Raw genomic sequence first — 144,179 nt, forward strand, 5'->3', positions numbered from 1 at the left:
TCAAAATATATCTTTTGTTGCTCTCCCTCTCCATCTCTTTCACAACTCAGACAATGTGATCCCTCATGTTACCATCCCCATTCCCTCCCCACTTCACCTCCCACCCCCAATTTACCCAGGAAATCTCATATATTTCCCTTTCCCAGGGCGGTCCATGGGTGTCCCTCTTAAGGTCCTCCTTGTTACCTAATTTCTCTAGGGCTGTGGGTTCTAGCCTGGCTGTGTTTTGCTTTACATCTACTATCCACTTATGAGTGAATACATACTGTGTTTGTGTTTCTGGGTCAGGGTTACCTCCCTCAGGATGATTTTTTTTCTAGCTCCATCCAATTGCCTGCAAATTTCATGATGTCATTTTTTTAACTGCTGAGTAATACTCCATTGTGTAAATGTACCTCATTTCCTTTAGCCATTCTTTAGTTGAGGGGCATCTAGGTTGTTTCCAGGTTCCAGACCTTAAGAATAATGCTACTATGAACATAGTTAAGCAAGTGTCCTTGTGATATGATTAAGCATCCTTTGGGTATTTGCCCAAGAGTGGTATCACTGGGTAGATTGATTCCCAATTTTCTGATTTCCATACTTATTTCCAAAGTGGCTATACAAGGTTGCACTCCCATCAGCAGTAGAGGAGTATTGTAGGGGAAGTTTTTTGAAACATAAATATGTGTGTGTGTGTGTGTGTGTGTGTGTGTGTGTGTGTGTGTGTGTGTGTTGTGTCTATCATGTGTTGTAATTTCTTTATTTATGTGTGATGGCATCTAGACAGGTTCCTTATATTGACCATTATTAACAGTGTAATAATATGGGCGGGAGAGATGACTTAGCAAGTAAGAGCACAAAGGACTCAGGTTCAATTCCCAGCACCCATATGGAAGTTCACAACCATCTGTAACTCCAATTTGAGGGAATCCAACACAATCCTCTGGCCTCTGTTGGCACCATGTATGCACATGTATACATACATACCGGCAAAACACTCATATATATATATATATTCTACTTTTAAAAACCAATGCAATAATAGTCATGGATGTGAAGTGGTCTGGAATGAGGACCTCATTCCATTCAGGTACACCCAGGAGTGGGTTACCTAGATCTCATGGGAGTTCTAATAAGTGGATAAGGGGGCACAGGGGACATCTGTGCTGTTTTCCATGCACATGACTGTACTGCTTTATATTTTCCCCAACAAGGTACAAGGGCTCCCACTTCTTCACACCCTCAATAGCTTGTTTTCATTTTGGGGGGTGTTTATTTTGGTGATTGTCATTATAATTAGAGTGAAATGGAATGTCATCATACTTTTGCTTTGCAATTCCAAGGTGGCTAAGAGTTGTTGAACATATTTTCCCTTACTTTTGGCCATTCATATTTGTTCTTTTGAGAAGGTGTCTATTCAGGTCATTTCTCCATTATTGATTGGATGACTCTGGCTGGTTTGTTGTTGCTGCTCTCCGTTCCTTTGCACACTCAGGATGCTCGTCCTCTCTGGAATGGACAACTGGCAAAGATTTTCTCCCACCTGTAGGCGGTCTCCACCCTGATGCCTGTCTCCCTTCTGTGCAGCTCTTCAGTCTCATGTTCTCCCATTGGTCACCTGTTTCTGTGTCTCCTGCTTCTGGGCTGCAGGAACTCTGCCTTGAAGTGTTCTCTTCGATGATTCCCTCCAGCAGATTCTAACTTTCAGGTCCTTCATTCAAATCTTTGGTGCAGTTTGTTTGATTTCTTTCCAGGGTGGGAGAAGTCACTTCAATGTTCTGCATGTGGATATCCAGCTTTCCTCCCTGCATTCATTCATTGAAGAGACTGTCCTTAATGCAAAGTACACTTTCAAACTTTATTAAATTAAGTTTGTTGAAAGATGTTGGCATTATGTCTGACACTTCCTTTGGTCCATGGGCCCATTTTTATCATTCTGGTTTTGTTTCTGTGGTTCTGTATTGTCCTGAAGTTAGCATTATAATGCCTCTAAATTTACTGGTTTTGCTCAAAATATATTTGCTTATTGGAGGTCTTTGTGCTTTCACATGAGTTTTAGGGCTTGGTTATTCTTTCTAGTTCTGTGAAGAATGTCATTAGTATATATATATATATCAATGGTATTTCAATATGGATCATGATCTGTAATACTGTTAGGTAGTATGGAATTTTCAATATGTTTAATTTAGTCTCTGACCATATTATATGTGTATATAATGTTTTAACCACATCAAAGCCTCTCCCATTGTTGTGGGATAATTGTTTTGTACACTGTGAAGATCTGTCTTTGCATGGGCACCTACTGATTGGTTTAATAAAGAGCTGAATGGCCAATAGCTAGGCAGGAGAAGATAGGAGGAATTTCTGAGGAGAGGTAGGAAGAGGAGGGGGAATCTAGGTGTGTGAATTTTGCCAGCAGACTCAGGTAAAGTCAGATATGTTGTACTGTGGAGAGGTAACTGAGCCATGTGGCAGAACGTAGATTAAAAATATGGGCTAATTAAGTTATAAGAGCTACTTGGAAACTAAAGTAAGCTAAAGGCCAAGTTTTCATAATGAATAATAAGTCTCCATGTCATTACTGGGACCTGGTGGTCCCACAAATGAAAGCTTGACCACATTTGAGAAAGATTGCCAAGCCCTGTAACCCTCTCTTATCCTCTCCCATTCATTCCTAGACCCTTCCCCTTCCCAAAAAATATCCTCCTACTTCCACGTCTCCCCTTTATTTTTAATGATCCATTTAATGTAACTAAGGTTGACTCTAAGAGCATGGGTGTGGGGCTATCTACTGGAGCATAGTGACTCTCCAGTGGCTCCCCAAGAAAAATTAGTCTCCCTCCCATAGCACCTATTTAAAACTCTTATCGCTCCCAATCCATGAACATGGGAAGCCTTTCCTCCCTCAGTGTCTTCTTCAGTTTCCTTCTTCAGTGTCATATAGTTCTCATTGCAGGGGACTTTATGTTCTTGGCAGTGTTTATTCCTAGGAATTAATTGTAGCTATTATGAATGTGACTGACTTTCTGTTTCTTTCTCAGTGAGCTAGGAGTATATTGAAAAGCTACTTATTTAATAGATTGATTATGTGTCCATCTGGATTGATCTATCAGTTCTAATAGACTCAGTAGAGTTCTTTTTTTTTTCTTTTTTCTTTTTTGGTTTTTTGAGACAGGGTTTCTCTGTATAGCTTTGCCTCTTTTCCTGAACTTGCTTTGGAGACCAGGCTGGCCTCGAACTCAGAGAGATCCACCTCACCTACCTCTACCTCCTGAGTGCTGGGATTAAAGGTGTGTGCCACAACTGCCCAGAACACTCAGTAGAGTTGTATGTCTTTTATATGTGTAGAAAGGCTTGCATCTACAAACAAGGATCATTTAACTTCTTCAATTCTTTTTTTATTGTCTAATTGTTCTGCATTAAATTTCTAGTACTGTGTTGAATAAGAACAGCAATAGAAAATGTCATGGTTGCAGTGATCATGTGGTGGCATGGGTCTTCCCGGCTGTTTTATCAGATCAGTAGTAGTGTGGCCAGCTCTGCATGCCCATTCCAGCTCCAGGTGGCCAGAGCAAGCAGAACCACCTGACTCCAGCAGAGCACAGCAGTGCTGGGGTGCACACAAGGCCCCATATCCCTTCAATTCTCCTTAGCCTGGTATGTGGAGACACAGTCCCACCTCTACCACAGAATGCTGCTGGCCAGGGTTCCTGGTGTGTGATGACCTCAGACATCAGTCAACACTGCTGCTCCAGAGCTGCAAGCAGCTGTGCAGATTCCATCTGCTGTGGCCTGGTCATCTGTGACCAGGAAGTGACTATTCTGAACTCCAGAGTTTCCTTCTCAGTGCAGGCCATACAGAACCTAAAAGAAGACCCCAAGGAACTCTCACCAGCTAGAGAAAAATTGACAAGAGGCTTTCAGGAAACTGCTTGAAAACACTGATGGCAGGAGTCTGAAAGCAATTACTAAAAAATATTAACTGAAAGAAGCTGAAAGCAAAACAGAGGACATTGCACAAGAAATGATGGGAAATCTACAAGTTATAGGAACTCATGAACATTAGCGAATTAGAACATTAGCTGTGGAACCTGCATGGGACTGTACTAGACCCTGTGCATATGGGAGAGAGTTGTGTAGCTGAGTCTGTTGGAAGGGCTCCTGGCAGTATGATCAGGATCTATCCCCAGTGCATGAGCTGGCTTTCTGGATCCCATTACCTGTGGATGGATACTTAACTCACCCTTGACGCACTGGGGAGGGGGGTGGTTCTGCCTCAACTAAATGTACCAGGCTTAGCTGTGCCCCATGGGAGAACTTACCCTTTTGGAGGAGGGGAGAAGGGCTAGGTTGGAAGGGTAGGCAGGTGGGAGCAGAAGGAGGGATGAGAGGGGAGATCAGCAGTTGGTATGTAAAATGAATAAATGGATTTAAAAGAGAAAATAGAATATAAAGCTAGGAAATGAGTAATTCAAAAAAAAGAAATCACTGTACTGTCAGTGTAGTGGTCTATACGTGTGGATTCTATCTAATGGATACAAATTTGTAGTGAATAATGAAAGATCTGATGTAAGATCTATAGAAACTGCTTTCTAGATCATATTGCTTCCACATTAAGAGAAATACCTAAAGGACATGACTACCTTAACAAAAGAAAGTCCATAGAGGTGTTAAAGTGGTCAATGTTCTATTTCATCAACACAGAAGTGAAGCCGGATAATTTGGGAATGGCTGGTCAGCTGACAGATACCCAGATAGAAAGGAAAACATTCTTGGACACATCCTTCTGGAATGGTACCCTGAGGTCATTAAGGCCAGAAGGCAGACATCTGGTCCCTGGACACAGCTGCTACAGAACTAGCAAAGGGAGTGGGGTGCCTCATTCTGACCTGCATGCCATGAAGATTTTATTTTCATTACTGAAAGAATCCTCAAAGACTTATAAAAGGATGCCAAAGAAATCTCAAGAATGGAGATTTCAACCACTATATTTGAAAAGAAAAGAAAGAAATCCCAACAAGGCCTTCCTCTCCTGGTTTATTGGCAATAATTTCTCCCCTGTTTGCAGAGCTAAAGGAGACAAGGCAGAAATGTGGAGTCCACGGAAGAGCTGGGAGGGGCCATACCATGGAGGGACCATGAGGGGCCACCACCACACACCAAAGCCACCAGTACCTGTGCAGGGACACACATAGTCCTAATTCTGACACAGTCAGATGAAGTCTATCAGATGTGGTGGAAATGGTGTAATTGTGCATGCCTGTAGTATAATCAGGCAGAAGGGAGGCAGTATAATCATGAGTTCCACACTATCTTATATAAAGCCCATGTTTTTACATGAGTATTTGAGAGTAATTGTAGGAAGGCATTCCTGGAAATTAAGAAGATACAAGTTGACATTGATTTTATCTCTTGACTTTCTCTAGCTTCCATGCTGGCTGTGGCTTGTTTGAGAGGATCCCAAGGTGGTGTTCATCTGCCTCAAGTTTCTGGAGGTTTGTTACATGCTCTTCCTCCTGGATACCTGTAGGAGAGCCTTAGGAAATAGAAAGCTTAGGTGGTGTTCTATTGAGGAGCCAGGGATTCCGGTTATCATGTAGTGAACAGGGCTTCAAGCTCTAGATTTGACATCTGGTCATACATGTGAAGATAAGGGAAGTAATGGCTCCTCCTGAAATACAGAAACTCTCTGCACACGTTTCCAAGAAACGTTGGTTTTAGACTTTTGTTTATCCACTAGCAATCCATGTGTTTACCAGGTCAGAGTCCAGACTGCCCTGAACACAAACTGTCATTTTAGGACTTCAGGCAGCACATTGGACCTAACAGTAAGATGGTGCTAGGTACCAAGACTGATGACCCAGATTCAATATCCAGGACCCCCAAGAAAGAAGAGAACTGACTCCTTCAAGTTGTCCTCTGACCTCCATATATATGTCATGGTGTGATTCCAAAAATCAGTGTAAAAACCAAAACCAAAGGGGAAGAAAACCACATTTGGTCAAAGCTGCATGTTCCACATCAGATAGTGCTTGACAACCCCCCATGGCTCCACTGAACTGTCTAGAATTTCCTTCCTAGTACATTCCTCACTAGGACATGCTTCAGGGATTGCTCCCTCATGGGAAGCAGAGGGAAGTAGTGCCCTTCAGAGGCTGCACACATCTCATGAGCTACATCATTAAACAAAAGTCTAGGTGGTACTGTGAAGGGAATTTGCAAAGTAAATTTACTGATCATCTCCCTAGATTGGCCCCAAAAGAGACGGTGTGGGTGGGCCTGACTCCATCAGTTAGAAAGTCTATGAATTAAACTTCGGATTTCCCTGATTCAACAACAATGAAGGCTGATGCTGCTCTTTCCTTCTGCATGCTCCTTGAACTTTTGTCTGTGGCCATGTCAGTTCATGCCTGTCGGTCACAGTCCCTCCCTGAACTTAATTGCTGCTTCAATTAAACCCCTGGGTGTGGAGATTAATACCTGTGAAAAGTGTGTTTACACAACACATTCCTTCCCATTTTCTCTCCTGTGTGTGCACAAATGCATATGCAGCACACATCGCTTCATCGTATTGAGCAGGCATGCATGCATTCATCCTGTTTCCTGATTGTGGATGTCATATGACTAGCTTCAGGCTCCTGCTGCCTTGACTTCCCCATCATGATGGACTACACCCTTGAACTGTGAACCTGAAGAAGCCACTTTGCCCTTAAGTTGCTCTTGTCTGGATTTTTAAAATATCATCAATAGAACTTGCATCATGTGACTGAAAGAAGGTCCATGACAAGTTCCAGGGTCCTTTATCTTCTCAAAGGAACAAATATGATGCTTATTGCATATTGGGGACTCTTAAAGCCTAGAAACATAAACAGTTATGGGCCTTAAAACTCCAAGAAGAACCTGTCTCTAGTCAATCAAATATCAAACACAGGGAATCTTGATGCTATGGACCCATTTCCCTGAAATGTAGCATGGCCCTGCCAGAGCAGTTTTGCCATTACAGAGCAAAAGAAAGTCACAGATCAATGCATTCAATATTGGCTGCTTTTAAGATCTGGATTCACCATGGGAAAGTTTTTAACTTGGCTTAACTGAGGTGGAAAGACTGTTGTTGATGTGCTGTGGCGTCAACCCAGGGCTGCAATCCAGGACTAATAATACAGAGAGAGCCAGCTGAACACAGCACTCCTTGCTCTCTCCCTGCTCTGGCTACAGAGACAATGGGATAAGCCCCGCCCCCTCCTGCCACTAGGCCTCCCCTCCATGATAAACTGAAAGTTCTCAGATACAGACTCAAGGAGGTCACTAAAGTGGATTGTGGGGGCCGGTAGGAGTTTAGTGAAAGAGTTAATGACACCATGGACAGACAGACAGACAGTGAATGACACTGCAGAAGCTCTGAGGAGAGTGAAAGCCCAACAGTAGAAACAGACAGCATGGTGAGAGTTCTGAAGACAGGAATCAGGGCCTGCATGGCAGAGCCTGGCTCCCTTATTTGATTCCAAGACAGGATTCAGGGAAGGGGTGTGGAGAAGGCAGTGTGGACAGCACACCTTCTTTGACATAAACATCACACACCCAGGTTCTTGGGTGTCTGTTGGCTAGAGATTCTTAGACAGCCTGGTAATACCTATGAGAGGAGAGATGGTCAATGGCAGCAGTTGGATATGGATTCTCATTTTACAGACTGTGTCCTCAGTGTGAGCCAAAAGGAACCCTACTCATGCTGCTGTTCTCAGGTTTTTGTCACATTAATGAGAAGAGTGATTGGAATATACTTCCCAGAATATAAAGAAGACCATCTATGGGCAGCTACAGCAAGGTGGGGGACTTCACATTTATAGGTGTTAGATGCATCTGTAGCTTCAGGTGGGCAGAGGATGCCATCCTCTGACTCTGAGATGTGTTCTTTGAGTGTTGTTTCATCATTAGGAGATGTTAGCTCAGACACCAAGGTTGAAAGTCAAAGGCTTAGTCGTTGTTCTATTGCTATGAAGACACCATGACCAAGGCAACTCTGATCAATGAAAGCATTTAAGTAGGATCCTGCTTACAGTGTCGGAGGCTTAGTCCCCTACCATCGTGGAGAGAAGCAGGGTAGCACACAGGCAAGTGCTGGAGCAGCTGTTGATTGCTCCATCATGATACATAGGCAGAGAGGGAGACAGATGCAGAGAGAGAGAGGGAGAGAGACAGAGAGAGAGAGAGAGAGAGAGAGAGAGAGAGAGAGAGAGAGGAGAGGCATCTGGGCCTGTCATGGGGCTTTGAAACCTCAAAGCCCACACCAGTGACACATTTCCTCCAACTAGGCCACACCTCCTAATTCATTTAATCCTTTCAAATAGTGCCTGGTGATTAATCACTGAAATACATGGGACTACAGGGACCATTCTTATTAATTCACCTCATTCCACTCCTTGGCCTCCTTAGACTTACAGTCATATCATAACGCAACAATGCATTCGGTGCAGCTTCAAAATTTCCCAAAACCTATCACAATCCCAACACTGTTTAAAAGTCCAAAGTCTCCTCTGAGATTCAAGGAAATCTCTTGACTGTTATCCTCACAAAATCAGAATCAAAAAGCCAACCACATACTTCCAACATACAGTGGCACAGAATACACATTGTGATTCCAAAAGGGAGGGAGGGGGCACAGTGAGGAAATACTCAACCAAAGCACAACCAAAAACCAGGAGGACCGTCTCCAAATTCTGAATCTCCATGTGTGATGTCAAAGTGTTCTTCAGGTCTCCAACCCATTTCAGCTTTATTGACAACAACACACTTCTCTCTCTTGGGCTGGTTTCACACCAGGTGTGCACTTCTCCTTGTGGGTACCCATGGCTCTGACATCACCAACATCCTTTTTTGTCATGGCTAAGAAAACTCCTTTTAAACTAGGAGCACATTGTAAATTCCTAAAAGAGGAAAATTCCATTTTGTGCTAGCAACCCATTCTAAATTTCTGAAAGATGAGCTTCCAGCAACTCTGACTCATTACCCCGACCCCAACCTTGTAAAACTGCTCTGGGATAATTAATCAATTACCTGGTTTTTAAAATCCACTTTTGGATATGTACCATCAAGTGATAGGGTTCCTTTATCAGCATACACAGGGGGCTAGAGAGAGGTATCAAAGTTGAGGGGAGTAAAAGCAGTTTCTCACTCAGCTTCACACTTCACACACTTGAGATAGTTGTGGTATACACTTTTGAAAACCCTTCCTCCACCTGGGACCTGGCTGTTGATCTCTGCATCTGCTTCCATCAGTCACTGGATGAGGGTTCCATGATGACAGCTAGGGTATTCAGCCCTCTGATCACCAGAGTAGGTCAGCTCTGGCACTCTCTCAACTATTGCAAGTAGTCTATGGTGGGGTCATCCCTGTGGATTCTTGGGGACCTCCCTAGCACTCTGCTTCTCTCTATTCCCATGATGTCTTCATTTATCATGGTATCCCTTTCCTTGCTCTCCCACTATGTTCCCGTTCCAGCTTGAACCTCCTGTTCCCCTAAGCTCTCATCCCCCATCCCTTGCCCTTCATTACCCCCTCACCCCCAGTTTGCTCATGTAGATCTCATCAATTTCTCCATTCCTGGGTGATCCATGGATCCTTCCTAGGGTCCTCCCTACTAGCTAGCCTCCCTGGAGCTGTGGGTTGCAGTCTGGTTATCCTTTGCTTTATATCTAGTATCCACTTATGAGTGAGTACATACCATGTTTGTCCTTCTGAGTCTGGGTTACTTCACTCAGGATGATTATTTTCTAGTTCCATCCATTTGCCTGCAAACCTCATGATGTCATTGTTTTTCTCTGCTGAGTAGTACTCCATTGTGTATATGTACCACACTTTCTTTATCCATTCTTTAGTTGAGGGGCATCTAGGTTGTTTTCAGGTTCTAGCTATTACAAATAATGCTGTTATGAACAGAGTTGAGCATGTGTCCTTGTGGTATGATTGAGAATTCCTTGGGTGTATGCCCAAGAGTAGTATAGCTGGGTCTTGAGGAAGATTGAATCCCAATTTTCTGAGAAACCGCCATACTGATTTCCAAAGTGGCTGTACAAGTTTGCATTCCCACCAACCATGGAGGAGAGTTCCCCTTCTCTGCATTCTCTCCAACATAAGCTGTCATCAGTGTTTTTGATCTTAGCCATTCTGACAGGTGTAAGATGGTCTCTCAGAGTCGTTTTGATTTGCATTTCCCTGAAGACTAAGGATGTTGAGCAATTCCTTAAATGTCTTTTGGACATTTGAGATTTTTCTGTTGAGAATTCTCTGTTTAGCTCTTTTTGGAGCGTAATGCCTATAGTGAGACACTTTGCACAGCCTTGGTGCAGGGAAGAGGGGCTTGGACCTGCCTCAACTGAATGTACCAGGTTTTGCTGACTCCCCATGGAAGACCTTTCCTTGGAGGAGATGGGAGTGAGGGGTGGGTTTGAGGGAAAGGCTGGAGGGCAGAAGGAGGGAGGACAGGGGAATCTGTGGTTGGTATGTAAAATGAATAGAATATCTCAATAAAAAAAGAAAGGAAGGAAGGATGGATAGATGGATGAACAGACAGACTAGTTGGATCTTTCTTGAACAAGTATTTATGATTCTACTTTCAGGAATATCACTATTGTAAATAAAAATAATTTCCAAAAAAAAAAAAAATTCTTCCTCTAGCCAGATGTGTATAATATGCCTTCAATTTGAGTTAAAGGCTATTGACCAGCTGGCAGTAATTAATAAATTCATTTACTGATAATTTGAATCAAGTCTTTGGTCTTTTCCAAGTGTATTTGAACTCTGTAACAGGTGTCTCCAAGACAATCCAGGCTTCACCTTCACAGCTCCACACAATGGCCTCTCATGCAGGGATAACCTTCACACATGCCTGGACTTAGAGGCTCTCCTTAGCCATGGAGGAAGATTCTACAACCTCTTTCTTTTATTCTTGACTCTAGAGAACAAATCATGGGACTATTGCTACCAGATTCTGCTGCTTGATGGGGCTGGCACTCGGGTCCCTTCTTTCACTTCTGTTTGCATCTGTTTTCTGTTGTTGATGCTTCTTTCACTGCTTAAGGTTTTCTTTAATTCCTTTTCACTGGTTGGAAGTTTAACTTGACAGGGTACTGCCCTGAAGTCACTAGTGCCCTTATACCATTTAGCATCAGGTTTCCTTTAATTTTTTTATCTCCTTGACAACTAGACTTTGTTCCATTACATTTCTTGATGCACCTTTTCTCCTCAACGTGAACATTTTGTATTTATCTTTGTCCAGATTTCTCCTTTTCATGACAGGTCTGCATAAGAGTGATTAGTGTTCACCACATGACAGAGTAAATTCTGGGCTGTCTTAAAATATCCTCTGCCAACATCATTAATTCAAAACTCTTTAATTTAGCCTCAGGCAGATGTTTGAGATAGAAACAAAAAGCAGCCTTATTGTTTTCCAAAACGTCACAAGAATGGTCTCCAGGCCACTTACTAATATTCTTCCCTGATGAAACTTTTTGAACCAGGCTGCTATAATTTACATTGCCCTCAGTACCACTGTCAATGTTCCTTGTAGGATAGCCCAGTAAGCACCACTTAAACTGTTCAACCTCTTCTCTTTTCCAAAGTCCCAAAGTTCACATTATGTCAACTCAGCATGGCCAGGCCAATCACAGGTATATACCAATACCTAGTACCAATTTCTTGCTTAAGAGGTTTCAGAGGTTTAGTCCATTATCATCGTTGCAGGGAACATGGCCACTTGCATGAGGCATGGTGTTGGAGAAGTAGCTGAGAGCTACATCCTGATGTGGAGAGAGAGAGAGACAGACAGAGAGAGAGAGAGAGAGAGAGACAGAGAGAGACAGAGACAGAGAGACAGAGAGAGACAGAAAGAGAGAGAGACAGAGAGACAGAGACAGAGAGAGACAGAGAGACAGAGACAGAGAGACAGAGAGAGACAGAGAGAGAGGAGATTCTGGTGGCATAGGTTTTTGAAACCTCAAACCCACCCCCAGTAGCACATTGCATCTAACGTGGTCACACCTTCTACTCCTTTCAAACCGTTCACTCTCTGGTGACTAAGCTCCCCAACATATGAGCCTATGGGGGCCATTCTTATTCATCCATCACAGATGTCAGTCATCTTGGAGGTTTGCCACCTTTATTTCCTAGCTATAATCCATATCCCAATCTGTCTGTCTACCAGGGAGTCTGTCTAACTCCTAGTCTCTCAGTTTGAAACACCATCGCAGCACGTCTAGATAACTATTCCAGTCCTCCAGTGGAGTCTCTAGGTTTCCAGTCATCCTCAAGACACCATATAAGTTATCATGCTCAACAGAAAAGCTTTTATATCCTTTCATTATTTAAATCATTTTTGGCTATACCCCAAATTTCTTCCCATTTGGCCTTCTTTACTTAAACTAGCTTTATTGCAACATCATTATTCTGATGAAATACTTCCATTTCAACATGTCAATGCTTTCCTGGTCTCCGGGCCTCTTCACTCAAATCTTCAAGTAAATCATTGTAGCCTATCTGTCTCTAACAAGAAGTCATCTGTGAGTTCTGAGCCTGGATTATGCATGATCTCAGACAAGCCCTGCCATCTGATATTATCCTGCATTGTTAGGACCCATTTATGTTTCTGTATCTGCTGCGTCTAGCATCATCTGAGGAATGTAAAGCCATTCATTGTCATGCTCCAAAACAAAGACCAGGAAGTGAAGGTGAAAAACTACTTATATTTTCAGTGGAATTTGGGGGAAAATGATGGGTACAGGTGTTGCTAAGGCTTCCAATTGATGATTAATTGGGGTTCAGAAGTCAATCAATTAAATATAGAGGTTTTATTTCTCTTTCAACCTTTGCATGCTTACTCTACATCATGTTTTAGCATGTCCTGTAATTGGAAGTTTCTTGTCTGAACCACCTATTTCAAAATAACCACTCTGGAGCTTATATTGATTGTAAATGCTTGAAAAATAGCTCAGGCTTATTACTAACCAGGTCTTACATTTTAAGTTAAACCATATTTCTTATTTTTGCTCTGCCAAGTGGCCATACCATTTATAGCATGGCACGTTTATCTTCTGCTTCCTCTACCTCTACTGGAAACTTCTAATTCTGCCCTTCTCTTCCCCATCATCCTTAGTCTGGTCACCCCACCTATACTTCCTGCCTGGCTACTGACCAATCTGCATTTTATTAGAACAATAAAAGTGACAAATCTTTACAGTGTACAAGAGGATTATTCCCCAACAATGTTTTTACTTTTTACTTAATGCCTCAAGATTATAGTTGTTCTAGCTTATAATGTACCTTCCTCTCAAGTCAATGCCAGAAGATCTTGGCAAAAATAAACAGTCCCATGATCTAGAATAGAAACACTAATGTACTTCCCAACCCAAATGTTAATATTCTTCTAAAGGAACTGACTTGTATCCCAAATATTGATGTATTTAAATCATTTAAAGTAATCACCTTTTGTTACACAGATTATATTTGGCTTCCCGGTAGACCACAGAGATGAGACTTCTCAACTCTACCTATAGATGAGGTTGGTGAACTCTCTTCTACCAAAGCATGGTGACTTGTAATAGGTGAGTTTTTGAGCTTGCACAGTATCCACAGTCCCCCTTTTACACACAGAAGGTGGATACTTGAATGACTAGAGAACTGAAAATCTCCAACCTGGATTACTCTAGTGACTCTCACATGAGGAAAGAGAAAAACTGAACAGTCACCTCCCAGGGAGTGCTGCTAATAGGAACAAGTGCTGAGGGCAATGTAAATCTGCTAGATTCCAGTGACTAGAAGCAGTGAGGTAGCAAACGTCACACAATCACAGCACAGCCACCACTGCAAAGATTTTACAGGAGGGTAGTAGGAAGACTGAGAAAGTCTGCTCTAACTCAAACTAAGTAGATTCTGTGCCCTTGATCCTTGATCAACACCACCCAAGATACTCTGGCACCGTTCCTGAGACTGTTGCAACTTATTTGAGTTGTGCTGAGTTGTACTACAGTGACAGTAACAGAAAACTCTTGCAAAATTCCACTTGTCTGTTTGGACACCTAGGGCGAAGCTTCCTGTTTACACAGTGCACTCATAAATAAAGCTCTGTGGATTGGGGGCATCTCTGGAAACCCTGCCAGGAAAGAGGACATTATAGTCCCTTTCCTCTTGTCCTTCCTTTCTACACCATGTGGAAGGACAGACAGGCTCTGCAATGTCTGATTTCAGTTCTTCTTGCCTTCCTGACCTCTGCTTCCTTATCACCTGGACAACCGTGAGTACCACCAAGATCCTCTGTGGATTGTTCCTCCTACACTCAAAACCATACATTTCCTTTCACAGTCCCTCCTGCCAAAAACGTCTCTATAGCCTTTGTGTTTTTAAATTAACTAATGATAATTACATGTATGCTTTCCAACTTTAGTATCACATGATTCTGTGTTATCATTTTTCCGATTCTAAAGCAATCATTGTTACTAAATTGAGGTGTGATGTGATTTGGAATAGCATTCCTCTTATGACTGTACCACTAATATCTAGAATCTCAGTGGTCAGAGACATTTTTATGTGTTGAAGCCATTAAATCTCTTTGAAGATAAGTATTTTCATTGTTGGCACTTTGGGTTGGAAATGTATAACCTTTAGTTTAACCTTGGGATGTGTAAGGATTCAGGCACACTGCAACTCTGTGGATGTTTGTGTCTGAAAACAACACTCTTGTCTGGATCAAAGAACTTGAATTAAAATACAAGTAGAACTTGTTATTTGGTGCCCAAATAACCACATTATCAGGATTATACTGTAGAGTGACTTTTCTTGTCATTTTTTAATTAGGAAAATATATTTAAAGTAGTAGAAATAAAAGCAAACTTTTGATTTTTTTTTTTTTTCATTATGTGAGGTAATGGTGACAGGCCAGATTTTGGGCTAGTTTGGGTATTTAAAAAAACTCTAATGCCAGAAAAAGGTAGAGAACAATTCCTACAGATAGTCAAGAGTAACATGTGTGAATCATGCTACTCTAAATTGCACAGTCACATTATAAGTCTTAGGTTTAAGGGTACCTAAAATAAAAACAGCGTACTGTTATTTTTCAAGAATTAAAAATGGTAATCAAGAAGAATCTTGATAAATTTTGTTAATAATTTATCCTCCCAGATTTTTATCTAAAAATATTTAAAACATTCTAGCACTTGAATGCCAGCAGCTTAAGTGAGAGTAGTCATGCCATTTGAAGCTGCCTTGATGGACAGCACTCCTGAAGCTGAGTTATTACCATTACAAACACTGATAATTGACCACTCTGCAGTATCATGCTATCTGTCACCTGCCACCTCAGGCTGGAGAATCTTGGATGGTGGTGATATTGTGAAGAACCGACAGCCATGGACAAGGATATCTGTCACCAGCTGGTCTCAACTTTCCCTTTCCAGGAAGTATATGGTGCTGGTCCCTTCCCTGCTCTACACTGAGTCCCCTGAGAAAATCTGCTTCCATCTGTATGATCTGAATGAGACAGTGACTGTCAGGGCCTCCTTGCAGTCTAGCTGGGGAACCAGAAGTCTGTCCAATGAGTTTGTGGTTGACAAGGACTATTTCCACTGTGACTCCTTCACTGTGAGTACTAGATGCCTGTCCCCATCTGTTTTCTATATTTATGTGCACATGTGTGTATATGCATATGTAATATACTTACATATTTCTAAAAGAGATTAATCTAGAAACACAGCTACTGCTTCAAAACAATAGACACTTAGAACATTCACCCAATAAACAAATAGCATAGATTATCCCACCCCAAAACAGGAAGAGCCAATACTTGTGCATGTGCTACTTTCCCATTGAAGTTCCTCAAAGAACCTAGTACCCAGAGAAAGAAGGATTTTGCCACTTTGTAGTATTTGCTACTAGTAAGTTATAAACTTCTAATTAGCACTCCAGCTAATCTGAACATCTCCTATGTGTAATTGATATCTTGACTAAGTACAGGGGTTCTTCTTCTGTACCTATTTTCAAGATGCAGTTCCTACCACCATTAATTTTATGTTATTTTTCACTGTACCTTAGTTCCAGAGATCTACCTTATTTTCAAGATTATATTTACTCCATAAAAATGACTGTGTCTTGTTGCTTCCATTGACTCATGTGAAATGTTGTGTTTTTCTTTTCATACTTTGTTTCTGACATACCCTCCTCCACATAATACCTAGACAGAAACTGATGAACCCCAATCTCCTTCCTATAGTGTGGAAGTACAGGAGGTAAAAAGGAAATCTAAGTCCTCCCAAGGGTCATGGTGAAGGGTCTTGTGTTCCTCTCATCCTCAGCTCCCCAGAGTCTCAGCTTCAGATGAGAAGGTGTCCCTCTCTGTCCACATCAAAGGACCGACACATGAATTCAACAAAAAGAGTACAGTGCTGGTGAAGAACCAAGGAAGTGTAGTCTTTGTCCAGACAGACAAACCCGTGTACAAACCAGGACAGTCAGGTATGAAGCTCCATCACGGGCAATGGAATGAAGAAGCCATTCTGAACATGGCACAGAGAAGGCCTGGGTGTCTGGACCTCACTAGAAAATTCTCTCTCTTTTTCTCTAGTCAAGTTTCGCATTGTCTCTATGGATAAAAACCTACGCCCCCTGAATGAGTTGGTGAGTCTTTTACATGTGGGTATTGGTGGGTCTATGAAGACATAACGTGACTGGAATATTCTCATTTCTAGCCCCTTGCTAAGGTATGAGTTGGTCTTCTTCTCTACTCTGTTCATTTGACTATTTATAGCCCTTGCTCAGTTACCATTGGCCATGCTATGTCTTCCTTAAATCTTGCACTCCATTACTGGTTAAGTGTCTCTGGGTTTCTTTATTCTTCATGGAGACTTTCACTGTACAGAACCTTTGGGCTTAATCACACTTTTCAGTCACTTCTTTTGTAGTTTCTGTTACTTCAAGCCATCCTTAAGAAATCCATTTCCAGTCTAACAGGGGTATTTCTCTCATATAACTTTGTACTCAACATTTAGATGACGTTCCCTAAATGGACGTTCTTAAGAATAAAATAGCATTTCAGAGTCTCTTGTCCTCTGCACGTCAGCAAGTGGTGGGTATCCATTCTAATCCCCCTCTACTACAAGTAGAAGCTTCTCTGACAAGGGCTGGGAGACACTTCAATCTGTAAGTATGAAGATGCATCAATAGCAGTGGTTAACACTATGTCCGTTAGCAGCAGACGTATGATGGGTTCTCCTCTGGGCCTATGGCATGTCTAACCACTGGTTCTTGGCCCTATAATGATGCCAAATGTGGGTTTCATCTTGCATGGTAGGACTTAAATCCAGTCAGAGAGTGGTTGATTACTTCCATGACATTTGTGCTACTATTGCACCAGTGGGCATTTCTTGCCAGGCCAGCTTATAGGGTTCACAGCTGAGTGAGATTGATGAGTCACTGCCCTTCTGGTAGTGTACTGTCGGTCTGACCAACAGGTAGGGCAGAGGCTGGACTTGTCCAGCTGGTCTCTCCCTTGGGGCTGAGCGGTATGGTGATTATCAATGGCCTAGACCCTCCCCCTTCCACCAGAGAGAAGCACACTGGGCCAGGAGTCTTGTCAAAGCAGGAGCTCGCTTTATTACATCAGGAGTGGACTTATATAGGTTGGGGTGATGGGGAATGGGGTGAGGACAATGGGCCAATGGGATGATGCCATCTCAGCAGTTACAAGGCAGAGGCGATTCTAGGTCGGGTAGTGCTGAGTCACTCGTATGCGGAAGTCATGTCCAAAGACAGGTTGCTGAACTTGAGCTAGGCTCAGGAAGTTACACTGGGCCTCCTGCCTGGGCCTTATGAGGCCCAATACCTCCCCCTTTTGGTTTTTGTAAGACATGGCCCCTGTGTTAAGTCGTCCCCCACTTGGAGATCTTACCCATGTATCATGAATGGGGGGGGGGGGTGTCATTCCATGACCTGGCTTAGGTCGTCTCAGCCTGCCTGAGAGCTTTCCCATCATTGATCAAGTGGAGAGCAGAAGAAGGGCGCTTATAGGATACCTAGCCATGGGAGGGACCAGGCTCCTGAGTGGCTAATCTTTGGTAGTGTACCTCAACCTGATTTATCTTAATTGCTTCCAATATCTGGTGGAAAAATTGTGTGACCTTATTGAACACACAGGCCCAATGGTGAGAAGGGGAGTAAGGAGAAGGTAGGACCCAAGGAGGGGAAGTAGGTAGGGTAAGGATCCATGAAGGCCCGTCCACAGAGGACTGTCCTGAAACTCCCGCCGTCTCCTCTCCAGGTCTTCCTGGAGCCTCTTTATCTTATCCTGGACAATCCCCAACTTGATAGCATAGAAGAAGCATTTTTTTCTGTAAAAACAAACAAAGACACCCCTTTCTGCAGTTATCAGACCTAACTCCCTCCTATTCTGGAGGACTACCTCAGCCAGAGAGTCTAACTGACTCTGCAAGTCAAGAATGGTGCTGGAGATGGCCTTTACATCATCAATTAACTGAATGGATAATTTTTTTAAAAAAATATGTATGGACAGGCCTATCCCTGCAGCTCCTGTGACCATGCCTGCAGTTATTCCCAGGCCAGCAAGAAGAGGTATCACTTGAATGGCTCTTAGTCCTTCCTCCTGTGTAGTTAAAAGAGGTGCTGGAAGAGCCTCATCACCGGGGATCATATCCACATCTGGTATGAATATGGCAGGAGTGCAAAGACCTGTCCATGTCCCAGGGAGAAAGCTAAAAACCATTCCTCCACACACAAAAACCATTCCCATGGGGGGAGGGGACAAATCAGCTTAAAGGGGGAACTAGTGTGGTTGCCAGCAAAAAGAAAGAGACCTGGCCCACATCAACTATGTCTATACCATTTCTTGGTGGAGCCCAGAGACAGGAATTATTGGGCAAAACATGGAGGGGCAATTTCAAAAAACATAAAGTTGGAATAGGAAACATTAACAGGCAATGCCAATGGTTGCAGTGGCCCTGGGCAGACGAAGAGTCAACAATTTTCTGCAAGGGAGGGATTGGTCTGATTAAGTATGGAGAGAGATGTCTCCAGGATGGCCTTGTTTTCAGCATCAAGGTTAAGATTCATTTTCTGATCAGGGAGGGCTAAGGGACAGTAGAAGAGCTCTGGGAACTCAGCTGTAAGCAATTGTTCCACTCTCTTTTGGATCTGTAATTCCCACAACTGGTCCTGCACTCCCCCACTGTTGGAGTAACCAATGGGGGCCTCCAATTCCCAGCAAACATGGTTACTCGGGTGGCTGAAAGAGGTTTCAGTTCCCCACTGAGTGCCTTCCAAGGCAGAACCAAAAGTATTCAAATGGCCAATGCCATTTTTGGTGACAATCCAATAGGTCTTATTATCAGTCTTTCTAATGCATTTATGCACCTTGGTATAGCAAGTGGCATGCATGGATCAGTAAAAGGAGGTGCAGAAGCAGGGACCAGGTTTGCCATCCACCTTGAGTATAAGGCTTTAGCGCACATACCCACTTGTTGGACCCAGAAACCAGGGACCCAAAGGTAACAATGAAATTATAGGCAATTTTATGACCACAATCTGATAGGAGACCTGCTTATGTATAAAATCTTAAATGTTCCCCCATCATAGCCACAGGCCTTCCCCATCATCTGTTCAGGATGGCTCTGGCATCATGTGGGTTACCAAATCCTCCATGATTGGGCTGGACAGTTAACATCAGCATCAGGATGGGCTGTTTAACAGCATCTGAATCTTTGGTTGTTTCTGAGGCAGAAGCAAAAAGAATATCCTCAGGGGTGGACCTCTACCTGGATCCATCATTATCATTGTCTCCTTGTTGGGGTAAATATTTGAGGTCTCTGGCTGGTACCCAGATGGGTCTCTTTTCATTTTGAGGAAAGACACATCTGAACCCTCTTCCTTCCACTTGACCCAAATGGTACTGTAAGTAACCAAGGAGGACCAATGTTATTGAAAAGGAAACAAAAATTTATCTTCCTTAGAAAAATTTAAAATATTTAAGGTTAATAATGCTTTTCTTAGTTGATCATATGGGTGTTGCTAAAGTTTTCCTGGTTCTATTCGGCTCCCATGGCCCTGTGGCCAGCCTCTTAGACCCAAATAAACACACAGATGCTTATATTATTTAAACTGTTTGACCTAATGGCTCAGGCTTCTTGCTATCCAGTTCTTATATCTTAAATTAACCCATTTCTATTAATCTACAAGTTGCCATGTGGCTTGTGGCTTACCAGTACTTTACATCCTACATAGGCTGAAGTCAGATTCTATATTCTAATGGTGGCAGCCGACAGCATCTCCTGACTCAGCCTTCCCCTTCTCAGAATTCTCTTCTCTGCTTATCCTACCTATCCTATACTTTGTAGATGAACAGTCTTATTAAATAAGAAACACAGAGCCAATTGCAGAGTTAAAAGCCCAAGAGGTCAGAGCAGTAGCTGAGAGCTGAGACTTAAAACCGCCTTCTTACCCTTAGTTGTCACTGTCGTCCTTCCCCTCAGAAAGAGACCTACTTCCTGTGTGTCTGTTCTTTTTATTGACTTTCTATTCTGCCTTCTCATTGGTTGTAAACCCAACCACATGACCTCCTCATCATTGCCTGTCTGTACAGACCTCCAGGTCTTCTTTGGTTGGTGTTGAGATTAAAGGCGTGTGTCTCCATGCTGGCTGTATCTTTGAACACACAGAGATCCTCCTGGCTCTGCCTCTCAAGTGCTGGGATTAAAGGCGTGTGCCACCACTGCCCAGCTTCTGCTATGGCTTGCTATTAGGTCTGACCCCCAGGCAACTTTATTTATTAACATACAAATAAAATCACATTTCAGTACAAATAAAATATCACCATAATACTTCCTGCCTGGCTACTGGCCAATCAGCATTTTATTTATCTATCAATCAGAGCAACACATTCACAGCATCCCTAGCACTTGCGCTTTTTTTCAAAAGGGAAGTTTTTAACTTTAACATAGTAAAATTACATGTAACAAAACAATTATCAAGCAAGAATTACAGTTACAATATCTAGTCTATTTATAATATCTAATCTTTTTGGATTTGGCAAAATTAAAGAAGATATCCTATCTATCCTATATTTGTGAGTCTAAGGTTTTATATCAAACTTACCTTTTATTATAATTAAGTAAATTATAACTATCTAGTCTTTAACTACACCAAAGACCTCAGAAGGATGTAATATTACCTGAGAAACAGGAGACGGATGCAAGCAACTTTCGGGAGTCTTGCAAGAGTAGACAGAGACAGCTGGCAGCCTGGACAGTCATCCAAAGTTCTTTTGTAAAGTTGGGGCATCTGTCTTCAGCCCACAGGTCTAGAGTCTCTCAGTCACTTCTCTCAGTGTCCTGTAGAATGTCTGGCAGTTTCCTCTGCGAAGCAGGAACCTGAAGGACCATTTTGCCAAGCAAAGTTCAGTGGTCACCTTTCTATGTGTCCTGTATGTCCAGTCGATCAAGCAGTCCAGACAAGATCAGTTTCTTGTCCAAATGGCTATTTTTGCCAAGAAGAAGATAAATTTATATAGAGTGTCCTCTATGCCCATCATCTTCCTTGACATATTTAGTGCTGCCAGGAGCAGATGCATCTCATTGTTCAGAAAAGTCTAAGTTTTTAAAACATTTAAATGCCGTATTCTGTAGGTCTTTGAAGTGTTTGAAGATTATCTACCTAAATGAATTATATCCATGTATCCTAGAAAACTTAACATGACTATAAGTTTGATGATTATAGAAGAATAATTATTAATCTGTATTTTAATTATCCATTACAATTTAAATGAGTTACATAAACATAATACTTCCAACGAAAGTAGAGATATATACAGAGTATAACAAAATTAAGTTTAAACTTGTATCAATAAACTAAAATTCATAGCAATGTAAAACATTTTTAAACAAGTTGTTGCTCTTTAAAAGTAAGTTCATTAATCTACCCTTTCATCCTATCATTATCTATACTATCCCCTTTTCTTCTTTAGAAAGAGATTGCATTTATAATCAACCTGTTTTAAATAAAAATATTGGTTTTTCTCTGTCTCACACCAGAGGACTCTTCTGATTTGGGACCAAAGAATCTCTCAACCGTTTTTGTTGTTGTTGTTGTTGTTGGTGGTGGTGGTGGTGGTGGTGGTGGTGGTGGTGGTTTTGTTTTGTTTTGTTTTTTTAGCAGTATGTTTGGGTTTAGAGAAGGAGTGAGCCAATTCTATCTCCAAAGCCAGCTTCATATATTTGGGAATTTGGGCGTAGCTTCTCATACTACTTCCTGCTGGATGAGGGCACTGTACTCTTATGGGGACATAAAGAAAATTTTAGTATTGTGGGGTAGTCTGTGAGGCTGTATTGTCTGAGACAGATGCTTTGAAACTGTTCTAGATGTTGAATTATGCGGACCATGGTGTCATTTGGCTGGTCAAACCTGATGTATCTTAATCTGGAACAAATCCATAGCCTCTTGCTTTCTGTGGAAACAAAAGCAGAGCCTCCTTTCCAAAGCAACATAACATTACATCCAAATTTTGAAGTCAAGGTACCTTTAAAATATACATATTGGTTTAACTGAGCAGTCTTTACAATCAAATGTCTTTCTGCAGTTAAAAATATCAAAGACAACACAATCCAGATTCTCTGTGTAATATCCATCTTTACGTGGCTTATTTTTTATATTACCTTTACTTTCTCTTTAAAGACTTTATTTTTTTAACTTTCTATTTCTTTAATATAACTGTCTATATTACATTTTTATATACATTGTGAACTATCTCATCTGAATCTGTCTTATTGTGAAGCTATTGCTTTAAATTGCAGCATTACTAAGACTAAAATGGCAGCTGTGGCTGCTGGCTCCATTCACCTCAGCTTCCCAACATGGAGGTGGTACATTTATCAACAGCTCTGGGTCTGGGAGCCATATGTACCATCAACTCTCAGAAGCAGTGGGGTCTATGCTTCTATCAAAGCAGCATGTAGCTCAGAAACCTTTTTTTTTTTTTTTTAACTAGTAAAAGCTAAATCTATTACACAGTGCTCTGTGTGGCTCATTCCCACCTCATTCCCACCACGCTGCAGGTCAAGCCTGCACGCCAGGAACCCACCATAGAGTAGCTCAAGCCAGCAGGCTGTGGCTAACTTGAGAGAGACAACTAGGAAGCTGTTTTTAGCTGCGTTTTAGTTTGTTGTTGTTGTTGTTGTTTTTAGGTTTTAGGTGGAAAATCTTGCCCCACATTGGATGCCATTTGTTTCTAAAGTTTTCCTGGTTCTGTTCAACTCCCGCAGCCCTGCAGCCAGTCACTTGGACCCAAGTAAACACACAGATGCTTATATTATTTAAACTATGTGGCGCAATGGCTCAGGCTTCTTGCTATCCAGTTCTTATATCTTAAATTAACCCATTTCTATTAATCTACAAGTTGCCACATGGCTTGTGGCTTACCAGTACTTTACATCTTACTTCTCATGGCCGCTGCTGGCAGTGTCTCCTGATTCAGCCTTCCCCTTCCCAGAATTCTCTTCTCTGCTTATCTAACCTATCCTATACTTCTTGCCTGGCTACTGGCCAATCAGAGTTTTATTTATCAATCAATCAGAGCAACACATTCACAGCGTCCCCAGCATGTGGGGGTAGAGACTCCCCCTTTTGTTTTTGTAATTGGGACTTAAGTGTTTGGTTGAATCTTTTCAAGATGGCCTGACCCCTAGAATTATAGGGGATGCCAGTAGAATGAGAAATTTTCCAGGTGTGTAGGAAATTTATAAAGGCTTTGCCAGTAAAGCACGGGCCATTATCTGTTTTGATTTGACTAGGTAAACCAAGGGTGGCAAAGCATTGAAACATATGGCTAATAGTATGTTTGGATTTTTCCCCCAGCATGGGCTGATGCCCAACAGGCATGGGAGAAAGTATCCACAGGAAGAAAAACATATTCAAGCTTTCCAAATGGAGAATAGTGTGTGACATCAATCTGCCAGAGATGATTGGGGCAAAGTCCTCAGGGATTGCTCCCCATGTTTTGGAGGGGAGGGATCTGAAGGAAGGGCTGACAAGTCTTACAGGTCCGGACAATTTTTTTAGATCTTTAACCAGTACCTGAGGAAACTTATGTTTTAGGCCTCTCCAGTTAACATGGGTAAGTGGGTGGAAATCTGTGGACTCAGTAAAAGTATTACATTGAGGCAAAGAAGCCAGATGGTCAGCCAGGTGATTTCCTTTGGAAAGAAATCCCAGCAAATTTTGGTGGCCTCTAATATGTTGTAAATAAATGGGACTGAGTCTCTGTTTAAGTAAGGAGTGAGCCTGAACCATAGGAGGAGAAATGGGGTTGGAATATAATTTAATATGGGCTTCAACCAGGTTGAGCAAAAGATTTACAACATAAAGGCTATCAGAGAATGGATTAAATGACTCTGATATGAAATTTAGTGCCATAACAACAGCAAACAGTTCCTTAAACTCTGCAGACACCTCCACCTCATGGGAGATTGTTTTTATAGGTATAGGTTCTATCCTCAACCAAGGGGTAGGAACAAAACTAGGGAGGCCCCCAAATGTCCCCTGTCAGTAAACACTGTAAGAAAATCAGGATTTGGGTGAGGCAGAAAAATTCAAGGGGGCCTCCACTCCAGACGAGAAAAGGAACTCATGCATTTATAAGGGCCATAATAGCAATCAACCTTCCCCAGAAACCCCTCAAGAGCTGTGGCAATTCTGATATTATTTCTTTGAAGCCAGGTAAAGTGTGTCATTTTAAATGGAACAATAATGGAACAAGGTTCTGTGCCAAATATTCTGACAGAAATATCCCTGCCTTTAATAATGCAATCGGCTACCTGGTTGGTCAGAGAGTGAACCCCGGGGGGTCCACCCATCAAGAGGTAAACCCAATGAATGGGCTCCCCCTCTTGTATGAACAGCACAGTGCATAAGGTTTCCCCAGGAAAAATACACAGGGAGACAGGCAGGTCAGGGTCGAATCTCCTTAGGGCCGCTGTGTCAATGGCTTGTTGAACCTGTTGCAGGATTTGTAAATGGTGGGAGGATAAGGTAATATGGTATGAAAGACCAAGGCCCTTAAGGAGTTAATTTAAAGGAGTTGACTGCTCTGTGGGCACAGAGATCCATGGCCTCAACCAATTTATCTCTCCCAGCATCTTTTGAAGATGAGTTAAAGTATAGGTTTCTTGAACAAGTAACCTATTAAGGTTTAGCTGGGGAAACTGTATTAAGGGACAGGAGAGTGCCCAGAATTTTAAAGGGGGGAATGGACTGTACTATTATCTGGAGCCACCCTAAAATTATGATCTTTCAAAATGGTAAGGCAATTGGTGGTGAGATCCTGAAGGCCCGTCAAAGTGGGGCTTCCTAGAATAATATCATCCATGTAAATATAAAATAAAATGCTGGGGCATCCCATTAGGGAGGAAAAAAATATGTGACATAAAGTACTGACACATAGGGGGCTTTTAGCTGTCCCCTGGGGCAAAATGTCCACTTGAACCTTAAGTCTGGGTCCCAGAAATTGGTAGAGGGCAAGGAGAATGCAAACCTCTCCATATCATCTGGATGTAATAGAATGGAGAAAAAACAATCCTTAGTATCAATAATAGTCAGATAATAGATATTAGGCATGGCAGGTATCCAGGGAAGTCCCCTTTGGAGGGGTCCCAAATGGGATCATTCTTTCATTGATTTTTCTTAAGTCATGCAGGAATCTCCAGGAACCATTAGACTTCTTTATAACAAAAACAGGAGAATTCTAGGGGCTGGTGGGCAGCGGGGAACATGCCCCAAGGACAACTGTTGTTTAACCAGAGCATCAAGCTGTTGTCATTTACAGGACAGTAGAAGCCATTGCTCAACCCATACAGGTTCCCCAGGTGTCCACTGAATCTTTGGCACCAGGGGGCTAGCAGTGACCTTTAGGATTGGGGGTGAACCTGGGAAAAGTCTCGTCTGAGCTTCTCAAAATAGGGGCCATCCCTATAATTGGGTTGTGTTTCCCACCCCTCCTCCAACCGCTGTTGGTACTCTTTAGTGTCAAGCATGCCCTGATAAGGGGCCTCATGGTCTGTGGTAATAAAGGCCTCAGCTTCCCCAAGGATGTCCTGGCCAAGAAGGTTGTCAGTTACATCAGGAACCACAAGAGGAAGCACCTCCCCATGATTACCATCAGGATTGGTCCAGGACAACCAACTAGCTGTCTCCTGTGACATAGAATTCCCACCCCATGCCAAGCATGTGGGGTCCCAGAACCAACCAACAGGAGGAGGGGACTTCATCCTTTCAGATGACCATTCGGTCAGCCCGAGTGTCTATGATAAAATTAAAGGTTTTTCCTTCAATGGTTAGGGTCATCTTGGGCCTGAATCCGGCCACCATGGGTATGGTCCAGTGAGCTTTGACCCCTCTTCCCCTTTTTTAATGGGGCTGGCACCCCTTGGAGGTTAAATTTAGATCTACAGTCTTTTGCCCAGTGGAACCCCTTCTTACATTGAGGGCAGGGCAGGCCTAAGCCAGATGAGGCCTTCTGAGCGCCACAGGGCTGGTTAGGGCATTCCCTCTTAAAGTGGCCTTCATCCTCAGCCAAAACGTGCACTTTCCCCTGCCCTTTTGCAGTATTCGCAGGGACTCCAAGGCAGGATTTAGCTTAGAAGAAGTCTGCCCCATATCTTATGGGAAACACCCATCCACAGACAGATTGGCCCATCAGCATTCTAGCGTTCTTCCGAGGCAATTCTAGGTCAGGTAGTGCTGAATCACTCGTATGCGGAAGTCATGTCCATAGATAGGTTGAGCTAGGCTCAGGAAGTTACACTGGGCCTCATGCCCGGGTCTTATAGGACACAACAGTGTACATAGCACCTTCCTGCTCTATGAAACTTATCCAGTAGGGATAATGGCTCCAATCAGCACCAGCTCAACTGTGGAATGTGAAAGCCCAAATTAGACTTCTAAATAACATCTTCTCCAACCAAGGAACATAGATTATTGTGTCAGAGAGGAAGGAATGACTGTAAGAACCAGAGATAGTGAATGAAGACAAGGAGACAGTCCTCTAGACTCAGCATGGCAGCCACATATATGAACTTATAATTGTGTTAGCATGCACAAGCCCATGCAAGACCAAGCCAGACCAAACCTTAGCATTGAGAGGGGAGATGTACATGAAACCCACCCTTAACTAAGGCGCTATTGCTAACTGATAGCTACTGGGCAAAAGTCAGTTTTCTTTAAGAGCATAGACACAGGTAAGTCAACTACACTCCAGTGAAAGCCCACATATCCAAGAAAATATGGGCAGCATATATTGGAGTTAATAGATTAAAGGAAAAAAAAGACAGAGAACACTAAGTCAGGCAGATAAGGAAGGGAGGTAGATCTGGGATGAGTTAGGAGAAGGGGTGAATATTATCAGAAAACACTATACAAAACTCTTAAAGAACTAGCTAAAAATTAAAACAAACAATAAAATAATGATTCCATTTTTCTTAATGTGCTCTTTAGAAATAACAAATTATAATAGACATCATTTGGTGGAGAGTAAAGATTCTATTGTATCATCATAATCTGTTGTATACTTCTATCAAGGATATTTTTTCTTTTTATTTATTATTCTGTCACACAATACATCATGACCATAGCCTCCCATCCCTCCACTCCTCCCAGTCTCCCTCCCTCATCTAGATTCATGTCCCTTCAGAAAAGAGCAGGCCTCCCAGGGATATCAACCTTATATGGCATAACAAGATGCAATAAGACCAGGCACAAACCTTCCTGTCAAGGCTGGTGAGGCATCCCAATAGAAAGGAAAGGGTCCCAAGAGCAGGCAAGTTAGTCGAGACATGCCCACTCCCACTGTTAGGAGTTCCACAAAAACCCCAAGCTAAACAACCACAGCATGCATGCAGTGGACCTAGCTCAGACCACAGAAATCACAGGTTCTGTGGTTTCTCCTTCAGTCTCTGTGAGCCCCTATGAGACCTGCTTAGGTGATTCTATTGGCCATGTTCTCCTGATGTCCTTGACCCCTCTGCCTCCTACCATCCTTCCTCCCCTCTTTTGCGGGGTTCCCTGAGCTCTGCCTAATGTTTGGGTGCAGATATCTGCATCTGCTCACATCAGCTGCCAGAGGAAGCCTCTCTGATAACAATTGTGCTAGGCAACTATTTTGTGAGTATAGCATAATATCTTTAGGAATAATTTCATTCATTCATTCATTCATTCATTCATTCATTCATTCATTCATTTGTTGGAGAGGTTGGCCATGTTTGGTTCTACCCTGGGTCTCTATCCAGCTTCCAGTTACTGGCCATTCAGACAGTGTGTGGCCATGGACTACCTCTAGTAGCTTTGCCCTCAACTCAGACCAGTCATTTGTCGGCCATTCTCATGAGCTCTGAGCCACCATTGCCTCAGCCCGTCTTGCAGGCAGGACAAGTTGTGAATTGAAGGTTTTGTGTCTGGGTAGGTGTCCCTGTCCCACAACTGGAAGCCTTGCCTCCTTATAGAAGATGGCCAGTTCCAGCTCCATATATGTCATTACTAGGAGTCCTCAGTAGGATCACCCCCATAGGTTCCAGGAAGTTTCCACTGCACTAGGATTCCACATTGCTCTCTAATGCCCCCCATTCCAGTTATCTCTTTCTGTACTCTCTCACTCCATCCCTTGCTCCCCACAAGATACCTCCTGTTCCCATCCCCTCTAGCCCCCAGTCCACCTGCAAAATCTTCCAAGGGAGCTCCATGCATCCCTCCTAGAGCCATCCTTGTTACTTAGCCTCTCTGAGTCTGTGGATTGTGGTGTGCTTATCTTTAACTTAGCAGCTAACATTCGTTTATAAGTGAGCACATGTTTTATTTCTCTGGATCTCTGTTGATTACTCAGGATGATTTTTTTTCTAGTTCCCTCCTTCATTGTATACACACACAGGTGTATGGTTCTGCTGGGCAATCTCTTCATCCCTTTACCTATCTCTGTTGGTTTATGACACTAAAATTTCCAGTGCAGACTGTTGATTCACTTCCTAATACTTTGTTTGTCTCTGTGTAATACATGTTCATTCTGTGTGAGTGTGTGTGTGTTTACACATGTGTAACATGAATCTTAAATGGTCTTATGAACAAAAACAAAACATGGGGCTAGGTTTTGGGGTGAATGCTGGAAGATCAGAGAAACAGAACAAGCCACAGCTAACCTCACTTTGCCAATTCCTCAGCTGATCCTGTTTCCTCAGACTGGAAGCCTCTCAGTCCTCATCCAGAATGAATCTCAGCTGAACTGTGCTGCTCAAAAGTCTAAAAGCTTAACCAGGCAAAAGTTTCTAGTTTCTGGTCTTCATACCTTATATACCTTTCTGCTTTCTGACATCACTTCCTAGGATTAAAGGCGTGAGTCACCATGCCTGGCTATTTCCAGTATGGCTTTGAACTCACAGAGATCCATGCCTCCAAAAGGCTAGCATTAAAGGTGTGCCACCATTTTCTAGCCTCTGTATCTATTGGCTGTTCTTTTCTCTGACCCCAGATAAGTTTATTAGGGTGCACAATATTTTGGGGAACACAAGATCACCACACACATGCATGTGCTAGCCAGAAGACAATCTTAGATTTCTTTTCTTGGGTGCCGAACATCATGGGTTTTGAGTCAGAGTCTCTGGCTAGCCTGGGGCTTGATGATCAGGCCAGGAGCCTGGCCAGTGACCCAGTGACAGCTGTGTGTCTCTGCCTCCCAGCCGGGACTACAGTGGACACATGTACCTTCTTTTTGTGTGGATTCTGCAAATGGAACCTGGGTCTTTCTACTTGGGCAGCTAGCATTTTGCCAACTGCCTCTCCCTCCTGTATTTTAGCTCCTGGTTTCATAAGAATTACAACACTTTCATTTTTATTTAGGTTAAATTCACTTCCTAGAATTAATTCTTGCTTCAGAATTTCATCAACTATTCCTGGATGTTTTATTTAAATTTTACTATCAGGTTGCAATTATACAATCAGACTTGGAAATGTGATTGAAATATTAATAACACATATATTGATTTGGAAAGAGTATAAATAATTTAATGACAAATGTTTCCATCAATTGCACATGTATCTATCCATTATTTTAGATTTTTTTATGAACTTCATAATGGTTTGCAATGTTCTTCATAGGCCTACTGAGTTTATTGTTTGACTTCTTCCTGAAATCATCGATTTCATTAATGACTGGTGTTTATAGAATTTATAATTTGTTGCCTTCATTTTCATTGCAATTAAGATTTTTTTCTGTGTACCCCATTACTTTTTATCATGTTGATCTTGCTGAATTCCTTAGTCAAAATGACTTATCTTAGATTTCAATGGTTTTATGTGCCAGTTATTAATTGATCTTGCTACTACTATATAGGGTTCATTTCCTCTGACAGTTAAAGAATTAAAAGGCAGGAAACATCTTGAACACAGCAGGCTGAGTCAGCCAGTGAAGAAAAGCTTTTATTAGAGTTGAGGAAACACACACAGCAGGCACATGGGTGGGAAGACCCTCTGCAGAGGGGGATTGGGGAGCCCTGCCTCTCCCTGAGGGCTGGGGTCTTTGAGGATATTTGAGGGGTCTTTCTTCCCTAAATTAGGGTTGATCTGGTTGAACAAAGACAGAGAAGCAGATACAAATGCAGGGTGAACTCATCTTGGTCTTGTCCTTAATGTATCAGACTGGTCCATTGCAGAAGGTACCCTAGTATTAGAGGGAGAGCCCTCCTGTGGCCTTTAGGCCTGCGTCACAGGTCAGGAGTGTGAGGAGGAAACCAGGATTTCACTGTTTCTATTATCTGTCTGTGGCTTCTCTTCCTGTCTGTTTACCTCCCAGGGCTGGTCTAAGTATTAGTCCCTCAGCTAATAGAAACAATTCTCCTTCTTCACTCACAGATTTTATAGGTTAGTTTTCCCTTCTGACTATGTAGACTAGGTCATCCAGGATGATATTAAAGAAATCATATGTAGGACTTTTGTGAAAATTTCCTTTTTTCACAACTTTGCTTACTTTGCAATGTCAATTTACTAAAAAAAAAAAAAAAAAAAAAAAAAATTCTCCATATAATTCTGTGTGGCCTGAAATTGTCTATATAGACCAGGCTGGTCTTGAATTCACAGAGATCCACCTGCCTCTGAGTGCTGGGAATAAAGGGTATGCCACAATGTCTGCCTGGGTCAACTGATGTTTGTAAAGTCTGTTAAGTCAGCAGGCAGCTTTCCTTTTCTTGGTTCATCCTGATCTTGTAAACTCAAACGACAGTAGTTGTTTCCAAAAGAGCAGTGTCTGCACCAATATCTTCAATATTTAGAGGTGAAAGTCACTGACACATGAAGACAAGGCATTTGAAAAGAACAGGAAGGAGAAGCTTCTGTTTCTCCTCCTGAGTACCACTTAGTTCAAAAGGTGAAGAAATAAGGCACAAAAAAGAAATCAGAATAAAACGGAGAGAGCCTAGTCTCATCAACACAGATTACAATGCCAAGAGAAGCTTCCCTCATTCAAGCTGCGTGTAGTATTTGTCCGTGACTATTAGCATAAATTAGAAAGGCAGCTTGGTACCATGACAATTTAGCTAAACAAGGGAGTCATCTATCCACTTGAACTAAGACTTCCACAGTCACGGGTTGTTGACGGGGTTTTCAGCACCCAGTATGAATTCCGTCTTACAGAACTGGATTCAAATCAACCAGAGACCAGTTTTCTACCCCATAAAAGTTGTGCCACTCTTGCACCAATGGGCACATCCTGCGTGGCAGGTTGGTGTTAGACATCCTAGGGTTCTCAGCTGGATGAGACCATTGGCATCTCCTCTCCTGCAGCAATCTGCACAGCACCTTGTGGCATTGTGAAAGCTGGTCAGCAGTGGGTGTTAGAAGAGCACCAGCTTGATTTCTCTACACCCTTCCACCACGGTGTGTGGTGTCTTCCACAATAGAATATTATCAACTAGTTATTGTGTGCAGTTAAGAAGAGCATCAAGATTCTGTATTGCTTTGGGGGGTGTAGGGCCTCCCTGGCCAGCAACTCATAAGGCGCTATCTCATGCCTGGAACTGGGACATTTGTTTAGTGACCCTTGGCCTTCAGGAGCAGCATTATCTAGACGTGCAGTACATCTTCCTCTGACTCTCCTCATAACTTATGATTCTTAATAGGCTTAGAAAGCAGTAAGCTTCCACGTGGCTTTTTCATGGGTCCTCAGTGTGGGTTAATCCTCCCATTCTCCTCTCTCATTTCTCCCATCCCACATCCCCATCCCTGCTTAAATGTTCTGTCTGCAAAAGTGCACTTGTGCTTTGACAACCCCTTTGTCATGCTGTGTGCCCTGCCTTGAGGAATCCCCACCCAGTGGTCCTCTTCTACTTACCTGGAGTCCACAAGTACTCCAGGTTGCACAGATAACTCTTAACATTTGGAGTGAGGAGCACATATGAGAAAAAAACATACAGCAGTTATCTTTTTTTATTTTTTATTATTATATTTGTGTTTTAATTTTACACATCAGCCATGGGTTCCCCTGTCCTCCCCCTCCCACCACACCCCCACCTCCCCCCCAGCCCCTCCCCCCCATTCCCATCTCCTCCAGGGCCAAGACTCCCCTGGGGATTCATTTAAGCCTGGTAGATTCAGTACAGGCAGGTCCAGTCCCCTCCTTCCAGGCTGAGCGAAGTGTCCCTGTGTAAGCCCAAGGTTTCAAACAGCCAGCTCATGCACTAAGGACAGGTCCCAGTCCCACAGCCTGGGTGCCTCCCAAACAGTTCAAGCTATTCAATTGCCTCACTTATCCAGAGGGCCTGCTCCAGGTGGGGACTCCACAGCCTTTGGTTCATAATTCATGTGCTTCCATTTGTTTGGCTATTTGTCCCTGTGCTTTTTCCAATCTTGGTCTCAACAATTCATGCTCTTACAGTCCCTCCTCTTTCTCGGCAATTGGACACCTGGAGCTCCACCTGGGGTCTGGCTGAGGATCTCTGCATACCACCTTACACCTGTCAGAGTGGCTAAGATCAAAAACACAGAAGACAGCTTATGCTGGAGAGATGTGGAGCAAGGGGAACTCTTCTCCACTGCTGGTGGGAATGCAAGCTTGTACAGCCACTTTGGAAATCAATATGGCACTTCCTTAGAAAATTGGGAATCTATCTCCCCCAAGACCCAGATGTAGCACTCTTGGGTATATACCCAAAGAATACTCAATCATACCACAAGGGCATTTGCTCAGCTATGTTCATATCAGCATTGTTTGTAATAGCCAGAACCTGGAAATAACCTAGATGCCCTTTAATTGAAGAATGGATAAAGAAAATATGGTACATATACACAATGGAGTACTACTCAGGAGAGAAAAACAATGACATCATGAGGTTTGCAGGCAAATGGATGGATCTAGAAAAAATCATCCTGAGTGAGGTAACCCAGAGTCAGAAGGACAAACATGGTATGTACACACTCATAGGAGGATACTAGATGTAAAACAAAGATGACTAGACTGCTACACAACTCCAGAAAGGCTACCTAGAAAACAGGACCCTAGGAAAGACCCAGAGATCACCCAATGACAGAGAAATGGATGAGATCTACATGAACAACCTGGACAACAGGGGAATAATGAAGGGCAAGGTTTGAGGGAAAGAAAGCTTAGGGGATCAGGAGATCCCAGCTGGATCAAGAACAGAAAGGGAGAACAAGGAATAACAGACCATGATAAATGAAGACCACATGAGAACAGGAATAGGCAGAGTGCTGGAGAGGTCCCCAGAAATGCACAATGATACACTGTAGACTGCTGGCAGTGGTCGAGGGAAAGCCTGATCTGACCTAGTCTGGTGATCTTTTTAATTAAGAAAAATTTTATTCATTTTACACACCAATCAAAGATCACCCTCTTTCCTCCTCCTGCCCTCCCAGCCTTCCCCTCCCAACCCACCCCACACTTCCCCCCACAAGAAGGCAAGGCCTGCTATGGGAGGCACATCCAGTCGAGGCAAGTCCAGGCCCTTCCCCCTACATCAAGGCTGTACGGGGTGTCCCATTATAGGTAGTGGGCTCCAAAAAGCCCACTCATGCACCAGAGATGGATTCTGATCCTACCACCAGGGGTCCCCCAAAGCAGATCCAACTACACAGTTGTCTCACCATGCAGAGGGCCTACTCCAGTCCCATGCAGGTTCCACAGTCATTGATCCAACTTTCATGAGTTCCCAGCAGTTTGGTTTGGTTGTCTCTGCAGGTTTCCCCATCATGATCCTGATACACTTGCTCATAGAATCCCTCTTCTCTCTCTTTGACTGGACTCCTGGAGCTCTGCCTGGTGTTTGGCTGTGGGTGTGGAAAAAAGCTCTATGATGACAGTTAGGGTCTTCACCAATCTGATCACTGGATAAGCCAGCAGTTCAGGCACCCTCTCCACTATTTCCAGTAGTCCACTAGGGTCATCCTTGGAGATTCCTGGCAAATTCCCTAGCACCCAGTTTCTCTCTATCCCCATGATGTCGCCCTCTGTCATGGTATCTCTTTTAGTGCTTTCCCACTCCATCCCTGTTCCAGCTCAACCATCCCATTCCCTTATATTCTCATCTCCCATCCCTTACCCTCCATTGCCCACCCCTCAAATTGGAAAGAAAGAAGTCCCACTTTCACTATTTGCAGATGATATGATAGTAGACATAAGTGAAAACAAATATTCGACCATAGAACTCCTACAGCTGATAAACTCCTTCAGTAATGTGGCAGGTACAAGATTAACTAAAAAAAAAAAAAAAAAGTTCTGTAGCCCTCCTATATACAAATGATAATTGGGCTGAGAAAGACATCAGAGAAACATCACCATTTCCAATAGCCACAAATATAAAATATGTTGGGGTAACTCTAACTAAGCAAGTGAAAGACCTGTATGATAAGAACTTTAAATCTCTGGAGAAAGAAATTGAAGATATCAGAAAATGGAAGGATCTCCCATGCTCATGGATAGGTAGTAGGATCAACATAGTAAAAATGGCAATCTTACCAAAAGCAATCTACAGATTCAATGCAATCCCCATCAAAATCCCAACACAATTCTTCACAGACCTGGAAAGAACAATACTCAACTTCATTTGGCCAAACAGAAAAACCAGGATAGCTAAAAGAATCCTGTACAACAAGGCCACCTCTGGAGGCATAACCATCCCTGACATCAAGCTCTACTATAGAACTATAGTAATAAAAACAGCTTGGTATTGGCATAAAAATGGTTATTATTCTGAGCCTGGTTTACTATTATAATTTTTCCAAGTTTTATCCATTTATCTACTGTTGACAAATTTCTAAATGGTCTTAATAAATAAAAAACACAGCCGGGCAGTGGTGGCACACACGCCTTTAATCCCAGCACTTGGGAGGCAGAGGCAAGTGGATCTCTGTGAGTTCAAGGCCAGCCTGGTCTCCAAAGGAAGTTCCAGGAAAGGCACAAAGCTATACAGAGAAACCCTGTCTCAAAAAACCAAATAAAATAAAATAAACACAGAGCCAAATATAGGGTAAAAGCCTTAGAAAGATCAGGGAAATAGGGAAAGCCACCAGCCAACCTTACCTCACCAACTCTGCAGCTTCCAAAGAGAGCCACTTCCTGTCTACCCAGGCTGATATGCTTTGCTGTTCTGCCATCTGATTTGCTCTCTGTCTCGTGACATCATTTTGTCTCCCTGGCCAGTTCTATCACTTACTGTCTGTACAGGTCTTCAGAAATCTATGGTTGGTACTGGGATTAAAGGCCTGTATCATCACGCTTGGCTTTGTATCCTTGAACACACAGAGATCCTGCCTGCTAAGTGATAGGATTAAGAGCATGTACTACCGCTAACTGACTTCTTTGTTTACTTAAAATGGCTTGCTATTTCCTCTGATCTCCAGGCAAGCTTTATTTATTAAAGCACAAATAAAATATCACCACAGCCTACAAATTTTGTTATTTCATTTTTTACAGATGAAGAAACTTTTACTGTGTGCACATGTACCACAGCTTCACCATTCATTATCATTATTTATTTTTCTAGACTTTCAGAAACAAGTTCTGGATCACTAAAATTCCTTTACAACTGCCACAGCTTGCTCTCTCTTCCACTGCTGGAAATGGTTATGTTTTCCTCAAGCTGAAGTTCACCTGAAGGAAATTCGCCTCTTCAGACAGCTCAGATATTGCAGAACCTTAAATGACCTTGACACTGTCTGTCTTTACTGTATTCCTCATCTGCTGGATCAGAAACACTTTGCCTGTAAAACCTCTGAACATGCAGCCCTCGCCTTAGCCGCGGCAGCTCTTAGAGCAAAGCAGCTGTTGATTCCTTTCTTTCTTTGCATTTCTGGGCACTGGTTGGACAGTGGCTTGCTCTGTTGAACTACAATCAGGAGGTGTAGATTGAGTTCATGTGCTAATGCCTTTGTATCTCATTAGAGGAGGAATGGGAAGCAGTGCCTTGGGTAGACTGGGGATATATATATAGCTTCCCAGGACTACCCCAAGTTATTTTGGCTGGATATATTTAAAACTAGTAACCCCATTTCATACTAAAAATATTCCTGATTTGAACAATAAATTCTGTAATCTCCATACTATAAAGGCTCAGGATGGGTCTCCATAAAATTATTTTCATTGTTACTTCATAACTACAATTTTGTCATTGTTATGAATCATCATGTAAATACTGTTGGAGATAGAGGTTTGCCAAAGTGACCATGACCCCTGGTTGAGAACCACTGTTCTACACTAACACTGTTTTCTCTTTCATTCCAGTTTCCTCTGGCTTACATTGAGGTAAGAAACTTAACTGTTTCATGTTCAGAGAGAAATCAATCTGCTGAAAGCAACTTGATGTTGGAATGTTGTAGCAGGACTGTGGGTCAGCAGCCTTCCACCACTGTGGATAGTTGCTTCATTATATCACATTCCCTACCCTAATGCTTCCATCATGAACACGTGGTCTTAGATGTGTTGATGTAATTAAAACTCTATTTACTTACAAAATTTACAACCTGTCTCACAGGATCCAAAGACAAATCGAATTATGCAGTGGCGGGATATTAACACAGAGCATGGGCTAAAGCAGCTGTCCTTCAGCCTGTCATCAGAGCCTATTCAGGGCTCCTACAAGATAGTGATAGTGAAAAAATCAGGAGTGAAGACAGAGCACTCCTTCACCGTGGAGGAATTCGGTATGGCTTGGGAAGACTGAAAAGGGAAAGCAGATCTTATAAGTTTCTGGTTATCATAGGATAAATTGATGAACATGTTGAGTTCAATGGGTAAGGCTGGGATTCATCTGATTCTACCTAGGGCTATCCACCTAGCAACCTGGAACTTCCAGAAAGTTCTGGGATTTTCAGAGACAAATTACTTGGGTTTTCTTTTTTAAGTAGATACCCCTGTGATTTGAAAATCCTGATAGATCTATCACCACTCAACATTCTAACTTTACTGGAGGCAGGGAATCTTAATAATGGGAAGTCACCATTTCTTGGCAGAGGCTGATCATTAAGCCAACTAGGAAAGTTATTTCCCACCTGAATTTCTCTTCTCTCTCCCAATAGTGCTTCCTAGGTTTGAAGTTCAAGTAAAGGTCCCAAAGGTCATCACTGTGCAAGATGAAAAAGTAAACGTGACTGTGTGTGGAGTGTGAGTTACCTGTGTTTAATCTTCTGTCCTTCAGAATATTCTTGGACACAAAAACTACCTGGGATAATGTGTCATTGTGGAATATATAATGCTAAGGTTGTCCTTCCTCCTAGAATGTTGCCCTATGGCGTTCATTTCCTCCTCACGTCCCCACTGCTCTGCATCCATAACTGCTTGATTGTATATGTTGATGATGTTCATCCTGATGACACCAGTGATAAATCAGTTGTATGAGGCAGTAGAGCGTTCCTGCCTTTGGAGACAGGAAGGCTCCTACAAAGATCCCCTGACCCATGAAAAGAGAACACAGGCACTAAACACAGCATTCTGCTGACCTGTTATGGGTTGACAGAAAGAACAGAGAAACGAGGGCTCCCAGTCTGGCTGTTGTTCCAGCCACTGCTGTCCAACTTCAACTTTTAAACATCTCACTTCTCTGTTTGCATTTCTGTACTGGATAAATGTGGATCCTGTGTCACAGCAACTGAAGTTGCTATTTAAATCTGGAACCCCAGTAAGTCAAACCCTGCTAGGAGGAATTTGCAAATGTGCCTGAATCAAACAGAAGAGACACACCTGGCTCACATCTGCTTGTCATTAAAATAAATATGCTTTAAAAAAATTGATAGGAAGAGAGCAAAAAATTGAGGAGGTCTATTAGAATAGTTCTGAGTCATTTAGCCATGGTCTCCATTCATCAAGCCCCATCCATTACTAGCTGAGTATCCTGATTGGGTCACTTAATCTTTTCAGAACTATAAAAGGGAGAAAATCATGTCTCCCAGAGGTTCTTAACAGGGTTAAATTGTTAATGTATTCGGTTAGAACATGTCAAATGGTAATAATGGGCCCTATTTGCTGTCACTGTGAAAATACACAGAGCTAATCTACTGTTACAGATTAACAGTATAATTATGGCTGGGAAGACTGTAGGTCTGTGCTTTAGGATGACCCTTGGTTTCTCTGAATCTGTCTTGTAACAGATATACCTATGGAAAGCCTGTACCAGGGCAGGTAAAGATAAGTATATGCCTTGAATATCAGCATCCTAGCAGGAAGGGAAAGGGTGCATGCAAAGAAGTCAGTTACCAGGTGAGTAAAAACTGCTCAAAGTCCCATTTTTAATATTGACGGTTAACTAACATGGAAATACAAGTGGAAAAGCTGAGAGGAAATGCACACCCAGATACTGAAAAAGGACCTTGGGACTGCATGGTGTAGCTCTGTGGTGGTATACTAGCTAGGCATGTGCAATCCCCAGCAACACCCCCCTCTGACAAAGGTGATATTTCTGAGACCCACTGTTATTAAAGGTATATTTCAACAACTTTACAGCTAAACTTGGCCACCAAGTTTATTTTTATTATATATGCTTTGTACAAAGTATTAGGTTTATGCCATTTTCATACATGAGTATCATGTATTTTAACCATATTCCCTAGTCCCATTGCCACCTCAGCTCTCGAGTCCTCACTCTTGTGTCCTTTTCTTCCTGTATATCCCTCACTACTTTCGTGACTTATAGACTAGTCTTTGAAACATAATTGTCACATAGAGAATGGGAGTAAATTGCACAAAACAACAGGCGTCTTTACAGTGTACTCACACACACGTATCATGTCTTGATTCTCTCCTCCACTACCTGCCCTATTCTCTCCATCCATTCTCCTGCCAGGCCCTTCCTCTTCCCAAATGGAACAACATCTACTTGGCAGTGTTTCTGTTTTACCCTTACACATGACAGAAACCGTGCTCTGCTGTGTGTCTGAGTCTGGTATTCTTGTGAAAGGTGACACTTTCCATGCCCATAACATTCTCTGACTCAATTTTGATTATCAGTTCATCAGCTGATGGGCTCATTAGATTGTGAGTCACATAAATGTCAGCATAGCTGTGAACACATGTCTTGGTGTACTGACAGAGATTCCTTTTATGTATTCCTGACAGATGGTCATATGGTACTTTGACCTTGTAATCTATGAGGAGCTTCTATACCGACATGGCAGTGGCTGTACTATGTTGTAGGTTCACCCACACTGTATGAGGTGTAGAGAACACAAGGTCCTTGTGCTCGTAGATAAGCATTAGGGAAAACAGGAATGTTAGAACATGCAGGGTTGTCTCCTCAATGGAGGAGGTGTATACCTGTTTTCCACCCAGAAAGCTAGGAATGGATGTAGTTAACATTCTGGTGATCGGTGTTATCTGTAGGGCCAGGACACACCTGAATCTGCTAGACTACTACATTCATCCCAGACTCTTCCTTTCTAAATCTTCATCTTGAGCCTTATTTCTCAGTCTATAGAACCCTCCCTTATGGGTGATGTCACAGTACTTTAGAATACCCAGGTGACCTCTGTGCTATCTGTAGGGCTAGGCCACTCCTGACTCCCACAGACTCTTATGTTTATATCACTCATTTTCCATAGACCCTTAGCTGAGCATTGTTTTTCAGTCAATAGAACCCATCTTTAGGGAAGAGGTCCCATGTTATTTGTAAAAAGTTTCAATGTGAACATGTTTTAAGCTTTGCCATATGCACATGGGTTTGAGTTAATTTCATCAGGAAACTTTTTCCCCAAAATTGTACTGCATTTAAATATACCTAAAATAAACTGCTGAGTTTCAGACTCCAGTAGTTTGAGCCAACACAGGCTACTGAGTCATATTAAACTGGATTTCATTCTTGCCTCACACAGATTGTTACTCTGCTGGTTCTGGTATTTACAGAGACACCTACAATGAAGGTCTTCTCTTTACAACCTCACCAGCACTGAATTTTGCTTTCTTTATAATAACCACTCTGTCTATGGTGAAAAGGATCTCTGTAGTTTGAGGACTGCATTTTCCTGTGTCTTAAGATGTTAAATTCATTTCTTCATATATTTTTAGAGGTTTGTATTGGCTTTGCAAACTGTTTTTCAAATCACATCATTTGCCATGGAGTGAATTGTTTTTATTGGCTTTACATATTTTAAGTTTTTTTATACATTTTTCTTAATTTTTAAATATTTTTGAACATTTCATGGTGAATGTGGTTGTCGTTTATGCCTCTCTTTTTTCCTCTCCAATGCCTCCCATGTCTCCCTCAACTCTCTCTGAAATTCATGACCCCTTATTCTGGAACTATTATTGTTACACATATAAATAAATTGTGTGTGTGTGTGTGTGTGTGTGTGTGTGTGTGTGTGTACATAATCAACCTGCCAAGTCCATTTAGTATTGCTGCTATGAACATGTACATAAGGATGTCCATGCAGGATTATATAACCTTCCCGTGGACACCTTGGAGAAGAATGGTTTTCTCTCTCAGCACCCATTGATCATCTGTAGCTCTTGTTCTTGGGGCTTTATGAAATTACCCTATCTGCCAAATTGGCATTTTAACTGGTGTTACCATTATGTAAGTCTTGTTTAGACAGTCACATTGTTGAAGTTTTTGTGAATGTGTTTTCCCTGTTGTGTCTGGACGACACTATTTTGCAAGAGGCTTTCAGGTGTTTTACAATCTTTCTTATCCTTGCTCCATGATTTTCCCAGATCTTTGATTCAGTGGTTATATTGGAGACACAACAAGTGGGGTTGTGCACATTATAGGTACTTATTCTCTGCATTTGGGTGAGTTATGAATCTGTATAATGGTCTCTATATATTGAAAAATATGATTATTTAATGAGGGATGAGTTCTACACTTATATATAAGGATAAGTTTTTGGATTATAATAAGGAACTATATTGGTTTAGGAAAATGGCGGTGGTGGCTTTGCCCCCATAGTCATTTCTTGTGGTGGCTTTGCCCCCATAGTCATTTCTTATTGGTTTAACATTTGTGTTTTGGATGAATGTAGAAATTTGTCCATGTATTTTAGGTTTTCTAAATGATTGATTCAGTACAGGTTTTTAAAGTATTCCTTTATAATATTCCAATTTTTTAAATTGTCTGTGTAATGTTTTCCTATAAATTTCTTATTGTTAATTTGACTAATTTCTTTCTTTCTTTTGGTGAATTATACCAAAGCTCTATCAATCTTATCTTCTTAAATAATCATCTCTTGGACTCATTGATTCTTTGAATTCTTTATTTCTGTTCCACTCATTTCTGTCTCAGTCTTTATTATTTCTTCCCATTAACTAGTATTGAATTTGTCCTGACTTTTCTTTTTCCAAATACTTGACTTGTATTATTGAGTCATTTATTTGTGCTATTTCTTTTCTTTTTTAGATCAATACCTAGACCTGTAACTATCCCTCTTGGGACTGTTTTAAATGTGTTCCAAAGGTTTTGTTGTACTGTATTTTCACTTAATCTCAGGATTTTTAAAATTTTTCTTTCTTGATTTCTTCTTTGATTCATTAATTATTCAGTATTTGGCTGTTTAATTTCCATGAGTTTGTGTAATTTCTAGAAAATCTTTTGTTGTTTATTCTAAGCATTATTGTATTGTGGTCAGATAGGATGCACTCAACTATTCCAATTTTCAACAATTATATTTGTTCAGATATGGTCTATGTCCCAGTATTTTATCTATTTTTGAGAAACTTCCATTTGTTACTTCAAAGAATAAATATTCTTTGTTGTTTAAGTGGAATATTCTATAGATATATTAGCTTCACTTAATGTATGATACCATTTAGTTCTGGTGATTCTGTGTTTATTTTTTTTTGTTCAGATGCCCTGGACAAAATTGGAGAAATTAGTGTTCAGAAATCAACTATAATTACTGAATTGGTTTCATCTGAGTCTTGAAGTCTAGTGGTATGCTTTTTATGAAGGCATGTGTGCTAGAGTTTGGTTTATATATGTTTATAATTGTAGTGTCTTCTCAGTTGTTTCTTTGATAAAAATAAACTGTTCCTCTTTATCTCTTCTGATTAATTTTAGTTTGAAATTGAGTATATCAGATATTAGATTATAAATGCCTGCTAGCTTTCTGGTCATTTGCTTTGAATACTGTTTTTTCATCCTTTCACTGTAAGGTTGTGCCTATCCTTGAAGATAAAATGAGGTTCTTGTAAACCACAAAAGGACTGATTTTGTAACCCATTCAACTATCCTGTGTCTTTTGATTGGAGAGTTGAGACCATTAATATTTAAAGTTATCTTTGAAAGGTGTGTGTTGATTGCTGTCAATTTATTATTTTGTTGCTATTTGTGTTTAATCCTATTTCATGTCTCAATAATTAAAGTTTCATTTTTTTTCTTTCTGTAGCCTCTTACCTATGCTTAATCTCATCCTCAGTCTAAAGTGTTGTCTCTGGTATTCTCTGTATGGCTGGTTTAGTGAACATGAATTCTTTTAGCCTATTTATCATCATACAGTCTTATCGGTTTTAGGAACTTCTTGAGACTTGTGAGTTGTTTACTTCCTTAGCCTTGTAAGTCTTGTATATATCCTGCATCTTTGTAAACCTTCTTCCAGATGTAATGTTTAAATTCAGATGAAATTCTTATACAACACTCTGGAAATTATTATTTTTGTCCAGATTGCCAATTGATGAGTGTGTAGTACTAAAGTCACCCATCATTATTGCATTTGGACCTATGTATTCTTTCCTTAGTATTATTTCTTTCATGATGTTGGATGTATTGACATGTTCATTCAGTACTCTTTTTGGTTTATTCATTTTACTAGTAGGTAGTGATGTTTTTATTTCTTGTAACTAATTTTGGACTGGTCTATTTTATCAAATATGAGTATTGATACTCCAGCTTCTTATTAGCTTTGGATTTTCTTGATCTATCTTTTTCTATTTGTCTTAGTTAGGGGTTCTATTGCTGTGAAGAGACACCATGACCACAGCAACTCTTATATAGGAAAACATTTAATTGTGTGGCTTACAGTTCAGAGATTCAGCCCATTATCATCATGGTGGGACCTGGCAGCATACAGGCAGACATGGTGCTGGAGAGATAGCTGAGAGTTCTACATCTAGTGCAGGCAACAGGAAGTGGTCAACAATACTGAGTGTGGCTTGACCATGTATGAGACCTCAAAGTCTGCCTCCACAGTGACACACCTCCTCCAATAATACCACATACTCCAACAAAGCCATACCTCCAAATAGTGCCATTCACTATGAGTTTATGGGGATTATGAGTTTTCCAATTATATTCTAGCTACCACATTCCACTCTATAAGCTTGTAACAATTCCATGATACAAAATGTATTTAGTCCAACTTCAAAAGTCCCCATAGTCTATCATAGTCTCAAACTTATTTAAAAGTCCAAAGTTCAAAGTTTCTTCTGAGATTCATGCAAATTTTTAACTTTAATCCCCTATAAAATCAAAATAAATACAGATCACATATTTCCAATATATAATGGCACAGAATATCATTACTATTCCAAAACATAGGGAAGGGGGCATAATGAGGAAATACTAGACCAAAGCAAGACCAAAAACTAGCTGGGAAAATTCCAAATTCTACATCTCCATGTCTGATGTCAAAATGCTCTTCAGATCAATAACTCCTTTGAGCTTTGTTGACTGCAACATACTTATTTCTCTTGGGCTGGTTCTAATCCCTACTAACAGCTTTCCTCAGCAGATATTCCATGGCTCTGGCATTTCCAATATCTTGGGGTCTCCAAGGCAATCCAGTCATGGTCTCCATTCAGGGACAACCCTGACACATGCCTGGCCTCACCAGCTCTCTTTGGTCAAGGAGGCAAATTCCATATTCCCTTTCTTCTTTCATTAATTCCATAGCCATGTGACTGAAGCTGCCAAGTTCTGATGCTTACTAGGGCTGGAACATGGCTCCTTTGTTCAATTACCTCTTCACCAAATTTCTTTTTTTTTTTTTTATGGTTTCCGTCACTGCATAAGTTTCACTGTCCTGAAACTGGATCTGTAGACCAGGCTGGCCTCAAACTCAGAGATCTGCCTCTGCTTTCCGTGTGCTGGGATTAAAAGCATGTACTACCACACCCTGCTTTAAGCTTCTCTTTAATTCCTTTCCATAAGTTGGAAACTAATCTCAGTAGTATTTTGCCCTTTATTCCATTTCTTAATCTCTTTGATTAAGAAATCTCTAATCTTAATTAAGAAATATTTAATTAGCTTTCTCTGCTCTGTTCTCCCCACATCACACCAACTTTCCCTCTGCTCCCCACACATGCTCCTTCCCAGGCCTGGTTCTCTTTACCCCACCCCCTCTTCCTTCTAATAAAGCTCTCTGTAACTAGGTTAAAAAGAAAAAAAGAAACATTTAATTAAGGAAATTAATCTTTACCTCCTTGAACAGAAGACTTAGCTCTTTCCTCTCCTTGATGCTCTTTTTCTCCTCAAATTGTACGTTTTCCACTTTTCCTTCTCAGCTTGTTCCTTTTCATTATAAATCTCTATAAGAGTGACCAGCAATAACCACACAACGGAGTTGATAGCAGGCTGTCTCAAGGTTTCCTCTGCCAATGGAATTAATCCATATCTTTTTGCTTTAGCCTCAGGCAGACTCTTCGACAAGGACAAACAGCAACCACATTCTTCACCAAAATATTTTCACCAGAACAATCTCTATTAATTAATATTCATCTTCTCTGAAACATTTTGAGCAAGGCCTCCACAATTAAAATCTCACGCAGCACTGCTGACTTCCAGGTTCCTATTAGGATGTCCCATTAATCAGCACTTAAAACATTCAACTCCTTTTCTAATCCACAGTCCCAAGGTCCCTGGTACCAACTTCTGTCTTAGTTAGGGTATCTATTGCTGTGAAAAAATACCATGACCACAGCAACTCTTACAAAGGAAAACATTTAATTAAATGGCTTACAGTTCAGAGGTTCAGATCATTATCATCATAGTGGTACCAGGTGGCATGCATACAGATACAGTGCTGGTTAAGTAGGTTTAGAGTTCTACATCTTATTCAGGCAACAGGAAGTGCTCTGCAATACTGGGCATGGCTTAAGCATATAAAACCACAAAGTCTGCCTCCACAGGGGTACTCTTCCTCCAATAATACCACACTTACTTTGATAAAGTCACACTTCCCAATAGTGTCATTCCCTATGAGCTTATGGGGGCCAAGTACATTCAAACTACCATACTATCCTTTCATTTTTGAGTCTAATTAGTCATCCTGTGTCTCTTATTAAGAGACATAGAATCATTTACATTTATGTGTTGATAATTATCTATTTATTTATTTATTTCCAATGATTTGTTGGATGTTCTGGTTAATTCACATGCTATTTATCTTTTTTTAACCATGTCATCTTTTACTGACTTTCTCATTCTTGTCCTGAGTTGATAACATTAATATCATCATCTGCTTGTCTGAATCCTCTTTGAGGCCACTAGCCATTTCTAAAACTAGACAATTAGATGATTTGTCCAACATCACCACAGTTTCAGAATCCTGGGATTTAGAGTGAGGAGTCATAGCCTCTTGTAGTTCTCACACTGTCTTGTGTCATGTTTCCTGTGTTTCTACATTGTGATCTACAGATCTCTTACAATAGATCTCTCCTCTGGTTTATTTGGGGGTCTTCTTAGGAGGCAGTTTTCACTTAACAGCTCATTCCTCACTACCATTCAGAGACAAAAACACAAACTCCAAAACAGCAGAAAACCAAAGACGATAGAGCAACACAGTTTAAATAAAATAATGCACACTACGATGTCAGCCATCAGGGTACAAAGGAGAATGGCAAACAGTGTAAAGTAATCTGTGAAGTTACAATTGAATTAAGAACAAAGTAATGTGATTCTGGTGACTCTTCTCTTTCACATTTCAGAATAATGTCAGTTCTTTCTAATGAAGACTTTTCTCATTCACAGAACCACACAGAGGTAGCTCCTAAGCCCCCATTACACTCTGGAAATAGATTTCACTTTATCCATTTACTGGAACATGGAACAACAGTTTCATGCCTGCTAGTAAAATGTACCAATGGGCTACATTCAAGCCTGTGGTTGCTATTTTAAATAATGTAAAGTGATTATTAAGTCCTAGTGGCACACAAGTAAGTGTTCTGATTACATTATAATTGTGAATTTATTTAATACTCCTAATGTATCTATAAAGATAATCATTATCTTTATAGATGACTAAGCCAAGGCAACTTTGTTACTGGCTCATGATCATGGCACACAGCAGCTCATTGTGTGAGCCAAGTCCCATGATTACGACCAGATTTTCATGCTGTGCTGCACTAAGCACTCATTTTTCTCAAAGAAGTCCTCATGTGTGGGTTTGAGTTAACCATTAATCTGAACAGTGTGTCATGTTTCCTTATTTTTATCCTGCATAACAGCTGGACAACAATGGCTGCACCACACAAGAAGAAAACATCCGTGTGTTTCCTTTAAAGAAAAGACATGAAGCCCAACATCTCTTTGTGAATGCAAAGGTTATAGAAGAAGGGACAGGTATGTGAGTAACCTGAGAATATAGAAAAAGAAGCTGTGAAAATTCACACCTGTTCATGCCAATGGTGGTTTGAACAGAAACAGAAAAAGGATGTAGAAAAAAAGCATTTCTTCACTAACTGTCTTGAACTTTCAATGTTGTTGCTAATTTCTCTTTCAGGATTTGAGTTCATGGGATCTGGAATATCTAAAATTGAAAGAACTGCAACCAAACTCATATTTGTAAAAGCAGATTCACACTTTAAACGTGGAATTCCGTTCATAGTGAAAGTAAAGTACTTTTTGATTCATAAGTGGTTGGGCTGTATTGTGATATCTCAACCTAGGCCATTCTGCTCAGTGTTAAACTTGTCTGATATCAGTGGTTGCAGTACAAGAATTTAGCATAGTAGCATACTATGTTATCAAGTTATAATGTTATAAGTTATCAAGAAGCCCCAAACCTAAAGCATATGGAGCAAAATTTTTATTTATAACTACTGTCCTTGAACTATTGTCTTAAACCCCAAAGTGGTCACTGTGTTTCTACAATGAAGCAAGATATGCTGCATGTTCATGACCAACCCCCACACTCCGTTAGCCTCAGGGACCTAACTAGGTTTTATTTTGACTATGTCAGTGCATCTACCTCCCTTAGTTCACACAAGGAATTCATCGATGGTTTCTTCTGAATAGCAGCTAAGTATGAAGCAACTATTATGGAGTCATATGACACCTTCAGCCTCTGGCTTTCATAGCACAGCCAGTCCTACTGGTGCAGATTGATCTTAAAGTGTTAGGTGTTTGTAAAATGCTTAATTAGTTGGTGCATCTTTTATGATATTTATATAACATTGAAACAGGTTTTCTCTTCTATTCTGTATGGTATCATCATACCTACACTATACTTTTCTTCCTTGTTTAATTTAGGTCCGCCTAGTGGATATCAAAGGAGCTCCCGTGCCAAATGAGCAAGTCTTTATGAAAGCACATGAACTTGACTACACCAATGTTACTACCACTGATCAGCATGGCCTGGCGGAGTTCTCCATCAACACCACCAACATCGAGGGGTCTTCCCTCACTATCAAAGTAAGTCAGAAATGAGGGCATAAGACACATGGTGAAGCTTTCTAACAGCTTGAACTCAATAATGTGTACCTTCATGAAAAAATATTCCCATGCCAAATTTTCTTATTTTAGGGAAAAACACTTAAGGTTTCTGATCAGTGATAAAGGTATGAGCAAAGGGCTAGAGAAATAAGTGCACACATTATGAATACATTCCTTTAAATACAATATTTTTCATAGTCTGTCTTATTTTTTGTCTTCTATGTATCTCAAGTCAGGGCCTTCAAACAAAAATGTTTAAAGGTATATTTTCATCTTCAGTCAAGAAGAGGTACTGTGTATTCTCAAATTCATTATCCAAATATGTTGTACCCATTTTCTCAAACAAGACACAGTTAATGTGTAACTGAATATGATTGATGCTACACTAGTTCCTGCTTTGGCAGGCATACACACACACACACACACACACACACACACACACACACACACACACACACACTGTGCCTCTGATGTAAGGAGAAACTCAGCCAGTCAGAAGATAGGTTTAGCTGGTTAGATCACACATAGCTCACTCTGTCATTACTTAACAGCCCCCCACATAAGCACATACATAGATTCTGTGCCCTGAAGTCAGTCCTGCAGTGCTTCAGACATTGCCTTAGCTCAGTAAATGATTCAGGCTGGGACTCACTCTTCTAATGGCTTTCTACCTTACTTTTCCTGATGGCCTGTCTACCTTGCTCTTCTCATGGATGTCTACCTTGATGTCATGGCCTGTCTACCTTGCTCTTCTGATGGATGTCTACCTTGATAAGCTTGACTGGGTCTCAGTTGGGACAAGTCACATCACTGCGCTCTCTTCTCCTCAGATGTCTGGTGGATCCTTGAAATAAGGCCTTAGGAAAGATTTGTCTCTTCCTAAGTCAGGAGAATTAGTTTTATTTATTCTTTCATGGTTTTTCTTCAGACTTTTCTTTCTTCTCACCTTCCTGCCCACCCCACTCCTTTCTTCCTCCTCCTCTGAGTTTGTTGTTTTTGTTTGATTTTAATTAGCATAGAAAGTAACAGGTTTCACTATGTCATTCTTATACATATTTTCTTGACACTCCTCCCCAATTATCTCTCCATCTCCCTGAACTTCTCCCACTCTTACACTTCTGCCCTCAATAGTCTCCTTTCCATTCACACCACACACTTCAGATTTCTAGTCTGTTGTTCCTTGACTTTCTTTCTCAGACTTGGGCCTCCCTTCCTTTCTCTTTGATCTTGCTTCTTTTTCCCTTCCCCACTCTCCTTTTTTGCTACTTTAGCAATAAACTTTGTCTCTATTTCTTTTTGCATTTAAAAAACTTTTATTGATTCTTTGTGGATGTCACACCATGTGTCCCAATCCCACTCATCTCCCCATCCCCTCACTTCTGCCTTCAGTCTTGCCACCACCTCCCGCCCCCAGAAAACAAACCAAAAAAACCCCAAAAACTTTAAAGTAAAACAAACAAAAAAACAAAACAGAAAAAAAAAAAAGATTTAAAAATCAGTGTGGAAGCTGTAATGTGGCCCAGTGAGTCACACAGTATAACCTTTAATCCATACACCTTTACTTGTAAGTGTTCACTTCAATGCATCATGATCTGGTTCTAGGCTTCTGGCTTCTGCTACACACTCAATACCAGGCCCTCACTGGGACTCCTCTTGGAGATCCTCTTGTTGCCTTGTGTCATGGAGATCCCGCAGCTTTGGCTATGCCGGTCTCACCCCTTCATATGATCCAGCAGTTCATAGATGAGGTAGATGTTGGGGTGGGCTACCTCATAGTCCTGGATCTGGGCCTGGGTGGCAGTTTGGTTGGTCAGCCCACCAGCTTTCCTTCACTATCCCTACCTAGGTGAACTCTCCAGTACTTTTTCAGCTAGCTCACTCAGTGAGGCAGACAGCAAGGATGAGCACCAATTCTCCAGATCTTGTGCCCTTGAGTTTGGGTCACCTACACTCACACCACCAGGGCCAGCTCTACTACTTTGCTCATGCAAGGTGCAGGGCCTGCTCTCCAGATTGCTGCACTGGGTGAGGAACAGGGCTAATCTTCCATTCTCATGCCCCTGAGGCTCACACTCCTGCCTGCCATAGGTGGCAAGGAGGGGGCAGGGCATATTTCCCTCATCCTTGCCATCCACAACATATGAGAGAGGGTATCACTAACTGGAAAGCCAGCCTCTAGCATCCTAGATTATGCAAAAACAAACAAAAAACCACAAATACAGTGAGAGCTAGACTTTTCTGAGGGTGAGACTTTTCTATCTGAGGGGTATTAGGAAGATGTCACATGTTCTGATGGCTACTTTCTCTTTTACCTCATCTTAAAAAATCCTCTCTGTGAAAAATCTATCTAAATACAGCTACATTCTTTACACACACCTGTATATCTCTTAACATACATACATCTCTCTCCTGCACAGCCATATATTTCTATACACTGTTACATCTTTTTCTCAATAGCTCCACATCTCTCTTCTGTATATATTTCTTCTCTCTACTCCACTATATTCCTTCCTACACTACTATATCATTCATTTACTCTCTCACTCACCCCCTCACTCTCCTCTACACACACATTTCTGCCCTACATACACATCTCTGTCACTTCTTACATTTCTCACACTTCTCTGCTTACACACTCAGCTTCATCTCCCCCCACTTCTACCCCTGCACATTAAGCTACATTTCTATTTCAACACACACACACACACACACACACACACACACACACACACACACCCCTAAACAGCCAAACTCTGAACAATTATGTTACATTTTCTTGGTCCAACACATTCTCATAACACATGATAAATCATACAGTTTCTCTCAGGCTAGAGATGTCATATTGACATAGTGTGAGTGGTCAGGAATCCCAGACAGGAAATGACATTGAAATTCAGGACTTAATAACATTTATTTGGCTGAACCCTGAGTTCCGCAACATAAAGTGAAGTTGGGAGTACATGCAGAAAGTCAATTGCTGCAGGAAAGTTATGTTTTAATATTACCAGCCTGACTTTGGTTTAACAGACACTTGGGGACTTGTACTTGTGTATTCTCTGCAGGGCCAGCTAGTCTGATTTGAATTTGTTCTGAAGGCTAAAATTAGATGTCTTTGTGACTGAGAATACTGTTATTTTCCTATGTCAGTTATGAAAATATCCTATTATTATTTCTATTCATCAGGATTATACAGCTTAAGCAGAAATCATCTTCCTGACCATCCACGGCCATAAGCGTGCACAAAGATGGAATATATACATGATATAAACACACAAGCGGTGGGAAAGCATCCATAGCAGTTTTTAGGGAAGAAATGTAATGTCACATGAGAGAATTTACAGACAGAAGCAACTGGTTGTATACAGTCAGTGATGGCTTTGCCAGGTGGGGCTCCCCATCAGAGAGTTATTCATCTAGTGGGTCGACCTGTTGAATACTAGTTGTCACCTGCTGTCTACTCCCATGGCCTCTGGTCAAACCATTACTACCAGCAGCTCTCAGCAGGAGGGGCCAGGAGCAGCCCTCCTGCTCTTGAGTCTATAGACCTGGCTCAGCCCTGCACCCCTGCCAACAGAGTCAGATCTAGCGTGATGTACAAGGCCCACTCTGCCAAATGCTATGGCTAGTGATGGGCAGGATGAACTCTCCCACTCTCATGACCCTTGGACCAGCTTTTCTTGCCTTCAGTAGGTGGTAAGGGGTAAGTGATGATGGGCAGATGGGAATCATTCCCTTCCCCATGCCACCATTTGACAGATCGTGGGGCTAGCTTTCCCACTCTTACACCTTCAGGGCTGGATCACCCACACCCCCACCATCAAGGAGAGCTCTACTGTTATGCCCTGTGGAGGTGCAAAGCCCACTCTCATAAGTGCTGCAGTCAGTGAGGGCCAGGGCCAGTTCTTCCTAATTCTTTAGCCAGGGAGTGGCAGGGCCAATAATGTGTAACTATATCCTCACTTCTTTCAGTGTTAACAGGAGCCATGGACATCAGCTCAAACTGTGGCTGCAGCAGGGCCACAGACCCAGACATGGCCCTTGGCAGCAGCCCAGGTCCATACAACACTATGGCCCTGGGTGGCAGCAAGGGTTACTCAGATCTGTATGGCCCTAGCAGAGGCTCAGTTCTTGGTCCTAGGTGATGGCCCAGACATCCTGATGTCTACAAGGCCCTTGGTGGCAATATAAGCCACATATACACTTGGACTATGGACCCAGGCATGGTCCTTGGCAGCAGTCTGGGCCCAGATATCACCATGACCCCAATTTGCAAAACAGATCACTCAGGTCACCTTGGATTCAGAGACCATGTGGCCCTCGAAAACCACATGGCCCCAGGTGTGGGCCCAGATCCTGGGCATCTGCATAGCTTTGGTGACAATAGGAGCCTCAGGCATCAGCTCAGACCCTGGCTGTGACAGGGCCACAGACCAAGTCATGGCCCTGGCCACAGCTCAAGTCTGTACAATGCCCCAGCCCTGGATGCCAGCATATGTCACTCAGGTCTGTATGGGCATGGCGTCAACAAAGCCCTTGGACACCAATATGACCATAGGTAGAGGCCAAGATCTGGGTGTCAGTTGTGGTCTTTCTTGACAACATGGGCCATGGACACCAGCACAGACTCAGGCTGCTGTGGTAGAACCATGGACACAGATGAGGTCTTTGGCAACAGCCTGGACCCAGATATCATCTAGGCCCTAGTTGGCATTACAGATAACCCAGATCAGCACAGACACAGTGGCAGCATGGCCCTCAAATACCAATATGTCCCCAGGTGGCAGCCTACCCCCCTGGTGATAGGAGCCATGGACATCAACACAGACCCTGGCTGTGTTAGGGTCTCGGACCCAGATATGGTCCATGGCCAGTTTGGGTCCAGATTATACCATGGTCTCAGGTGGCAGTACAAGCCACACAGGTCTGTATGGCCCTAGCAACAGCTTGACCTTCAAAGACCAACATGACCTCAAGTGTTGACCCAGAGTGTAGGACTCTGCGTGGCCCTTTGGGGCAACAGGAGCCACAGACATCAACTCAGAGTCAGACCACAGCAGGGACATGGGCCCAGACATGGCCCCCAGCAGCGGTCTGGCTCAAATATCGTCATAGTCCTGAGTGGTAGCACAGGCTTCTTAGATTGGCATGGCCCCTCTGGGGCCACATCCCTTGGATGTGGACATGGTTGCAGGTAGTGGGACAGGCTTGGGTCACCCACAGGACCTTTAGTGATCACAGGACATCAATACAGACCACCAAGGCTCAAGGTCATGGACCAATATCATGGCCCTTGACAGCATATCCAGCTAGGACAACACCATGGCCCTGTGTGGCAAGCAGGCCATCTACATCAGCCTGTTCCTCACTGCCCTCTTCAGATCCACCTCTCTCCCTAGCACATGACTCATTCTGCCTCTCTCTCTCTCCTATTTCCCCACCTTGTATTCACTCACCATAATGGTGGTGCCCAGCAGGCTCATGGTTGATTTCTTCCTGCCCCAAGTCTAGAGGCCTGGGGTGGATCTGTGGCTGTCCTCAGTGAGACTACCAGGCCTAGAAGTGCCAAGAGGCTCTTCCCCCTGTTTTTTAACCTAAGTGTTTAACTTCAGTATATTTTTCTCATTCTGTGTGTTGGAAATGGGGATATAATGAACCGGTATTTTTAATTGTTTTGAATTATATTCATATATCCACTTTGCTTTGGTATTGATGACTAATGACAAAATTTGTGTTTCTCCAGGTCTACCACAAGGAGGAAAATTCATGTATCCATCACCCTTGCACAGGAGAAGAACATGCAGAGATACATCATGTGGCTTACAGTGTGTACTCCTTCAGCAGGAGCTACGTCCACCTGGAGACAGAGGCCGGGGTCTTGCGCTGCAGTCAGAATCACACGGTTCGGGCACATTTTATTCTGCAGGGTCCGATCTTGAGAGTGATGGGAGAGCTTATCTTTTATTACCTGGTGAGTTCTACCTCCACGTTGACAACGACAAAGAGTCATTCATCTCCTGACCATGTCTCTCTTTCTGACATGTTGGGTTCTAGGCTGGGTATTTCTGTCTGGGTCTCAAACAATAGATTTGTCAATTACAAGAAAGCCTTGTAAAATATAGATGTAATCTTGGAAAATACTTTCTACTTTAGGTCATGGCCAAGGGCAGAATTATCCAGACTGGAAGCCACACTCACCACATGGAGCCAGGAGAATGTGAGTGTTTTCTGCCCACACAGTAGCACATCTCCAACTGAATTCCCCACATACTCACCAGTGAGATCTCACCACTGAGCAACTAAGGATGGCCATGGTGCTTGTGTGTCACCATAGACACTCTCCACAGCAGGAAGTCAAGGTTCTGTCACCTAATGTAGGTTATCACTCACACCATGACCTTCAGGATGAAAAAGTCTCAGACTTCCAAACTGGGTATCATTCAACATGGGGAACTCTCTGTTCTGAAGATGTAATGCCTGAAAACACAAAAGACTCCAAGTGATGAATCTATGCATTCACACACAGATTATCACCAACAAGGCAAAATGTGTTATCTTAGTGTTCATCAAAAAAAAAAAAAAAAAAGTATGGAAGGTTTAAGCTTTGGACTTTAAACTATTCTAGGTACACCAATTTTATTCATTTGCTTCACCTTTATTTTTTAAATGTGTGTGTGTGTGTGTGTGTGTGTGTGTGTGTGTGTGTGTGTGTGTGTGTGCATATCAGTGCAGGTGCCCTCAAAGTTACAGGCATCAGGTCCCCTGAAGTTAAGGAGAGTTCTGAGCAGCCTGATGTGGGTGCTAGGAATCAAACTTGGTCCTCTACAAGAGCATCAAGTGATCTTAACTTCTGAGCTATCTCTCCAGTCCTTTGGTTTCATTTTTATTTATTCTTTGAAAATTACATATATGTATACATGTTTAATATATTTATTTATTTTACAACCTGACTGAAGTTTCTCTCCCCTCCTCTCCCCCATCCACTCCTCTGTATCTGCTCATCAGGCCTCTCATGGGTATCTAAAAAAAAAACATTGCAAGCCGGGCAGTGGTGGCGCACACCTTTAATCCCAGTACTCAGGAGGCAGAGGCAGGTGGATCTTTGTGAGTTCGAGGCCAGCCTGGTCTACAAAGTAAGTTCCAGGAAAGGCACAAAGCTACACAGAGAAACCCCATCTGGAAAAACCAAAAAAATAAAAAATAAAATAAAATGAAAAACATTGCACATCAAATTGTGGTAAGACTAAGCACCTTCCCTTATATTAAAGCAAAGAAATCCAGCATGAGGAGTAGACTCCCAAAAGCTAGCCAAATTATTAGGGACAGCCCCTGCTCCCATTGTTAGGAGTCCCACAAGTAGACCAATCTACATAACTCTCACATATATCCAGAGGGCCTAGGTCGGTTCCACGCAGACTCCCTGGTTATTGATCCAGACTCTGTGAGTTCCTATGAGCCAGGTTAGTTGATTCTGTGGATTGTGTTCTTGTGATGCCCTTGAGTCCTCTGGCTCCTACAGTTCTTCCTCCCTCTCTTCAATGAGATTCCCCAAGCTCAGCCTAATGTTCTGTTGTGGGTCTCTCTCTACATTGGTTTCCATCAGTTACTGGATAAAGACTCTCCGATGACAACTGGGGTAGTGGCCAATCTGATTACAGGAGATAGCCAGTTCAGGCTACCTATCCACCATTGCTAAGAGTCTTAGCTGAGGTCATCCTTGTAGTTTCCCTTGTGCCAGGTTTCTACCTGACCCCAAAATGTGCCTGCCCCCTTTGCAGTCATCTCTTCAGTACTCTCTCCCTCCATCCACCCCTCAACAAGATCCCCCAAGTTCTCATCCCCATCCATAAGATCTTTTCTATTCCCAGGGAAAGCCATGCATCTCATCTCCCTTTGGACCCTCCTTGTTACCTAACCTCTGTCTGTGGATTGTAGAATGGTTATCCTATACTTTATGGTTAATATTCACTTATGACTTAACAAATTCCACATGTGTCTTTCTGGGCTGGGTTTCCTCACTCAGGATGACTTTTTTCTAGTTCCATTCACTTACCTTCAAATTTCCTGATTTCATTGTTTTTAACAGCTGAGTAATATTCCATTGTGTAACTGTACCACATTTTCTTTATCCATTCTTTGGTTGATTGGCATCTAGGTTGTTTCCAGGTCTGGCTATTAGAAATAAAGCTGTGCCGGGCGGTGGTGGTGCAGGCCTTTAATCCCACCAGCACTTGGGAGGCAGAGCCAGGCGGATCTCAGTGAGTTCGAGGCCAGCCTGGGCTACCAAGTGAGTTCCAGGAAAGGCACAAAGCTACACAGAGAAACCCTGTCTCAAAAAACCAAAAAAAAAAAAAAAAAATAGAAATAAAGTTGTTATGAACATAGTTGAGCAAGTATCCTTGTGGTATGATTGAGCAACCTTTGGGTATATGCCCAAGAGTGATATAGCTGGGTCTTGAGGTAGATCAATTCCCAGTTTTCTGAACCACCATATTGATTTTCAAAGTGGCTGTACAAGTTTGCACTCCCACCAGCAATGGAGGAGTGATCCTCTAGCTCCATATCCTCTCCAGCATAAGATGTCATTTGTGGATTTGATCTTAGCCATTCTGACAGGTATAAGATGGAATCTCAAAGAAGTTTTGATTTCCATTTCCTTGATGACTAAGGATGCTGAACAATTAAGTGTTTCTCTGCCATTTGCAATTCTTCTGTTAAAAATTCTCTATATCTATATCCCATTTTTTAGTTGAATTATTTGGGTTTTTTTTTTTTTTTGGTATCTAGTTTCTTGAGTTCTTTATATATTTTGGAGATCAGCCTCTGTTGGATGTGGAGTTGGTGATATTTTCCCATTATACAAGTGGTTGTTTTGCCCTAACAGTGTCCTTTGCCTTCCAGAAGCTTTTCAGTTTCATGAGGTCCCATTTATTAATTATCAATCTTAGTGTAGACACTAATGGTGTTCTTTTCAGGAAGTAGTCTCCTGTCCCAATGTGTTCAATGTTACTTCCAACTTTTTCTTCTATCAGGTTCAGTGTAACTGGATTTATGTTGAGGTTTTGATCAACTTGGACTTGACTTTTATGCATACAGATAGACATCAGTCTATTTGCATTCTTGTACATGCAATATACAGTTATGCCAACACCATAAGATGTGGTTAAAGATGTGTTCTTTTTTCCATGTACAAAGTGAATCAATCATACATACTGCTCATAAATTTCCTCCAACTCCTCCCTGACAACATTCACCAGGCCCCTTCCCTACTTCCTGTCTTTTTGTTTTGTTTTGTTTTTAGCCCTTTGAGTGTTACACATATGTGCATGTGGTATGTGGTCATCCACTGAAACATGGACAGTCTACCAAGAGCTGCATCCCTGAAGAAATCTGACTCATTCTCCCCTCAGCAGCCACTAATTGTCAACAGCTCCTGAGCTAAGATTGGGTCTCCATGGACCCCTCCCCATCCATGCTGGATTTTTGATGGGCTTGATGTTGCAAAGGTCTTGGGTAGGAATCAATAGCTGCTGTGACTTAAGGAATGGAATCACTCTGTCCTATCCTGATGACAATGCTCCATTCTACTTGGCTCAACTGTCACTCTCTTAATGGGGCCTCTTCCACCCGCTACTATTAAAATCCCAAGTTACCACTGGATCCCGGTGTTCTCAGTATTCATCTTCTTGACATCTTTCCTTTCCAAAGAGCACTTACCAATATGCAAATATATTTTCTATAATTTACCTATTTATTATCCATTTCTCTTCATTTCAATATCAGCTACATAAAGCTCATAAATTTTCATATGTAGTTTCACAGAAATCTTCCAAGTGATTTCTAGAAATGGTAGGTACTTGTTCGATGCTCAACAAACTTACTGAAGAAGGGCTTCCTTGTCATTGACCAATTACACAAACTATTTAGCAATTTAATAAAATATCCAGTTAGTTCTTCTACAAACACTAAATGGGAATCATAGCACCCATTTTGACAAGGTTTATAAATCTCCTCAGGTTCACCAGAGACAATAACAGAGACTCCTAAAATTGCATAATTTTCTCTTTGAAAAATGTAAATACTGTGAGAATTTCATTAACTATAAAGATGATTATTATTTTCAAATGTAGCATTCTCCTCTGAGATAATCATCAATTGTCAGCTACCTGAATACCAGATTGTCATCTGTATTTTTCTTCCTCTTATCTAAATAATAAATGAAACATTAGTCAAGGTAGTTTCATCCATTTTTATAACAAGAATATCTAACAGATGCTGTTTGGGATGTTAAGATGTAGTAGAAATAAGAGGTTAGTATGTGATTAGCTATAAATCACCAATATAAATTTCCATGGTGAACATCTTGGAAGAAAGTATCTTGCTGTGACCATCCCATACTCTCCTGAGATCATTAGCATGCAAACAATTAACCACACTACAGCTCAGATGTAAGAAGGACTTCCACATACAGTCCACCCACACCCTGTGTTTAGTTATTTCGGTTTTCCTGTCAATATTCTGGCCCATAATTGTCTCTTCCCATTCCCTCCAGCGCCAGTTAAAGGCGACTTTGCCCTTGAGATCCCTGTGGACTTCAGCATGGCTCCTGAGGCTAAAGTACTCGTCTACAGCATCTTGCCAGATGGAGAAATGGTTGCAGATTCTGCAAAACTTGAAATTGAAAAGTGTCTTCTCAACAAAGTGAGTGATGTATTTCTTAAAATTTCTATTTGAAAAGAGAAAAAAAAAGTCTTAAGGATACAGATAAACGAACCCCTGTAATTGGCGTGTGCCTCAGTGGCAAAGATACAGACAGCACCAGCGTGCCAGATTTCTGTTCACAAACCCCCAAAATGGCTGGAGGTTGACAAGAAAGAAAGCAAGGAAGTGGAGGGAGAGAGGGGACCTGAACGCTTAATAACTGGCTAGTGAGTTCCAAGTCCTGTCACTTAGAAATTAATATATTTATGCCAGGTGCATGTGCACATGAATGCACACATGTGGGGGAAAGAAAACAATGTTCACATGGCTGTCTCCTCCAACATGAGTCCAGGAGACCAAGGTCAGGTCATGAGGTCAACAGCAGTTGCCTTTACCCACTGAGCCATCTCATAGACCCTCATGTCACATCATTTCATGCAAGACCAGTAATAGAAACCAGGCTATCAATGGTTAGTGTATTTATTTTCCCTCCAAATTTTCATTATGATTTTTCTATGTGTGTGATAAGGACATAGAGCCTTTCTGTTACTAAATGTTATGATACAATGGTAAGCACTGCAGCTCCAACTGAAAGGTATCCTGGCAGCCGGAAGCCAAGGAATACCAGAAAGTCATACCACACAACAAACCTCACACAAGTGATTTATTGAGAAGGAAAAAAACCAGGAAAGTGGCTGCCTTTGCTTGTGCAAGAAACAGCAACACACTGAACAGGATAGAGTGCTTACATAGAGCTTCTTGGAAAGTGGGTGGAAGTTTTCAGGATGGAGATTGGTGGGATTTCATGTCCAGAGGTTGGGCTTTTTGCTCTGCAGGGTGGGAGCAGGGTTCAGCAGTTAGGGCAGTTAAAATATTCTGTGGGTTGAACCTAGCAATTAGAGGTCCTCAGGGGAGGGTCCTGGCCACTTGTGTGGCTCAAGGGGCTTACATTCCCCCCTTCTTTGTTTATTATTGGTAAACAATCAGGTCACAGTTAAGGGGGCAATGTTATTATTAGAGTACTTCCTGTTGAAGCAGGATATTGAGGTTCTTTGAGCAATCTTGATCTTCATCATCAGGATGTAACTGCCAGCTACAGGTCTCTGGCTCCGTAGCTAGGGGCTGTTAATCCTGTAATGGAAACTGGTTAAAAGTCTGGTTAGTGTTGAAGAAATCTAGACAAGAAGTTTATAAGTCAGGGTGCAACTAGCAGGATTGAGAAAAGAAGGAAAAATGGTTTGAAGGGTAGCATCCAGCTTCATGTTGGACTATCAGTAATGCACTGGACAGAGGCATCAAGCTGTTTTGTTCCTTTTTAAAGATCTGTCTGAAGTTGTTGGATCTTATCTTTTATAGGAGTGCTAAGGGTAGCCCACATCTGGCCAACATGGACGGTGATCTCTAGCTTGATCATAGAGAAAGAAGGAATAGGGAACAGATGTATTAGAAGTTGATTTAGGTGTCATAGGGATAACTATCTCCTTTTGGCAACCTACTGGTGAGCAGTCTCCAGACCCCACCATGCAAGTGGTCTGGTTGAACCATTAAGGGTAGATTTAACAATAGCATAGAGGGGAAAGATATCTGAAACATTTTCCATCACCCTAAATCACTTTCTTAAACCTCCAGAACTTTCATGTACATGCCTTAAATCACTTTCTTATACTCCAGAACTTTCATGTACATGCCTTAAATCACTTTCTTATACCTCCAGAACTTTCATTTACATAACACTCTCTTAGACCTTTAAAACTTACTTAAGCTTTCACATCCTCAGACAACACTTTCTTAGAAACCTCAGAACTTAAGTTATCCTCAGTACTTTCACATACTTAGATTTTTATAACACTTGTACGATCCTGTATGAGTACATGAAGGTGCAGCTTAATACCTTATTAAACAAGTATGGTTTTTTTTTTAATTCTGTCATAAACCCTGTTTTTATGATTTTTGTTTTCAGGACAGGAATTAATTATCACACAAGAATAGAGAAAACATGCACAGGTGATAAGCCCCAGTAAAGGAGAGATAGATAGGGGAGCTATAGGGGACTGAATCAGCCTTTGGCAGCCTGATATAGAGTAACTTCCTGACACTCTTAGGACAGGCTGATGATTAGAAACAAGAGTCTCTAGGATGATAAGCATCCGTAATATATAAGAGCTAGTCCAGGTAGGTGTAGGTGAGAAGAAATAGAAACAAGAGCAAGTTTAGATATAAGAGAATTCTGGATCATTTGTTTATGCAGTGGCAGAAATTGTCATAATTGAAAATCAAAATGCCAGTTTGGGCCATTTGAACTATACTAAGGCCAGAGAGAGGCTTTTGTAAAAGTCCATGGAGGAAGAGGGGAAGGGTGGCAAAGTGAACCCCACTTGAGGGAGTTTCTATCAACTGCAAGTGGGAGCTGAGAGACAGGAAGGCCAAGGTCACAGAGGCCGAGATGGGCTTAAAGGATCTGTGGGGGCTTAGCAGGCAGCCCCTAGGGGAGGAGGCCAGACAACAGGGACAGTTCCAACAGTTGCACACATGATGAAGCCCTGGAGGGTGTAGCAGGCTCCAGGAGCCAGTGAGAGGACATTTACCAAGTAGGTGAGGAGAGATGGATGGTTAGAGCAGGTGGAGGAAGAAGCAGCTGAAGAATTTGGAACTGAATATGTTGGGTAGCAGAAGCCAGCAGAAACAAATGGTCTGCACACATCTTAAAAGTCAAATCAGCAACTTGAGTCATTTTGAAATGTTAAGACATAGAAACTATAGGGTGAAGGGGAACTACCCCTGACTTCGTAAGTTGGAGATCCTGAGCCAAGCGGTAGGTTCCACTGGTTTTTATAACTGCAAGGTTGGGGGTATTAAAGGGAGAAGTGGGGAGCAGAAGATCCTTTCTTAGGTCAGAGATGAGAGGCTTAAGTCCCCTGAGGCTTTGGAAAGAAAGTGGGTGTTGAGCCTGGGTTATATATTTAGTGGGGTCTTGTAGTTGAATAAGGGCTGTGATGTTTGGCTAAGGATCTACCTGAAAGGTTGGAAGAGAAGAGGTGTGTCAGATCATGTGGTTTGGAGGAGAATGAGGAAGGGAATGGCTGGCCAGCTGGGGACAAGTGGATGGGTGAGCAAAAGAAACAAGAAGCTTCCACTTTGGCTAGGAGGTTCTTTCCCAGCAAGAGGATAGGAAAGGTTGGCACCATTAGGAAGGAATGGATAAGGGAAATACCCTTCAAGATGGGGTTTGGTGAGCCTGGTAAGGATGTCTTGTTACTCCAACAGCAAAAGAACAAGATGGAAAGGTAGGTCCCCAGAACTTTGACAGGACCAAAGAAATGGGCCCAGTGTCCATAAGGAAGGAGATGAATCACCCACATACTATGATAACTACCTGAGGCTCCCTATCAGAGATGGCAGTGGTCAGGCCAAGGGAACCTGGGCCCACTCAGTCGTTCATGGCCAGATCACAGAGGTCACATGAAGGGCGATCTGGGCTTGATGTCCCATGCCGCAAGGAACATGGGAGCAATCAACACCCCCAATGCCCTTCTTGGTGGCACCTTGGACATGGTGGTTTACGAGGGTTCAGACAGGCCCAGTGACCCACTTGACTACTTTTGAAACAAGGGCACAGAGGTTCTCCAGCTTTAGGAGACCAGGGAGCCTGGGTTTTTGCTTTGGCCAGCTGAGAGGCCTTAGCTGTCATCAGGTATTTTTGTTTTGGGCTTTTTCATCTCTCCCATGGTACAACTTGAAGACTACAGTGAAGATTTCTGCCTGTGAAGTCAGGGGTCCACTCCCTAGACATTTGAGTTTGACCCTAATATCAGGGAAATTCTGGGAGAAGTAGGTCATAAGGAGTTGCTTCCCATTTTGGAGTCTCAGCAGCAAACTGAACAGGATAGAGGGCTCATATAGAGCTTCTTGGGAGGGGGGTGGAACTTTTCAGTTTTGAACTTTTCAGGGTGGAGATTGGTGGGATTTCATGTCCAGAGATTGGGCTTTTTGCTCTGCAGGGTGGGGTCAGGGTCCAGCAGTTAGGGCAGTTAGAGTGTTCTGTGGGTGGAGCTTGGCAGTTAGAAGTGCTGGGGGAGGGGCCTGGCCACTCCTGTGGCTCCAGGGGCTTACAACACTGTTAAATGTGTGCTGTGTCATAGATCCCAGCACTCATGTAAAAAGCCAGGCATGACTGGCAGCTTTTGCAACCCCACTGCTGTGCAGGCCAGAGGCAGGAGAATTGCTGGAACTTCCCACCTGCCAGTTTAGCTCCAGGTTCAGGAGAGACAGTCTCAAGTCTATAAGATACACAGTGACAGCAGGGCACACACACCCTCCTCTGGCCTCTGCTGGGTGCATGAATACATGTACCTGCACACAAGTGTGCACTACACCACACTCACATACCAAAAAGGAGCCATTTGTAAGACTTTCAGGGAGCCGGGATAGTCGTTTGTGGCTTCAGAGTTGGACTGACACATCTCCTGTCTTCCTAACTCAATCCCAGTGGTGAAAAGGAAGCAAAGAGCCCAGCTGAGTTCTCACAGTCATAATCTGGTAAACAGATGTGCATGCAGAGTTACAGGGTGACTCGCGTGGTAGGCTTCTGGCTGCAAGAGCAGGAGGCTGGCTAAGCTTGATTTCCCTTCCCGCAGGTGGACCTGACCTTCACCCCAGCCCAAAGTCTTCCCGCCTCACAGGCCCATCTGCATGTCACAGCTTCTCCTCAGTCCCTCTGTGGCCTAAGAGCCGTGGACCAAAGTGTGCTGCTCCTGAGGCCTGAAGCTGAGCTCTCCCCTTCCTGGGTGAGTCCCCCATCATTCTCTGTCCAAGAAAGGCCAGTGCTGAGGCTCTGAGATGATGGTTCTGATAAGGCAGTAGTCATCAGACACTAGGATTCTATAACATAAAAATGCTAAAGGCATCGCTAAAGGGAACTCTTCATTATAAAATCTTGCAGAGGGCTGGAGAGATGGCTCAATGGTTAAGAGCACCGACTGCTCTTCCAGAGGTCCTGAGTTCAATTCCCAGCAACTACATGGTGGCTCACAGCCATTTGTATTGAGGTCTGGCGCCCTCTTCTGGCCTGCAGGGACACATGCAGGCAGAATACTGTATACATAATAAATAAATAAATCTTTTAAAAAAATTAATTAAAATGTTTAAAAAAAAAATCTCCAAGAACAGCTCTGAAAACTTCAGCCAGTTGTGGTGATATACTGTGTACCCCAATAAAGTTTGCCTGGGGATCAGAGGATAGAGCCAGGCACTAAGTTAGAGACAGAGGTCAGGCAGTGGTGGAACACACCTGGATCTCTGTGAGTTCAAGTCCACACTAGGCTACATAAGAGAAACAGAACCAGGCAGTGGTAAGACACACCTTTAATCCCAGGAAGTAATGTGGCTGGACACAGAAAGGTATATAAGGCATGAGGAAACAGGAACTTCCTTTTTTTAGGCTGAGGATTTCATAGAGGTAGAACTTGTGTCTGGCTTGCTCTGCTTCTCTGATCTTTCAGCTTTCACTCCAATATCTGGGTCCAGGATTTCTATTAATAAGACTTTAAGCAATTCCTGTTACAGCCAATAAACTCAAGGCAAAGCCTGAAGTCAAGTACTCAGTGAGTTGTGAAGCTTGTGTGTGACCCAGGCCCTCTGTGTCCTTACTGCGCCTCTCCTACCCCAGGAGTGGCTTGTCCCCTAACAGGCTCAGGATGGAGCTTTTCAGAGAGACGCTGTCTGGGGAGCCCAATGAAATGGTTTATATGAATGGAATCTTGTACATCTCAAGAGTTCCCCAAATAAGAAAAAGACAGAATGCTTTAAATTTTAAAAGCAGAGTACAAAGAGGTACTCAATTTGTTCTAAAAATTCTCAGAAGGTTCAACTGAAATCACAAACTAGTTACTGGAGTCTCAGCCAATTTAACAAGAGCAAAACTATAAGAATGGGATTTATTAAGAAAAAATACATGATTACTGTAATAGTTTTTAAAAAAAAATTATTATTGCCACTGGCTATTGACATATTTTAAAGTGTATGTAAAGTGCTTATGCAAATTTAAAAACAGTAATCTTTAGACCAGGTAATGCTGGGAACTACCCAGTCTTCAACTAATGTGCAAGTTAAACTAGCATTTAGTTTAGTTTTAATGATGAGTGTTTTGATGCACATGCAGAAAATGCTTAGGAAAGTATATGATTAAAATGTTTTTCTTTTAGATTTTTATTTCCCCAATCCATTAAATAAGAGATTTCTTGAGCAATTGTTTTAGCTGACAAATACAGGCAATTAGTTAACAAACACACAAACACATGTACTGCCCAGAGAGTTATAACAAAAAAAAAAAAAAAAAAAACATGAACAGAGTTTCCTTCCTTCCACCACCCTGCCCTAGCCATGCTTTGGCTGCTTGAACTTTCAATGATTACAGCTATTTTTTACTATTTTATTCCACATTCTCTATTAGTCTTTGAAAGTATTGGCCTTTGTTCATTTTTAACATCATCTGTTCATTCTTCTTATTATAAAGCAGCATATGAAAGCTGATTGTGCAGACCCTTCCGGTCTTCACCTTGCCTATAAATCTATATGATTACTGTGTGAAATCCTTAGACAGTTTACATTTCTATAACCAACACATGCGGTTCATTTTTAAGTCGGATAGTGAGCTGGGGTCATATTTCCTCTCATTTGTTTTCCTCTGTCCTGACACTTAATTGTTCCTTCTTATATTTACTCCAAGGCCATCATCCTCCTCACTTGACTTCAGTTCTCTAGATCTGTGGCAGCGCTCAGTTCTGCTGCTGTCCCCACAGAGCCCTCTGTCACCCTGCCCTCTGTCATTGTTTTTGCTCTTTGGGGGGCTCACCACCCAACTCCCAAATAAAGCACACATGGAGGCTTATTCTTAATTGTACATGCCTGGTCTTAGCTTGGCTTGTTTCTTGCCAGCTTTTCTTAAATTATCCCGTCTATCTTTGGCCTTGGGGCCTTTATCTTTCTCTATTCCTGTATACCTTTTCTTTCCTTCTTACTTTGTTGCTGATTGTGTAACTGTGTGGCCACCCTGAAGTCCTCATACTTCCTTTCTTGTTCCTTCCTCTTAGATTTCTCCTCTCCCAGATTTCTCATTCTATTAATTCTTTCTGCCTGCCATCCCTGCCTATCCTATCTCCTGCCTCACTATTTCCCTTCATGTCTTTATCAGACCATCAGGTGTTTTAGACAGGCACAGTATCACAGCTTCATATAGTTAAATAAATGCAACATAAACAAAAGTAACATACCTTAATGCTGTGGATATGTTTTGTATACTGTGAATGTGTTGCTCTGATGGGTTGATAAATAAAATGCTGATTGGCCAGTAGCCAGGCAAGAACTATAGGCAGGACAAGGAGACAGGAGAATTCTGGGAAGTAGAAGGCTGAGTCAGGAGACACTGCCAGCCTCCTTGATGAGAAGCAAGATGTAAAAGATACCAGTAAGCCACGAGCCATGTGGCAAGGTATAGATGTATAGAAATAAGTTAATTTAAGGTGTAAGAATGAGATAACATGGCCATACAGTTTATAAGTAATATAAGTCTTTGTATGTTTATTTGGGTCTCAGCAGCTACAGCCCAGGCAGGACGGGAGATAACTCCAGCTACACCTTAAAATAATAGTCTCCAACATTTCCCTGCTTTTTTCTAAACAACAGTGAAAGGTTTTAACTTTAACACAGTAAGGCTGCATACAATACAAACAATTATCAAATAAAGATTACATTCACAATGTACTGAATTCCAATTCATTTATTTTTTGGTATATTTAAAGAAAATCTCCATAATCTATCATATCATAGTAAATCCAAAATTTTACACCTAATTTACTTTCTAACATATCTAAGGAAAACTGCATCCCTAACTATCTAGTCTTCAACTCCATTAAAGGCCCCAAAAGGATATAATATTATTTAAATAAACAAAAAAAGTGCATAGCAAACAACTTCCAAAACTCTAGCAATGACAGAGACAGCTAACTGCCTGGAGAGTCACCTTAAGTTCTTTCTGCAACCTTGGGGCATTCATCTTTAGCCTATAGGTCTAGAGTATCAGGCAGACTTCTCAGTGAAGCAGGAAATTTGAAGGACTGTTTTGCCTTGTTTTGGCAAAGTTCATCAGTTGCTTTTCTCTGTGTCCTGCAGAATATTTGACAGACACTTCTGGGAAGCAGGAACTTCGAAGAACTGTCCTGCATTGTTTTGGCAAAGTTCAATAGTCTTTTTCCTGTGTATCCTGCATGTCCAGTCTGCATATCACATTGTCAGCAAAGACAAGAGCAGTTTCTTTGGCCAGTGACTAACTTTGCTACAATGAAAGCAAACTCCATAAGGAATTCTTCAATGCCCATCATCTCTGAAATAAATTGGTGCTGCCAGGAGCAGATATGTCTCATTGTCATGAAAAGCCCTAAGTTAGCAAAACATTTTAAATGTCATGTTCTGTAGGTCTTTGAAACTTTTTGAAGACCATCTATCTATCAAAAATATATCTCTATATTATCTGGAAAGAATACCTAATATATCTATAATTTTTATTTTTATAAGTGACTAAAAACTAACCTATGTTTCTTCATTATCCTATTTAGTTTATAATAATAGCTTTCAAAACCTAGAACTTCACCCTACATTTCCAAATGAACTGCATAGGCACAATACCTCAAACAAAAATAGAAACATGCATATACTATGTTGTAACAATAATAACCTTAAATTTTTATCAATATACAAAAATTCCCCAAATAAGGACTGGAACATACATACAGTGTGTTATAACAAAAGTTACATTAAATTTGTGTCAATATACAAAGTCCATATCAATTCAAAATATTTGAGATTAATAGTTGCTTTTTAGTTTAAAGTAGATTCAATAATTCACCCTATTATCATTCCTATATTCCCCTAAATATAACAAACATCCATGACCCACCAAATAACCAAAAGGCTGTGGAATTTGATTTCTCTAAATTGCTTCCTGTTTTCTATGGGCAAAGCAGCTTTAGGGTCCCAGAGAAAAACTTTGAGATAACAACCAAGTCCTGGGAAGACCAGCTATAATCTTTGTTGGTGGCTATTACCTGTCAAGTTTTAGGAGGTATTCCTTGATCAAACCTGATCCATATTATTCCTGAAGGAATCCACAACCTCTTGTCTCCTGTGGGTACAAAACTCAAACGCATTTTTTATTTCCATTTAACGAATATATTTGTTGACTTCTTTTTTAAACTAAAGGCATTCATAAAGTATCTAGGTTAGTTCAATTTAGCAGTTTAGTTCATAATCCCATGTCTCCTAGAAGCTGTCTTTTGCTTCTCAACAATCAAAAAAATTCAAAATTAACATAATAACGTACAGGATCCAAACTCCCTGTGTATTTCTCATCTCTACATGGCTTATTCTTTTATATATCACTTTATTTCTTTAAAGACTTTATTTTTAAACTATTCATTTTTCCATGACTAGACCCTTTTTCTTTTCTTAAGCCTCTGCACATTGTTAAACACACTGTAACCTCTTTAGAGGTTCTTCATCTGGACTTCTTTTATTGTATATCTTTTAGCCTTTTTGACCACATGAACAAACTTTAAACTGCTAAGCAGGGTAGACCTATGCCCGTGGCTTTGGCAGCTAGATAGGTAATCTTCAAACACTTCAAAGACCTACCAAATATGGCATTTAAAATGTTTTTAAAACTTAGACTTTCCTAGACAATGAGACATGTCTGCTTCTGGCAGTACTGATTTACTTCAAAGAAGAAGATGGACATGGAAGACACTCCACATGGAATTTATCTTCTTCTTGGCAGAACTGGCCATTTGGGCAAGAAACTGTTCTTGCCTGAACCGATTGACAGGATGTTGTATAATCTAGATATACAGGACCCATAGGAAAATGACCATTGAATTCTGCCAAAACAAGGTGAGATGGTCCTTCAGGTTCCTGCTTTGCAGAAGAGACTGCCAGACATTCTACAGGACACAGGAAAAATCAACTAAAAAAACTATTGACTAAACTAAACTGAAAAAAAAAGTCCTATTGGCTGAAGATGGATGCCCCAATATTATAGATAAACTTTGGATGACTGTCCAGGCAGGCAGCTGTCTCTGTCATTCCTGATTTTTGGAAGCTGCTTACAATGCTCTTTCTGTTTACTTAGGTAATAATATATCCTTCTGGGTTCTTTGAAGTAGTTGAAGATGAGATAGTTATAATTATAGTTTTCCTTAGTCATGATAATAGATAAATTAGATATTTAACTTTAGACTCACAAATATAGGATAAATAGAATATTTTCTTTAATTTTGCCAAATACAAATAGACTAGATATTGTAACTAATTCTCACTTGATAACTGTTTTATTATGTGTGATTTTACTAAGTTAAAATTAAAACCTTCCTTTTTGATTAGACAGAAAAGGGGAAGTCTGGGGGATGTCTTTCTGTATGCTATGAATACATTTTGCTCCCAAGGTTAATAAATAAGCTGCTTTGTCCTATGGCAAGGCAGCTTAAAGGCAGGAAGGAAAGGAGAGAGACAGGAAAGAGAAAGGCAGAGGCTAGGAGATGCTAGCCACCACCAGGAGAAGCAAGATGTAAAAGTACCAGTAAGCCACAAAGCACACATGGCAATGCATAGATTGATAGAAATGGGTTAATTTAAAATATAAGACCTAGCTATCAAGAGGCCTGCCATACACCATACAGTCTGTAAATAATATAAGCCTCTGTGTGTTTACTTGGGCCTGAGTGGCTGCAGGACTGGTCAGGACACAGAAAAACTTTCAGATACACCTGTTTCTTACCAGATTTTTTTAAATTATCCTGACTATCTTTGGCCTCAGGGCTTTTATCTTTCTCTATACCTTTATACCTTTTCTTTTCTTCTCATTCTGTTGCTGGTTGTGTAGCTGTGTGGCTGCCCCTAAAGTCCTCCTCTTTCCTCTCTCATTCCTAGCTTTTATATTTATCCTATCCCATATTTCTCCTTCTTTTAATATATTCTGCCTGCCACCCTCCACCTATTCTTTCTCCTACTTTGCTATTGGCCATTCAGGTCTTTATTAGACCATCAAGTGTTTTAGACAGGCACAGTAACACAGCTTCAATGAGTTAAACCAATGCAAGATAAACAAAAGTAACATACCTTAAAATAATATTCCCCAAAAGCTCTCATCCTGACTGACTTCTGCAACCCAAGTGTTCACCCATATTTGGGAGAGTCCCTTCAAAATTCCCCATGTTTGTTTCACTGTTTTCTGACTTCTCATGACATTTCAGGTTGCTGCCTCCCTTGGGGCATTAAGCATGTGGTTGTACTATTCTGAGAAAGAGGGAATCAGAGACAAAATTCTTTTGTAGCTATAAGTGTAAATCCTTTGGCAATAATTAATACTTTGAAAGAGGGTAAAACATCAGCTATGTAACCATGTTCCCTCAGAACATTGGAGAATTGAATGTACAGATTTATACCTTCCAAAGTTAGTGCTAAGATGCTTGAAGCCATTTATTCTGCATCTTTCTATTTGTCCAGATATTCTGTCTAGAATTTTGTAAGATCCTTTATTTATTTTAGATAACTAGAATATTCATAAGCATCTGAGGACATGGCAGCCATGGTTTCTTACTGTGTCCTGGTGAGCCTGTAGATCATTTCTGACATTATTGTTTTTAAATGCATGAGATAAAATATGTAAGAATACTAGAAATAATAATTGCAAAACAGATGCCCTGTATGAAATAACAGTCTAAATAAGCCACAATATCAATACAAATCATCATGGAGCAAGTTAAAACCAGAAAGGGCTGAAGCAGAGATTTCGCATAAACACTGCTATGTTTTACTATGGGCTGTCTTAACTCACATCTTTCTACACACTGGTTGTCAACTGAAAATAGACAGGGAACAGTGGAGCCCACATCCAGGTACAACCTCTGGACTGAGAAAATATGAGTTCCCCCTTCAGAAGCTGAAGGTACCTGAGTACCAGTTGAGCAAATGTTGCCCTGTTCTGCCTCACAGATCAAGCTGGCCATTTTTTAATTATCCACTCAAGTCCTAATGAATGATGATGCAGATGGCATTTCAGGCTACCTGAATAAACCAAATATAATGAGAAAACATCTCTGATATTGCATCTGGTCAAAAGTCATAATCTTGCTAATAGGTGGCTGCTTATTGATTCATAAGCCAGGCAATGTTAAATTTTTGTTAAATGCCTAAGAAAATAAGGATATAAATTTTCCTACCCAAATATCCAGACTTCTAAATTTTCAGTCCCTTGAGATCATGGGGATCCCAATTTAAAAACTTTAATAGACCTTCCTTTGTACTTTGGAGGTTTTGTTCTATTATCTGATTCCTAATTACTATTATTTCCTCAACTCTCCTATCTTTGATCATGTTGGTTTCTGTCATTAACACTGGAAATCTGTAGAAGAATTACAAGTCGATTCATTGGAAACTTAAGCTGGCCCTGTGGTCTGGGCTTGGGTGATGCTATCTGTCACATGTCTGGCTATGTTGCTACTTTAGAGCAAGCCAGCATGTTCTTTGGAGGATCTACAAAAGGCAAAAGTCAGTTCGTGAGCTTTGTTCCCCAGAGTCACCGCCCATCCCAAGAAAAAGTTCATGTCTCAGAGTCACAGGTTCAGAGCATCCTATGTTGAGGAGACTTTGTTTCCTGTCTTCCTCACACATTACCCTAGCCTTGCCTTCTGTGGACTCCTGACCTCCAGTGCCCAAGCTGGGTTGGGTGCAGTCTGGAAAACTTGCTTGTACATCATCAGCTTCTCCTGTGGCTGCTACCATGACCGCTTCCCTTTGGACACGTGCCCTGCCGTACCTCTCCCTGTAGTTAAGAGTTTTCCTGCCTGGCCCACAGTCAGGCCAAATCTCTCTCACCCGCCAGGCCCATAGATGCTCAGACCCAACCAAGTAAACACACAGAAACTTATATTGCTTACAAACTGCATGGCCATGGCAGGCTTCTTGTTATCTACTTCTTCTATCTTAAATTAACCCATTTCCATTAATGTATAAATTGCCACGTGGCTCGTGGCTTACCGGTGCCTTACATCTTCCTTATCATGGTGGCTGGCAGCTGGCAGCTTCTCCATCCAGTCTTCCACTTCCCCCAGTTCTCCTCCTTCTTGTCCCACCTACCCTATCCTTCATGCCTGGCTACTGGCCAATCAGCACTTTATTTATTTTAACCAATCAGAGCAACACATTTGACATACAGAACATCCCATAGAACTCTTCCTCTTTTCTTTTCTTTAAAAAGCAAGGTTTTAACTTTTATATATTAAAATTTCAGATAACAAAACAATTATCAAGCAAGAATTACAGTTATAATATTAAAGAAATATCCTATCTATCTTATATTTGTGAGTCTAAGGTTTTATATCTAACTTATCTTTTATCCTAATTGAGGAATTTATAACTAGCTAGTCTTTAACCACATCAAAGACCTCAGAAGGATATAATATTACCTGAGAACTAGGAGAAGGATGCAAGCAACTTTCAGGAGTCTTGTAGGGTAGACAGAGACAGCTGGCAGCCTGGACAGTCACCTAATGTTCCTTTGTAAAGTTGGGGCATTTGTCTTTAGCCCACAAGGCTAGAGTCTCTTCGTCATTTTTTTTCAGTGTCCTGTAGAATGTCTGGCAGTTTCCTCTGTGAAGCAGGAACCTGAAGGACCATTTTGTCAAGCAAAGTTCAGTGGTCACCTTTCTATGGGTCCTCCATGTCCAGTTGATCAAGCAGTCCAGGCAAGAACAGTTTCTTGCCCAAATGGCTATTTTTGCCAACGTGAAGATAAACTCCATATGAAGTGTCTTTAATGCCCATCCTCCTCTCTGAAGTAAATTGGTGCTGCCAGGAGCAGACATGTCTCATTGTCTAAAAAGTCTAAATTTTAAAAATATTTTAAATGCCATATTCTGTAGACCTTTGAAGTGTTTAAAGATTACTTGTCTGTCTGAAATATATCTAGAAAACTTAACATGACTATAAGTTTAACTATCATAGAAGACTAATTGATCTGTATTTCTTAATTATCCATTAAAATCTAAATGAGTTGCATAAACATAATACCTCAAACAAGGGTAGAAATATATATACAGAATAACAAAATTAACTTTAAGTTTGTATCAATAGACTAAAATCTATACCAATGTAAGACATTTTAAACAAGTTGTTGTTCTTTAAAAGTAAGTTCATTAATCTACCCTTTCATCCTATTATATCTATATCATATGTCCTTTTTTTTTTTCTTTAGAAAGAGATCACATTTATAATCAACCTGATTTAAATAAAAATATTGGTTTTTCTTTGTCCCACATCAGAGGGCTCTTCTGATTTGGGACACAAGAATCTCTTAATTTTTTTTTTTTTTTTTTTTTTTTTTTTTTAGCAATATGTCTGGGTTTAGAGAAGGAGTGAGCCAATTCCATCTCCAAACCCAGCTTGATAATTTTGGGAAATTGGGCATATTTTCTCTTACTATTTCCTGCTGGAGGGGGGCACTGTAGCTTATGGGGACACAAAGAAAATTTTAGGATTATGGAGTAGTCCATGAGGGTAAACCTCTGAGCCAGTTGCCTTGAAACCATTCTGGATGTTGGATCATCTGGGCCATGGTGTCATCGGAGACCTTTCAGGTAGTCTTGGCTGATCAAACCGGATGTATCTTAATCTGGAACAAATCCACAGCCAAGATAACAAGAAGCCTGCCATGGCCATACAGTTTATAAGTAATATAAGTTTCTGTGTGCTTTCTTGGTTGGGTCTGAGCAACTGTGGGACTGGCGGGTGAGAGAGATTTGTCCTGACTGTGGGCCAGGCAGGAAAACTCTAACTACATCTCCCTCTTCCTAATTCCATGCACTGCAGTTTGGAGGGTTGAATACATCCTTCTGTCAAAGAGGGAGGTGGCTTGGGTTTGTTTGTTTTGTTTTGAATTTTTTTCCCTGAATTTTAAGAAAAAAAAAATATGTAGAGAAATCTTCATTCAGATCTCTTCAGGCTATTTATACTGACTAACTCAATTTTTGTTTTGTTTGTCTTTATAGTGTACCTACCAGTGGACTGAAATATACAACCTTGGTATTTTATATTTATTGAATGGTTTATGTAGTGTAAATATATTTCTAAATGTTTAATGTTTCATATTAAGTAATGTTAAAATTACATCAATCTCAAATATAACATGCAGGATTTACGTTCATACCTTTTTTAAAATATGTTAAGTATTTTTAGTCTTTTTCTAAATATTGTGAACACCTTCAGAATAAAGGACTCTTCAACAGAAAATATTTAGAAAACTTTGTCCGGGGACCATTGAACAGTTGAGAAATGATTTGCAGTGATCAACTTTTGTTTTTGTGAGAATCTTCCAAGAACGCCCAAGAAAGAGGTCCCCTTGTCTCCTGTTTCTCACAGATATACAATTTGCCAGATGTGCAGCCCAGCAGCTCCATCCCAGGTTCATACCAACTACCTGAAGATGAAGACCCATATGACTGGAATACAGATAGTGATGGCCTTGTACCCTTACACTCAAATGAGAGGGATATCTACAGTTACGTGGAGGTAAGCAGTGTTACCCACTAACATGCGACTCTCAGAATTATTTAGGTTTCATGAAATGCTATAGTGGCAGAGAATTTTGAGGGTCAGGCCAGGGATAAGATCAACCACCTTATAAATGATGGTTCATGGATTCAATCCCAAGCATTATAAAAACTGCATCTTGGAAAGTGCCCAGTCTAGGCACAGAGTAGATGAGTAATTTTTTTTTTTATCTGTTTTTTTGAAATAGAATGTTACTATGTAGCTCTGGCTGTCCTGGCACTCACTCTGTAGATCAGGCTGGCCTCAGACTCACAGAGATCTGTGACAAGTCTTTCTCTGTCCAACAAGCCAGCTCCCAAATAAAGACACAGAGACTTATTATTAATTATGAATGTTTAGCCTTAGCTTAGGCTTGTCCCACTAGATCTTATAACTTAATTTAACCTGTTTTTATTCATCTACATTTACCTTGGAGTTTTTACCTTTCTTTCATTCTGTATGTTCTAATTTCCTGCTTCCTCTAGCGAACTGTCTGGCAAGTTGGCCCTTGGTTTACCTTTCTCTTTCTCCCACCTCCCTACAACTTAAATTCCTCTTCCTACTTACTCTCCTTGCCCAGAAATCCCGCTCATTCTCTGTGCCTAGCTATAGACCACTTAGCTTTTCATTAAACCAATCAGAGTGACATATCTTTACACACTGTAATCAAATATTTCTCAATAGAGATCTACCTGAGTCTGCCTCCAAAGTACTGGGATTAAAGGCATGTACCACTGTGCATGGCTGTGAATGACTTTTTAAAATAACAGGGCTTTGTATCAGAAAGAAGACCAACACATATGACTCACTATGAATTCTATGTTCCCCCCACACCCTCTAAAGAGTATGAAAAAGACAATTTGAATAGGAATTATACTTGAACATGTGAACCTATATCTAAATTAGTTACAAACACATTGAGTTTTTTACAGAATTTTGAGATATTGTTTCTTTCTAGGACATGGGATTAAAGGCATTCACAAACTTGAAGATCAAACATCCTAAAGTATATGAGAATGTTTTGATTTTTACCCCAATACCAGGTAAAATAACAAATCAGCATATATTTTCAGAATAAAATAAATGTGAATTATTTACCAAAGGTGATAAAATATAACTGTAAAGCATGTATAGTATCCAAATAAAAGAGAAAGAGCTGAAACTTACCTGAGCAAAATGTGTCTAAATGTTTGCTGGTAATTCAAGGAAGTTAGAGATTGGAGGCTCGTCCTTCAATGTTAAGGAGACAGATAAGACGAAGTGCAATAGTATAATAGAGAATCGTTGTGAGAAGTGTGAAGAACTTTTGTAGACATGTCAGAGAGGTGGAGAGAATTTCCTGTGTATTAGAGACAAAGAAGAGAAGGGGAAAAAAAACAGGCATTGCAGATAGAGGAGAGGATGGGAAAAGCAAAGCACTCAGGTCAAAGGTCACACTCACTCTCTCTTCATCAAATACCAACCATGTGTAACCTTTCACTCTTCCTTCATGGGAGCCACTTCCAGAGTGGCTGCACCAGTTTGTATTCCCACCATCAGCAAGAGCGAGTTTCCCTTTCCCGTTCTTCTCCAGGTGGTTGTCAGTTGTCTTGTTGACTAATGTGACTGGGGTGAGATGAAATCTCCAAGTTGTTTTAATTTAGATTTCCTGAGTTACCAGCATGATGAACACCTTTAAAGATATTTCTTAGCCATGTTTATTAATTTTGAAGACTGTGTTTAAATCCCATTTTTCAATTGGGCTGTTTGTTTTCTTGACTCTGCTTTTTGAGTTCTTTATATACTCTGGATACTTATCCTCTATCAGATGTATAGAAGCAAAGATTTTTCTCCCACTCTGTGGACTTCCACTTCACTTGATTGTTTCCTTGGCTGTGAAGAAACATGTTAGTTTTGTGAGGTCCCTTTTATAAATTATTGACCTTAATTCCTAAGTGAATGAGTCTTATTTTAAAAGTCCTTTCCCAAACCCCCCCCCAAAAAAGTTCTTTCCTATACATATATTTTGCAGGGTTACTGCTTATGTTTCCTTTCTAGCAGTTTCAGATTTCATGTTGAGGTCCTTGATCCATTTGGAGTAGATTTTGTGCGGGGTCATTGATGTAGGTGAATTTTCATGTTTCTCTATTGAGCAGCCAGTTTTCAGAGCATCATTTGTTGAAAATGCTGTCTTTTCTCTCGTGTGTGTTTTGGCCTCTATGTCAATTATCAGACAGCTGTAATTACATGATCTGTTTTTGGATCTTACATTTTGTTCTATTGACCTACATGTCTATTTTTGTGCCAGTACCATGCTGGTTTTATTACTATACCTCTGCAATATAACTTGAAATCATGAATCCCTATCTTCACTACTATTTATATTCTAAATATTATATATATGTTAACATAAAATAAAACATAATTCTGACTGGACTATATTAATTTTCCTCATACTGATTTGAAAATAAATCAAAATATCATCACAAGCAACAGGAACTAAGGCACTGTGACTATTCTAGACAATGGATAAATTGGGCAACTATCACTGTAGGTACTTAAGGCAATAAGTGAAGAACTTAGTTGCTAAGGAACACTTAGTAATTAAAGGCACATAGAAAGACAGGTGTAAGGTTATGGCCATCACAGAGAAGGACATGTAGAAGAAATGAAGCTGTCTGTTTGTTTTTGTATTTGAACAATGGGAGAGATTTTCAAGCTAAGATTCAGTTGGGAAATAAAAACTCTAACTGAGTCTGAATGTATACCTGTTCTTGGAAAAGCAGAACACAGACCCTCTGTTGCCAACTTTAAATCTTGCATTTCTGGCCAGTATAAACCCAAGCCAATGCTATGATTCTTGAGTAATAAACTCCCTTTGCATCACAAAAAAAAATCAAGAACCAAAACACAACCTTGATATGGACTGTTCCATTGTGTGTACTTCTGATCCAAGAGTTTGTACCTATACCTCTTTCAGTTTTATATAAATGTAAGCCTATGAAAATATTGAGTTACTCCTACAGATCTAGAAATCTAGAGAAAGAAGAAGCATTCCAAGAATGTCTCTGCTGATAGTGTAGCCATCACTTAACTCTGGTCTAGAGTGATGCTCATTGTAGCCACAGGAACTGTTCCCTATGAGATAGTATTATGAATATTCAATCTTCCTTGTATTTAAAAGCATTCCTTGACTATTCAGCCCAATAAAATATACACTGTGCTTCCTTCCAACTCCAGCTACACTAGGGAATGTTTTCTCCAGGATTTCATAGTTTCTGCTTTTGAAAAAGATATTACCTAGCCTCCCACAAAGTGATAGGTTCAATGTATCATTTCCAGTATCCTTGTAATAGCATTTAACATTCAAGAAGAAACTGAAAATTAAGCTACATTTGCCCAGCACATTGTATCTCTTTGTACTCAGAAATATGTCTATTTCTTCCATTGTAACTTTATAGTATTTGATGTTGAAACTAGCAGTGAAGACTTAAGCATCATGAGATTAATAGCACATGAAGATCCACTACGTAAAGATCCACCACGTGAAGATCCATCACATGAAGATCCACCTACTGAGACCTTTCGAAAATATTTTCCTGAAACGTGGATCTGGGATTTAGTCACGGTAAAGTAAGTAATTTCCATTTGTAAGATTCAGTCTGGGTATGAAATTTTTATTTCTTTGTTTTCTAGTACTTCTCTAATTAATTTCTATCATAAACTAACAGAATTTCCCCAAGTTCCAACCCTGAAAAAATTCCTCCCAGAATCCTGGGGAAGACGCTATGTACAGCATGGAGTATCTGAGAGACAGTAATCTATGTACACCATGTTCTTTTGTCTGTTGACTTTATTCCTCTGTGACATAATTCTATCTATACAGCTTCAGCTCTGACCTCACATTTAGCTCCTCTCTGTGCCCACTTTTTTTGTCCTCATAGTTTTAGTAAGCTCCTATGCTTTTGACCTTATCTTTGTCTTCTGTTCCTTCATCCTCCATCTTTACTCCTGGCTCTGAGAAAACAGTACAAGAGATCTGCCTCACCACCTACTGAATCTCTGCTTATCTCTCTTCTCTCTGGCCATGTGGCTCTGTCTACTGTCTACAGAAAAACTGTCCTTTTCTTTTTCTCCTCAACACAGGACTCTTTGCTGCCAGGAACTCTGCCTCACTCTTTACTCCAACTGGATATGCAAAAATCTCCTTTATTCTCAGTCCATTGCTCTGGAAACTCACTAGGCTTGAAGGCAAGGGATGGTCTGAGCTTCATCTGCATAAGAAACAAAGCTATGCATCTAGAAGCTATGCCTCTGAAAGGACATTTTACCTTAGTTCAGGGGCTTCAGGTGCCTAGCAGGTGGTCTAGTAACTGTTCTATTCCTCCCTTGTACTTCAGTGCTTTGTTTGGAGCTGGCCCTATCTTTGGATGTAGCTAAAAGGGGATGTTTGCAAAAGGCAGATACCCAATTCAAATGCTAAAAAGGGAGCAAGGAGCTCAGAGGCAGAAGGCCCTGCCTACATGACCTTATCCAAGTATTTGTCCCAGCAGGATGCTCACACATACACATTCTATGGGAATTAAGAGCACAAGAAGTTCATAATGAGGAGCAGGTGAATAATAAAACTTAACAACACCAAATATTGGGTCATAAATGGCTTCCCACTAGAAAGAGCTTTGAAATTGCTGGTATACCTTTAATACACAACTGAATCTCCATAATATATTCTTGTGGCCTGTAAGAATAAACAAAGGAAATGAATCATTTAGAAGACCATAGTATATTAAACCATCAATTATAAAATATATGTATATCCATCACTCTGAGAAAATGCACCTAAAAATTATCATATACCTTTCCGATGCTTAGAACCATTCAGGTATGCCATATTGAGTAGGAAGTGAGGCAGTCTTACATGGAGTAGACTACTAGACTGCTACATGAAGTGGACCATAAAAGTCATAAAATTGTCGTATGGTATTTTGGAGATGGGAGTTCAGAGACAATTTCAAATATGCTCAAATTTCCAGTAACACACAGACATTGAGGTGTCATGAGGCCATGATTTGAGCTGGGTAAACAAGACGACAGAAAAACTTCATGTGTGCACTGGAGTTCTGTTTACACTCTTCTCTTTCTATCGCTCCTTTGAAGGACTCAAAGGGAAGGGGTGGCATTAGGTCACTCTCCTTGGTGATAGTGTTAGATCACACTCATAGTGACCATCTCAGAAATAACTAATTCATGTGCTCACTTTCTGTACCTCACATTCTCACTCTCCCAGCTCATCAGGAGTAGCTGAAGTGGATGTGACAGTCCCTGACACCATCACTGAGTGGAAGGCTGGAGCCCTCTGTCTGTCCAGTGACACTGGACTTGGCCTCTCCCCTGCAGTGTCTCTCCAAGCCTTCCAGCCCTTCTTTGTGGAGCTCACGATGCCCTACTCTGTGATCCGTGGAGAAGCCTTCACACTCAAGGCCACCGTGCTGAACTACCTCCCTACATGCATCCGGGTGAGGACCTTTCTGAGTAAAGCATGACCAGGGAAGAGGGAAATTAGAGTGTATAAACTTTAACTAAGAATTAACGAAAAGAAGGAATAAAGGGAGGAAGGGATTGTATTGGAACCCTCAACACTGGTTCTAAATGCTTAAAAGATTCCCAGACTCTAGCTACATATACAACAAAGAGTTGTTTAACAAGAGGGATACTACATGAAATATATTAGATTATTTTGCCATTATTGAAATAGTGCTTACTGTACTGACAGACATAGATAGTCCATGTGGCCTCTGGATACAATCAGAGGATATGGTCAATGAAGATTTACTATGCTGTTATTGGGATAATATGGCATACTGTGCTACAATGGATTTTCTTTTGTTAGAGGTAGATATATACTTACATATAGTAGTTAAAAAATCTAGTACAGTGAATATATCTTTGACATAAAAATGAATTAAATAGAAATAGATAAATTTATAATTCCTTCTCTACTTATTTGTGTAGATAATACATAGATGATAGCTAAATAAAATTCTAGGCATGTATGTATGTGCATATGAAATATATGCAAGCCTTCTGTGTCACCTTATGTGACATTCTAGGCACATGAGTTCCAAAAGCTCCTACTCTCTTTTTAACACAAATCCCCTCCACACCCTTTCACCTACCTCCATCCACACATAATATGTTGTCCTCCTGTGGTGACATCTTTGATATTTCTCTGCCATGTGGGGCCACAGGTCAGTGTGCTGCTGGAAGACTCCCCTGACTTCACAGCTGTCCCAGTGGCAAAAGACAAAGATTCTTACTGCCTCTGTGCCAATGGGAGGCATACCACATCCTGGTTGGTAACTCCCAAATCCTTAGGTGAGTGAAGACTCTATAAGGGGACTCTGTGCAGAAAGACTGAATGCAGGAAGGTTTCTTTAGTTACTTTCTTCTCATTGGACCCTCAAGCTCTGGGTCATGACTAATCTGGCCCATGCTTACCACCTTCTTTAACACAAAACAAACCCTTGAACTGCTGCTCATCGAACTGAGGATACTTTGCAGATCTAGGGGTTTGGAAGGTGCCAAGTTCCTGGCACAACTGGGCTCAGCTCTGTGGGCCATGTGTTTCAGGGAATGTGAATTTCTCTGTGACTGCGGAAGCACGGCAGTCCCCAGAGCCTTGTGGTTCTGAGGTGGCCACTGTTCCTGAAACTGGGAAGAAGGACACAGTTGTCAAAGTCCTGATAGTGGAGGTGAGTGACATGTGCTGAGAAAGGATCAAGGATGACTGTGTTTAGATGAAAAAAGGAAGATAATAATGTGTGATCTTAGGATATCTCACAGCAAGTGGCAAGCTCATACTTTAGATCAGTGTGTTCTGTCTTCTTTCCTCTTCTTTTTACTGGAGCCTGGAGGGGATGGGCTATGCCAGTTTATCTTCCTAAGCTTGACTTCTTTCTTCTGATCCTATATTTTGTCTTTATTATCTTTCCTTGTTACCTTCTTTTTGACCTGGCATCCCCAAATTCTCAAACATTTATGCCATTCTTGATATGGTGGAAAATTAGGCCATCTAATTCCAGTCCTGGCCCTAAATTAGAGAAGCTGTCACCCCTCACCACCATAAAAAATATCTCCAGCATCTTTGTATTTACACACTCAGTAATTTCTCATGTCTGGACTTTCTATCTTTTTGTCAAGCCCGAAGGAATTAAGAAAGAACATACCTTCAGTTCACTGCTCTGTGCATCAGGTGAGTATCCTTCAAAACAGTAATAAGATAATAACTTACATCATCTACTTGGATCTCTCACAATAATTCTCTAAGAAAACCTAAAAAAGAGGAAAAACACTGAAAATACCTTGGGAAAGATCATGTTTGTTATGTATTAGATTATAAATAAAAACAAATGTTTTATGGCCAAATAAAGTCTATATATAAGCCATGCAGAATCATGATGTGGACCAAACATAATATTTCTCTTTAATAGTTGTTTCTATGACTTGTTCATTCATCCATGCTCCTCACTGGACACACTATTGCAAAAGGAATATAGCAAAGTGTCACAGAAGGGGAGCTTGCTGTCCCCTGTGAGGGACCAGCACATACGCAGAGACTGTCCACTCACAGGAATGACCACATGACCAGCACCTGCACCAGTGAGTGGAGGAGTGCTTGTCCAAGATGTATTTGTCCAAAGAATAGTGAAACTGGAACAATAGCTTCAATTTAATGTACAATCCATTATCATATGAAAATTAGGAAAAGAGATGAAATAAAGCAAATTTCTTTTTAAAAGAGATAAACTAATGTAACAGTGACTAATACAGTGTGTAGAAGAAAATCATCATATAATGCTAAAAGTCTTTAAATGTTTTTCATGGAAGGAAGTGCATGAACGGGGTTACTGGAGATTAATTTTTTAAAAACCAAGGACAAGGTAACAAAAACTCTATTCTTCCCATTGATCAATTCTGGTTCTCCTAATATTTATTTCTTACAAGGCAATCTGGCCATCACCCCTGCCATAGGAAAGCATTCCATGACAGCAGCATGGGAGTGATCAGTGAAACCTCCTAAGGCCACTCAGAGGGACCAGGAATAACAAAGGCCATCTCAGAATGTATCCATTTACTTATATGACCTACTGGAGGTTAATTCATACATTGTCTTATTTTAGGTTTTCACTGCTGAGATAAAACACCATGACCAAAAGCACCTTGGAGAGGAGAGGTTTATTCATCTTACACAGACACAGTCCATCATGAGGGGAGTGAGGACAGGAACCTGCAGGCAGGAACTGAAGCAGAACTGGGGAGGAGCACTGCTTGCTGGCTTGTCTTCCCTGACTTGCTCAGTTTGCTTTCTTATACACCTGACAGGACCACCTGCTCGGATGGGGACCACCCACACTGGGCTAGGTCCTGCCACATCCATCATTAAAAAGAAAATGTCCCAAGACCTGCCTACAGGCTGAATTTATGGAGGCATTTTCTCAGTTGGGATCCCTATTCCCATAAAACACTAACTTATATCAAAGTTCACACACACGCACAAAACAAAACAAAGCAAAGCAAAAAAAGAAAAAACAAAAACAAAAACAAAAACAAAACCCATAGCAGAGTATACCTAAACCAAACTTCAACCAATAAACATATTTTCCTATGTTTATTAAATAATCTAGTAAGGCTTCGATAGGAGACTCAGAAATTCCTTAGGGAGATGCTTTGTATCAATCCAATCAGTGATGACAGCAAATGCAATAGATCTTGGCAAACCAGTAATAACAGGAAATGTGGATTTATGATATTTACAACAAGATCATTTTTCTAGAGAGGCAAGAAGTCAAAGCTTAAGGCACAGTTCTAAGTATCTGACCTTAGGGCACTTTAGAAGTTCTGAGAATAAAGATAGTCATCTACCTGTTTGTTTTGTTTAAGATGCCGGCATATCTGAAAAATTGTCCCTGATGCTCCCATCAGCAGTAGTGAAAGATTCAGCCAGAGCCCATTTCTCTGTGTTGGGTGAGTCATTCCATCCCTGGAGGATTAGGACAATGGTCACTACAATATTTACTGGGTTCCCAGCACAACTCACCCTTAAAATTCCTTCACATCGTTGGGAAGTGATTCTATTAAAGATGTTATTTTGTTCTTGAAGATAATGGTTGTTCTGTCGGATGTTACATCTCTCATTTGCAGGTGATATTTTGAGTTCAGCCATAGAAAACACACAAAATCTTCTCCAAATGCCCTTTGGCTGTGGGGAGCAGAACATGGTGCTTTTTGCTCCTAACATCTATGTACTGAAATATCTGAATGAGACCCAACAGCTGACTGAGAAGATCAAGTCAAAGGCCATCGGCTACCTCAATGCTGGTCAGTAAGGCTTAGAAACTCCACTTTGTTCTTGTGAATGGTCTCTCTAGTCATGGGCTTAATACTGGAGGGGGAAAGCTGAGCAGGGTCCACAGTTGGTCAGTCCTCTAAGCCAGAGAGTGTGAGGGCCTCTGTGGCTTCAGACTGACATCCTGTCCTTCTCTGAGCATCAGTTTCTTCAAAACACACCCAAAGCCTTCCATTCCAGGCTATCAGAGGGAGCTGAACTACAAACACAAGGATGGCTCCTACAGCGCTTTCGGGGATCAAGGCGGCAAGAGTGAAGGAAGCACTTGGTAAGAGAAGTCCACTATGTGTCAGGCTTGCTCCACTCGGTCCTCATGGCAACTCTACATGTATCTAATGTCATGGGATACAGCTGATGCCAGGGCTTGAGACACACATGTTTGAGGTATCGGGAATCCTAAGTACAGAACTGAAATTGTCTCAAGGCTCATCTGCCTTGAATCTGTGCCGCCTGTTTTACTCAATTCAATATGCTGACTCTTCCATTCCTCTACAGGAGCTTTCATCAGTATATACCCAGCTATGTATTGCTGAGCATCCAAAGATGCTCATAACGGAGTCTTTAAAAACTGATACCACTCTTCATATGGCCTTGCATTGCATAAAAATGTGTTCTTGAGATAAAACACACAGACATTACAGGTGAAAAATGACATAGAAACAGTAAGTAAGCCAAGGAGAGAGATGTACATTTTGAGGCAGAAAACATGTGGCAGGCATTTTAGAAGAGAAGGTTTTTTTCTGATCTACAAGAGAAAATCATCAGAAGGCTAAGATGAGGGTGCAGGTGTTAGGGAAACAAAACAGGAGAGTGAGTGATGCAATGAGGAGCAGAGCATGGAAGCAGCTGGACCACACTGTGGTGTCGACATCCAAGAGGACCAGGGATGGAAGACTACTTTGAAAGAGCAAGAGACACTGTCAGCTTCATGCGCTCAGAGACCCTTAGACTGATCACTCATGAGTGTGGTCCAGATCCCCAGAAACCCCTGTGTGAAGGTCCTGCATCAGAACAAAAGCCTTCATCTCCCCACTCTCCCTCCCCATCAGGCTCACAGCCTTTGTGCTCAAGTCTTTTGCCCAAGCTCGAGCCTTCATCTTCATCGATGAAACACACATCACCCACGCCTTCACCTGGCTCTCCCAGCAGCAGCAGGACAATGGCTGTTTCAGGAGCTCTGGATCACTATTCAACAATGCCATGAAGGTGACATATTCGGAATAACTTATAAGCATGATGACGTAATAATAACATCTGAAAGTCAGGCAATACCATTGGGATGTACAAACCATTAGGCTGAGAATGTACCTTTTCATAATGGGGATATAAATGAGAAATTCCATTAAATACAGAGGATTGATTACAAGCAGGGAAGACATATTTAGTGGATTGCTTGCTGTATACTTTATCTATTTTATTCCTTTTGATTACAGGGTGGAGTAGAAGATGAAGTGACTCTGTCTGCCTATATAACCATTGCCCTTCTGGAGAGTTCGCTCCCTGACACAGTAGGTGACACATTGCTACTCCTTCTTCCTAAAGTAGTGTAAAGTTTATAACTTCCTATCCTCTCTAAAGCCAAATGGCAGCTTTCTTTTTCACAAGATTTTTGCATTTGTAATATTCCATTACTGAGCATCTACCTGCTCAATGAAATCCTGTCTACAAGAATCAAGTCAAAACACGTCCTCTAATACTGTCATTATTAATCTGTATTTAAATGGAATATAGTTTATAAAAGAAATGTCTCCCAAAAGATAGAGGATAGACAGATGATCAATGACAGAAGATAGGAAGAAAGAAGGAAAGGAGGGAGGGAAGGAGAGGGAAAGGGAGAAAGAAAAAAAGAAGAGTGGAGGGGAATGGAAGGATTCATTTGAAAAGCATAAATGTCTACATCCTCCATGGTTCTTCCAAGGCCTGCTAGGACACTTTTTCACATTGCTCAGGATTCATTGTTCTGCCAACAGCAACCTGTTGTCTCCAAAGCGCTGACCTGCCTGGAGTCATCCTGGAAGACAATAGAGCACAGTGGAAATGGCAACTTTGTGTACACCAAGGCACTGCTGGCCTATGCTTTCGCTCTGGCAGGGAACCAGGACAAGAGAAATGAAATCCTAAAATCACTTGACACTGAAGCTGTAAAAGAAGGTAGGGATGTGTGTGTTATTGTGTTCGTCTCTAACCAGTTCCAGTGACGGGGAAACAGAGGAATATACAGTGTGTGGAAACAATATTACATTTTAGTTCCGTCTCTGTAGCACACTGAGGTTTCTCCTTGGACTGACACATTAGGAAATTAGCCTTTCTTCTGTACACAAACACCTTCTCTTTCAGTGTTTTCTCCTAGGGTGACCCAAATCAACAAATGTAAGATCACAGTAGAATGCACACAGTTCCACCTACCATTACAAAGGGAAATGTAGCTAAAACTTAACTTTCCTCTCTGATACACATAAACCTGTCTATAAAGACTATAAAGAACAGGAAAAAACAAAGGATGCTTCAAGGTTTTGCTCCTTCAACTGCAATTCTGAAGCCAATGGGAAACTTCCCTGAGTCATTTGGACTGAACACTGAACAAGTGATGTTTTGTAGGGTGTGAGGGAATTAATGAATGAAAAAATCATGTCTGCTCTTGTCTTCTCACCAAATCTGCTGGAGCATCTCTGAGGGTGTAGTTTAGTTAATACCTTAGGAATTTCTGTCTTCATATCTTTCTCAGTCGTACACTATCATCCCAACAGCAGATTTTTTTACTGGTAATAATAAATCTGGAGATATTGTGAGTGAAAACTTTAAAACCTGCTACAACTTTCTTCTATTTCCTTCTTTCTGGATAGAGACATACGATCATTCATTGGCTACTCACACATCTAGTTATTTCTCTATTTTTACCCTAAGACAACTCTGTCCATTGGGAAAGAGCTCAGAAACCCAGGAAATCCGAGAGGTATCTGTACAAACCACAGGCTCCCTCTGCTGAAGTGGAGATGAATGCCTATGTCCTCCTCGCTCTCCTCACTGCCCAGCCAGCCCCAGCCCCTGAGGACCTGTCATTGGCAGTGCGCATTGTGAAGTGGATCACGAAGCAGCAGAATTCCCATGGTGGCTTCTCTTCCACACAGGTCGGTGATCTTCCTTCAGAGTCGATGCAGTGAGCGGATTTGAACAAGAGATGCAGGATATGAAAAAAGGAGAAAAAAACAAGGACATGTTACTCATGGGTATTTTGAGTCTATAGGAAGTGAGGGATGATACATTCCATAATAAATTCTTCTTGTTCCTGTATTCAGACATGAGAGATCTCTTCCCACCACATTTAGTGAAACAGTCTTAAGTTGCTGAGAACTTCTGACCCAGACCCAAATCTTGATAGAAAACAAAGGAAAAAAACCCTGGAATGTCCAGAATGCTTATATAATCCCTCACCCTAGAATAGCACATAGAATACCTAAGAGATGCTACTTGGACCCAACTGCATCTTTATCATCCTGCTGCTCTTAGGTGAGGCCATTCCCCTTCTCCTGACAGACTCTCCTCATCTTATGTGTGCAGAGATTCCCTCAGGTTTTCCCCCAAGCTAGGAGAACTCCTGCAGCCCTGCTTTATCTCATGACAGCTGGAAACCATCAAGGCTGTACAACATTTGTTTTATCATCTAGTCAGTATAATTCTCATGAGGTGATGTTTTCCAAAATATACATCTACCATAGTGTCTATAAATGATGCTCCTGGTGTTCAGTGCATATATGGCAGAGTTAATCTCCAGAGAGGCATAGTGAGGAGGTCAGTTCCTCTGAAGGAGAATAAGGAACACACAGGAGCCTTCCATGACCCTAGCCACCCTGCTTTGCACTCAATTCTTCCTCTCTTTCACCTCAGGAGGCAGTCTGCACTGAAATGACAGTACAACCCTCACTGCACGTTTCTGTTCTCTTGTTGGGCTCTGCGGTCAGGATAGTATCTGGAGCTGACTTGGAATAAGGAGGGATCCTGTGGCAGAGATCCTCTCTAGAGCGTGGAGTACATCCCCTCAGAGTGTGCTACCCAGGAGCAAGGCGAGGAAGGGCAGCACTAGATCACAGTTTCCCTTTATGTGATAAGATTGGATTGTGACTGGCACTTGGCCATGATGTTGATGTCTCTTCAGAGTTCATCAGTGCAGAAGAGATTTTGGTGATGAGAGCAAGAACGTGATTTTGTTGAAAGATGCTGGGCATCTTCATGGGAATCAAGGATAAAGGAAGAGAAACTGTAAATGCTGGGAGGAAAATCTAAGTTGTATTTATTCTTTGTACTGGTTTGGGGGGATGTGCATATGCCAGGGTGCTCTGTGTAAGGAGAGAAATTAAGTGGATATTTTTGGTTCTGAAATATTTCCTGAATTAAAGTCTAGAGATCAAATAACTAGAGACAAAACCTCATGACACTTTTGTCACAGCCTCGGGAAGAGCCTGAGCCCTTCCTCACTGATGCTCTCCTGAACTTTCATACTCACCCTCACAGGACACGGTGGTGGCTCTTCATGCTTTGTCCAAGTATGGAGCAATTACTTTTGCTAGAAGTCAGAAAATGCCTCTGGTGACCATCCAATCTTCAGGGACATTTTCTAGAGAGTTCCAAATAGAGGACAGTAATCGCCTGTTGCTGCAGCAGATCCCACTACCAGACATCCCTGGGGACTATGACATCAATGTGTCAGGGGAAGGATGCATGTATGCTCAGGTAAGATTCTGGGGAAGTTGTGAATAAACAGCTGGGACCCTCCTTCCCCCAAATGGAAAGTTTCCCTCTGTCTACCTGCACACATTATGTTCAAATTGGGAGAAATCCATCCAAGGATCCAGTGCAATGGAGGTAAAGTATTTCTATTCACTACTTGTCAGACAACGCTAAGATACAACGTGCACTTGGAGAAACAGGAGTCTGCATTCACTCTGCGGGTACAGACAGTACCTCTGACTTGTGATAACCCCGAAGGCCACAACAGCTTCCAGATATCACTAGAAATCAGGTATGAGCCTCTGTCTCTCTCTTGGCTACTACAGTGTTACTTCCTAGAACTCTTCACAGAATGGGTTCAGAGATATCTAAAGCAAGGCCCTTCATTAGGATTTTGCTCTGTCAAAAAATGAATTCTTGACTCCAGCAAAGCAAACAATGAAGAATTGTAGAATTATAATCTCTAGTCTATCTTTGGGGTTTCTTTCTTACCCACTATCATAGTAAAATAATAGATTATTCTTTTTTCCATGATACTTCAATGTGACCTCTTCTTCACCAACAAAGGCAAGCCTTCCTGGTCTTTTAAGATTCCATTCGTCTAGAGGGAAAAAAGTTATTCTGTTCTTCTGACACTAGTCAGAAACTTCATATAAAATATAACCAGCAATGGGTTCTAACTGTAAAAACTGAAGGGATCTTGGATGGAAAGAAGACATCCACAGTGTGACCTATTATCTTGTTCCACCACAGTGTGATAGAATGTAGCTTGTTTTTTTTTACTCTTTAGGGGTCTACCACCCTGCTGCCAAATAAATACATGGAGACTTATTCTTACTTTATGAATGTCCATGCTTAGCTTGGCTTGTTTCTAACAGCTTTTCTAACTTCACTTAAATCATCCCATTTCTCTTTAACTACTTTTTGCCCAGGGTTTTTTACCTTTCTTTATTCTATAAATCTTGCTTTCCTTCTTGTTTCATGGCTGGCTGTGTGGCTGGTGGCTTGGTCCCTTGGTTCTTTTCTTGCCCATAACTCTTCTTGAGCCTAGATTTCTCCTCCTATATTTTCTCTCTGCCCACCAGCCCCACCTATCTCCCTTTCCTGCTTACCCACTGACTATTCCCCGCTTTTGTTTGTTTGTTTGTTTGTTTGTTTGTTTGTTTGTTTGTTTTTCGAGACAGGGTTTCTCTGTGTAGCTTTGCGCCTTTCCTGGAACTTGCTTTGGAGACCAGGCTAGTCTCGAACTCACAGAGATCTACCTGCCTCTGCCTCCCGAGTGCTGGGATTAAAGGTGTGCACCACCACTGCCCAAAGATTTTTTTTTTTTTTTATGTGCATGTATGGCTGTGTGAGGGTGCCAGATCCCCTGGAACTGGAGTTGCAGACAGTCGTGAGCTGTCATGTGGGTTCTGGGAATTGAACCTTGGTCCTCTGGAAGAGCAGCCAGTGCTCTTAACCTCTGAGCCATCTTTCCAATCCCCATTCCCCTCTTTATTAGTCAAATCAGGTGCTTTTGGTGGACAAAGTAACACAGCTTTACAGGGTTAAATGCATGCAACATAAAAGAATGCAACACTTCTTTGCATCATTAAACTAATATTCTGCAACACTGGTGTGTGTGTGCCTCTGTGTGTGTGTGAGAGAGAGAGAGAGAGAGAGAGAGAGACAGAGACAGAGACAGAGAGACAGAGAGACAGAGAGACAGAGAAGACAGAGAGGGAGAGACAGAGACAAAGACAGAGACAGAGAGAAAGACATAGATACAGAGACAGAATCAGGGACAGAAACGGGGAGGATAACTGTCAGTCCTCAGGTTCCACATGTTTTAGGTTTTTGAGATAAAGTTTCTTACTAACCCAGGCTTTATAAGAAGACTATGCTGGCTGGACAACATAACCCAGGGATACCTCTACTTTTAATGAACTCCCAGTTGACATTGTTATGCAGTCTATTTTCAGAATTATTTATATTGACTGTAAAGGCCATATGTTTTAAGGTATGGAAAAATCACGCAGGGCATATCAGGAATTGCTGATCGAGCTCCAAGGAGGCAAGACTCAAAGTATTAAAAATATTCCTTCCATTCCCGTCTCTGGTCTGCAGTTATACAGGGAGCCGTCCATCCTCCAACATGGTGATTGTTGATGTGAAGATGGTTTCTGGTTTCATTCCAATGAAACCAACAGTGAAAAAGGTAGGTAGACCAGATGTTTGGATTTTCTGTAACACCAGACCAGGAATGTGCCAACATCATTGAAATAGTGCCATCTTGAACCAAAGCAGCATTAGTTCTAATTTAACAAAACTGGACTTACATAATTCTAGGTATAGGTGTGGACTGTGATAGCAGCCAGCAGAAGAAATATCAGAAAGAAGTCTGAGTTCATTGAGTTCACAATCTAGCTAACAATAATTTTTAAAGTATAATGAACATGGTCAATAATGATTCAGGGGAAAATTTTATGAAATAGCAAAATTGTAGATGTGGTGTTTGAAGAACTTTGAAAATTAACAAGCTAAGATCAACGGCAGAGTACACAGAAAGATACTTGCGCAGAGATGTGAGGTAAGTGAGTACTATCTAATGCAGGACCAGTTCACCTTCCAACAAAAGTAAAAAATACCGATTACTAAGTCAGGTCATATCCTGTCTGACCCCTAGAGGAGTAGAATTCACAGTCTTCTGCATGTATTTTCATTCTTCTTGGAAAGTCTCCTCCAACTCACGTTAAGGAACTGGTGACATCTCTGTCTATCATATTCCATCCCTCAGTTCATTTGCCTTCTTCACCCCCAAGGCCTTTGCCTTTTTAGTAACACGGTGTTTTCTCTCATTCCAGCTTGAAAGATCAGAGCACGTGAGCAGAACAGAAGTGAGCAACAGCAACGTCTTATTATATGTGGATCAGGTGAGGGTCATTCCTGACTCCCCAACTATGTCTAGTGGACAGTCCTTGGTTTATGTAGGTCAGGTAGGGGTCCTTACTGCCTCCCTAGCTATGTCTAGGAGCACAGTCTTTGGTTTAGGTAAGTCAGGTGAGGGTCCTTACTGCCTCCCCAGACATGTCTAGGTAGGTCTTGTGGGGAACATAAGGCAGGAGAAGATCAACTCTAAAGGAAGTGTTTTAGGGGGGCATCTTCCCTCAGCTCATACTAGATGATATTTTACATTCTCTTTCTCTGGCCTTGGACATGGCTCAACATTAAGAGCACTTACTGCTCTTGAAGAAGATCAGAGTTCAGTTCCTAGAACTTACACCAATTCAGAACTGCCTGTAGCTCCAGTTCCAGGAGATCTGATTCCCTCTTTTGGCCTCCACTAGTATATACATGCACACATACACAATAATAATAATAACAATAATAATAAAACAATAATAACAATACAAACCTTTAAATTCTATTTCCACATTGCTGGCTTTCCTGGTACTTATCATAGGGTCCTAAATCAGCAGGTCAAAGGGCTTACCTCTCACAAAGGACAAAGCCCTCTATCACACCTTAAGGAGGGAAATGGATTTTGGGAATAGTTTAATAGACCAGAAAAGTTTCCTATACTCCCAGGAGCCTCTACTTCAGTTCCTCACATCTCTACTCTAAAGTCCAATCACCGTCCACATATGTGAGCAGTTATAAACACAGTGACTGTGAGGTTAAATGCTATCCATGCATAACTGTTTCTCAAATACCAAGGACTGAGTGATGCTGAAGAAAAACAGTGGCCACTACTGTGATTCTGGATTATTTTTCTCCCTTTGCCAGGTGACCAATCAGACACTGGCCTTTTCCTTTGTCATTCAACAAGACATCCCAGTGAGGAACCTGCAGCCTGCCATTGTGAAAGTCTATGACTACTATGAGACAGGTGAGCAAGGGATTAGGAAGTGCCCTAAAGCAACTTGAAGTTTTCTCCTTTTTTTTTTTTTTTAAGACTGTTTCTCAATATGCAGTCCAGGCTGATGTCAAACTCTCAATCCTCCTGTCTAAGCCGGCAAAATGCAGATATTACTTACAAGTATATATGTATACCATATATATATATATATATATGATCGCACCCAGTTTTTAAAACCATTATTTTTCATACATTGACACATTACATAGGCCAGACTGGCCAAATCTGCTCTTAATAAAAGAATGTGCATATGACAAACATTTATAAGATCTCAAGTTTATTCACCACTGATGTCTTGTTCCTACCTGTTTGTCCAAACAATCATATGTGACCAAACATGTCTAAATAACTCAAGGGACCAAACATTTGACAAAGAAGTATCTGTAGGTGGATAGACACACAAATCTTCTTCTGAATACAGCAACGCAAAGATGAAGAATTACACAAAGAATTATAGTAGGAATAAAAAATGAGAGAGAATTGGAGCCTGAGTGGTCATTGATAACCAAAGAGAGAGAGCAAAGCCAGAGCTGGAGAATTAAATGGGGGTTTTCTGTGCCAAATGTTTCACAATAGAAGAGTTCAAGAAATACTGAAGGAATAAATCAGAACTATAGAAAGGCATCTGAGAGGATACATGTCTCCATGGATCACTCCCTGTATTCTGCTTAAGCACAATAGAATAAGCACACTTCAATATTCTCAATAGGGTGAATTATTCTGGTATTGTTGCACATTTGCTTATTTATTTCTTAAGAGGATGGCATGCCACGGTGCATGTAGAGGTCAGAGGGCAATGAGAAGAAATGGTCACTCACCCTCTGCCATGTGGGTCCTGAGGACTGAACTCACTGTGGTCACTAAGCATGGCAACAAGCGCCTTTCCCCACTGAGCCATCTTGCCAGCCCAGGGTAAAGGTGTCAACCACTGGCTTCAAGGGGAATATTTCCTTTGCTTGGTTTGTCTGATGTCCCCAGAGAGAAGACTTTTCAGCAATCATCCAGGTTCTGATGGAGGAAACTGGTCTGTCCTAACACATCAACTGTGCTTCACAAAGTGCTCTAGCATCCAAACTCCCATTCTCAGTTTTTTCTCCATGTCTTTCAGATGAAATGGTTTTTGCTGAGTACAGCGTTCCCTGCAGCTCAGGTGAGCTCTTAGTACTCCTTGCCACAAGCCTTCCTCTGACCTCTTTCCCTTCAAAGCTACCCAGAACTTTTGTTAGATGTGTGAAAATATAGCATGATACAACTTGAGATTGGCACACTAACCCTGGAATACTCCTCTACCTTCCTTACCAAAGTATATCGTAGCTTATGGTAGAAAATCCACTGGATGCCATTCTCTACCATGGCCAGTTTGCTTTCCTGCAGAAAAACATGCTGTCCATACCCAGTTAGAGTTGAATCATCTGACGTGCTGTTTTCTTCTCTCCACATACACAGAGAAACAAAATTCTTGAAACTCATATCTGAGGACAAGACATTGCTGGAATCTCCAAACCCAGGAACCTTCAAGATGGTGATTTTTGTTGCCTCTGCAATACAAATACTGAACAAGTGTGGTAAATAAATGCATGCTTCTAGAGAGTCTCTGTCTTTGATTCTTTCTTCAATTAATCCAAATTTACTTCATGCTCATTTAGAGCCTTGCTCTGTACCCCATGTTTGCAGTGAACAGAAATGACATTCGAACAGAAGAACATGTGTTGGGAAAATGGGGAACCCTTTACAATTGCTAAATATTACAGACCCTCAGAGGATGGAGATTAGCACATGGCAACCTTTCCTCCATAAGGAAAATCAGGATGGGTATGCTAGTGAACCAAGACTATTAACCAAGCAAGAAGTGGTGATTCAAGCCTGCATTCAGAGCATTTCTGGAGGGCGAGGCAAGAGGATTGCAAATTTAAGAGCAACATATGCTGTCTAGCAAGTTTCATGTGACCCTGGGCTTCATAAGCAGACAGTGTCTCAAAGCTTCAAAAGGCAGGGATTATAGCTCCATGGTAGAATATTTGACCAGCATTTTCTTCTTTTTTAAAAATTTTTTTTCCATTTTATTGAAATAGAATTTTTTTTCCTCATCTAATATATGCAGATTAGTGTTTGCCCTGTCTCTAATCCACCCAGTCTCCCCTACAAACCTCCTCTCCCATCTGGATCCACCTCATTTCTGTCTCTCATTAGAAAACAAAAGGCAGCCAAGCAGTAATGGTGTGTTGTAGTTGGAGAGCTTCTCTCCAGGTTCCACCAAGCCCCTGCGGTCCCACAACCCATGTATAAAATAATCATACAGACACTTATATTATTTAAACTGCTTGGCCATTAGCTCAGGCCTACCATTGTCTAGCTCTTACTCTTATATTTAGCCCATTTCTGTTAGTCTATACTTTGCCACATGGCTTGTGGCTTACCGGTGTCTTTACAAGTTGCTTCTCATGGCAGCGGCTGACAGTGTCTCTCCTCCCCAGCCTTCTACCTCCCAGAATTCTCTTCTCTGCTTGTCCCGCCTATATTTCCTGGCTGGCTACTGGCCAATCAGCATTTTATTTATACAGAGTGATATCCACAGCAGTGTATGACTTGAATCCCATCTGTCGGGAGACAGAGGAAAGCAGATCTCTGTGAGTTCCAAGCCAACCTGTTCTATAGAGCTAGTTCTAAGACTGCCAGGGCTATCAAGAGAAACCCTGTCTCAAAAAACTAAAACACAGAAAAAAAGAAAGAAAATGAGCAAATGAGCAGCCTTCTAAGGGATAATTGCAATATATAACATAATATGATATGGCAATAAAGCAAAACCAACACATCAGAATAAGACAAAACAAACAGAAGAAAGTGAGCCAAGGAGAAACATAAGAAACACCTATAGACACGGAGACCCACTTGTTCACACAGTCAGGAATCCCATAAAACAATAAAAAAGAAGCCATGAAGGACATGCAAAGGACCAGTAGGGTGAAAAGAGAAATATATATATATAAATACAATAAAATAAAAATAACAGGCTGGGAGTGGTGGCAGAAGCCTTTAATCCCAGCACTCAGGAGGAACAGGAAGGTGGATCTCTGTGAGTTTGGGGCCAGCCTGGTCTACAAAGCAAGTGTCAAGACAGCCACAGCTACATACAGAAAGAGCCTGTCTCAAAAAAAAAAAAAATTAAATTAAAAAAATACAAAAAAATAAAAGAGATAAAATTTAAAAGAAAAAAAAGAAAGAGCCCTGACATGACACCGTGAGACAAGGAACTGCTAATCATGCTGTTGAGTTCATTTCCTATTGACCATCAACTGCTGGACATTCAGCCTACTCTTAAGAGTGGTTTTCTTTGGTGAATATACCCAGGAGGAAACTAAATTTTCATTTGCAAGTAGTTATCAATCAGAGGTTGCTTCTGGGTTAGGGGTGGAAGTGTGTGTCCACTTCTCCCTTCATCTCTAGGATTCCACTATTCTGGTTCAGACCTATGCATGTCCTATGCATGCTGCCACAGTCTCTGTGGGGTCATATGTGCATTTTGACCTGCATTTTCAAGACTGTCCACTGTAGTCAGAGTTTTCTTGTCCCAACCACCTAGTCCCAAATAACTGACTCAGAAACACAATATTAATTATAAATGTCCAACCAATAGCTCAGGCTCGTTACTAACTAGCTCTTACAATGTAACCTGTTTTTATTAATCTATGTGCTGTCCCAAGGCTCATGGCTTTTACCTCTATCCCATTTTGTGTGTCCAACTCACTCTCCGTCTAGCTGACCATTCCCCTCATTCCGACCTTCCTCATCCCATCATTCTCAGTTTGGCTTTCCCACCTAACTTTATCCTGTGCAGCTATTGACCAGTCAGCTTGTTTACTAACCCAATCATACTGACACTTATTCACACACTGTACAAAAAGATAATTCCACAGCAGTAAATTCAATTTCCATCACACGGGGAAAAAAGAGCTAATACATCTGGATGGAAACACTTTTGCAAAGGAAAAAAGAATGGCCTCTAGCTCCATTAAAATAGAGCTTACTAAGAGGAGTTCCATGTTGAAAATGGCAATGATAAATCTGTGAAGTTATATAATGGAAGGTGTTGTGGTTTTGAAGCAAAATGTCCCCTACAGGCTCAAGTGTTTGAGCAATTTGTCAGTTCCAAGCTGGTACTGTTCTGTGAGGTTGTGAAAGCTTTTGGATACGGGTCCTAGATGGCAGTAGGGGTGAAGCTTGGCAATTCTGGCCCAGTCAAGTTTTGTCTGCTTCTTGATCCATATACTATGAGAAATCCATTTTGTAAATTCTTGTGTCTTGGACATAAGCATTACTAGCCACTATGCTTTCCCCATCATGATGGCTTGTATCTCCTTCACCTGAAAACAACCAGCTGATGACCAGATGTTTAAACACATAAGCCCTTGGGGGCATTTAAGATTCAAAACCTACCAGTTAGTTAGTATCTTAATTAGGGTTTTCTATTGCTTGTGAGGAGACACCATGACCACAGCAACTCTTATAAAGAAAACCTTTAAATGGGATGTCTCGCTTATGGTTTCAGAGGTCAGTCCATTATCATCATGACAGGCAGATGTGGTGCTGGAGCTGAGAGTGCTACATCTTGCAGGCAACAGGAAGTCAACTGACTGTCACATTGAGTGAAGCTTGAGAAAAGGGACCTCAAAGCCCACCCGCACAGTGACACACTTCCTCCAACAAGCCACACAGTCTAATGGTGCCACTCCCTTTCAGGGCCATTTTCTTTCAAACCTCCACAGTTAGCCTGTTGTTCTGAAGCCTGTGGCAAGGCAGCATGTCACAGAGGAAAGCCATTCCCTTTAGGAGTAGCACTCAAAAGAGAGAAAGAAAAGGACATAATTCCCCCAGTGACCTTCCTTGCTCCCATTGGTCAATCCTTTTAAAAGTCCCACCACCTCCCAATCATACCACAGGCTGAGGGCCAAGCCTTTAACACATGGGCCCAGCTCTTAAGGCCTTAGTTCCTAATGTGTGGCCTTTTGGGAGGAGATGGGAATTTTAAGAACTTCATGGTGTCCTCATAGAGCTGGTGGGACCTGGCTCCTGCTCACTGGCTTTTTTCTTTCATACTCATGAGGTAAGTACTTTACTTAGCTTTGCTTTGGTTGGTTACTCACTGTGACCTCTGTGCTCCCTCGCCACAGGACCTAAAAGAGCAGGAACAGTCAATGACTCAACCTGAAAAGTTCCCCTGTCTAAGTTGATTGTGGCAGACAACTGGTGCAGTAACAAAGGCTGTCTTAACAAAGACACAACGGCAATAATTATTTATGCCACTATGAGACCGGAGATATGGGTTGAGATTAATTTATCAAGGGTTTATTTTATTGTAGAAGCTGGTGGGATCATTTAAAAGCAGGGGTTATGAGACTCATGGTGGTGGCCCATGCTTTAAGTCCCAGCTCTCAGGAGGCAGAGGCAGGTGGAACTATGTGTTCAAGGCCAGCCTGGTGTACAGGGTGAGATCCAGGACAGCCAGGGATACACAGAGAAACTCTATCTCAGAAGAACAAACAAACAAAAAACAAACCCAACAAAAAAGGCAGTGCTGTGTAACCAATGTGGTGTAGGATAACAACAATGGCGGCTGGAGCTGTGTTGGGAAGGTCACAACTGGTCTGTCTCAAGTAAACTACTTCTTGAAACATTTCTATTTAATTTTTAGGGAACCAAAATTGGTTGGGACAATACAATAAGTTCTAGAACAAAATTAAATTCTCCTGAGAGATTTTAACAATAGAAATTAGACCCAGCTGCCTATGCAATTTTTTCTCTTCTGGACTCCACTTCTGTAATGAGACAGGGTCAACAGCGTGTTTCCAGAGTCATTATGCATCTTACTTTGAGGTGGAATTAGGAATAGGAGACTATTCAATCTAGGCTACATGCAGGTGACTGGGATTTAAAGAATGAATGCTGTTATGAGACACGTATGAGCAATGCTGCATGCATGGCTCAGGTTCTGTGCATCCTGTTGTAGTTTAGTGTGTGTTCCCTGTTTGCTCCTGTTCTGGTCACAGTAGCTGATTCCTTTTTCCCCCAGCACAGTAATGGAAGATAACCAAGTTACCACAGGGTGGCAGCAAAGGTCAAAATGTAAGTACTGCTCTTTCATTAACACCATATAAGAAAGTAAGAAATGGACAACATGCTCCAGTGGACGGCCCCATGCCCACATGACAGCTCTGACTGGACTCAGTGGACTATAGAAGAGGAAAATCTAAAGGAAGAGAAGGAAGAGGAGAAGGAGAACATGATGTTAGGAGAGGAACATGAGGTGGATGATATGATCAAAATATATTGTATAAATATATGAAATTCTCAAAGGATGAATAAAATAAAATGGCCAAAAGGAAGAGAGACAAGGAAAGGAAAATAAGTGTGGAACGATAAAATGATAAAAATAAAGTATCTAGTGTAATATTTGATTCTCTTTAACCTACCAAAGCTGAGGGCAGACTCATGGGGACAGAGGAACTAAATTCCATACTGGAACAGTGGTCCAGCCCATGGCATTGCTGGACAGGAGTCAGGACCTGTAGCTTCAGGAAATGCTCCTTCCAACTCCATGACTTTTGGTGACTAGTTGACCTGCTGAAATGCAGACATAGTTTTCAAATTAGGTCCCTGGGCTTTTTCTGAAAGGATACTAATTGTGTGGGAAAGCTCTACCCTCATGATCTAATTTTTGCCCAAAGACCTCCATCTCTCGATACCACCATGTCGGGAATTAGGACTTCCAAATACTGAGTCTGTGACAGTTTTGGGATCATAATCAACAGCAGAGTCACAGTGACAGAATAATGTGATTCCCACAGACACACTGAATCAGCTATTTACATATAACTAAACCTACTGAGTCCTCCCTTGATTTATATAAACAGAAAAGTTCATGTCAAGTATATAAAACTCTAGACTGAATTATAAAGACCATCAAAGCCAATTCCCAGACATAAGCCAGTGTACAGAGAAGGGAGGCTGACATCCTTGAGGAAACACCCTGGTGACCCCAAACATGTACTCTGTCAATGTTTCTTCATTAAAAGGTCCTCAAACCTTTATCAGGGTAAGTGTACACTCAGGAGAAAGCAGTAATTAGATCCTTAGAGAACACTGGATGCAGACTTTAACATGACACTAGTTCCAGGAAACATACTATATCACTGGAGCCCTCTAGTAAAAGGAGGGGTGTGCGGGTGTGGAGGTGATAATTAGGAAATATCTTAAAAGATTAAACTCCAGCAAAGTGGAAAGTCTAGAGGAAATAATAAATTTCTAAGCATGTACATGACTGATAAAGTATATGCATTCTAGGCATATGTATAACTTACCAAGACAACATCAACAATGTACACAGATCTAATGAAATGATCCACAGGGGATAGTTATTAACAACCATGCCAATTGTGCTGATTAAAATGTATGAAACCAAGACCAGACTCATGCCTCAATGTCCCTTGGTGCCAAAGCTCAGAGTATAGGATTTTTAAAGACAAAAGCCACAATTACATCAGTGTCTGAGTGGGAGTCAGAACAACATCCGTCTTTTTGCAGGACTTGGTGGTATCTTGCAGACACCACATGACAATTATTTTTGGTGTACACTTCCCCTTAGTTATTTTAGTTTTATATGTTAGCCAGCTCAAACATCAATTATTTTGGTTAATAGGGCTGGACTGTGGTTGGGTCACAGACAGACTCAAAAACATTGCCAAAGAATATGTGGCCATGGGGGTTGGGAGGTTGGAAGGCTAAGGAATGTGGAGGTAGAAACAAAAATATCTTGTCCTGTGTTTCCCTAAGAATTGTAATATTTTTTTATGTCTATGAAAATGTCCCTGGGATTTTGGTTGAAGTTGCATTGAATCTGTACATTTGTTTGGGTTTAGTTTGGTTTGGTTTTGGTAGGAAGGTTATTTTCACAATAGTAATTCCTCTAATCTGTGAGCACTGAAGGTCCTTCCATATCCTGTCTTCCTTGGCTTCTTCGGTGTTTTAAAGTTTTCATCATGGAGAGTTCTCACCCCCTTGGTTAGGTTTATTCCAAGGTTGGTTTTGACTGTTGTTATTTTTTGAGGTTGTTGTGAATGGAATTATTTCCCTGATTTCTTTCTCTATGTGTTTGTCATTATAATATGGGACAGCTGCTGATCTTTGTGTGTTAATTTTGTATCTTGCCATTTTACTGAATGTGCTTATGAGTTCTAAGTGTTTCCTGCTGGGGTCTTTAGTAACAGATCATCTGAAAATAGATACACTTCAATTTCCTTCCTATTCATATCCATTTTGCTTACTTTTCTTGTCTTATTGCTATAGGTCAGAGTTCCAGCACTATACCGAATAAGAATGGGGGAAGTTGACACCCTTGTCTTAATTTTAATGGAAATGCTTTGAGTTTTTCTCCATCTAACATAATGTTAACTACAAGTTGGTCATTTACAGCCCTTATTGAAATATGTTTCTTCTAGTCTATTTTTCAGGATTTTTAACACGAAGGATGTTTGGTTCTTTTTTTAGAAGATTTTTCTTCTTCCCTTGAGTTACTTTATATAATATGCAAAATTTATTGATTAACATGCATTGAACCATCCTCAAATCTTTGAATTAAAGACATTTTGATTGTGGTGAATGATCTTTTTGATGTGTTATTGAATTTGGTTTGTAGGTCTTTTGTGGATAATTTTTGCATTTGTGTTTATCAAGGAGATTGGCCTGTAATTTTCTTTCTTTTTTTTTTTTTTTTTCACATCTTTGGCTTTGGTATCAGAATAGCAAAAGCTTCACTCAAAGAGTTTGATAATGTCTTCTTCTTTTCTATTATATGGAATAGTTTGAGAAGCATTATTAGTTCTTCTTTAAAGGGCCAGTAGAATTCACTAGTGTAAACATCTAGTCTGGGCTTGTTTCAATTGGGAGATTTAAATTATTGCTTCAGTTTCTCTTCTTGTTATAGATGCATTTATTTATCTCGTTCTGATCATTTCCTTTAGATTTTCCAGTTTGGGGAATATGGATTTTAAAGTTTCTCCTAATGTTTTTCTGAATGTTGTTGGTATCTGTTGTTGCTCTTTTTCCATCTTTATTTTGTAATCTGGATGTTCTCTCTCTCTCTCTCTCTCTGTGTGTGTGTGTGTGTGTGTGTGTGTTACTATGGCTGAGGGTTTCAGTCTCATTTATCTTTTCAGAGAGCCAACTCTTTCTTTCATTGACTCTTTGTGTTGCTTTTTATTCTTGTTTCTGCTCTGGTCTGAATTTCTTTCCATCTGCTGGGCTGAGGTTTGGCGTGTTCTTCTCCTTACAGGATTCTAAGGCTTCCCATTAGGCTGTCCTTCTGATGCCTCCCTGGTTCATTGGACACGCAGACCCTCCTGCTAGGACAGCGTTCACTGTCCCTGTGGGTTTTAGCATGTTGCCTTTTCATTTTCACTTGGTTGTAAAAAAAAAAAAATTAATTCCTTCTTGATTGCTTAATCTCCACGAGTCTGTCTATGGTTTAGTGTATCTTTTGCTATTAACTTGTAGAATGAGTGCATTGTGACCAGATAGAATTTAAGTCTTGTTTGAAGTTTCCTGTTATTTGCTGAGACTTGTTTTAGGTCCTAGTACATGATCCATTTTAGAGAAAGTCTCATGAAATGCAAAAGCCAGACATTCTGCATTGTTTGCATGGAATGTTTTATAGATGTCCATTGAGTTCATTTGCTCCATGATATAATTTAATTTGTATATTTCTCTGTCTATTTGGAGAGAATTATTTGTTTAACTTTATTTTTACTTATTAGTAATGTGTGTATGTATACATATATGATGTGTGTGGATATATGCATGCCATGACATGAGTGAAGGCTAGAAGACAATTTTGTGGAATCACTTCTCCCCCTTCCACCTATTCCTGGAACCACCCTTGGTTCCAGGCATCAAAGTCAGGTTGCTCAGCTTGTACAGCAAGGACCTTTACCTGCACAACCATCTTTCTGTTTCTTTTGTATTGAAGAAAGATCCCAATTGCTGAGCATAGGGTATTGAAGTTACCTAGTGCTGTGTGCTTGGCTTAATTGATGACTTTACATCAAATGGTATTTGTTTTATGAGGTTGAATGTACCCGTGTTTGGAGCATATGTTTAGAACTGTAATGCCCTCTTGGTAAGTTGTTCTTTTAATCAGTATTAAGTGGCATTCTTCTTCTCTCACTGGTTTTCATTTTAATTCTGTTCTGTCAGATATTAGAACAGCGACACCTAGGTGTTCCCGAGATCCATTTGCTTCTAATACCTTTTTCCATCCTTTCATCCTAAAGTAATGTCTATTTCTTGGAGTCAACAAATAGATGGTTCCTGTTTTGTTTTGTTTTTAATCCAATCTACTAGTCTGTGTCTTTTAATAGGCAAGTGGAGACAATAACTCTTCTGAGTTTATTATGGAAAGGAATATATTGCTTCCTGTAACTTTGTTGATTTTATAGTGTCTGTCTTCCTCTTCCGCTCCTGCTTAACAATATTCTAGAGTGGTTTATTCCTTCCTGTGGCCTCCTGGATGGGTTATCTTTTATCTCTCTTCAGCCCAAAGGATGCCTTCAAATGCCTTCTAGTTTTGTGGCCATAAATACTCTCAGCCTATTTTTATGATGGAGAATGTTTGGTTTTCCTCCAATTATGACAGTTTTGCTGAGTACAGTAGTCTGGGTTGTCAGTATCTTTCAGACTTGAAATACATCTTCCTGTGCCTTTGTGGATTTTAAACTTTTAATCTGTCATTATTCTCTTGGGTTTGCCTTTATATGTGACTTAGTATTTCTCTCTTGCCGTTTTCAATGTTTTCTTCTGAATGTTTAATATTTTAATTATAAAATAATGAGTGGAGGTGTTGTTGTTATTTTTACTCTTTTTTGTGGGAGGAGCCGCCACCCAGCTCCCAATTAAATCACACACGGAGGCTTATTCTTAATTATGAATGCCTGGCCTTAGCTTGGCTTGTTTCTTGCCAGCTTTTTAAAAATATCTTTTATTTAAAAAATGTTTTCTTTTCTTTTACATACCAATCCCTGTTGCCCCTCCTTCCTCTTTTCCCACTCCCCACCACCTATCTTCCCACCTCCATCCCCTCCTCATAGAGAGTAAGGCCTCCCTTGGGTAGTCAACACAGGCTCTTGCCAGCTTTTCTTAAATTATTCCATCTATCTTTTGCCTCTGGGCTTTTCCCCTTCTCTTACTTCTGCAAATCTTACTCTTACTCCATGGCTCGCTGTGCAGCTCGGTGGCTGGCCCTGGAGTCCTCCTCCTTCTCTCCCTTCTAGCTCCTTTTAATCTTCCATCTCCTTTTTTCCCCTCCTCCCAGATTTCTCCTTCTATATATTCTCCCTGCCTGCCAGCCCCTCCTATCCTTTCTCCTGCCTTGCTATTGGCCAGTTCTTTATTAGACCATCAGGTGTTTTACACGGGCACAGTAACACAGCTTCACAGAGTTAAATAAATGCAACATAAGCAAAAAGTAACACACCTTAAAATAACATTCTACTACATGGAGGTTTCGTTCTGGTTTGGTTCTGTTCTATTTGGTGTCCTAAATATCTCTTATATCTGTTGACAGCTATTGTGGTTAGTTCTAATTGTCAGCTTGACACAACCTGGAATCGGCTGGTAAGAGAGTCTCAGTGAGGAGCTCCCTAGGTCAGCTGGGGGGATGGGACTGTCTGTGTGGAATTGTCTTGATTGATTTCATTGCTATGGGAAGCTGCAGCCTGGACGTGATTGGCACCATTCCCAGACTGATGTCCTACACTGGATAAGAGTAGAGAAGGTTAGCTGAGCACCAAGCATGCAAGAATTCATTTCTCTCTGCTCTTGACTGCAAGTGTGATGTGACATCTCAGCCCCCTGCTGCTCTGGCTTCCCCAAGTAATGGACTGTACCCTAGAAGTGTGATGAAACAACCCTCTCCTCCCTGTTACTTTTGATCAGGGTATTTATCAAAGCAACAGATGGGAAACTATGACAGAGAGTATCTCTTTTCCTAACTCTAGTGGTTTGAATGACACATCCCCCAGAGGTCCCCAGTTGGTGGCTCTGTGTAGAGAGGTTGAGAGGGTGCGCCATAATAGACCCTACTTTCTAAAATCATAAGCTACAAGAAAACTTTCCTTCCATAAGTTGTCTCTTGCTGGGTACTTGGTCACAGCAGTAAGAAAAGTAACTACTACCAAATGAAGGATATGAACACACATACCTCAGAGGAAATGCAAATGACTCAAGACAGCAGTCAGAAAAAACAACCATAGCACAACATATCATGTGTCATTCCCCCCAACACAGAAATTATAGTAATAAGAAGCCAAAATTGTACAGGGCACATATCTTCGTGTTAGAGCACTTGCCAAGCATATACACAGCCCTTGGTTCAACCTCCAGGACTACAAGAAAAAGAAAAACAAGCTAAAATTTGAAATGTAGAGAATTTATGAAACTGAGAGTTGTGGAGGACCCTAATGAGAGAAAAAGCTTTTCAGCCTTCTAATAGAGAAGGCTAGTAGTATCTATTAACATTTTTAACTTGATGTATATTGTAATTCATGAGTGCCACTTTTAGAAACATATTTCAGGCTAATAAGATGATTCGGTGGTTAAAGGCCATTGCCCCTACCAAGTCTGGTGGCTTGGAGTTTGACTCATGGGATCTACATGGTGGAAGGAAAGAAACACCCAATACAAGTTGTCCTCTGACTTTCACATGTTTGCTGTGGCATGCGCAATCTCGTGCAAGCACACACACACACACACACACACACACACATGCACACACGCACGCACACACATGCACACACACACATGCACACACACACGCATATGTATAAATAAATATAATGAAAAATTCAAAAAAATATATTACAGATGAAGTACATGTGATGATAAAGCAAGAGAGGGGAGAGGGGCTTAGAGGAGATTAGTTGGGGCAAGAGGGAACTAGCTGGAAAGGGGGAGAGGCACAGAAGAGATGCAGGCAAGAGAATGATTGAGGATAAAGGTTAATGACACATGTAGGTAATACAGGCTTTTAATCCCAGCACTCAGGAGGCAGAGGCAGATGGAACTTTGAGTTCAAGGCCAACCTGGTCTACAGAGCAAGTTCCAGGACAGCCAGGGCTATGCAAAGAAATGCTGTCTCAAAAAAGAAAGCTATGATGAAATTCATTACTTTGTGTGCTAACTTAAAATACAATTTTAAAAGAATAAAAAAATAAAAGAAATATATTACAGAGAAATCTAACATGTGTAGAAAGTGGTTTTACTTCATGTTCTGCACTCAAATCTTGGCCTACCCAGCATACCCTTCCCTTCCAGCCTCCTACTGTTTGGGTTTCTTGTCCACCTATGTCCCTTTAGATTTCTTAGACTTCTTTTCCTTCCTCTAGACCACCCTGCAAGCTCTCCATGGTTCACCATTACTCCCATCAGCAGACTTGTCAGTTACTACAGCCAAGATGATGGCAGCCACTGCCCAGAGGATGCCTTAGCACCTGTCTCACTAGAAGGCACAGTCCCCTGCCTCTGCTGGCTGTCACCACCACTCAGCGATGCTGTCTCTGAGCAGATGTCTATCTTTTCCTGCTCTAATTATTCCAAGCCTACCATTTCCTCCCTTGTTCTTGGTACATGATTCTATCATTCCTTTCACTGAGAAGATCAGTTCACTAGGCAAGAAGAGTATACGGTCTTCTTCCTGCAGTGGGAAAATGGGTACTTCTCCTACATGGTTCTCTTCCTCAGTTGACTGCTGGGACCCAAGTTATTTCAATGCCTCAGAGGTCGAGGCATGAAACATTCATCCTCCTGCACGCACTTTTAATCTCCTCCTTTTAACTGATTTTTTCACCTCCAGTGGTGAATGTGTGTTGTCCTTTCTTATCCACATTTGACCTCACTTGTGACTACTTAGATAGTATCTCCTTCCTTCCTGTCGCCTGCTATTTCATGAGCTGTTTCCACTTACTTACCTCCCTTTCCTCTGCCAGCTCACTGAAATGGCACCTCTGTCACCATCGCACCAATAAAGAATAAGGAGCAATGGCCTCCCTATTGTCAAATTCACCGAGTTCTCTTTCATTAATCTACTGTACAGCTCGTTAACACTTCAGACTAACAGTTTCTCTTGGCTCTTTGAAAAATCACTCCTTCCTTGGCTTCCTAGACTTGACTTCAATACTCTCCTGTGTGCCAGAACTAAAGTTTTTTCTCCTCCTCTCCACTTCTTTACCTCAGTACTTAACGTGGAAACAAAGACCTCTTCATCATCAGAGCATTTTCTCTCCTCCTCTCCATTTCTTTCCCCATCTCAGTACTAACAGGAAACAATGACTTGGTCATCATCCAAGCTTTGTTCTCAGAGGGATGACTACCAGCTCAGAATATGTGGTGCATGTTCTGATGCAAAAGACCTGGAGCATCTATGAAAACTCACCACTGCCCTTCAAGTGCAGAGCAGGAGTGAAAGGCAGGTGAACTTGGGGAGTCTATGTTTTACGTTTCCTTTGCCTTCTGAGAGTATAAACAGGCACTTGATTCACAGTGCCAGGAAGTTTAAGTTGGTAGGACACTTGGAAGACTATAACCAAACTTCAAGTACATATTCTCTGATATATTCATATGAAAGATAAAAAAATTAAAGGATATTTACCTAAAATCAACAAGAAAGAGTATAGAGCCTAAAACAGCTAAAAGATTTTAAAGAAAGTGATAGAAGACCTGATTTCAAGATTGCTAAAGCTACTATGAGTAAGTTGTAAAAGGAGCAATCATAAATAACCGAGACAATAATGGAAGACAGAAATTGACGTGTGTGTGTGTGTGTGTGTGTGTGTGTGTGTATTCATTGATTTTGAATAAAGGCACTAAGTCACCAAAAAAAAGAGTAATTACTTCAACAAATGCTGCTGAGGGGCTGAGGAGATGGCTCATTTGGTAAAATGTCTGATGTACAAGCATGAGTTCATCCCTAGCACCCACAGGAAAAGCCAGCACAGTAGTGCATGCCTGTAACTCCAGCAACAGAGGGAGGTGGGCAGAGACAGTAAGATCTCTGAATCTCATTGGCCAGACAGCCTAGCGAACTGATGAACTGCACATTCAATGAGAGACTCTTGAAAAGAAAGATGAAGAACAATCAAGAAACAAAGCCTAATGCCTCCCTCTGGCCACCACACACATACACACACAGGTACATGTGCAACCATGTGCACACGTGTACATCCCCACTGTCTTAGGTACTTTTATACTGCCTGATAAAACATCATGACCAAGGCAACTCTGACAAGAAAGCACTGCCAGGTGAGGTAAAGCACGCCTTTAATCCCAGCACTTGGGAGACAAAGACAGGTATATTTTCGGGAGTTTGAGAGCAGCCTAGTCTACATAGTGAGTTCCAGGATAGTCAGGGCTACACAGAGAGACCTTGACTCAAAAAAATATTTATTTATTTATTTATTTATTTATTTATTTATTTATTTGTTTATTTATAAAAAAGAAAGTATTTAATTTGGGGCTTATAGTTTCAAAGGGTTAGAGTTCGTGACCGTGATGACAGGGAGCATGGCAGCAGACAGATATGATGCTGCAGCAGTAGCTGAGACATCACATCTTAAGACTCAACCATGAGGCAGAAAGAGCTACCTGAGAATGGCATGAACTTCTGAATTCTCAAAGCCCACCCCTACCCACACACACACACACCCCTGTGACACACCTCATCCAATAAGACCACACCTCCTAATTCTTCCCAAATAATTCCACAAACTGGAGTCCAACTAGTCAAATATATGACCCCATGGGGACTATTCTTATTCAAATTACCACACCTACACAAACAGGTAGATATATCATATACACAGGACAACACATGCAAAATAAAATGGTGCTAAAATAATTGGGCATTTCTAAGAAAAAACCTGAGCATGACCTTTGAATCGTGACTCTACCCAGTTCTGGGATTACAGGTGTGCACTATCACACTTGGTTCCATAACAACTTTATTTTCAAACTGGAAGCAACCTAAAGGACCATAAATACATGGAAGAATACACAAATTATAATAAATCCGTATAAGGAAATATTAGCACAGAAAAATAAAGTACAAAAATAAATGTACAATATGGATGAATGTCAACTGTGTTAAGTAAAGGAAGGGGGGAATGAACATTGTATAACTCTTTAAAATTCTATATACTATAGCTTTAAATGATGCAGTCTAGCCAGGCCTGGTGGCACTGCCTGCTGTCTAAGTACTCAGAAGGCTGAGACAGGAAGATCACGAGTTCAAGGCGAGTCTGATCCACATCATGAGACCCTGTCCCCACAAAAGACGCAATCTAAAACTATAGTGCCAAATAAAGCTTGTTGAGATTTAGTAGGGGAGATGGAAGGGAGGGGAAGAGAACGGTAAAAAGTCATGAGGAACATTTCTGACCACAGTGGGTTTCCCTCTTGGTGACAGGAAAGACAAAGAAGCGTGGCCGAGACACACAAGAGTGAGACATGTGGCGGCGGCGGCGGGCAAGGAGGGCGTGGGAGTTATCCCCAAAGCAATGGCTCCTCAAATAAAGGTAATGTGGGGAATTTATTCAGGGAGCCAGCCACACATGCTCATTTCTGAGCATGCTCAGTTGCAAGGTTAAGGAATACATTCCTGAGCATGCTCAGGTTAAGGTCATAATTTTAGAAGGAAGATAGTAAACACACTTTTTAGCATACTTAGCTCAGAGGGGTTTTCAGGTTTGAGTGTTTGTTCTCTGGTTTGGTTTTAGTTTTTTGTTTATTTTGTCTATTTTAGCAGTCCAAGGGATTGAACCTGGGTCTTCTCACATGCCAGGCAGTGCTGTGCCACTGAGCTACAGTCACAGCATTCTTTCTACTTTTTATATTGAGACAAAGTCTAAGGTGCACAGACTGACCTGGAACTCACTTTATTCTTCTTGAACTTTCAATCCCCTTGTCTCAGCCTCTCAAGTAGCTGGGATTTCAGGTCGGCACCACCAGCCCTGGTGTTCAAACTGGTTTTAAAGGGTAGAAGTGACTAAAAGTGACTGTCACAGTAATTAATGCAAGTAAACAGCAGTGGAGGCAGCACAGTTCAACCCGAAGGGAGGAGCCGCGAATGGTAATCTCTTTTGTTAACAGAGGCGGGAAAATCAGCCAATGGAGTGAACAAGGAGACAGAGAGAAGAAATTGATACGTTCTTTTGTTACCAAAGAGCTAGAGCAGTGGTTCTCAGCCTTCCTCATGCTGCGACCCTTGTTCCTCATGTTGTGGTGACCCCCCAACCATAAAGTTATTTTGTTGCTACTTCGTAACTATATTTGCTACTGTTGTGAATCATAATGTCAATATCTGCTATGGCACCCCAATGGAGTCACAAGCCACAGGCTGGGAACCACTGAACTAGCCGCACCGCAGCCTGTAGGTGAGGTCAGGGACACTTCTCTTGCAGCATCTTCCCAGACCACAAACCAAAACCCAGAAGAAAGGTAAAGGGGTGATTTAATGAAACCAGAGCTGCAGAAAGCAGGAGGCTTGCCAGACAAGCCAGGAGAAGAAAAACCGGTGCCTGAGGTTGGTCCATTGAGACATTTTTTTGAATGAAAACTGCATTCTGCCCACGATGGCTTGAACCTTGAATGAAACACGCACACACTCTGCTTCTTCAGGCCAACAGAGAAGGAAGATTAACCTCCTTCTATTACTACGGCTTTAACTTTGAGGTCTGCCCTGTGTGGCTCAAAACTCAGGATGGGCGCAGAGACAGGAGCTAGCTAACTGCTTTAGTACCAGGAATTTATCTTTCAACATCTCTTAGCTTTGGCCCAGGAAGGAGTAGCTAATTATATTTGCTGTCATCAGTTTATCCTTTAGATTGTGGCTAGTATCTGGGCTGCACTTTCCCCAAGGTCCATGATTTGGGGCAGGGGGGGGGGTTGTTTGTTTGTTTGTTTGTTTGAGACAGGATTTCTCTGTGTACCTTTGGAGGCTGTCCTGGAACTCGACCAGACTGGCCTCAAATTCACAGAGATCTGCCTGCTTCTGCCTCCTAAGAACTGGGATTAAAGGTGTGCGCCACCACCACCCAGCCCAAGGTCCATGTCTAATTCATCAGTGACAAGCAGATTGAGGATCACTTGCTGAAATGCCAGTGTTTGTTCTTCTCTGTCTGTGATACTGAGGGCAGAAACCAGGGCCTGGTGCATGCTAGACGAACACCATTCCACCACTGCCCTGTGTTTGAAAGGGTTACACTGTCCCTTTGAGAATCTGCCTCTTCTCCCAGTCCCCTAACTCTTTGCCAGTTCCGGCACTCCAGTCTGAAATCTAAACAGCAGCATGGAGGGTAGGGCCATTTCCCAAGAAGAGAAAACTCAGGAATAGGGTTATGTAGAAATATTCAAATGGGTTTTAAAAACTGATGGGGAGGGCTGGAGAGACGGCTCAGAGGTTAAGAGCACTGACTGCTCTTCCAGAGGTCCTGAGTTCAATTCCCAGCAACCACGTGGTGGCTCACAACCATCTGTAATGAGATCTGGCGCCCTCTGTATACATAATAAATAAATAAATCTTTAAAAAAAAAAAAAAACAAAACAACTGATGGGGAATCAGAGGCAAACTAGAGATATGCCATTAAGAAGACAACGGACACACCATATGCTGGAGGCTGTGAAGCAGCCAAGAGGATGGGTTAATCGCACACAGCTTGGGTGGACAGGTCTCAGAGACATAGCTCTACAGAAAACAGTAAGCAGTGAGGTGTGTCTTGAAAAGCATGGAGTTACATTTGAAAGAAAGACCAGGCCTGTCCACTTCCTAAAGATGGGAGCAGACAGAAAGAACACCCCTCAGGGGAAAGGTGAACAGCAGTGGCGTCAGTGAGAAGCAGAAACCAACATCAGAATAAAGATGCTGACACACACTGGGGACTTTCATGCTGCTAATCTCTGTTCTCAGGCTCTAAAAATTGTTTATTAAAGTAGAAGAAAATAATAAAAACACAGAGACAGAAGCCTCAATTCCTGCTACTGTCTAAAGAATATACAATTGTATTTCCATTTTAACTATTGTCTGAGATACCCTCTACAGCGGTTTCTCCCTCTCTTGGTTATCTTAATCTTATTAGTAGTCTGGTAGTGTCTTAAGTAAATGTCTTATTCCAACCTGGAGAGAATGCCCAACAGTAGAGACGTGTCACCAAGCCTGGCTCCGTCCCCGGAACCCACATGGCGGAAGGAGCAAGCAGGTCAACAAATTGTCCTCACTTCCACACACACTGAGCCACATGTGCAAACACAAACTAAATAAATTAAAATTCAGTGTAAATAAATGAGCACCATACCCTGCTGGAAATGAGCGATTTCTATACTAACACTTCCGGGGGACAACAAAGTGAAAGATGACACTCAGCACTGGTAACCGTGAGAAATCCTTACACAGCAACTGAACTCTTCACAAAGGAAACTGTGCACATCCTGCCTGCTGTCCCCCTTCTTCTATCTTTGAATAAATAACTGCACCGGCATACCTGCCAGCAGTCAAGCCAGGGTCCAAACGGAGCCATCATCATTATGCCAACCAAGTGGGAGAAAATCCGAGCACCCTCATGAGTTATGAGTGTCCTCATCCAGGAGCAAAGCTGAGAGATCGTAGGAGGATGGGCACGTGTCTCCCCCACTTCCTTCTATGAACATAAAATCCAAATTAAATCAGCTGTTGCCTTTGGGGGTGTTAGTTTCTTACTACTCACTTGGATGGGCTAGAAGGGCCAGAACACACTTTTTCTAGCCTTTAATCCCTCTAACTCCTGGCCTAACAGCAACAACTAGAATAAATATTTTTAACTTCTCGTTTTGTTCACCAGCTTGTTCACTTAATATTTGCCGAGCATAGGTACAATCTTAGGTGCTGAAATAGAGAGGTAGAAGGGTGGACTAGGAAAACATATATGGCAACCCATAAATATTCGTCAAAAGACCAAGATGTGCTTCAGTCTTGTGGTGTACAGCCTCAAGCGTCCCTTCTCTCCTCACCTGTGTCCAAACTCTCCCAAGAAGAAATAATGAAGTCTTCTTCTGACTTTGGAGACATCAGGGCAGGGCTCAACCATACAAACTACTTCTGTAAAGTTTTCTCTATAAAAAACCCTCTATCAGATTAACGACTATCACTGCGTTAACACACAAAGCACACAGTCACCACATAGAACAGAAACTGTCGCACACTGGCTTCTTCAACCACACTCAGGCAAACTTATCTGAAAAAGCAGATTAGGCGCAGGTCATCTGTAAGTGTGAAGAGCTGGGCAGCAGAGAGCAGCACGCTGACCTCATCCACTTTCCACGCCTTGCAGTCATGTCCTCTCGCAGCAAGCAGTATTTTAGAATAACTTCACACACCAAGAGCCACGGGTAGGACAGAATGCACAAAGACAGAACGCACATTATCTCACATACTCTGTACACAGAAAAGGACCTCACCAAAATACTACATGCACCCGTTTCTTCAGATTAAATCAGAGTATAAAACAGAAATGTAGCAGAACGGTATTTTTTCATTTTAATTGTGACTTATTTGATTTTGATTTTTAAATGATACATAACAATTGTGCACATTTGTGGGGTACAGCACGATATTTCAGTGTAGGTATAAAATGTCAGTGATCCAGTCAGAGTGGTCAGTACCTCTATCCTCTCAGGCATTTGGAAACAACCATAGTCCTTTCATCTAGCTATTTTGAAATTCACAATAAATTGGTAGCCATACAATAATTACTGATCATTATTGTCCCCCCCACCGAGCTACAGAGCACTCCAGGCAAACTATTAACCCACCTGGACCGTTCCATTACTCTCCCGGACTCTGTAATTCTTGCACTTCTCCCTACAACTACAGCACAAACTTGTTTAGCTTCCAAGCATGAGTGAGAACTTGAGGTGTGTGTTTTTCTTTCCAGTTGATCTCCATGTAACGTGTGAACATGGCAGAGTTTCATCCTTCTTTGTGGATAAATAGTTTTCCACATATTATTGACAGAGATGGCAGAGGCGGGGATGAGGGAGCCAGCGTGAGTTTCTACAGCCATTAAAACAAACTTTATCTATTTCATTTGCCCAGATCTAGACTTTAAATGGCTAGCATAATGCTTACTTAAAGAGTCACCAAGAAAGCCCAGCAGGAAAACGTCAACCCCCAGGAGGCTAAGCTAATCCTCTGTCTGAAGACATATCATAGCAGGGTTGGTGTTTGTGAAGCATACACTTGAGAACAAAGATTTCCCGGGCCAGTTCCCTCTTGTTAAAGACATGTGGCAGGGCCAAGGCCCAGGACATGGTGGCATCCGTCAGCGTATGGTCTTCTTACAGATCCACTGCAAAGATGCTTCACAACTAGACGCTTGAAGGCCAGCTCTGCTGATGGCACCACATTTCTGTATCAAGCTGTTATAAACAATCCTGTAAGACATCAGAGGTGTCTGTCATTTTTGGTAATGTGCACAGTTGAGGCTTGAAAGTCGTGAGAGAAAAAAAGTCGAATCTGTCCCCTTCTCAGACCCCTCAGGTCCCAAAGCAGCAGGAGAATAAACGGCTTTCCCCGCCCCTTGAAAATGTCACCTCATGTTTGACCTTCCTAGGATCACCACTGTCCATTCCTGTCTTTGTTCTTGATGTCTCTCCTTTTCGCTCCCTGCTGTCTGTCGTGTTTTCCTTCTGCTTCCTAAGCCCCAGGTTGTCCCTTCCCCCCCTTTCTCACTGCTCTCACTCCTCCAAGACTTTACCGCAAGCTTAGACCTGGGCCACCTTCCCACTTCCAGCCTTCATTGTTCCTCAAGCCGATCCAGTAGAAGTCTGTGCCCAAGAGCTCTCGGAAAGGGATCTGAAAGAGAGAGAGATTGAAGATGGTGAATAAGGACGACAAAGATGCAGAGCACCAGAGACCCCTTGAGGGAATCACATAATCATCCTTATACTCTCTCTGAACTGAGTGAGGACCGGATGCTTATGGACCCCAAAATTCATATGTTGAAACCCTAACTTCCAGTGTGATGGTATCTGAGTTAATTAGGCTTCCGTGAGGTCCTAAGGATGGTGTTCCCATGACAGGATTCTGTGGCCTTAAAACAAGAAGAGACCAGAGCTTAGGTTCTCTCTAAAGCCAAGGAGAGACACCCGTGGATGAGCTGAAAGGGGTTCTCAGCAGGAACTGCCTTGACTTCTGGAGCCATCCTGGTTTCCAAAGCATCTGGGGTTTAAGCCATCCTCTCTAGGATTTTATTACAATGACCGGAGCTGAGACAATCACTCCAGATAACTAATCCCTCTTTTAGCTTCCGGTTTTAGTGGGGTTCTGAGTTCTAACAGAAATCTGTCTATTGCAAAGAACCGCTTCACAGCCCTGACCTTTAGTTTACAAGCCCATTCTTACAGTGTAACAGATAAGACATTGCCACAGTTCTGCCTTCCATTGCGACTTCCTTTCTGATTAGATGGAGCCTGATAGGCATTCAACAGAAAGCAGCTCAACCCTCTTCGGAAGCACTCATCCTGCTCTTCCAATACACCACCTACAACTAAACTCAAAGCAATATGCCTGTGTGTCCTCCTACTAGACTCCCATTTTTCAAATCCTTCATCTTGTATTTGACAAGGGGGCAGGAGAACAGTAAGGCAATGGGCCTTAAGATAGAATCAAACTAAGTACCCCCGCATGTGTGCTGTGCTCTGTGTGGTAGACCAAGATAAACCTCGCTTTGCTCTGTACAGTGGAACAATCAAATGAAGATGTTTATGCCCTGAGGGAACTGCCCAATGCATTAAAGAGAACAAAGAATAAATCCAAGAAGATTAATCTTGTTGTAAGGTTGAGCATTCACATAATGAATAATTGCATTTTCAATGTTTTCCAGTGACAGCTTAATTAATTGAATTTGGGTTGAATTACTTGAATGACCTTTTTATGGGATTTTAGATTAGCATTGGTTGAACAGTTTCCTTGGAGAAAATAGTCTTTTATTAGGAATCAAGAAAGCCCAGTGAAATTCCAACTCTGTTCTTATCATGACGCTCCTAAATGTCCCTTCGGTTGTCATTTCTGCTCTATTCCTGCCACATAGTGGCTGAAGGGAAGGGACGTGTGGGCCCTGCTGGTGACAGTCTTCACCTGACTGCAACCCCACCAGCAAGAAGAAAGGGCTCTGCTCTAAGTCAATGAAGAAGCAGCTCTCTCTGCATGCCCAGGGATGGCAGACCCCTGAAAACCCCCTGTGTTGTTTACTCAGCCCGGAATCTCCTCTGTTTTCTCTTCGCTGGGTTTCAGCTTTTAAAAACCGAACATCTTCATTACACACACAAAGGCTTGCAAGATCTGGGCCCTGCCAACCACTTATCCACCAACTTCCAGCCCCAGGCCAAGAACATTCTTGCCTGAGGTCTTTGTACCACAGCGTTTCCTCCTCCCTGTAACACCCTTCCCTAGATTTTCACATGGCTGTCACCGTGCAGGCCTCCGTCCAGCTTCCGAGAGGTCCATGTAAAACACTGACTGTGGGCATGAGTTCGCATATTTGTTCATAGCTTTGTGTCTTCTGACTAAATATAATCACGGTAATGGCAAGAACTCTTGCTTACAATCTGCCCAACACCTTGAGGAAATATAGGAAACTCTATCCAGTAAGTATTTCTGGAGCAGTAGGCTGTGGAGTCAGATATCATGCTAGGAAAGGCAAAAGCCTCCTAAACTTGAATCTCTGCTCCTTTTGCCTGGACTGAGTCCTAAATACGCATGCGCATGCTGGGTAGCAAGGCCAAACAAAGGAGAGGGACTGGGAACACTCCAGGGTTCCGGGGTGGCTTGGGCCTTCATGCATTTCTAAGCTCACTTACTAAAAAGATGGCTTGAATTAAAAGAGAAAAGTGTGTTGTCGGCTTTCTCCCTGGCTCTCCAAGATAACCTTTCATTTCTTGGGCTGGGGCTGGGTTTGATGGTAAAGCGAATATCCAGTACATACAGGGCTCTGGACCAGTCTCCCTCAACATAAGAGAGAAGGAAAATATTCATTGCATTTTCTCATTAGCTCCAAAGGAGGAAGCGGACTAATAAGGCAGGGGAGAGGGGAGGCCTCGGGCAAGGTGGTAATGAGCACGTCCTTTAACTCCCTGCTTGGGCTGGTTGAGTATGTGATGCTAAGCCACTTGACCGGCCCTTTCTCCTCAAGATGAACCCAGATGTTCAAAATTTTCACAATATCACTCGTACTTGAAGGGCATCCCATGTGGAAAACGCCTTCAAACACAGATAAAATTATTTTTCTGAGCCGGGCGGTGGTGGCACATGCCTTTAATCCCAGCACTCGGGAGGCAGAGCCAGGCAGATCTCTGTGAGTTTGAGGTCAGCCTGGGCTACAGAGCGAGTTCCAGGAAAGGCGCAAAGCTACACAGAGAAACCCTGTCTCGAATATATATATATATTTCTGTTTTCTAATTGGTTCATTGGATTGTGTGGACACGTGTACATGTGTCTGACTGAAGAAACATCGTAAAACTATACCCAAGGGTGTTATTCAAGACTCTTATCCCACAAAGAGAGTGTGAAATAGAACACTTGGGTGAGAGAGTGTGAAATAGAACACTTGGGTGTTATGGTGCTTCTGGAACAATTAATGTTTGCTTGAAAGAAAAAAAAAAATGCAAAAACTAAAAATAAGAAACAAAAATGTTTGTTATTTCTAAATTTTAATTAAAAATTTAAACCAAATGCATATTTTTTTTTTCCTTTTCTTCTATTTCTAAGGTCAATGTTTAATCTTTAAACCAGGCTTGGTGGCACATCCCTTTAATCCCAGCACTCAGAAGGCAAAGGCAGGTAGATCTCTGTGAGTCAAAGGAAGCCTGGTCTACAGAGTGAGTTCCAGGACAGCCAGAGCTACACAAAGAAACCCTGTCTCAAAACCAACCAAACAAAAACCATATATATTGCATATACAATCTATTCTATACTATATGCAAATATATGTACATATACACACAACTATAGGTAATATTTTTAATTAAAATGAAACTATCTTTAAGGCACAAAAGTACATTTCTTAAGTTTCCAAATTAATATGATGCATGGAATGCATCTGAGCTATTTTAATACATACTGAGGAAAGCCAGTCACACAAGAGAACTATTAAATTGTCAGATGTTTTGATGGATCAACACAGTTTTAATGACTAAAACATAACCAAGCTGCCCAAAGAAAAACAATGGATGTGAATATAATCATAGCTCATAATAATTAAACATAGGTAGAACTGTATCTTAAGAATTTGAAAAGATTTAAACAATATTAGAATAAATCCAAATATTAAATAATCTCTAAAAATAAAATATTTCACAAATTTTAGCAATTACCTAAAATAATTTAGCACTAGATGGAAGAAAAAATGAAATAGCGTTATCTGCTAACAGCACAATGTCAAACATAGGGCATCAACAAACTGCTAGAAACACAGGATACATGTTTTTAAACAGAGTGTCTCCTGTTTTCAAAAACACAAGAAAAGAATTTTCATATGCAGTGCTTAAAGCAATGCATATAAGTATTAACTTGAAAAACATTAAGTTTCCCTGGGTTCTTAAAACAACAGATTTGCTGCTTTAGGGGAGCCTTAAATAAACCCAAAAGAACATTGAGTGGTAAAGAAAAAAAAACAAAAAACAAAAAACCATGATTCGAAAATAATTGTAACCAGGCTCAGGACATGGCTGAAAAGAAAAGAAATTAACTAAGTTGGTTTTGGTTTTGGTTTTAAATAATAACCATATAGCCTCAGTTTGTAGCAAGTTAATTCTGAGTTAATTTTACCCCAAGGGAATGCCAGTTTAAAACGTTTAAATTATTTACTTATTTATGTTTGGGGAAGTGGGGCAAGCCACTGCACGCACGTGTGGAGGTCAGAGGACAGCTGGACTCAGTCCCGTCCCTCTATGGCATGGGTTCCAGGGATCGAACTCAGGTTGTCAGGTTTGGTGGCACGCATCTTTACTCACGGAACGAACCATCAGGCTGTTGTGAAAGTTTTCGGTCTTAATAGGCTTGTACAGCTGCAGAGTCTCACTCTGTAGCCCAGGGTGGCCCAGAGCACATGCTGCTCCTGCTTCAGCCTACTGAGTGGTGGAATTACAGCACGTGCCACCAGGCCCGGGGTTTTGTTCTTAAATGTGGTCTTTTGGTAGATTTCCGGACCATGCATGAAGCTGGGAATATTGCTCATACTGTAATATAGTAAGCAAGGCTTGCCTGGAGAGCAGTGGGGGAGCGCACTCTACCAACCTACCGTTTTGTTATGGAATTTGACAAAAGGTGGAGAAAGAAAAAAAAGAACCAAGTAAGAATCCATGAGAATGTGGAAAGAAACTTATCAGTAGCTGTTACTAAATCCATGAGGGGCACCGGACACCCTCCAATGCTAACTGGAACCCAGGGCTCTGGGGTTAAGAGGAAGCAGTCTCTTTTGGAAATGGAGCTGACTTAACTCTAGTGAGTGTTCTCCACAGTGGGTACAGGATCCAGAAAACATAAGGAAAGAAAGACAAAATCCCTCTAGAACCCCCTCCTCCTCTGGGCAGGAAGACAGAGACAGCGCCATCTCTCAGACACCCCGCATCTTAGCCCTTCCCAAACTCTTTAGCGCATGGTGTAATTTATGTTGCTACGGCCGCTAATTCTCTGTGGCCAGTTCTCAACTGTCTTGTGTTGTGACTCACTTATGCTGTGTCTGTAGCTGGGGAGGCAAACTTTTCGAGCTAATTACTCACTTTTGCTATTGACTTCAGTCAGATCCTCAAAACAGCTATAGAAAACGGAAACCAGTTGCTACGAAGGTTCCCGAAAACAAGGCTATTCTTCCCCTATGTGGTGAAAAGATTTCAGTGTATCTCCTTCCACTTTGGCTTAGAGAAGGGGTGAAGGAAAAGCAAATCTCTGAAGAATGGTTTGGAGTTCAGATCCTTTCAGGATTTCAAGAGTATGAGTGTAGTGGACTCCTTTAATCCCAGTAGCTTAACCTGAGAAGAAGGCTGTGTCCAGAAAATCATGAATTTGAAATCAGCCTGGGCTACAAAATCCCTACCTCTCAATTAGTAATTAACTATTCTCTGTGATTTGATTTTATTCCCCCAAATTAAAGCAAACAGTAATATCAGAACAAAACAAAAAAAAATCAAGAAGTTAACAGAAAAAAACAAACTAAGGTTTCTTACTTTCTTTTTCTATGTAATTGTAACAGGGTCTGGTCAAGTTTACGCCAGGATATCTACCCCTCACCCTGCTAACATCCCCTAGGACCAGCAGAGGCATGGGGAGGGAACTTAGGAAACAGGACCCCCAGTTTTCTCTCCTTCTTAACTCGACCTTCTGGACAGTTTCAAGTTTAGGATCTACTGCATTCCAATGAATGAAAAGAAAACAAACACTCAGCTGAGGACATTAAGTCCCTAGCGTGGCCCTTCTGTCCTGCGGTCCCTCCTTTCCCTCCCTCCACAGACTCCGTAGAAATCACTGCTGCTTTGTTGGCCTATGTGTTTCAGGACCTAATGCCTTTTAACTAAGTCTGTGTTTTAGGCCTACTTCTTTGCTGAAATGCTTGCCACCCTCTCACCTCCAACACACACACACACACATACACACACACGCACACGCACGCACGCACACGCACACGCACACGCACACGCACATATAAGAGCTAGGAGGCTGAGGCAGGAAGATCACAAGTTCAAAGCCATCCTGGACTACATAGCAAGATCTCATCTAAAAGGAGGGAAAGAATGGGTGAAGGGAGAGGAAGGAAGGAGGAGGGGGAAATAGCTCTCTATTTTCTACATGTTTTTATTTACCACTTCCTGTTCGTCCAGAAACGTAAGGAGATGTGAGCCTTTGTCTGCACAGAATTCCAGACTAGAATTCCAATCCCTTTTCTCCACTGAGAAATAGTAACAGTGGCTACCATTCCTCATCCAGAGGTTGGGACAGCTGGGGCAGTGGGCACACACAGAGTCCTTGGAGCCTAGAAGGAAGAGGACACAGCTCATATCTTTTTGGACCAAATTGTCCTGGAAAGTAAAAGGGAGGTATACGAAAACATGGCATCTCCAGTGTCTATCTTGCCTTTTCAAACTAAAATTTAAGGAAATCCATAACACATGGCCTCAAACTGAATGGTCTGCAATATCCAGCTCATCAGTTCTGATGTACATACCGTAAAGCAAGCTTGGATTATGACAGAAGATCTGATCTGCCTGAGTATTGCAGAGTGCTCACGCAGTACACTGAAAATCATCTGTGTGCATGTGATATATATACACACTGCATAAATGATGCATGCATCTGCATGGCACATATCTATGTACTGTCTGTATATCCCCAATGTATTCACTGTATAGCTACGTGGGTACACCCCTAATGCATGGCTACATGGGCAGAATCATTCAAGATGTTCAGCCTCAAGACAGCATGCCATGATGTGTACTGGAACAGAAAATAAACCAGAAAGAATCAGCCAACAGATGTGGTCATCTGGAGCCAATAGAAATTGGAAAGAATTTTTATAGTCAGCAAAACTGACTTACTTGAAATATATATATATATATTCTGACAGAAAAGCACATCAAATGCTCAAGTGAAAAGAGCTAGAATTCTCCTTGCTGGCTTTTTCTAGAAGATACAGTCCTCATTCTTTTAAAGCACTAGAAATGAGTGGGCACTGTGGAAACATCTCCGGGACTTCAAATGAGGTTCCACAATCTATTGGTTTTCTACTTCCGTGAGACACATTTGCATAAACTCACCATAAGCCATTTCTACCATGAGACCATGAGAGCACATAAATACATACAACTGTGGTGCAGACTACATATCCTAGGCTGGGAGCTAGAAAGTGGGAGGAGCTTTCCTTGCACGTAAGGACTGGGTCACTTCCTGTGGGAAGGCTGCACATGGTACTAGGATTGGAGTCTGCAACCTGAACTGTTAATTGCATTTTGTGGACTTGAGCCTTTTCCAGACAACTGTGGTATAATCAGCCTGGACCAGAAAGTCCCAACTTTCTGGGAGTTTCTCTGCAGAAAGTTTACAGCCTGGATACAATGTGGAGAGAGGGGCTGAATCCTTAGAATTCTCTAGTAAAGTCTGTAAAACTCTATCATTGGCAGCCGACTTGCTTTTCAGTATAGAATGAAAAGTTAATCTGGGGTGAAGTCAGCACTTACCACAGCACAGGATCCGTTGGTACATCAGCAAGCTCATGAGAATCACGGTCAAAAGCCCCAAGGCCACTGTCACCAGGCAGGAAAGACTGCGGGGCCTGGGTAAGACAGCTGCAGAGACACAATCCAAAGCAAGACCCTGAGCCAGACAGAGAAACGCCGGCAAGAATCTCTGGTGTCTTGAAACAGTTCCACTTCGGAAAACAGAGACCAGGCCATGTAGGTTTCTTTCTTGGTTCGGTCTGGCACTTGCTCTCAAGTTAAAGGAAACTCTGCCTTTGAGATTGTGGCTTATAAGCTCACATGCTTGGACAGTGAGCTAGTATATAGACAGTCTCTGCCTCTGGGGAACTGAAGGACAATTGGGCATTATTTACCAGAACTGCAAAGCAACTTCTCCTAGAGAAACATTTTTCCACAGATACTCACACAAGTGCAAAATAGCATACGTATAAGGCAGCAACATCTGCCTATAGGAAGAAAAGGCCGAATGTCTAAATCTATCAACTAAAAATCTAAATTTTTACCATCAAAAGGCCAGCCAAATATATTTACATCCATGAAATATGTAGCGTCTGAAGAGGGATTTTTTTAAGCCAACGTGAAATGATTTTTAAATGTATAACTAAGAGAAAGACATATTCTTCAGAACAGGGGATGCTTGATATCACTAAAGTCTATCCAAGATCACGTCTCTGCCTTTTGGCTAAGATCAAAGGTGGAAATCCATCCAGGCATTGCATAGTGATTTCCCTTGTAAAGAGGAGATGGGAGGTTGGATAGGAGCAGAAACAGAATTGAGATACTTCCACCTGTTTTCTTTTGTATCCTTCCAATTTTAAATGAATAAAATTTAAAGTAAAACGAAATAACCTTCATCTCAGAAATAGATGATAAAATCTACATGTAACTGTTGGAAATACAATAAGTATAGGTTGGCCTTGTGTTTAAGGATGGAGCACTGTGTCATATTAACTATAGGGCACACAGCCTCTAAGAATATTGTATTTCTAGTTTGAAAGTGAAAGTATTTTTCTCAGATTTTTGTTTTAAAATCACAGATTTCTTATAGTTTGGTGGTGTGGAAATTATGTGTAAAGAACAATTGCAAAATTTTTTTCCCTTTGGTTATCTTTAAATAGAACAGTTATTTTGAAGCTGGATATAGTGGCTCATGACTATAATGCCAGCACTTGGGATGTAGAGGCAGAAGGGTCAGTAATTCAAGGTCATCCTTGCTACACAGCAAATTCAGGGCCAGCTTGGTCTACATGAGACTTTGTCTCAGAAAGAGAAAGAGAATTTAATTTTTCTAATTTAGTCTCATGTACTTACTCAAATTTTAGATAAATTATTCGTATACACTTGTATCTATGAAGAATTCTCAGTTTCTTAAAGTAATTTCATAATGAGAGAGGTTCATAAGAGTTCAGCATGATAAATATTTTGTCTCATGAATACCAGATCACTAGCATTATGTGACACAAACCACAACAAATAGATTTCACCTTTAATCCCAGCACTCAGGAAGCAGGAACAGGTGGATCTCTGTGAGTCTGAGGCCAGCCTGATCTACATAGTGAGTTCTAGGACAGCCAAGGTTACATAGGAAGACCCTTTCTCAAATAAATAAATAATAAACATAAAATAAATAACTAATACACCAGATTTGTGGCATATATGACTTTTTAAATTTATGGTTCCCCCACCTCCACCTCCCTCCCGAAACAGGGTTTCTCTGTGTTGCCCTGGTTGTACTGGAACTTGCTCTGTAGACCAGGCTGGCCTTGAACTCACAGAGATCCACTTGCCTCTGCCTCCTGATGCTGAGATTAAAGGTGTGTGCCACCAAGCCCACCTGCAGAGATGACTTACTAATGAAATAAAAAACCCTCATTTGTAGTTGTTTGCTAAATGAAGAAAAAAATGGTATAAAGTTATATTTGTATTTGAGTAGCCACCATCCAACTTAAGAACATAAGCAAAACAAAATTTTTATTTTATGTATTTTATTTTATATCACTTCCAACTATTTAGGTTCTTTACTTAACATATAGTATTGTATATAACATACATTATTAAGTTCTATATTTCAAATATACATTCCTTTTGACTTAGTATTTCTGCTCCTCACAAATTAGAGCACATAATAGAGAAAAACTCACATATGTAAAGATGCATAGTTCTATATAGTTTTGTAGAAACAGAAATGCCCATGATTTAGAAAATATGGCAATGTTTTCAAAAGGCGGCATTAAAAATTGTAACCAAAAAAAAAAGGAAGACATGATGAAAGGTTGTATAACAAACAGGAAAGTCTACAAAACTACAGAAGAGAATATGTCTTCTGCTAGTCACCTGCTTGAGATGTGAAATCAAGTATTAATTCTGGCATTTACATTGTTTCCTGTCTCAGATGGGAATCTGCACAGAAAAATGTTTTTGGTGGGTGTTGGTGCTCCCTGACCCCCAACCCCACGCCAGACCACAGGGCCAGCCATCTGCAGAGCTCAGCATTTTTATTCACCATCGCCAGTCAGTTGCAATGTGAGGAGGGGGGTGGGGAACAGGAAACAAACCCATACGCGTGGATCCATGTCTCCTCTCAAGAAGCCTTACCATTGCCCTCAATAGAGCTGTTGCTTTCTTCACACCATGGCTAGGGAAGCAGAGACGGTAGGACTTCAACAGCTAAAGTAATTTGCTCCAAGCTTGGCAGCAGACAAAAGTATCTCGCCAAGCTCTTACTTTAGATCAGGATCAATAAAGAACAGCATACTTATCTAGATGTATAAAAATCCTTAAGAATAAAGAAAAATGAACCAAAAAAAAAAAAAAAAAAAAAAAGGATGGCTTTGCCACTGCTTGGCATTAGCTTGGCATTAGCTTGGCATTAGCATCGCAGAAGTGCCTGGAAAAGATCACAGCTGCACTCCACACCAAAAGTCCATATCCCACATCGGCACTGCACACTGAACCCAAAAGTATCTCTTCAAACCGTCCTGAGTTTCCTGCACTCTGCCCTCCCGACTGCCCTCCCCTCCACTCACCCTCGGCCAGTCTTCAGTGCTGACGGGGTTGACTCACCTTTGGGCTTCCGTCTGGACGCGTCTTGGACTTGAGGTGCAGCAGGCAGCTCCAATGTGTAGTAAATAGTACTGTCAGTCATCTCTACCAAAGGCTGCCACGCTCAGTGGAGGGTGCCGAGTGAGCGCCGGGTGAGAAGAAGCACCAGTGAGGAAATGGCCCATCCTGTAAAACGGCAGCAGGAAACTTGACAGAAACAGAAGCGTTTCTTCAGGAAATGATTCAAGTTCTAGGGCTGCTAGAGAGCGTAATGTTCAGATTGCTCTTTTAAGGGACGACTGCAGCACACTCCTTAGATGCTCGTTAGACATACTCTCACTCCCAGTCTCATCTTGCCCTGCTGGGATAACAGTGTTCAAGCCCAGAAGTTTCCATATGGATTCGGCACTAACAGTGAGGAGTTCCTAGACTTCCCTTCTAAAAGAGATAGACACCAGCTAGAGCTGATGCCATCCTCTCGTGGACCTTCTGGGTAGTGACGGATGGCGTGTGTGATGGGCCTATGTCATGGGAGAAACCGATTCCCATGTGTTTTGAGAGTGTAGCATAGCACTCTCTAGCCCAGAACATTCTTCCAGGTTATGTTCACCTTTATTCCTCACAGTGGCAAATACATCATGACCTTTTCTCGTTGCTTTATCTTTCTATGCAAAGACAATTACAAAGAGAAACGAAAACTAATGAAGTATCAGCAATTGATTTCCAGTAGAAGAAAATAAAAATGATAAAACTAATTTTTTTTTAAAAAAGCCAATAAAAACTCAAGTAAGAAAAACGTGGAAATTGAAAAAGAGATGAGATCATTGTTCTGGCTAGTTTATTGTCAACCTGACACAGGCCAGAGTCATTTGGAAAAGGGGATTCTCAACTGAGAAAATGTCTCCGTAAGACTGGCCTGTAGACAAATCCGTAGGCATTTTCTTAATTAGTGACGGATATGGGAGGGCCCAGCCCAGTGTGGGTGGTGCCATTGCTGGAATGGTGGGTCTGGGGTGTATAAGAAAGCAGTCAGAGCAAGGTAGGGGAAGCAAGGTAGGAAAAGCACTCCTCTGCATCAGCTCCCACCTCTAGGTTCCTGCCCTGTTTGAGTTCCCACCCTGACCTCCTTCAGTGATGGACTGTTACACGGAAGTGAGATGAAACAAACCCCTTCCTCCCCAGGTAGCTTCTGGTCATGATGTTTTATCACAGCAACAGAAACCTAAGACAATCACTAAATTAGAGTGAATAAAGACAAAAGAGGGGAAAGAGAGAACCAGGGACAGTTAATGAAGACTAACAGAGTCGTTTCCAGCCATGACAGAGAGGTCCTGGACTTGTCTTCCAAACAAGAAAAGGAAAAGGAGTCCTCAACAGGGCAGAAGTCACACTCACCAAGCTAGCATTTGCCAGCTGCTAGTGTGACTGGAATGTGCATGGCCCAGGAACTGATAAGATCTAGGCAGAGGGTAGTACCTGAAAGACTGCAGAGGAATCCACCACAGGTCTGTGACTAAAAGCTAGGATGCTCATGCATGAAATAAAACTGTGTCTTGTTAACATGGCCCTCTGCACAGCCAAATGCTGAATGTCAGACCAGAGATTGTGTAGTGCTTGCTAGTAACACACACACACACACACACACACACACACACACACACACACACACCTAGGGAAACAGCAAAAAGGTCCACCGGCGACCTAGCCACAGACATGAGGACAAATACTGACACCCTTAAGAGGGAAAAAAATATCAAATTAATTTATACTTGTTGAATATTATTCAGTGGTAAAAGGGAAGGAAATTCTGTCGTGTGCTGTGACTGTGGTGTGTGCCTGTAAGTCCAGCACTGAGAAGGCCGAGGCAGGAGAATCATGAGTTCAAGGCCAGCCTGGCTACACAGTGAGTTTGTGCTATGATTTGGGTGCATTAGTTCATTTTCTTATTGCTCTGACCAAACACCTGGCAGAAGCCTGTTGCTGGAGGAGGGCTCATTTTGGCTCACAGATGAAGGGAATTCGGTCCCTCGTGGTAGAAAGGTCTGGTGACAGGAGCTTGAGACAGCTGGGCTCATTAAATCTGCAAGTCAGGACACAAAAAGAGATGAACGCTGGTGCTCTCTGCTCATGTTTTCCTTTTTGAGCCTAGCACCACATTTTGTCCACGCTGCTGCTACCCACATTTTGGGTGGATCCTCGCACCTCAGTAACTCAGTTTAGAAACTCCCTTCATAGACACTAGAGGTTTGTCTCCTAGGTGACTCCAGAGCAGCAGCTCTCAACCCTCCGAATGCTGCGACCCTTTAATCCAGTTCCTCATGCTGTGGTGACCCCGCTGTTACTTCATAACTGCAATTTTGTTACCATTATGAATTGTAATGTAAATATCTGTCATGCAGGATATTTGATATTTCAAACCCTGTGGTGTCACGACCCACGGGTTGAGAACCACATTCTGGAGCCTATCAAGTTGACAACCAGTATTAACTACCACAAGTCCACCCCTTGTGAAGTTGATGCTCAGACATATAACACATTTAAACCATCATCTGAGGAAAAAGCGTTAAGGAGACATAATGAAATAGAGAAGGGAGTCAGCAAACAAGAACTGTAATAATTACAAAAATATGTTCAAGCACTTCGAAAAAAGGTAGGGTCAGAATGAATAAAGAGCTGAAGAATCTCATTAAAGAAATGAAGACTACAAAAAAGAATCAATCAAATGTTCTGAAACAATAGTCATAATCTTTAAAAACAATTGAACATGGTTAATAGCAAATTGGAACATTCAGAAGAAAAGATCAATGAACATGAAGAGTCTGTAGGATAACACCACGGTTGGGGAGTTGGCTTAGTCAGTAAAGTTCTTGCACGCAAGCGTAAGGAACCTGAGTTCAGATCCCCAGCACCCACATGAAAAGCCAGTCATAGTGACACGCATCTGCAATCCTGTCCTGGATTGCGGTAGACAGTAGACAGACAATAGAGGCAGGAGGATCCCTGGGGCTCACTGGCTAACCAGCCTAGTCAAACTGATGAGCTACAGGTTCAGTGAGAGACTCTGTCTCAAAATAATAATAATTATAGTTGTTGTTATTACTACTTGGACAGTTGCAGAAGACACCCAACATCGACCTCTGGCCTCTCTATATGCACACATACATATGCACACATACACATGTGCGGGGTGGGGAAGTAATGTGTGATGAATGTCACCAGATGAAAAAAAATAGATTATAAAAATTTATTATTCGGGGCTGGGGAGATTGATCAGTGGTAAGAGCCCTTCCCACATAAGCATGAGGACATGAGTTGAAATCCTAAGCATTCATGTAAAATTTTGGGCAAGAGCAGCATGCACCTACAACCCCGGGATTGTGCTGAGTGGAGTGGAGACATGAGAATCCTTAGTGCTTGCTGGCTGCCAGGCAAGCTCCAGATTCAGAGAGCGACCCTCTCCAAGGAATAAAGTGGACAGTGATACTCAGCATCCTCCTCTGGCCTCCATGTGCAAGCACGCTTGCACACACATACACTACACTACACTACACACACACACACACACACACACACACACACACACAAGAAAGAAAGAAAGAAATATGTAAGTCAGTGAATGGCAAACAAACAAAAGAAGCCTGAAACGGTATATTAGTTTCCTATCATAGCTGTAACAAACCCCCAATGACACACCTGAGAGCCACAAAATGACATCAGTTTCTTAATGTTCCAGAAGTCTGCGATCACTGAGTTAGCAGGACTACTTTCCCTCTGGAGATAACCAACTTCCTTCACTTCGCTGCTGCCTCAAGGCCGCCTGCGTTCCTTGATTTGTGGTTTTAGTCCACCACCTTCAAGGCATCATTTCTACTTCAGCCTCCACTGTTGAACCTCCTCTTCCTAACCCAGTCACTGGCTCCCCCTTGAGCACACTGGAAGCACAAGGTTAATCCAACAAATTCCCTCAAATCAAGATTCTTAAATCACAGCATAATCCTAGCACTTGGGAAGCTGAGGTCAGAGGATCACAAGTTCCAGGACAGCCTGGGCTGCATAGTGATGACATGTGTGTGTGTGTGTGTGTGTGTGTGTGTGTGTGTGTGTGTGTGTGTGTAGTGATAGACATATATGTGTTTGTGTATATATATACATATATATATATGTATATATATGTATATATATATATATATATATATATATATATATATATATATAGTGTGTGTGTGTTTTATATACATAAGTCTATCACAACTACAGAGTCCCTTTTGCCTTATAAGGAAATGGGAGCCATTGCTAAGCCTGTCACAAATGGTCAGACAGATATAAAATTAAATAGACCTATACAAAGATATCCTTCATGATTATATTTGTCACGACATTGAGCCTAAAAACCGTAAGTGAACACGTGTACCCAATTCAGAATTGCAAAACATTAGAAACAAAAGCTCACTGAATGAAAGCGAAATCAACAAATACATAATCATGCAAAAAAATTTAATTTCTTTCTTCAGTAACTGATAAAACTATTACACAAAAAAAATCAGTAGTAATTTTAGAAAATTATTTCTAATGATTTTCCTCATTTTTTGTGTGTGTTTTTAAGACAGGGTTTCTCTGCCTTGGTTGTCCAGGAACTCACTTTGTAGACCAGGCTGGCCTTAAACTCACAGAGATCTGCCCGCCTCTGCCTCCTGGGTGCTGGGATTAAAGGTGTGTACGCCTGGTCCAATGATTTTCTTCTTGATGAGGAAAATGCTGCCCAGATATAAGACATCAGATGTTGGCTCAATTCAACACAACAGCACCTTTCTGGAGACAGGGGAGACATGCCCACTATTATTGGCTTAACCTAAGAAATTAATGATGATTTTATTCTCTCTCTCTCTCTCTCTCTCTCTCTCTCTCTCTCTCTCTCTCTCCCTCCCTCCCTCCCTCTCTCAAAGCCATCTAGGAGGGACCACACACTGTGATTTTAGCCACTCCAGAAATATCCAAGACCCTGAAAGTATCATGGGGTCGCCATTCTTGAGCCCAGCCTTGGATGTCAGAAGAAAAGGAAGGGGAAATCCAGTAGATGGATGCTCTCATTAGCTCATTGGACTACTGGACTTCGATTTGGACGTTTTCAAAACACCAGTTTGGGTTTATGCTGAGTCTCCGCCTCGGGCTTGTGATGATATGCTCTTCCCTTCCGCTTTCTCTGTGTCTCTTTACACACTCTGACACGTCTCTAAACTACTCACAAAAGTGTAACTGTTTTTTCTCTTTTCTGCCTCTTCTGTTAGCATGCTTTCCCAAACACTTCGCTTTCTGGGCTTCCCACTCTCTCTAGCACTCCGCTCCTCGCTGTGTGGTAACTTCCTGTCTGACCTCCATGCCAGTTTCCAAAGTGTGGTTCTTCTCCCTTCTCTTTTCCATTCTACCAGCATCGACAGAGACTCTAGCCTGCCTGCCCTGGGGGTGGGGTCCCTTTAGACACTAATAAAATTGCCCTTGAGCTTCAAAAACATCAATAGTAATATAAAGCATTCCAACCACACCAACACCCACATTGATCTAATAAAAACTTGCCCCCAAATTACATTGAAGAAACAGAGAATACATGGGTTGTTTTTTCAAGTTTGAAAAAAAAAAAACTGTTCATAAAAAAGAGATAGTATATTGAGCTAAAATAAACATTTAATAAGTGTGAAATACTAGGACATTTTCATCTTTATTTTTATTTATTGTAAGTGTGTGTGTGTGTGTGTGTGTGTGAGAGAGAGAGAGAGAGAGAGAGAGAGAGAGAGAGAGAGAGAGAGAGAGAGAGAGGAGAGATTGGGAGCACACACACATCACACTGTGCATGTGTAGGTCAGAGAACAATTGGCAAGACAGCTCTCTCCTTCCACTTCTCAGTGCATTCTGGGGATTAGATGCAGGTCACTGGGTTTGTGCAGGAAGCACTCACCTCCAGAGTCTCTCACGCGCCCACTGTTAGGGTGTTAGGCATGCATCCTATGGCTGCAAAGGAATCAACAACAAGGAAAAGAATCTCAGCACGTTTTTAAGTACTTAGAAATTGAAACCCACTTCTAAATAAATCGTGAATCAAAGAAAACGAAACGCTTCAGACTGCGAGGTGGAATGTGAACATCTGCTAGACAGCTAAACCGATGCTTTGCACTATTGCAGCTTTCAATGAACAGGACACAGATCAAAACAATCTGGGTTTAAAACTCAACGACGGGAAGATAACAGCAACTTAAAACCAGAGTGGACAGAAGAGTGCTCAGAATAAAAATAATCCCAAATCAAAATGCAGTAATCGGAAGGAATTTAGCCAAAGCTAAAGTTTGATTCTTTTATGAGATTGAGATTGATAAAGCTCCCATAAGACAGAGAAGAAGGGCACTGGTCACAGGTCAGGTCAAAACCAAGCAGTATGTGTGCATGTGTGTGCCTAGTGCCCCTGGGTCCCCTGAGACTGGAATTAGAAACAGTTGTGGCCTGCTGTGTGGGTGCTGGGAATTGAACCCAGGTACTCTGGAAGAACAGGCACTTTCTTAACCTCAGAGCTATCTCGTTACAAGCCGCAAAAATACATGAAGTAGGATTTCAGCTGATTATGACAAGCTAATACCTGGAAGAAGCCAAGGGCCTTCCAGAGGTCAAGCTGAGGCTCAAGGAGTCTTGGTGATACTGGCTCTTGATTATCAGCCATTTCCTGCTATGTATTTTTCGTGTGCTATTGTAGCTTTCCCATCATTCAATGGGCACCATTTCCCCTCTGCTAACGGTATATTTAGGTAACCTTCTGTGCATTAACGCACCCAGGATCCCTAATTTCAGGCCTTTCTGTGATTATGGTCATTAGCAGCATCCAGCCAGGACCATCCCCCCCCACACACACTGGACAAAAGTATCTTCTCAGAGATACCTCTGCACTCTCTAAGAACAGACTTAAGCATCCAGACTATCTGTTTGAGAAGGCCTGACGGATGTGCTAATTAAGCTTAAATTTCTCACTTTCCAAAGTCTTATCTCTAGTTTTAGATCTACCTTTAACTATTAACTCAGAACTAACAGGTTTCTACTTACTGGGACATCAAGCTGACTCTGGCTGCCCAGCCACCAGAGTATACTACCCCGCCTTGCCAGAAAGCAGTAGCCAAGATAGCTCGGACAGATAAGGGGCCACAGGAAAAGAAGGCTGTTTTATTTTCACTTGTCACTCATAGACTCCTCACACTTTACCTAACCACTTCTAAGAATACAGTTGAACACATAAAATCCCCCTTGCTCAGAAATTAACCAAATTTAGCCCTCAATTGATTCTATTCCCCACTAGTCACTTCCCTTTTGGGTTGCAGATGATGGCTGGCAATTACTGCTCTTTTGTGTGGATCTTATTGCCCCTCCTTTTGACCCTCAGGGAATTCAAGCCTGGTGACCTTGCTTTAATCAGAGCATTGCTATTGCATGGGCATATGAATGTAAGCCTCAGAGACTTGGGAGGACCAGACAGAGAAAAGAGAATGGAAGAACTAGATGGGTAAGAACTGGAGAGGGGTGAACTAGATGGGAAGAACTAGACTGAAGGGCTAGAAGAGAGTACTAGAGGAATGAGATGGAAGATGAGGAAGAGCCAGATGGGGAAGAACAAGATGAGGAAAAACAAGATAAGAAAGAAGGAGATGGGAGAGGAGCTGATATGGGAAGGAACTAGATGGATGAGAACCTAGATGGGGCAGAACTAAGATGAGAGAATTAGATAGAACACAGAGAGGAGAGCAGAGAGAAATCAGGCAAGAAAGGAGCTAGGCTTGAGTACAGAACTGAAACTGTGTAGACAGAATTTTATCCTAGAGGAATAAAGTACTCGGACGAAAGAGCTCAGTGTACTTAGATTCTTTTCCCGAAATTAATTCCCGCCATTCATAGCTTCTCTTCTGGACCCTGGGAAGAAGATCATTAAGGCTGGACCATAATAATTTTCAAGAATATCTCCCCATCCCACAATAAATTTTTAAGGAAAGAACAGAGCATTGTTGTATATGCCTGTAATCCCAGAGACAGAAGTGGGGGGGGGGGGGATCATCCTAAATTCAAGGTCAGTCTGGGTCACAAAACAAGATGGTCTCCACCACCACTGCCCCAAAGAGGGAAGATTGGAAATATAAAGTCTGACTTCTGCCTTAAAGAAGAAAAAGAACAAACTATGTCCAATGTTAGAAGGTAGGAAATGATTCAGAGCAGAGCAAAAATAAACACAGATTGTAAAACAAAAAATGAAAACTAAGCTGTTTTGAAAGGATAAACAAAAATCAACAAACCTTGGGCCAGTTTGAGCACAAGAGGTAGGCTCAAACAGCTAGATCAGCTTTTGACAATGTGGTCACTGTGGCAGTTTGTTTTCTTTGGTGCTCTAAAGATTTCATTGCAAAATCCTGAACATCTTGATTAAATCTATGCCTAGGGTTTTTGTTCATTTCTTTGTTTTTTATTTTATTCTTTATTGTGAGTGGGATCCTTCCCCCCCCCCCCCACCATCTTTTATTCAAATAATTCACTTTTCAGCATATATTAAAATCTACCCATTTTTAAGTTGGAAATGCAAAATGAGCCAACTCAAATGGATCAAAGACTTTAAGATGTCAAACTATGAGAAGAAAGCCTGGGAGAAACACCTCAAGAGGGCACCGGAAACAAATCCTAATAGAGGTTCCAACAGCCGAGGAGTATGAAGCAAGCTAGCAATCAGCAGATCTCTGCAACAGACACACAGTAACTATAGGGCTGAACTCTCCCCTCCCCCTGCTACCTCAAATCTGAAAACGTGACTTTCAGTACCCACTGTGGGTTACTCATCATCTATTTAGCATCGGACCCCTCCCCTTTCTCTCTGAAGCTTGTAAGATTTCCCTAATGGCTGAAATCTCCTCAGAGATAAAACTCTCCTCAGAGACTCCACCTGTCTATCTCCCCATGGAGCTAAGAATTTTCTAATAAGGGCTGGCAAGATGGCTCAGTAAGTAAAGGCAATTACTACCAAGGCAACCTGAGTTCAAGCCCCAGGGCCTACCTGATGGAAAGAGAGAACCAACTCCCACAAATTGTCCTCTGATCTCAACACATACATCATGTTATGAAGGCACCAATTCTGCCCCCCAAATAAATCTCCCCAATAAATTTCTTACACCAAAGAGGAAGCCACTCCAGTGTCCCTCTTGAACCCTGAATTCTAAGAACTCAGATAATTGCACTGAAACCTGGGTGCACATCACAGAAATGGACTGCCCAGTGGAGACCCCCAAGTCCTTGCTACTGCTTTTCCACGCCCATACTGGCCTCTAGGTACATCTGCCTCTTGGGCTGTCGGGACACCTGTCGTCTCTGCACTGAGTAACACTCATCACTGAGTCAAATACTTCACATGGCTTTAGAGTCTGCTAATCACTCCACAAAGACCACCACTCACACATGCAATCCACAAGAACATTTACTTCTCAAGAACAAATTCCAGCATGTAGGGGTCAGCCACACAACAAAATGGCAGCGACCCGGAGAGAAGCTTACAGGCTCCTTTTATACACCCTTAGGGAAATCCTGGGGACAGTCGAGTCATCTCCAGCAAATGCAATTGGCTAAGCAAGCAATGGTTACATTAGTTTAAATTGTGGCATCTTTGGAAGCATAAGGGCACGCCCAGAGATGTATCAAAAAAAAAAAAAAAAAAAAAGGAGGGGCAGGTGGGCTGCAGGATCTGCCTTTTTCTAATCTGCCGGCCAGACTCAAGCACCAGAGAAGCCAGGAAAGCTGAGCAGGCAGGCATCCTTCAAGGGAAAGAGACATTTAACATGCTTCCCACTCCCCCACCCCCCTCCCACCCCCGGGGTATAGGAATGGGTGTAGTTCACAGCCTGGTAATCCTTTGCTGTCTGATGAGCCAGGCTCTGCCCATATCTCCCAGAATTTTTGTTTTATTTATCCCAGTCCCTTTCCATCTAAATTTTGAGCCTTGCCTCTAAGTCATAAAAGTCATCCTTGTGAGAGATGTCACTTGTACTTTATAACAGTCTAAGTGGCCTCTGTGTTATCTTCGGGCCAGACCAGTCCTGACTCCCACAGGCCTTCTGTTTACCTCCATCGTTCTCCCTAGACCCTTATCTTGAGCACTGTTTCTAAGTCAACAAAAGAACTCATCCTCTAGGCTGCAGAGATGGCTCAGAGGTTAAGAGCACTGACTGCTCTTCCAGAGGTCCCAAGTTCAATTCCCAGCAACCACATGGTGGCTCACAACCATCTGTAATGAGATCTGGCACCCTCTTCTGGCCTGCATGCATACATGCAGACAGAATATTGCATACATAATAAATAAATAAATCTTTTTTTAAAAAAAAATATTATAAACAAAGTCATTGTAAAGAGTTTCAATGTAAACGTGCTTAAACTTTGTTGTACTTATGGGGCTGAGTTAATTGTTACCAGAATTTCCAAAAGTGTGCTATGCTTAAATATGGCTAAAACAAACCGGTGGTCAGATCTCAAAGTCTTGGTCCAGCACTGGTACCAAGTGGGCAGATGACAATTCTTGTTACATTCTTGTCTCTTCACTGATGGTTTTCCCTGCCTGCTGTAAAGCCTGCAGGGACCCTCCACGTAGGGGACAGGTGAGAAGAGCGGAGAGGAGCCGCAGGTTCTTACTGAGCCTGGAAGCTACAAAGTGCTTTGGTATGTTAATAGACACCTCGGCTAGCCATTTGTTTCCAGTTTCTTTTGGACCCGACACATCTGCCCACTTGGTCGCCAGACTTCATAATGCTTCCTCAGACAGTTTCATCCAGCGCGAAAGCAAACAAGAGAGGTGTCAGATAGATCACCTTCCAGCCACTTCCAGCCGCTTCCAGCCGCTCCTCTGGCTGGCTCTGTCTGTCCACTTACAGCCTCTTTCTTTCACAGACACAAGGGCCAACCTAAGTCTTCTCCATCCCTCTCTCCTCTCATTCCCTCTTCCTTGCCAGTGCTCGGTCCTTGTCCCTCAGCAGGAAAACCGAGGCAGCTGGAGGACACCTCACTGACGCTTTTCTCTGCGGAGTTCACAGAGTTGCAACTGAGTCTCCCAGCGCTGATTAGATACTGAAAGTACTACCTCTAAAGCAGAGGCTGGCTCATCGTGGCCACTTCTTTTCTTTCTGGGAGGTTTTCTGTAAAAGCATGTCTATTTCTCTGTTCCCCACTCCTTTTTCCTGGCCCCCACGCTAAGCCCCGCCCTCCTCCGTGCGGGCACACCCCGGCCCTTGCAGCCCTCCTAGCCCGCAAGCCGTGCCCACTCCCCTGTCCTGCCTCCTGGATCCCGCTCTAGCACGGCTTCTCTCGCAGGGGAAATTCACCACGCCTCCACTTTAAGTTTCTCCTCCTGGCCAGAAGGAAGAAACGCAAACAGCTATCGTCTTGGCTTCTCTAGAATGATGAATTCTTCCCCATTCCCCTCACAGCTGATTTGAGTCCAATCTCAGCTTATGAAATCGCGCTCCGGGTCAATCCACCTGAATCTAACCAGCAACTCTATAAAGTGGGACTCTACTCTGTTTCGCCACCTGACCCGAACCCCTTGAGTCAGATTATGACCCTGGCCTAATCAGACCCGAGTCTGAATTGCATTTTAAAAGTGTTCCATTTACAAAGTCCCAAGCTACTTTATTTAGGCTGCAAAATGCTTTCAGTGACCCGTCGACCTTCCTCAACCAGTTTCTTTTTCCTCTATCACGCTGTTTCTTTCTCCTCCTCCCCTCTCTGCAATTACAGTTTCTCTCCTCCTGCAACCTCAGAGCTACAGCCCCCCCACCTCCCCACCCACATCTCCCCACACACACTCCCCCCCCACACACACACCTATACCACAGCTCTCAGCTACAAGCTATAAACAAACAAAAAAGACCGTCCAAGTGTCAAACTCCTCTGCCCTGCCTAAACTCCCCTATACACTGGCTTTCAAATGTTCTGGAGAAGACTGGAGAGATGGTTCAGTGGTTAAGAGAACTGGCTGCTCTTCCAGAGGACTCAAGTTCAACTCCCAGAACCCACACGGCAGCTCACACCTGTCTGTAATTCTAGTTCCAGGGGACCTGACACCCATGGCAAAGCACAAATGTTCTGGAGAGGATTTCAAAACCTTCACTCAAAGTTCTTCCAGGGCCCTGGCACGGGTTTATTTGGGTAACTGGCTGCAGCTGTGTTTGTAAGCGTCTCTTGTGACCTACCAATGTCACAGTATGTCTCAAAAGCAATCTAAATAAAGGCCACTTTTAAGGTTGTGGCTTATCATACACCTGATTTTTAAGGTATGCGGATGTGTGTATTAGTGTGTATGGATATGTATGTGTGTAAACTGTTGTAGTGTTCAAATCCACTGGGAAAACCAGAGACTCAGTGAAAGGACCAGCACCAGCATAAGATTCCCCAAGACCAAGTTCTCTGCACAAACGAGATTTATTTGCCTCAGAGGGACAGAGGGCAGGGAATAAGAGACAGAGGACCAGAGAGCCAGAGAGCCAGAAGGGGAAGGGGAAAAGGAAGCGGGAAGGGTTATTTGTGCCAGAGAGGACTGAGACTGGACAGAGAGGACATAGGTGTGGTCCATAGGCAAATGCAGTTCATAAAGGGGAAACCCCATGTTAGGATGAGGTTTTGATTGGACACGTTAATTAGTCAGAAGGGGGCTTTGATTGCTGGGCTTCAATACTGTGACAGCTGGGACTTGGTGTTCAGCCTCAGGAGGAGGAAGTGGCCAAGTAAGCGGACAGACCTTGGTGGCTAGCTTAGGAATGCAATCTGACAGTTTTTAGCAAGGCAGAGGGGATGGAGGAAGGGCAAGGCCTGCCAGACCATGTTTGCCATGCTAGAGTCCCTTCACTTAGACTCAGTTCAAATTGAGGTTAAATGAGTTTATTCTTACTGTTAGGAGAAGGACTGACTGCCGCCTTTGAGCCAGACAACACGCTATGCTGAAGTGGAGTTACGGTGATGTTTTAAGGCGGACTTCAGAAAGACGTGTATGACAACTACCCATGGAACCCACAGCTGGCCAGGAAAATTGTTCTACTTCCCTCAGTTGTTTCCGACTTTCCCACTAGATAGTAATAAAAAAGGCCATTTCATCCCCTTCCCCATAGTGAGAATGTGCTATACAGAAGCAAAGGCAGCTGTTGACACCTCCCAGCCCATTATCCTAGTCACCGGCAGGCCACTGGAATCTCCCAGGCATCCCAGATCAAAAGGTCATGCCTGGCTCCCTATTAAGTTTCTTTGGTCATCACAGGGACCTGTGTAAATTATTACTCAGGTCTGAACACTCTAGTGACTGGGATAGCGCAGTTCAGTTGTGGGCAGGCAAAAACACAGTGCCATCAGGTTAGAGCTGGCTGTCACGTCCCCATAAACATTTTAGGATGAAGTTTTTGTTTAAGGACCTTGGAATTTAGAGATAATTCTGACGCGTGTCACTATGCGATAAATATAATTATATTTGGAGGTAACAACTAAATTCTACAATGCAATTTCCTGAGTATTCATTTAAAATACAATTATTCGGTTGACAAAAAGTTGTTTTCAAGACTTTAAAGACAAAATAAAGCATTGGAGAAACACCTCATGGAAAAGAGCTTATGGTGGGGGGGCAAATGAGAAGCTGGACAGACTCTTGACAAGTGGACAGACAGGGAAAGGGGCCACAGAAAGATAAAAAAAGATGGCAAACTTCCAGCTTCTTCCCTGGCCTCCTGACCTGAGGTTTCAGCCCAGCAGATCTGTTTTTTCCCTCTGCTACCAGGAGCCCCTGGCAGCTAACCAGCAAAGATCATAGATAAGCTCATGTCTGGACTGAACCTGTTCACCCAAAGCTGTGGGCCTATCAGCTTGCCTGGTCTAAACTGACCAATCCTGAATTAGAAGAAGAAGACCCCACCTCTCCTTCCAGTCCACCAAAGACCTTTGAAATCCTCCCTACCCCTCACCCTCAGTCCCCCACCCAGAAAGACCTGGCTTCCTGAGTACCCTTCCTGCAGAGGGTCATTCTCTCTGTGTATGTGACTGTGTGCATGCTTTTTGTTTTCTGTGTTTTTTTTTTTTATATTTAAAAAGATTTACGCCGGGCGGTAGTGGCTCATGCCTGTAATCCCAGCACTCAGGAGGCAGAGGCAGGTGGATGTCTGTGAGTTCGAGGCCAGCCTGGTCTCCAAAGCTACAGAGAAACCCTGTCACAAAAAACAAAAACACAAACAAACAAAAGATTTACCTATTTTTATGTCTATGAGTGTTTCACCTGCATGCATGCCTATGGAGATCAGATGAAAGTATTGGGGATCCTGGAACTGCAAATAAAGACAGTTGTGAGCATATTATGTGGGTTCTGGGAGTTGAACCCCAGTTCTCTTTCAAGAACAGTAAGATTGCTTACTCTCTCTCTCTCTCTCTCTCTCTCTCTCTCTCTCTCTCTCTCTCTCTCCTTCCCTTCCCCCCTCCCTTCCTTCCTTTCTTCCTTTCTTTCTCTGGCTGTTGTTTCTGGGTTTTGAGACTGGATTTCTCTGTGTAGCCCTGGATGTCCTAGAACTTGCTCTGTAGACCAGGCTGGCCTCAAACTCAGAGATCCACCTGCCTATGCCTCCCAAGTGCTGGGATTAAAGGAGTGCACCATCACTGCCCAGACAAGATGGACTTCTTTATGTCTTGCAAATGAAGTGTACAGTGTCTTCATCAATAAAGTCTTACCATTTAGTTATGGTGGGCATCTAAGAGCAGTGGCAATACCCTGAATTGTTTTAGGTGCTCCGGGGCCTTACTGACCAACAACTCATAGGAAAGTAAATTATGCCTGGCTTGATATTTTCATTTAAGAACCCATGTCTTCTGAGAGGAGCACTGCTCACCTGTATAGGGCACATCTGTTCAAACTCCTTCAAAAATGTGTTTTTAGACTTTAAGCCCAGCACTCAGGAGGCAGAGACAGACGGATTTCTGAGTTTTAGACCAGCCTGGTCCATTGAGTACCATGACAGCCAGGGATACACAGAGAAACCCTGTCAAAAAAAAAAAAAAAAAGCATTTTTAAGTAGCTTACTCGGGTAAGTAAGTAAATAAAATATTTTCCTAAAGAAAAAGTAGTTGATCTTGGACTGACTAGGAAATCCCCTGCTGGCTAGCACTCACAGTGCTAGAAGGAGCTGTGCAGGCTTTGGGGTGGGAGGGGAGCATGACACATCATTGGTTTTATCCAGCACTGGACCCTGCTTGCTCTACTACTGATCAAGATGTGCCCTCTATGCCTCATGGTGTCAGGTAGACTTCTACTAGAGAGACACAACACATACATACACATTGGCTCACCCCAGAAAGGGAACTTGGGACAGACCAAAATAACTATTGTACCAAAGTCCAATATGGTGAACCAGTGGGGTTTTTTATTGGGGTCACTAACAGGAGTATGGGGGAGGGGTCACTTAAAAGGAGCAGGGATGATTTAAAAGCAGCTGCATTATCAGAAAGCCCACCCCAACAGTGGTGAGGACTCCTAAAAAGTACTGTCCTGGAGCTCTCTGCTTACTTAATCCCTCAGTTGAGCTGGTCGTAGTCTATACCCCAGCAAATGTCTACTCCCTTTCACACTGTTGGTGTGGGCCCCCATGAATCTTCCAAATGTGTTCTCTAGGACGTGAAACCTTTTGTGGTTTTGCTTACCTCCTGAGGCTCTTGGGTCTTCCCTCCCTTCCTGGAAGAAATGTTTCCTTTTGGAGGCAATGTTGCGAATCTACAGCCCATGCCATGTAACAATGCAGTAGTGGGAAAGCTGTCCAAGGAAGTAACAACTGCTCTCTAACTGGATTTGAGGCCTGCGCCACAGGAGGACATTAAGGCCTGGGACTGAAAACATGGCCAAACCCACGACTGGGGAAAGCAGGCCCTTGGGAAAACCTAATGGTATTGTTTTGCCAAATAGTAGTGCTGTCAAACTGCCTTCTAAATATTTATATCCATAGATGTCAGCCACTCTCAGCCTTACTAGAGAAGCGTCTTATAGGAAGAGGTTAATGCAGAGACTCATAATGGTTCAAAATGCTGAGAATAAGTGACTGAATGCTCGGTTATGGATAGGATATCTCTGTCAACCCCTGCCTCCTAAAGCTCAGGGAACATTCTGGAAGAGGGGGGTGGAAAGAAGGGGAGGGGTGATGTGAACAGCTGTCCTCTTGGCGTGACATAGCTGTTGCACAGGAACTCACAGCAGCTATGGGGTTACCTGCACAAAATCACACCAGTTAAAATGACAGCACGAGAGCAAGGTACCCAAGGCACCACCCCTAAATGAGGACCTATTGGCAGTTAATAGCTGGTGTGAAAGGGAGAGTCATTTTTCCCAGGGTAGGTGGGAGGGTTAGATAACCAATGACTCTGAATGATTCCATCCCCATATGCATACGGACATCCCTAATTAGACTCAGTGGATTGGGGGGACTTGAAGTTTGGAAGGACAGAGCGGAGTGAATATTAAGATATATTATACACATACACAAAAATTTCAAAGACTTCTTTTGAAAAAGGAATATCAGTTCTCAAATGGAACAAATTAGGATTGTTCTGCACTTTATTATCAAAATGTGGCACATAGTAATTGCTCATTAAGCATTTGCTGGGTAATTGATTAAAGCAAGTCAGTAGAGATAAGTCAAACACTCAACATTTAGTAGCATCAGTTAAACAGTAATCTATGAAGCTAAATAATGCACAACTATTATTAAAAAGTAGTTTTTGTATGATTGTTGTTTTGTTAATTCTATTTTCCAATATTAAACAATTTTATTATTACAAAATTCAGCGTTTTTTCCCACTTATCTCCCCACAAGAAAATATCCAATACCCAGCCCACATACCTACCACGCCTAAAATAAATATATCAATTAATAATGTTAATCATCTCTGAGATGCATGCCTGTAATCCCAGCACTCAGGAGGGGAAGGAAGGTCTCAAACTCCCAGTCTCCCTGGGCTACATAGTAAGATCCTACTTAAAAACAAAAATGAACAAATAAAATTTTGACAACCACTAACAATAAATACTGATACATACAAATACACACTTGATGCATACAAATCTATCTGGTTTAACTTATTCACCTGTACAACTGGGTAAGATAGTTCATCATAAGGTTGGTGTGAGGATTTAAGTGAAGAATTCTGTAAGTGCTTTTTAGAAAGTGTGGTTGGGAGGCAGAGGCAGATGGATCTCTATGATTTCAAGGCCAGCCTGGTCTAGATAGTGAGGTCCAGGCCAGCCAAGACTACACAGTGACTACACATCTACACATGTCAATCAGTAAGTGAACAAAACAATGACACAGCTATACCACAACCTGGCACGTTCCAAAATGACTCTACCTCCTACTCCACGGATACTTGCTTGGCCATGGCCACTGCTGCTCTATTCACAGTAGCTAGAAAGTGGAAGCAGGGCTGGAGAGATGGCTCGGAGTTTAGGAGCACTGACTGCTCTTCCAGAGGTCCTGAGTTCAGTTCCCAGCAACCACATGGTGGCTCACAACCATCTGTGATGAGATCTGGTGCCCTCTTCTGGCCTGCATGAATACATGCTGATACATAATAAATAAATCTTTAAAAAATTTTCTTTAATAAAAAATTATACATCACACACACACACACACACACACACACACACACACACACACGTTATGCCATTTGAGCTGACAATGCTCCCCACAAAGAAGATAGACTAACAAAACCCCCAGTTCAAACCATGAGAAATCTCGAAATTTCTTCAATACTAAGTCGGGGACGTCCAAGTCACTCCCAAAACAACATAGACTTGCTCTGTTTCCCTTGGCTGCCTCTCGGAGGTTGAAGGTAGGCCCCTATTGCTGAAGACTGCACACTTAGGATATGGAACTCCTACTCTTGGAGCTGGATCTAACCTGAGAGCTCCCTTTTGCAGTCTTGCTTCCATGGTACAGAAAACACCGTACAAGCTGCCAAGGGAGGGGGGCAATTACAACCCGCCCCAGCTAGGACACCTGTACAACAATAAACAGCATAGCCAGACATCCATAATGGTAAGATAAGTCTTACTCAGGTTGTAATATATTTATGCATGTATATGTTAACAGTAAGGATTTTTTTAAGAGGCTATCAAATTGGGGGGGGGAGCTAGGTGAAGGGGTCTTTGGGTGAACTGGAGGAAGGAAAGGGGAGTAATTATATCTTAATTAAAATGTATTAAAAATTTTAAGTTAACTTTTAAAAATAGTATGGGAACACTACAGTGCTAGCAGTTTCAAACATAATATTGCCTCTAACATGAGTGAGAGAGGTGCACACAAAAGCACGTGAGTCAGAGGGTATGACAAGCTGAAGCCCAAAGAACCTTCCGGGTAAGAAATTAGGAACCTGGAGAGTGAATCCAGGAAGCCATAACAATTAAGTTTCAAATCGAGGAGGAACAAATAGGACTTCACAGAGTGCAGAATAAACCCATGGGGCCTGCAAAGGACCTTAGCAAAGGCACAAAGACCCTCAGGAAACCGAATGCAGGCCAGAGGACCCTCACACATAGGGCAGGCACCTTTGATGAACAGAGTATGCTTATCTCGCAAGACCCCACAGGAGGACAAATCATTGCAGAGGTAACAGTAATAATAGCATGTTCTTAGAGAGTTAGACGTTCTGAACAACGGTGTTAAGAAAACGAGGACACGAGGGACCCTACGCTCCGCTGTCCTAGAGGCTAAGACCAACTATAGACCAGGAAAGATCTCAGCCGAAGGATGGCTGAGCAGCGCCGCACAGAGGCTACCACGGTAGCAGAAGAGCCCTAGGAACTACAATTCCCAGAGCGCCCCGGGAGCGGAAACTACAACTTCCAGAGAGCCCAAGAACGACACTTTCCTTAGTTTACGAGGATCGCCCTCTCGTACTGCCTTCTATCCGACCTATCGGGACACCTGGCACGTGACTCCCGCGTGAGTGGGGAGCGCCGTCAGAGAGTCCCTGGAGGCGGGGCTCGAACCTCATTGGTAGAAAGGGCAACCCGAAAAGAAGGAGCTGATGTTGGCAATCTCGGAGTGATTGGAGTTGATGGGACAGGGGCATAGCGAACTAGACTGCTAACCAATCAGCGTTCAGGGGAAGGAACGAAGCGCGGTGGTTCTGCGGTCACATGCCACGGGGCCTAGTGGGCGGAGCAGTTGCTCAGCAGCCTTTCTCCGCTTCCTGTTTCCGGTTTCTGGAGCGGGTCGCAGCGCGGCGCCTTGGGGATCGCTGGCCTCAGACAAGAGCCGAGGACCGGAGTCTACGGCCCGC

The 144,179-nt window shown here is 41.9% G+C and overlaps 3 protein-coding genes across 3 annotated transcripts in view; 2 read left to right on the forward strand and 1 right to left on the reverse strand.

The window, feature by feature from the left end:
* The first annotated feature begins 14,178 nt into the window (after window positions 1-14,178).
* On the forward strand, window positions 14,179-106,009 carry LOC118580271 (murinoglobulin-1-like). Its single transcript, XM_036181943.1, has 36 exons — window positions 14,179-14,264; window positions 15,424-15,607; window positions 16,318-16,477; window positions 16,587-16,639; window positions 36,789-36,809; window positions 37,039-37,207; window positions 37,583-37,667; window positions 38,651-38,759; window positions 46,932-47,046; window positions 47,207-47,316; window positions 47,956-48,117; window positions 53,879-54,106; window positions 54,289-54,352; window positions 58,688-58,836; window positions 63,471-63,620; window positions 74,299-74,448; window positions 75,428-75,512; window positions 77,910-78,081; window positions 79,736-79,964; window positions 80,697-80,823; window positions 81,079-81,200; window positions 81,649-81,700; window positions 83,389-83,472; window positions 83,650-83,826; window positions 84,035-84,122; window positions 84,904-85,060; window positions 85,288-85,362; window positions 85,825-86,005; window positions 86,759-86,982; window positions 88,364-88,582; window positions 88,744-88,871; window positions 90,686-90,776; window positions 91,423-91,491; window positions 92,345-92,447; window positions 93,586-93,638; window positions 105,908-106,009. Exons 1-36 carry the CDS (start codon window positions 14,179-14,181, stop codon window positions 106,007-106,009), a joined length of 4,533 nt encoding a protein of 1,510 aa, XP_036037836.1.
* Window positions 106,010-113,076: 7,067 nt separating this feature from the next.
* Window positions 113,077-125,007, reverse strand: Klrg1 (killer cell lectin like receptor G1). The gene is made up of 5 exons (XM_036182254.1): window positions 124,857-125,007; window positions 121,773-121,880; window positions 120,402-120,571; window positions 114,302-114,399; window positions 113,077-113,978 (listed from the first exon to the last, which is right to left on the reverse strand). The coding sequence occupies exons 1-5, from the start codon at window positions 124,936-124,938 to the stop codon at window positions 113,867-113,869; spliced, it is 570 nt and encodes a 189-aa protein (XP_036038147.1). The 5' UTR covers window positions 124,939-125,007; the 3' UTR covers window positions 113,077-113,866.
* Window positions 125,008-144,062: 19,055 nt separating this feature from the next.
* M6pr (mannose-6-phosphate receptor, cation dependent) overlaps window positions 144,063-144,179 on the forward strand; it is a 7,695-nt gene continuing 7,578 nt past the window's right edge. The window contains exon 1 of the mRNA XM_036181812.1: window positions 144,063-144,179. This exon is cut by the window's right edge and continues 81 nt beyond it. The gene's annotated coding sequence lies outside the window, so the exon portion shown is untranslated.

This window comes from Onychomys torridus, chromosome 3 (genome assembly GCF_903995425.1).
Source record: "Onychomys torridus chromosome 3, mOncTor1.1, whole genome shotgun sequence".
NCBI classification, from domain to species: Eukaryota; Metazoa; Chordata; class Mammalia; order Rodentia; family Cricetidae; genus Onychomys; species Onychomys torridus.

Bases quoted from the DNA above. Each gene is read 5' to 3' on its own strand.
- Klrg1 (XM_036182254.1), bottom strand. From the start codon at position 124,938: ATGACTGACAGTACTATTTACTACACATTGGAGCTGCCTGCTGCACCT. The intron at 114,400-120,401 runs GTAAATAAAAAC...TCTCTCTTTCAG, and splicing joins TTCTGGACGAACAGGAAGTG to ATCCCTTTCCGAGAGCTCTT. The intron at 113,979-114,301 runs GTAAAGTCTTGG...GATGTCTTACAG, and splicing joins GGCCCAGGTCTAAGCTTGCG to GATTGTTTATAACAGCTTGA.
- LOC118580271 (XM_036181943.1), top strand. From the start codon at position 14,179: ATGTGGAAGGACAGACAGGCTCTGCAATGTCTGATTTCAGTTCTTCTT. The intron at 48,118-53,878 runs GTAAGTCAGAAA...GTGTTTCTCCAG, and splicing joins GGTCTTCCCTCACTATCAAA to GTCTACCACAAGGAGGAAAA. The intron at 81,701-83,388 runs GTGAGTATCCTT...GTTTTGTTTAAG, and splicing joins TTCACTGCTCTGTGCATCAG to ATGCCGGCATATCTGAAAAA.